General features: G+C 39.1%; 2 protein-coding genes across 2 annotated transcripts; both read left to right on the top strand.

Annotated features, from left to right (window-relative positions):
* Window positions 1-6,382: 6,382 nt before the first annotated feature.
* On the top strand, window positions 6,383-25,908 carry TNFAIP8 (TNF alpha induced protein 8). Its single transcript, XM_009814727.2, has 2 exons — window positions 6,383-6,426; window positions 25,277-25,908. Exons 1-2 carry the CDS (start codon window positions 6,396-6,398, stop codon window positions 25,840-25,842), a joined length of 597 nt encoding a protein of 198 aa, XP_009813029.2. The 5' UTR covers window positions 6,383-6,395; the 3' UTR covers window positions 25,843-25,908.
* Window positions 25,909-38,998: 13,090 nt separating this feature from the next.
* Window positions 38,999-108,922, top strand: HSD17B4 (hydroxysteroid 17-beta dehydrogenase 4). Its single transcript, XM_059833285.1, has 24 exons — window positions 38,999-39,073; window positions 42,100-42,153; window positions 47,688-47,795; window positions 48,922-48,981; window positions 50,011-50,032; window positions 50,135-50,181; window positions 50,956-51,040; window positions 52,727-52,914; window positions 55,299-55,390; window positions 55,987-56,011; window positions 57,666-57,794; window positions 67,121-67,227; window positions 67,924-68,157; window positions 68,590-68,641; window positions 69,935-70,006; window positions 71,482-71,585; window positions 75,422-75,487; window positions 86,893-86,962; window positions 92,162-92,268; window positions 92,582-92,668; window positions 95,105-95,194; window positions 97,156-97,294; window positions 106,365-106,492; window positions 108,338-108,922. The coding sequence occupies exons 1-24, from the start codon at window positions 39,016-39,018 to the stop codon at window positions 108,425-108,427; spliced, it is 2,214 nt and encodes a 737-aa protein (XP_059689268.1). The 5' UTR covers window positions 38,999-39,015; the 3' UTR covers window positions 108,428-108,922.
* Window positions 108,923-144,179: the final 35,257 nt, after the last annotated feature.

Genomic DNA, 144,179 nt, shown 5'->3' with positions numbered 1-144,179 from the left:
TAGCTTACTCTGTGGTGAAGCCCTAGGTTTTGTTTACTTTGACTGAAGGCTGCACCACCGGTATGGTGTGGGTTCGTACAACACTAGATTTGCCATATATTGCTCTTGCCATTTGGAAATGAAGGAATGAACACCTCAATAAACCACTAACAGGGTGGAGAGTGGATGCTGAACAGGAGGGTATAGAAATAGGTGAGGAGGACAGCATAGGAGAGGGGGAAGAACAGGATGAATTGCTGGATTCTAAGCGTGGTGCAGAAGCTGTTGAGGGATCACCTGATGCCTTGGGACTGGACTTCTTATAATTCGTTAACCACACGGTAGAAACATACACCCAGAGTATCATTCGTGGGTCTGCCCAATAGGTGGAAGTATTATGAGTGCTTCAACAAGTGCCACAAGAATTATTATCTGAATTAGCCTGAAGTCTGTTGTGCAAAGGGGAAAAAATGAGTTAACAATAAGGGATAGCAAGCAGTGATTACCAGGCCAAACCCAGGAGTACCCATATTTTTCAGATCTGGCTTATAGATCAACCTGCTAAAGTTTTGGTTTATTTTGTCTCTCTAGCTTTCAGCGGACTCAATTTTCCTAAGATGAAAACAGTAACTGGTACGTGGTTTATGTGCATGAAAACAAACTGCTTAAAAATTCTGCGCCATAGATAACTGAGATGTTAGAGTTGTGCTGTTATGTGAAAACCCTAAATGCTGTATGCTGAAAACAGTATTTCTGACATCAGTCAAAAGCTAAGGACTGTCTAGATTACCTTGATGTATGTGTGTTTTATGGTAGAAGATAATAAAACAAATAGAAATCAGGAGTTAAGTCTGGCTATAGCAACAACAGATGGGCTATTGTACGTAATCCTTTTAGTAACAGAACTGTATAAACAGTGTTATTAAAATCACACAGATAATCAAAAGTCCTCTTTTTACTGTAAAATAATATTAAACCCCAAATTAACAAAATTGCGTAAGAGTTGGAATTTGTTTTTGCTGCACTCACACTACACAGACGGTGCATGTTGCACTCTCTTTTGCAATAATAGAAGTAACATAACTACAGACGGTGTTGCTCTACCTCTGGGTTAGGAAATAACTTTAAAACAGCTTCTTGGTTTGCTAATTTGAATGTCTGTGTGTAACTGTTTACGTGCATAACTGAAAGCAGAACAACTTAGATACAATGCAAGAAAACTGAACTTTTACTTTTTTCTGTGACTCTGTGCCCCTCTCCACACACCTTTCCTCTCCCTGTGCACCATCGTGTGCACCTTTGTGCGCATGTGACGTCTGTGTGTGGCAGCAGCAGAAGGCACAGACAGCGGGTCAGGACTGCACTGTTCGGCACCTGGGAGGATGCCTGGCAGGTGGATTTCTGCATACTAGGAGATGGGCAGTGCTGGAGGAGCCAGCAGCTCCTCTCTTTGTGCTGCAAGATCTCAGTGCTCGGTGAGGATGCCGAAGAGCTCATCCACCAGTCTAAACTAATAGGGAAGGGGTAGAAAACAAAAACGTCTCCTGTTTTATAAACCCGTGCATCTTGAAACTCAGTGTAGTTATGATCTGCCTGCCTGAAAAAAAGATCTTTCTGGTAAAACCTACAAGTTAACAAGGCACCATTTGCAGAAGAGGTAGCTACAGTTAATTTCCCAATGATATCTCAGTGTGGCTTCCAGGCCTTTGAATTTAACAATTTGTCCTTTTTTTTCCCATGAACAATTATCTTGTACTTTTTTCTGAGATACTGTATAATCAACTTGTTGTCCTTCTGACAGGGCAGCATGTTTGGAGACCAGGCTGGCTGCACTGATTTCTGCTTGGAAGATCTTGGATTGAAATATAGCAATCTTACATCTTGTTCCCTTTCAGAATATTAGTTCAAGAAAAACTCAAATATTTGAGAACTGGTGAAATGCATTTACAGTGATGGGTGTATCACATTGTTTCTCATTACATTTTGCAAATTATACATATGAAGAAATAATACACCTGAGTGCTTCAGGACAGTATCCAATGTACTGCTTGTCCTGTGTGAAAACTTGCATTATGTGTCTGTAATCCACACGCATTGAAGAGTGTCAGAAGTTGAAAATTTGTCAACCCAAACCGCTTGTATCAGAAATAGGCACAACTTACTTGGGCTACAGAAGAGAGATGGTGTAAGCTTTCCTTTATATTACTGCATTATTGCTAAATGGCAAAGTTTACATAATCCCTAGGTTATACATTTAAGTATGGTATCTTTGCGATTACTCCATGAAAACAGCTGTTTGAAAAGCTTTGTTAGTAGTAGTACTGTGAAAGCCAGTGCTTTGTTTAACTCTACAGTCTTACATGGGACAGAGTAGTGCAACATTTTTACTTTCTCATCATTGATCCACACAACATTCTCCATCCTTGGCAATTCATGGGAAGGAAAGTCTCTACAGCATGGCTATCGGTATAGCATAAAAACCCCATATCTGCAGTTACGTGTATTATGATCTTTCAGGGTATTTGTACACCTCTTTCTTTTGTCTCACAGTTGGGAGTAGGGTGGGAAACCCAAATTTCCTCAGCTGCCATCGGAGTTCTGTCATGAGGCTTCAAATAACTCAGTGCAGTTGCAGCTGGCAAAAGACATGCAGTTGGCTTAGAAAGAGAAAATGATTGGTGGCTATAATCTGTAGCAAGGAGCTGAAGTTGGGTATGGACCTTATTTTTATTGTTTAAAGGTTTGCAATCCATTAGAAGTGACATTCTGGAAGAGCATAAGTTATCACCAGACAACTTTAATTATGTTAGCCAAACATGGGGAGATTTTTTTAAAAAAGTCCATGAATATGTAATGTCTGAAGTGTTACATTACCACTTCCTTCTCTAGAACTGTTCTAGGGTTGTGCAGGTTTTTTTTTTTTTCAGGAGGAGATTTATTCTTGCTTCCATGGCAGCTGCCTCCTCTTGAAAGCTGCTTCTGATACTTTTCATGTAATAGTGCTGCTTCCTCTTTTTTGTGAACCAAAACTTTACAGGCTTTTTTGACATTTCAGCATTGAGCTTCAGAATCTTCTTGGCAGTAATGTTAGCACCATTTTTGGTCTACTATGATTTTTATTATTTATTTTAAATATTCATAAAAGATGTAATAGGATTTGCCACCTCTGTATCTAATAAGAAAATGCTTCTGCAAACAGAGCTGTCTCAGTCTGCATTGAGACACAAAACATGAGCAAGGTTTTGAGCCGGGCTGGGGATGTGCTGACACAGCTACCCATCCTTTCACAATGCCATGCATATTGCTGTAGTAAGCCAAGGCCTGGCTACAGCCTTTTCTTTCTGTGGTAACCCTGCCTTATTGTTAGCAGAAATGAGGACAATTTACAAACGATGAGCTAAAAACCAAACCCAAACCAACTAAGTTCTTTGTAAAGTAAAACCAGAAGTTTTTTGGTTTAGCAGAGAAGGGTGTAAAGGACCATACTTCACTGTACCCCCTTGTCTTACTCAGCTTTGTGGCTTTTAGACTTCTAGCCAATGAAACTTAGTATGTAAACCCATTTTTTCGTGTGTGCCACAGAAAAGATTTAATTTTCCTGTAGGAATTCTGGCCTTTGCTCCCAGACAGCGTCTGTCCAAATGTGTGGTGGGTTTTAAGCCCTTAATTTTAGGAAGTTACTTTTCTTTCCCTAAGAGAATCTGCCCTGAGAAATTTAGCTACATCTACCGATTCTGGTTTTAGAGTTTTTGTCATTCTTTGTTTTGTCCTTTCTGCTCTGTATCACATGAACAGTTTACTCATCATGGGATCAAAAAATCAGTCTGGATGCTTCAATAACTGGATCTTCCCTGCAGGTGAGGCAGTGTCATCCCTTACCTTGGCTCCGTTGTTGTCCACAGACTGTTTAATTTTTACCTGCCTTATTCCGTTATTTTTACTGGCCTTCTAAGTAAAATTATTGGAGTTCATTGGATACAGACTCTGAAGAAGGTGATAATGTCCTTGTGATCAAACGCCATTACAAGTTGTTGCCTAAACTAAGATCAGAAAATTACCTGCCTAAACACTCTTCAGTCTGGTTGGAGTCTTTTCACCCAATGCATGTGTTTTGAAGAAGCATAACAACCAAAATGAAACATAAAAAACCCATTTCTGGAGTCTGAATTGAGGCCCTGTATGCAGGAGGAACAGGGCTGAGTGAGGAGATGCAATCTTGACTCTGTAGAGAAGAAACAAAACAAAATCATTGGGTTTTTGTTATCTGTCCAGAGAGGTCTGAAGTTCCTGAGAGATTTCAGAAATCTTAATTTGCAGAACTTGCTGACATTTAACCACAAGGCTCATTATCTCAGTGTCCATCTGTCATCTAAAATAACAAAAGACATCCATCTATTGTGTAAATATGTTCACGCAGGGCTCTTGATACTGGCTTATATTCTGGCTGTTTTATCTCCCTACCAACACTCTCTTTGATTAAAGGACTCCAAAGGCTATTGCAGTTCACCTTGACTAACACTATGTTTCTTCCTGTTCATCCTCTATTCTGTGTGGGGTTTTTTGAGCGGTTTCAATCTACTAAACAGTAATTACCCCAAACCAATAATTTTTTTAGATTTTTTAATTTATTATTTTTTAACTTGAAAATGTGGCTTCTTCAGCCAGTCCTTCTTCTGTGATACCGCTTAGGGTAATACTCGCTTTCGCTCTCTGTGCTTTGAAGGATGCAGCTGCTGTGCTTTGCCACACAGCAGGAGAAGATGAGGCCTGTAGAAGACAGCTAGCTTCTCGAGAAATGTCCTTAAGGGACCCATGGAGTTGTGTGTATTGCAAAATAAAAAATTGCCAATCGCACCAAAAGCCTTTAATTAAAATGAGGTCTGTCTTTCTTAGGCATAGAAGTACATGGCAAAGGACAGTCCTTATCATGAATAAAATCACTCAAAATAGGACAAAAGTTGCTCACATTCTGAAGTATTATTTACCCCAGTCCCCAAAGCAACTTTGCAATGGCTGAAGAATCCATACCGCCCTTCCTGACAGTACCTTTTACTTACAAGACCATCCTACCTACTTACAGTCTTCCCATAAGCTTTAATGAACACAGCTGAATTTTACAGTCTGAAATGCTTCTTTTTTTTTCCCCCTACGTGCCCCAATTTCGTGCAGCTGAGAGCTTTGGCTCTTTCTGACTTCATCTTGAAATACACTTATTTCTACTTGGCTCTAGTAACACATTGGCTAACTGTTAATAGCTGTTAATAGTGTTAGTTCCACAAAGACCCTGACAACCCTTCAGGCGCATGCATTTATCCCTGTGAGGGGGAGGTAGGTGGGAATTTGGTTGCATGTCAGAGCTGGCAGCGCCATCGGGACTTCTGAGAGATCACACCTCTCCTTTTGTCTGAGCAGTCACATTTCCACTGAGGTTTTGTCCTGTTTGCTGTGCTAAAAATATATGAAATGAATAAGTAGGAAAAGATGGTTCCTTCTGACGGTGATTTTACAGGAAGCTGTGCCAACCGGAAAATAGGCTTCCAAATAATTCCAGCTGATTTTGCTCAGAAGGCATGTATGATGATGCATGGTGAGTTGGGGTGGCTGCACAAGACCGCCGTTCTCTTGCTGTGCGGTAACCAAATGTGTAATAGTTAAAAATAATGATCTTTTCTAGGATGCGGGGGGGGTCTGTAGCACAAAGAAAACAGTTTTTCCAAGAAGGAAAGCTGAATTGTTCCTTTCAGGGTAGATGGCACCATGCACTGAACTGAGCATGAGTAAAATAAAAAAGTTGTTTAGCTTAAACTACCTGAAAGAAAGCTGCTGCTTCTCATCCTTTAAGCATGTATTTAGTCATCCTGTACTAGTCAGTGTAATTACGGAGGCTACAGAACTAATTCCAGATAGTAATCAGTGTTGAAATGTACAATTTAGGCTTAAAAAAGAATTTATTTAAACTAGATTTTCCTGCAAGTTCAGAAAGCCCCCAATCTGATTGTCAGTTACCGCAATCAGACACTGCTCCACGCTCAGGGCTTTTTTGGTCTCCCCCGCTTGCTTTCTCATACCACGTTGGCAAGCTGCAACAAGTGAAACTCCACCCTTCCTACAGACTGGGGAGAATAAAATGCATAAACGGCGACTGCTGGCGAGTAAAATGAGGGTTTCTGTGAAGGTGCTGGTTTTCCGGACAGACGCTGGTGTGCAGCTGAGAAAGGGGCGGGATCGTTTTCAAGTAGCTTAGCTGTGATTTGCTGAATTCATAGACTTTTCCCCTTAAAATCCCAACCCTCCCCCCCTCCCCCCCCCCCTTTTTTTTTTTTTTTTTTTTTTTTTTTTTTGAGAAGTTGACTTGCGGCTGCTTCTCAGTGCGCACGTCAGCTGTAATCTGGTCCCCAGTGCCTTGCGCTGACACCATGAGTTTGGAGGCTGATGAACCCAAGGAAGGTACGGCTTTTAACTGTTTTCACAGGAGAGGAAATGTGCAGGCGCGTGCTGCCAGCGACGCTTTTGTAAGCGCGGAGGAGAGTTTCTGCTCTCTTTAGCTTTGGGGTATTCGAAGGGGAGGGGAAAATCCCTCGGCAAAACCATCCGAAGTCCTGCCGATTCTGCTGCATATGAAACGACCGAAGTATTGGCGCCCAGGGACGTCTGTCTGTCTTGGCAATAGTAATTTAGTAAATTAGTGAAGTACTGGTAAATGGAAGAAACGGTGTTTCAAAGCACTGGTAGTAGAATATCGAAAGAGGAAGATTTTTTTTTTTTTTTTTTTTAGTTTGGAAGCACTGTATTTTTCAGCAGAAGAGGAAGTTGCATGGGGGAGAAGTGAAAGGTCGTTATTTTGGGAATAAGCTTCATGCCGCTTACTTCCCTGTCCAAACGAGTGTACGTGCATGCGTGTGCATGCACACGTGTGCGTGTGTTAAAGCTCGGAGGAGTGTGCCAAAGCTCCAGGGTTTCATTTACTGCTTCTAGAGTGGAACGTGTGGAGGAGCTGGCAGTGCTCCAAGAAAAATACAATTACTCACTAGTGTTGATTGGGAGGGGGTGCAAGCCAGAGTAGGACAGTAGGGAGCAAGCGGGGGAGGAGGAGGGCAATTTCCTGAAAGTGCCTATATACAAAAGAGCATTTGTACAGGGCAGTAGTGGGGTTATACGCTGGATTTCTTAGAACAGAGTTGACGTTTCATGGTTACGAATAGTCCTTAGGGAGACTCAAACTTACAGAGATCCAGTATGGCTCAGAAAAATAATTAGAAAAACCACAAGAGATAAGCAAGCAGTAAGGCAACCTAAGCATTTTGTATTTGGTGAAAACAAGAAATTTTCAGAATATTTCAGATGGTTTTCACCCCACACTCTGTACAATTTGCCCCACTTGAAGAATAGCATTACCAGGGACCTCTCTCTGCTTACTTGCGTGAAAGAGTATTTTGCTGATTTGCAAAAAAGTCAGCTGGGACTGAATCAAATTTATTGCTAATAATGCTGTTAGAACCTGGTTGGTAATGAAGCACAATAGCCTATCTTTGGAAAAGAACTACAACGATGCTCTCTGTTTTCTTCTTTCTTCTCATAAAATGAACAGATGAACTAAAAGGCAGCTTTTCTTTTTCTTCCAAGAAGATTCTGTAGGACAGACTTACTGAAAAGCAGAACTGAAAAAAATATTTCTCTATAGGAACTGTTTGAAAAAGAGAATATGTGAATAAGAATATGGCAATGTCAGCATTCTCCCTCAGTTTTACAGCAGGAGAGACCAGCATGCATGCCACAGCATGAAAGATCCTCTGGTTTACATACAGGAAGCTACGGACAATTTTACCAAGTTTGCTACATTTGAAATGTAAATTTTCTTGTTTAAAGAAACCTCTTACCTCATTAGATGACTCTTAAAATCCTCTGAAAATATTTTTGCCTTTCTGTGGATTTGTTTTGATTTTTGAGATGCCAGGATCTTCATGCTGAAAAAAGCATTTGGAGCAGGTGGCTGAGACAGGAAAGAAAGGGTAGCTTTTTGGTTAGTTATTTTTAGCTGGGAAAATATTTGGGTTTTGCTGTCCTGTGATTTTAATAAGATTAGAATGGAAGATAAAAACAGTAGGCATTGCAGGAAGATGAGGTACAGATATCACTGAGAAGGTTTTCCAGTCAGTCTGTAAATGTATTCCTGCTAATATACTCCCATCTGTAAAGGAGTAATTTAGAACATGCATGAGAAAAGGGGCTTTAGTGTGTGTGAATAAAGACTGGGATTAACAGGTGAATATGTAGAACTGCGGCTTTTACACTACTTTGCCTAGTCTGATTGAACATGGCATGAAAGATCACTGATCAAAATACTGAAAAATACAGTCAAATACCTGTGGATTTGTAGTGGTCCAGTGCACATGGTATAATAGAGGCATTCAGAGTCTTTCAACTAACTAGCTCTGTTTCATCAAGAAACGATGGTTTTTGCATAAATAAAATTGATGCTTCACAATTTCAAATTGAATTTGGGGCTCACGCTTTTGACATTGACGATATATAATCTTTTAAGTGGTTTGGTTACCAAAGGGCGGGTCGTTGATTCTTCCTTTAGGTGCAAGTCTGAATGTCACTCTCTGACTTACCCAAAAATTATGAGGCCTAGCCAGGGAATCGGTAGGTAAAGGTATGTGACTGATTATGGAAGGGCTAGAGGGTACATTTGGACACTTACAAAGTTATTTTACCAAATTCTGTACATTTCAAGGGTAAAGCTAGCAACGAAAGCATAGTGGTTAATCTGCTACATGCTAAAAAGTGAAAGGAGGAAAAAGCTACAGGAAAAATGTTATTTTAATGTTGTTTGTAAGCAAAGGCAGAACTTTTCTATTTTCCTTAAAGCAGAGATGCTCAGGTGGCCAGGGAAGCGTCACTGGCCAGGAGCGAGTGGAGGGATATACAAGGAACTCTGAAATTCAGTTGCAGCTTCCAGGAGTGACTCTTGGACCATGTGTTGGAAGATCAGCCTGAATGAAAAGGAAGGTTGAGGGCACAGTAATAGCATCAAACATCGTGTATGTTCTGAGAATGATCTGATGCTGAAGCGAGCAATACTTCACTTCCAGGTACTTTATACAAGTGAATTGCAGCATGTGGAGAACATTGGGACGTCTATAAAAGTGGATTTAATGGGTTAATACGGATTATTTTTTAAAATCTGCATAACAAGGTCAAAGACCATAGGTTATACTACTGTAAAAATGAACTATACCCATTGTTACATTGAAACCTAAAATCAGAGTGAATTTGGGATGGCTAACTCCTGAAGATTTTCTTTTCTATAATTAATCGAATAAAGGTAGCATCTTTGACCTCAAGTCAAATACTATTTTTTAGCAGGAACTGTGAGTAAAAAGACATTGCTAGAAGACGATCATTACTTCACTGTATTTTGTACAAATTGCTGGATATGGGGTATGCAGCAGTGTATCTGGGCTTTTCAGCTTCTGCCTTTGATCTCTGCATGGTCCATATTAGAATGGTAACATGAAACTCTTTTTATTCTCCTGTCATGCTGCTTAGTAATATTAGAACAATCTTTGTATTCGTCTGTATACCACAATGCTGTGGTAAATATGTGTGTGTGTGTTGGTGTGTGTATGGCATCAATCTGTATTGCATTTACAGATTCCAACCACTGTCATGATATAAATAAGCCTGGCACATTTTCTTGTAGTTACTTTTGCCCTGGATGAAAGAAAGAGCATGGTAAAGTCAAGAAAAAGACTGTAGCATTTAACTGTATGGCATCATTTCAATCTGGTGTTGCATGGTGGCATGTTGTTTACCAAGGAAGGTAAAAAAAGGTTTCATGCTGTTGTTTGACTTAATTCCTTTCTGCGATCTGAAGGAAATGTTCTTAATGCTGTCATATTAAAAATATATATCATGAATATCCTTTTTAAATACATGCCAATACCGGTTAAAATTACTGTGGTGTTAATGTATTCCTTACACAGTATTTCTTCCATAGGAGGAAATAGCAATTTATGTAAAACTTCAGAAAACTTCTGCTTCGTTCTACAGGTTTTATGTTGTATATTTAGAAAACAACAGGAGATAAATCTAATGTCTTAAAGGAAAAGTAATAACAGATATCAGAGTGAATGTAATACATAGCCTATGAAATGATGGATATTGTATTCCAAATTCTGAAGCAGTGAGAGCCTGCACTGCATCTTTATCGTACTTAGTTTTAAGTACCACACTTCATGGGAGAGAGATCTCTCTGCATTCCTACAAGTGCTCAGAGCTTTTTTAGAAACAATTAGGATTTTTTTAATCCAAGTGAGATTACTGAGGAACGAGCTCACCTGTTTCCCTTTTAGAGCTCAGAACAGAGACACAGGGATTATAAAATCACAGAGCACTCACTGTTTTGAGAAGTCAGTACTCCCTCCTGTAAGTAGTCATGGATTTGCATTGACATTTTGCAGTCATCTCTCGTGTTTTCCAGGGTAGTTTTCCAGGGTAGAATCATGTTCATTTAGATAACAAATTGTCTGCTCTTGTGTTCCTACAGGCCGCTTACTCCATCCAAAACATTGATGGGAATCTGTAATGTATGATTCTGCATCCCACTATCTCCAAAATCAGCATTTGTTAGAACCTTTTATGCTTTTATGACAGCGAATGGGGGGGCTCCAAACTGTGCAAGTAGAGCGTTATCTATCCATAAATGCAGTATGTACCAGGTGATGACAGTCCCATTTCATGTTAACTTTTGAAGTTACGGACTGCGGTGGGTGTCAGCATCTTTTCCCAATTGGCAAGTGATAGGACAAGAGGAAACAGCTTCAAGTTGTGCCAGGGGAAGTTTAGATTGGATATCAGGAAAAATTTCTTCACTGAAGGGGTTCTCAAGCACTGGAACAGGCTGCCCAGGGAAGTGGTTGAGTCACCATCCCTGGAGGTATTTAAAAGGCCTGTAGATGTGGTGCTTAGAGACATGGTTTAGTGGTGGACTTGGCAGTGTTTGGTTTACGGTTGGACTCAATATGATCTTAAAAGTCTTTTCCAACCTAAGTGATTCTATGATTCTATAATTAGAACAAACTGCATGAAAACCATAGGGTTAAACAGAAATGGGATGTCTGAGTGTACCAAATCTGAATGGTTTTGTGTGAATTGTAGTAGCTTTGACAGCTGCCGAAGTTAGAGATTGTCCCCTTCTCTTTTGTGGAGTTCATTTTTCCATACGAAGCCACAGGGAAGCAGCACGGACAATTAGTACTTACCCCCACATATTAGACACACCTTCTGCTCTCACTCCAAAGACTACAAAATGTGGGCTTCCTTTGTTTCACCTGCTCTTTGCCTACCCTCCCTTGTCAAAACAACAATCTCCATAAAACGTTAAGGCCAGTGAAACAGGGGCTTTTTGTTGAGAGTAGTCTGAAAAGTTCAGTTCAGGAGCAGGAAGAATCATCTGGCCCCAATGGATATGTCAGAGATCAAGATTAATCAATTTGAGGATTTTTTTGTTCCAGAGATAACTTGCCTGCTGCCGATGAAGAGAATTAAAAGATTACTGGGGTCATACATATCATGTACGCAGCTCTATAAATCAGAGCAACGCTTAACAATTTGGCACTTCATGTAATCTCTTCTACAGATTATTATAATTCAAGATTAATAGGACAAGCTAAAGGCAAAATGTATCATTTTAGTACAGGAAAGAATGAAAAAAGGAAGTAAGCTTATGAGAAATTAGAAAGAATTATTACTAACCAGACACTGTAATACTGTATCACGTATGCATGGGGAAAGCATTGCCGGAGGTGCAAATAGTGAGGGTGGAAGGAAAATAAAGACGCTAACACCGTAATGAAGAAGGAGCAATGGGAAATTGGGAGGAAATAAGACCACAGTACACAGGCAAGTCAGAACTGCTAGATTTTTTTAATGTAGTTTGGAGGATTGTACGTTTAATGAAGCAAGATACAGGAAACTGATAAAGGGCTTTGAGGACAGGAGTACAACTGCTGTGGTTTGTAGTACAGCTGCTGCAGCTCCATCTAGATGTGTGCACTTGAATCTCTCAGTAAGAGCACTGACTTAAGGCTGTTAAACTGTAATACTCAGGAAGCAGCTCTGCATCTCTCCCCTCAAAAATCGAAACAATGGTTGGTTTTATTTTCCCGGTCAAATCAGGGTAACCTTTAAGATAACATATCTGTGAATGGATTAAGTGGCCACTCTAGTTGCTTCTTTCACAGGCTCAGAATTGAATGGGTTGAATGGTGTTTTTTCTGGTATACCATGTTTGGAAGTCCATATGGAGTAGTTATCTTATGCAGAACACTTTGTACCCCACGTATTTAGCAGTCTCTCCCTTGTGCAGTTGGAGCAGATGAGGAAGCTAATTTGGTAATTTGAGCAGAGGCCACAGGATAAGCACTAGCTGTAGCTGGTAGGTTACTTCAGAGAATCACTGAAACTTAACAGGTTAATCATTTAGCTGTCATTGTTGGGTTGAATGCTAGATTGCTTTGAGAAAATTCTGTTAATATAATTATGCAATCAAATCTTTTAATCCATAGCAAACTGCAAGACTCACGTGTTTAATTTCAAATAAGATACAGTCCCTTGAGCTATCTGGTCGATAGAGAGAATCATAGATTAACTGAGGCTGGAGGGAACTTCTGGAGGTCATGGGCTGCAACCTTCCACTTGAGGCAGAGCCAGTTTTGAAGTTGGACCCAAATTCAAAGTTCAGTGATGTTGCTTAGGCTTTTTCCAGTCAAGTTGATAGTGTCTTCCAAGAGTGGTGGTCCCATAGCTTCTCTAAGCAACATATTCCAATATTTGACCACCCTTGCTATGAAGGTGGCCATTCCTAATGACAATTCCCCTTGCTGCTGCCTGTGTCTGTTGCCCCTTGTTCTTTTGCTGTGTATCCTCAAAAAGAGCCTGGCTCTGCCTTCTCTGTAACTGTTCAGTAACAAGTTAGATGTACTGCTTAGGTCCACTATTAGACTTCAGGGTGAACAAACCTAGTGCTCTCAGCCTGTCCTCTGTATCATGCACTCCAGCTCCCTAACCATCTTGGTGGCTGTCTGCTGGACTGGATTCAGTTTGTCAGCTCCTCCTTTGGGGAGAGACTGGGGAGTCCAAAACTGAACACAGTACTCCACATATGGGAAGATAGTACTTTGTTTTCAAGTTCTACCAGTCTTTCCATCTTACAGATTGATTGTTGTGCTGGAGACTTAGTTTCCCCTTCTTCCTTCCATTTATCTGTTGACGACAGCATTTGCTATATCATAGTACTTCTTAGACCCTTGGGTGATTTTCTTTGAGGAATTTGCAAACTACGCACTGTCATAAATGAGGCGGAGGTTAGAGATCAGGGAGGAAAAGTCAGTTCATCTCTGGAGAATGAAAAGAAGTATCTGGCTATGGGAAGGGCCTTGCACCTACATTCAGAAAGGCTGTATTCTTTATCAGTATTATTTCTAAGTATGGCAACAGGCTAAATGAATGGCTTCTAAGAATAATGATTGTTTTTTAATACACGTGCCAAGGATAACATAAGGAAAATGTAACCCTCAAATACTAATTGTAATTTGTAACTTTTATTCAAAAGCACACATCATTCTTTCCATCAGTAACGATTTATCATTTGGTCAAATCTTCTGTTAAATGTGACAGTTTCATAAGGGTTCTTGAATACTGCTTTTTGAGAAGCAAATTGCTTCCCCTCCCTCCTCTCTCCTCAGGCATTTACAGTCTATAAACCCATTTGGGTAATAAATAAAGCAAAAGAAAACTATATTGCAGGTGTTATTTCAATCTTCTGGACTGATTTGTTTTTTTGGTTACAGTTTGATTACAAAATGTGGCAAGAGGAGAACATTTCATTAAGAGGTGTGAAAGAGCTACTGATTTTTGCTACTTTATGAAACAACTTCTGTTTTTCTTTTTCCGTACATCACACTTAATAGAAGAAGTAGTAAGCTAAAAACAGTTTCACTTAAAGCCAAAATTACTTTTTTTCATGTTTAAAGATTATTTTTTCATGTTTACATATTGGGTAGATACTTCATAGATACAGTAGTAGTACTGGTGGTAGTAACAGTTGCTGTATATGACTTTGTAAGAAATTTGAGTGCTTAAACTGATTGTTTCTGCATTAATAAATAGCACCAATCTGAACATTAGTCTTATATGTATAGATATTAAAATTTTTTTTGTACTGTGGGAAATCTGGACGTTACAGATTTTCAGGCTTTCTCTGTCTGCATCAGTAGATTTGTCGAGTTACTTGTGTTTTTTAATGGTAGGTGTACGCTTTTGTGGATGCATCTCCATCATGACTACTGAACAGGATACACCATGGCATTAGCAATGCAAATGCAACTGCCAGCAACTTGGTTCTTTTAACCATAACGTCAACAAAAGCACAAGCCTTAAACCGGCTGTCTGTTGGGCACAGTCTTGTTTTGAGCGAGGAAGAGAAAAACTGGGAAACCCGTCCTTTGAGAGTTTCATTCTACATCCATCCTTTTGGGATGTTTTCTGATAAATTTTTTCTTCATAAGATTCCCTGCCTGGGTTGGGGTGTCGCTTGATTCAGTTTCATCAGTTGATTCCCTGTCACAGTTGTGTTTTGTGGTTTGTTTCTAGTGCTTGACTGGCTAGCAATGAGAAGTAGAGAGCCCGCACCTCTGCAGGGCATGGCGGATTCAGTCTGGGGAACTTGGGATCCAAAATCTTCACCACCGATCTGTTTCAGCAGAAGCAAAATAAGAGAATTGAATACACACTGTATGAACTACTTTATTTTTCCCTACCTTTTGCTGAATTCAGTATCAATATTTGTAACTATACAGATTAGTAATGAAAGCTCAGAGTCTGTTTTGCATAGCAATAGGGGAAACCTACATTTCAGTTTGACATACAATATACAAATGTTGGGGTGTCTGCAGAAAGTCCTGTTCTTGCTGGCAGTAATGAGAATAAATTGCAGTAAAGTGGGAACTAGCATTTCATTTATTTGAGAGCGTTTATCCTTGAACGGTTTGTAATTTGAAATCCAGGGACATACTCTGAAATGTATTTTACCTATCTATGAAGGTCAGTACTTGTAGGTTTCTCTAAGGCATTGGTAGCTGACCTGTGAATGTGATACCCTCAAGGCTTGATCCCAAAATGCTTACATTTCACTTTATACAGGAATTAATAAAGTATTGAATCAGCGCATGCATAGACAAGCTTCCACTTAATTAACTTCATCAAGGTGTGTAGGAAACTTTGACTTTGAAAAATGCAGAAATTGCATTGTTTTAAAACTTAAAGCTTTCAGGAGATCTGGTTTTGCTTTTACTATGTCTGCTTTACCAAACTATTCTACAAAGATGGTTTCATTTGTAGAAAGAAGAAAATTTTGGTTTAATATTATCAAAAGCAAGTAAATGACACTGGTGAATATTTCAGCTACTGATTCCAAGGCCTATTTTTTCCTACTTGCGAAAATAGATGAATGTTTCTGTTAACGGAAAAACATTTGTATTAAGAATATTCACTGAGAAATAGTGACTTAGACTTTACCTCAGAAGCTAACAAAGAACTTGAAACAATGAATCATGAATTTGAGCAGCTGTGAACAGAAATAGTGGATATTTCAGGAAGGGGTAAGAATAAAGTTTGGCTCTGGTGTCTGCATCTGTGATAAGATGTCTTCACCGAGTTCACAGCCTTCTCCTCAATGCTGGAGATAAGAGATTTACCAATCTGTGATGGCAGACATCACTGGCCTGGATGTATGTTTAAACTAACCTTTCTTTGAACAAACAGTTCATATTATAATCAATTGAAAGAGGTGTAAATTATGGTGGATTTAGATGTTGATCAGTCTGTGGCTTGTTATGCAATGCCATGCAGTATGGGAGGAGAGAGTAGCAGTATCACAGTGAGGCAAAGAGAAACAGTTGACATTTTTATCTCAGTGCAAAAATGTTATCTAATTTGAAATTGAGATTGATGGTTTTTATTTTCACTTGACATCTTTTCTTCTCTGGGTTCAAATCTGTATTCCCTTCTTATTATTTTTTGGGTAATAACCCTGCAAATCCCAAGGTACAGCCTTTCCTGGTGGTGGATATCCCTTCACAGCTGATCAGTGCTATTCATCATCTACTTAAAAATACCATTTGATGCCAGTGCTAAGTAAAGAAGCTGGACATTTAACTTCTACAGTAGTCGACAGCTGTAAGAAACAGTGCAGTCAATCTCCTAAGCCTTGCCCTGAGGAGTGAACTACAAAATAGATGCAGGTTTTACAGAATTACGGAACAGTTGAGGCTGAAAGGGACCTCTGGAGACTGTCTAATTTTAGTCAGTAAATATATTTGCAACATTTAAAAATAAATAGGATTGCTAGTGCTTTGCTGCGTATCAAAGTTCTGTACCCAAATGATACTGCTTCCTGACAAAAAAGAAAATGACAGTGTCACACACGTGATGTTTAACCAGAAGACTTAATTTTACAGAAGAACAAGTTGCTAACAGTATTGAAGACCTATTTTTTCTCTTATGCTTTATATTCTTCTAGGATTTAATGACACTAATGAAAGCAAAACCAAACTCTTAAGATATGTGGGGAGGTGGACCTGTTTTGACTGTCTTAATTTATGTTTGAGAGTTTAGGTGCTGTTAAGTCAAAGATTTTAAAGGGGTGAGTTTTTTTCCCAGTGTTGTGTATAGAAATACTTTGCATACTTTTTCAGCTGTTTTGAGCATTGGTTTTGAATCGGAGCTGTCAGGAATGAAGCAAACCAAGTGGAAATAAACAGGAGTCAAAGCCTCCAAAAGACAAACTGTGCATTTGGGTCTTGGGGAGCCTGTTCTGAACTGACAGCAAGAGAGTAAGGGAATGAAGGAGAGAAAATACTCTCAACCATTGATTTTGTGGCTGGAAGTTTGGGTTAAAGAGTTGTAGTATCGATACAGAGGGAAGAGGCTGTGGCTACTAAATATTGGGAGAAAATAATTACAGCTGAGGCATTGGTTTATTTTGCTCCTTGTGGAAGAGGAAAGTAAGGGAAATGCATGTTAGCCATGGCAAAGACCACTATGACCATCAAGTGTACTCCTCCATAATCACAGGTACCATGAATGATTGATGCTGAAGAGTAGACATAGCATATATTCTATGTACAGCCATGGATTTAATGACAGAAAACTTATCCTTTGTGCTATAAAACAGGAGAACAGGTAGTGAAAAATTAAGCACTGCAAAAGGGTGTCACTAGTGTCCTAGGCCTAAAGAACAGCCAGTATTTGATAGGTAAAATTCTTAGATGGCATATTTTCTTGTGTTTTACAATCTGCATTTCAACATTGATATTGAAAAAAGGATATACTAACCAGACACCTGAGCATTCCGTGCCCTGGGAATCACGACTGTTTTTTTCTGTATCTGGCCTGTAGCTGTGGCAATCGTCAGTGCCTTAGAAGTTTCTTCAGAAAGGAAAAGCCAGAAATCAAATTATGTGTGTGTGGGGCAGGTGTCATTTAGTTTCTGAGGGCAAGCAGTGGAAGATAGAAGAGTAATATATACATGAACATAATGCAAGCTAGCAATCCAGCCTTCTCAACATTTCACTGAGAGAGAGATATTGAGGGACTCTGGTCCTGCCTGCAAGAAACAGACAGGTTGGCATATGGATTGACATTGAGAAGAACAGAGAACCAGAACTAGAAATACAGGAAAAGCATTATTAACTACTTTCAAAGCCATTGTAAGATCACTCACAAGCCTTTCTGTCATTTGAACTCTCTGAAGCCTCTGCTGTGGCTTTCTTTACATGCTATTCAAAATACATGCCTTTTGCATTTTGACAGCCAGGTTGCTATCCTGGTAATTGAGTTCCCTGTTCCTCTCATGCCAGATTGCCATCTCGTCTCGACCTTCCAGTTCATTGTATTTTTGCCATATGTATCTTAAACTTCCTCTTAACTCCCCGCCCGTTCCCATCAAATTTAAGTCTCTCCAATGCATTCAAAGTTCCCCCGGGCTGCTGGTCTCAAGTACTTTTCCTTGTGCATTGAAGCCAGCAGCTCTTCCGTTGCACTCCAGGTCCTGTGCCTACAACTAAGTTTTTTTTTCCTTTTGGCAAGATGGTTGTAAGAGCAATTAGATACCACTTTTTAAACTTTAACTTTTGCTAAAACGTTCAATTGTAATGGCCAGATTATTTTACTGAAGTGCCACTTGGGTTAGGAGCTTGGCATTGTCACCTTGCTGCAGTTTGATGTGTGTTTCTAAGGCCGGACGAAAGAATACAGTACCTGTGTTTCATTTGCTTGATCAGAAGGAATGATGAAAGATACACTTTATTTCCTATGAAAAGGTTCGTGCAGTATTACTCTTCAGTGTGCGTGGACACCTGGTAGACGCAGAGGATCTTGATGTAGCCCTGAAACAGCCAACAGCTGAAATATACAGGCTGCATATTTAATACCACAGCACCTGTTGTTACATTCCAGCAAGGATAACAAATGGTGGCGAAGGAGTGAAATACCAAATTAAGTTCATGACCCTACTCTGTGTGACTGTCACTTTCTCTATTTAATATACAACATATTTTAAAATATGCTTCTTTAAGAGCAGTCACCAGAAGTTAATCTCATTTTTTTTCTTATTAAAGCTGCACTATTAATTCAAATACAGGCAGAGGCTCTAGGAAAATGGGCTTTTAAGAAGGCTTTTTAAACTTCTAAATCGGCTACAGTATATGTATCATGTGATGCACAGGGTGGCTGTGGGAAGCACAGGCACATAAAACCAGAATAACTTGTTGGCACAGACTGCTCTCATGGGACTGCAACACTCTGCAAATACATTCTTGTTGGAAATAGCATCTTTCCTTGCCACACTACCCAGCCTTAACCTCCAGGTACTTCTTTGGCGATTCTTCTCACCTCTTGATCAAAAAAGTATTTTGTCTTCTGTTTTTTCATGGTTTTTGTTTTTGCAGCTAGCAAGTGTAGCATCTTTTGCTGTTGGTCAAATTTTGGACATTTTAGTACACTAAGGCTAGCATTAAATAGCAAAATCAGGAAGCATACAACAATATTATATGCGTTTTGCAAACCTATTGACAATGACTTCCTCAGCACCATATTGAGTAAAAAAAGGTGTTCCCAATGGTGTTTGCTAGCTTTTCTTTCATCTTTCCCGTGTGCCTGCTACTCAAAGTATGCTCACTTTCAGTATGAGTATGCAGATTAGACATACTGTCCATTTCAAAAAATGCTTGATTAGCCAGATTTTTTCAAAAAGTGCTTGATTAACTGGTGCTTCAGAGTGACTTGCAGCCTCAGACCTGACTTCCAAATCCAGTAAGTCTGCTGATGCAGTATTTGCCATGCATTAGGCTTGGCTTCAGATTGGACATTTTTTCTTTTGAAGGTCTTCCAGTGTGAATGTTAAAATTAGTACACATTGCTTGACTGATTAACATTTTCATAGTATGCTCAGTTGGTAAAGATTATGGTGAGTGCGAATTTAGTACAATTTACTGTACCTATTAAGAGAACTGTAGGCAAAGGTTACTTAATGAACGAATGCTTTGTATGCATTGAAAATTTTAGTTTAAACTGTTTTCTAGTTAAAATTGGTATTAATATATAAATCTCCCTGATTAAAAACAAGGTGCCAAATAAAATACTGCTCTTCAAATAAGGACCTTGTGTACCTGAATCAAAAAAGTAGGGATGTATGTGGAAGAAACAAGTACTGTATAATGCCCTTGGTTTGTTGTTTTTTTTTCTCTCCTTCTGCACTTGGCTGTTTGCCTTCTGGGTTATCCACTGCCTGATGGTGCTTGCCCAAGCCATCTGCCCTGTTGCAGTCCTTTTCTCAACAAACTCTGTGGCTGTTCTGGTCTCTTCTCACCCCTGCCATCAGCCAGCTTAGAAGTTGCAGTCACAGTGTCTGAGGTTGAAGAGTGAAAGCTGTCAGAGTGCTGTCTGGTCTTGCATGTCTGGTACAAGCTTCAGTTCTCATCAGCTTTTGAAAAGCCAACTTGTGAACAAATGCTTGCAAATGCAGAGACTGGCCAGCATGCTGAAATGGCTGTCTGGGGACTGCTGAATTTTTGGAATGATTTCTACATTGCAAGGAATTTTATCTGTGCTTTTAAAAAGTTTAAATTTAACACACCTTTCACCCAGGAAACTTTGAAGCACTTAGATAAGAATCAAAACACTGACTCTTCTGTTTAAAAAAAAAAAAAAAAATCCACCAAAAAACGTTCTTCGAAACCATGACTCACTCACTCACTCAGATGGTTATTAAGAAGAAGCTCTAACTCATGGTGGCAGCTAGAAAAATCAGCTTACCATATTCAATTCATATTCATAGTCTGTGTTCTACCACTCATTTTTTAATCTTATTGTCACATAATAAGTGCATTGTGAAAATTGTTACAGCCCTGGTAACAGGTTTATGACTGTATTTCTGCCTGTTCTGTGCTTTAGGACTTGTTTGTTCACTGATGCTAGCTCTTGCAGTTTATCACCATTGGAGCTTTACCTTAACGGAAATCATGTTTATACTTGAAATCATATATTTATATGCCTCAGTGTATTCCTTTTTTTAATGTTTCTGGCCTTTATAATTCCTGAAAACAAGGGTAGCCCTGTAAAGACCCAGAAAGCAGAAGGCACAAGAAAAAGCAAAAATTCGGTAATTTTTTTATCCCTTGATATCTAGGCAATCTCAGGATCTTGGAGGTGCATGACTCATGGTCACATACACTCAGAGAGCATAGCGCTGTCAATCCTGCTTGATTTCAAGTTGCCTCCCTCCAGGGAAATGATGCTCTCTCACTCCAGGAGTCTGACTGAACATGCAATTCCGATGGTGTGCACAGGCTTTTAGCTGTAGCTCTCACCTGCAGTCTGTAGAGAGGCAAACACACTCGTCCACCCAGGATGCCTGGCAGGAAATTGGTTCCCACATTTCTCAAAGCTTTGTGATACAGTCTTTTAAAAGCTGCCTGAAGTGCTCAGTCGGTGCTGTCTCTTTCCTCCTAATCTCCTGTAAGTGTTCTTTGTGTCTTGCCCAAAAACCCCTGTCACTTTTGGACCTCGCACTCACCAGGTTACTACTGCAGTACATGGTGTGCCAATCACTGAGAACTGCGTCTCACGCAGCAGCGTCGTTATTAATGGCTTCACAGTCACATTTGCTCTTCGGCCGGGACGGTTGGATCAACATAGTGAGGCTAGAAATGCAACTCATGTCAGAAAGCTCAGCTCTTGATTTGCCCATGGAATTTAACACGGTTCACTGGAAGTTTTTACTGGATGCTTTTTTTCTGGTCCTTCTTTATTGCAACAAGCCTAAAAATACTCTGTGAGTCAAGTATTCAGTGTCAAAGTACACGAGATTGAATACACTAAACTTAACTGCAAGTGATGTTGAATCTACTGTTGACTGTTATCTTGTGGAAAAAACATTCTGCCTTGATTTAAGGCAGTGAAATCATCTGATTCAACTTTTTTTTCCCCCAAACACTTCTTCCTTTTTTTTCAGTTTAAATAGAGTTGAGAAATACGGTATTTGGTAATACACATTTGCCACAGTACAAAGGGAGGTATACTGGCTTCCATGTCAGGGAAAAGTCAGCATCGCAGCTGTAAGTAGTAGCCTTCTTGTACTTTTATACAAGTCTCCTGAGAGCTTGTTAACCCACCATTCTAAATTTTCACTGAAAGTTCGTATTTCCACCAGTTTTATGGAAGACGTGTAAGGTAAAATAGTTTGGGGAAAACACATCCAGAATGCTACATGTCCAATATTTACTGACTTTAACACACAAAATACTAATGTTAAACACATATACTGTTGGTTGTGAAAATTAAGACGTTTCATAGTTAATAAGCTCCCAACTTTCACAGGAGGCAGCTGTGAAATACATCCTGGCTAGCTAGTGTAATCACTCTTAAAAGATGACTACGTACAATCAACCCTAAGAAAATGAGCCTGCTTTAAGTAGTTGTCTAAATGTGGATTTCCAGGTTTATTTTTAGGTGCTCGCATCTGAAATTCTAGTCAGAGGTTTGAAAGGGGATGCTCGGATGTCCTCACGTTGGGAATTGGGGCTGGTGACACGTGCAGCCCGTGGCTGCCCCTCACCGGCACCCTGTGACCCGTGAATCAGGCATCTCTGATAGACGCAAGTACCTGCCTTTGCAGATACTGGGTTAATGTTTTAACCTCTTCTTGACACGTCCCCTGCCCTTTCGAGTCACAGGACCTTTCTTCCCCCTCCCTTTCGGCTAATTGTTCCAGTTGTCAGTTAGCAGTAACGGCTATTGGTGTTGCACTGCTTGCTCAGCGGTGCAATTTCCTTTCAGCTCTCTCTTCAAGGAAGTGAAACCACTGTGATGTATTTTTGCATTCTGGGGTGCCAAAGCAAAATGAAGCACTGCAGGCAGGAGAGAAAGGTAGCTGAGAAGAGCTGCTCTTCTGGTGAGGGGGAAAAAGCCACATTCACTCTGTGATAGCTTCTGACAGCGTTTCAAAGCGCATGATAAAGTGGGCGCTGGATTTACTGGAGTAAATAAGCCTCAGGACTGTCTTCACCTCGGGTATTTTGTCTCTTTTTCTGCTGTCAGCATTAACGATTGCAATTCCATTTGATGAGCAAGTAAGTAATAATGTTACTGTTTTTAAAGAACTATGTACGTTCGGTCTGAAGGAGCTCTATAAGCTTACTGCTTAAACTCAGTTTTATTGAAGCAATTGACTGTGAAATACGTTTTAGGTCTTTCTGGCATTGGAAATGAGGAAAAATTCTGGTTATAAAATACGAATGCTTTGCAAGTTCCTTTTTGGATTGACTGAAATACTGAAGTATGAAATTTACGTATTTAGCAATTAAATTAGAACCCATGTAATAACACTGCAAAATGAAGCTGACTTCTGGTGTATTGCAAAGTTGATAGAAAATAGGGCCGCGCTGGGTAGTCCCAAAATGTGGAGTTTTTAGAGAAATGCCATTAAGAGTTTAACACCTCTTGTAAGTGAACAAGTCCCGTTTTGCTTAGCAATGGTAATTACACACTGAGCTCCTGTCAAATGTTAAATTACATAATGCAAATTTTTTTTTGTTGAAAAACTGTAAAATTTTTAGAAAACTGCCATGTTTTCAGTTTCTTGAAATTGGTATTTTGCAGGTTTTTATGTGTAAATTGTTAGAACCATACCTGACTAACTTGCTGGAAGGAAGTTGTACGGATTTCTGTTCAATTACAGTGGAGCATTCTGTGTGATATAGTTAGCATTTTATAAGAATACCTACAGCATCCTGGGAAAGAACATTTTAAAATATGTATATATTGTATTGTGGGGGTTTTTCTCTGCAAATTTATGGAATATACTTTGAAACAGCGATTGCTATTAGTATGAACATCTATATATCTTTGCGGAGTGTCAGAAAGAAGACATCATGAGCAATTAGTAAATTGGAAGGCTTTAAGAAATACAAGTTACTGAAGAACAATCAATATTTCTGTTTTGGAGGAAAAAAGCTATCGTTCATCTGTAGATCTTTGTAAAGCATCGGCTGTTGAGTTCTACTATTTCACTACCCTTTGAAATACTTAATTAGTTTTATTCGAATGGTAACAGTTGCAGTTTTATATTTAAAAACACAAAAAGTGAACTAAATATTTTCAGTTCAGACTGACTGCTTAGCATCTTTAACATCTTTCTGTATCTTTGTGGTTGAGAAACATGTCTGTCTTGTGATCTTGAGTGCTTTGCCCAAGATAGTTAACAATGGGTTCTTTGGTTTTTTGAGTGTCCTCATGTAGTAAAGATTTTTAAAATACTTGCTCAAACACTTCATGCTTCAAAACAAAATACAGGTATACACTGAAAGTCTTAACAAGCAAACCTGCTTGAAAGTTTCCAAGATGACAAAAAAGGAGCCTGTTACTAAGTTTCTCAAAGGTAGTGTTGAAGAAAAAATACAGATTTGTGTCTCACGTGTCCTGAAGGACAAGTTCCTTTTATTTGCTGGAACCCCAGAGGCACCCTGCGTCTGAACACACCCAGCTGCCCAAATACAAACACTTAAGAGGAAACCTTTTCCAAATTCAGGGACTTACAGTTTGGCATCTGCAGAGTTCATGTTTTCATTAAAAGGAAAAAAAAAAATGTTTCCAGCCCCTGTGTTTGCAAAGCAAACCTTCCGTATGTGAAGTAAATGTAAACAGATGAAGCTTTCGTTCAGCCTGTCTGAGACTCCAGGAAAGCTGCAGCATAAGGCAGCCATCCCCCAGACTGTTCAGCCTGGAAATACGAATTCACGTGTGACTTAGTGGAGAAGGTTCTGCAAAGGGAATGTGCTGTAAATAATTGTCACTGGCAACAGAACGTGAGCAGTAACATTTCACAAAAGAAGTCTCTGAAAGAATGTTTGGGGTTTTTAAGTGTTTGAAGAAATTACAAACGAGTCATTGGGTATACTGGTGCAAGCAAGCATAGTTCTGGAGGTGGAAATCTGTTCTACGATCTACTTTATTGGTCACAGAAAGATTTCTTTATAAGGTTATGCTAGCAAGTGTTACGGCAATCCCTAGACTGTCCATTTTTGGCTATTTCTGCATTAGGTATAGGACATAGAAGTGTTAATCTATACTTGCTTTCCTTCTGAAAACTAGCATCTTCAGATTGCACCCAGACAATCTCAGTATCGTTTGCTGACAAAGGATATATGTGTTTGTCTTGTATTTTTTATACATATATATATATGTATAAAAAATAGAATACATGTGTGGGATCTGCATTCACTGATCATGTAAAATGCTAAGCAGGAAAAAGTTTACAATAGTCAACTCACTGGATTACTATCTCTAATTGAGTAGCAGTGGTAATTGTCATGATATTGGGATAGTCATGGTTTCAGATTTCATTATGATTATGAGAATCAGATCAGACTTACGACTCATCTGATCAAACAGGGCAGGTTTATTGCCTTGAAATCCTATCAATCATTTTTGAGCGAGTTCTATCTCATTTTGTGTTTTCTCAAAAGTAAAACAGTCTAAAAGAATGTAAACCTAAGGACAGCAGAGTTTTAGGGATTGAAAAGATGGGTTTTTCTGCAACTACATACGTAAGTTTGCATTATTTCTGTGACAGTTAGTAGGACTAACATAAATGGACAGGGAAATATTCCTCAACTTACTGCCCATAGTCTGTCTGTTATGAAGTACTGACTGCATACTTTTTTTTTCCCCCCAGTGGCCACAGATGTCTTCAACTCAAAAAGTCTGGCCATTCAGGCCCAGAAGAAGATCCTTGGAAAAATGGTGTCCAAATCAATAGCAACTACTTTGATCGATGATACAAGCAGTGATGTTTTAGATGAACTTTACAGAGTGACAAAAGAATATACACAAAATAAAAAGGAAGCAGAGAAAATCATCAAAAACCTCATAAAAATAGTCCTCAAATTGGCAATTCTCTACAGGAACAACCAATTTAATCAGGATGAAATAGCATTGATGGAGAAATTCAAGAAGAAAGTTCATCAGCTGGCCAAGACTGTGGTCAGTTTCCAACAGGTGGATTACACCTTTGACAGGAATTTTTTGTCCAAACTGTTAAATGATTGTAGAGAGCTACTTCATGAAATCATTCAGCGTCACCTAACAGCAAAGTCACACGGACGTGTCAACAATGTGTTTGATCACTTCTCTGATTGTGAATTTTTGGCTGCCTTGTACAATCCCTTTGGACCTTATAAACTCCATTTGCAGAAACTTTGTGATGGTGTCAACAAAATGCTAGATGAGGGGAACATATAAGTACTTGTATTAAAGTTGACTGCCTATGCATTATTTGTAGATGGAACACTGTTGATTTATGAAGGAATAAGGGAGCATGCAAAAATGTTTTTTTTACATTATGACAAATACTTCCAAAATCTCTTTATTAAATTGATTCCTTATTATGAGCTATCTGTTGCTATTCGCAGTCCATCTGGAAGAAAGACTGCACATTACTTTTTTTACTGTGCTTTGCATACAGAAACAGCTGGATAAAGACAATAAAACAGAACAGTCCAAGTAGAGTAAGAGTCTTGCAAGACAGATTTACAAAGCAAAATAACACGCTGTCAGATAATCCAAATCTTTTGTACATTTACAGAATTATTTCTAAACTATCAGAGTCCAGTAATGTTAGTAACAGGTTATCATGGTGATGGTAGCTCTATAATTTCTTTGACTTATTGACTTATTTGTAAAATATCTATTTGATTCATTTATAGTCTTTTATGCTCTCTGCACAGATCACAGCTTCCTAGTGTTGCTCTTATGAAGCATTCAGTTTTAAATAATATCAGTGATGCTGTCACGTAGAGTCTTAATGGGCTTGTTCATCTCCAGCTCAGTGGTGAAAACTTCCTGTCTGCAAGGCTACCAAGTATAGATCCTTATACACCTGCACAGATGCTTGCTTCCTTTGATTTTTATGGGGATTATTTGAGGAATAAGCTACAGTAAAATAGCCTAACTGGGGAAAAGTATTCCCTAGAAAACACTTGCAGTACCTATTTTAACTGCCTATGATAAGGTAAAACACAGTGACTTACCTGTGCAATTCCTTAAGATATTTAGAATCCTGCTAATAGGTCATAATTCTTTTTGAAAGGGTGTGAGTCAGTATATTTTATACACTAGGCTGATGTGTGTGATGTGAATTCAGAAAACTTAATCATATGAAAATAAATTCCAAGGCAATTTGCTTTATGTACAATGAAACTAGACAAGAAATTAGTTTTATCATTGCATTATATACTATTTAACTAATGGAAAACTGGCATCTTGAATAAAATTTTTTTTCCTTCTTTTCTCCCCTCCTACTTTTTGTCCTTCTTTTTCTCCCTATCTTCTCCCTGCCTTGCCCTCGGGGGATAAAAAAATGTGACTATCAAGACACTGTAATGTACTTAAAAGTGTGAAGTTAATACATTTCAAACACCCGAAGACTTTTTGTTAGGAAGCGTATAAAGAATTTGCTGTTTATTTAATTGCCAGTGTTTTTGCTGTTTGCTGTGTCCTTTTGTTTTAATGAGTAAACCAAAGAATATTTGCACTCCAAACTTTTCATGCCTTTTTTTTTTCCCTTGTTGTATTTTAAATTACAAAGAACAAACTTGGCCTGTGCCGGCAACAAAAGCATCACAGCCTCTGACATATGGGTTCAGCATTACTTGTGATTTTTAACGGAGAAAATTCAATTTTATTCATGTTTGTTTGGTCACTAGGCTTTGAATATTCCCAGAAATGTGCCAGAGAAATGTATGTTCAAAATGTGAACTCATTTTATACAAGCCACTAGTGTCTAGTAGAGACAGAAGATTAATGTACTAGGCTGGAACAACTAGGAACCACTATAAGGATAGTGCACCAGAATTTACCAAGAAATAGATTATTAGCTTGACATCTGAAGGAATATCGTTTAAGATCCCTTCTCATGTTTTACTTAAACTGTAAATATGTTGTACTTTTGTCAAGAGTCACGTATAGGAATGCAACATGATGAGAAAAATCCCATAGTGAAGAGTACAGTTTCTGATGTATTTGCTCCACCAATTTCTTTTCTTTTCTCATCTAGAAAGAGAAAGCTATTTGTTTTCTTTCCCAGTTCTTCTCTCTGAGGTGAGAACAGAAAAGAACTTGACTTCTAGAAACTGAAACTGTTCTAAATCATATTTTGATTCTCGAAAAAAACAGTTTATAATGAATGGTAGCAGTTACTGAAAGGAGGACAAGAGAGTACCTTGTTTAGAACCAGGCACAATATACACATGCACTGTGTAAACCACGGAACATTTTCTTCAGCCATGAGCCAGAATATTTTGACTGCTCAAATTTGAATTTTCTCTGGGACAAAAATTGCTTCAATGTTCTTTATATATTCTTAATGAACACCTACTTAGATGTATACGAGCCACACTGTAGTGAAACTAAGTATATTTTCAGTAACACAGTAACTTCTTAGTTGCAGTATCTGGCCATAGACATTTTAGAAAAAGTGAAAACTGCTCATGGAGATTTAATTATAAGCATAAAAACTTGACAACTAGGAGAAGTTATATTTAGCTCACAATCCAGTTACATTCTTCTGAGATGCTGTAACAATAGTTCTTGCCTGGCATTCATTTTCAATTATAAAGTGACTTCTGTAATGATGAAAGAAAACAATTGTACTGGATTTCCAAAGACCTACCTTTATAAATAACACAACATAGCACTCAAGCTATATAATTTTACAGTTAATTTATTTTTCCTGCAGCAGACGTAAATAGTGGCTTTAAAAATAATAAAAATTATCAAAAATAAATTGATAGCATTTCTTCCTTGTAATACACTTCTTACATTAAAGCATCAACCCTCTAGCAGAAACTTGACATAGTCAAGAATTTAAAAAAGGTTACAGTAGTACTGCTTAATTATGGGTAGGATAATGCCATAGTGCTGTAAAACTGATGCAACACTGTTTTAATTGGGTAAAAATGATTAATTATTAAAATCCCATTGTCATGGATTCGCTTTACAATAGGCTTTTAAATCTCAGTACCTTAGGTGTTTCGTATTTGTAACATCTGTTTAATGTTTAGTTAATATGGAGTGCCTAATGCCATCCAAATATACGTTGGCGAAGTCGTGGAAGTTAAAACTAATGTTACAGCCTTCTAGAGGAGTTGAAAAAGCTCTAAGTCAGACCTTCGATACCTTTTGCAAGACCTATCGAACAACTGTGATCTCAGCCATACAAAGAAAACAAGATACAGGGATGTTATCACACCATTTTGTGTGTGCCACCTTACAAGGGATTCATTAGAACTTCTGGCCACCCCTTAATTATGTTTGTATGCATTTGTGTGTATGCATAGACAAACAAAAAACCACAACTGGCTAAGTTACAAGCCTTATTCTTGTCCTTAAGGTCTCTTGAGATTTATCTCCATTTAGAAGGTACGGAGATTTTCAGGAGTCTGGAAGCTTCCAGCATCTGGTGTGGTTTGTTTTTTTTTCTTTAGGAAAATACCAGTTCGTGTCTCTTCTAAAAAAAGATTCAACCCACCCGTAAAGCAAATTCCTGTAAAATAAAGAAATGAGGAGATGGCCAATTGCCTTCTCACATCTCCCTAAAAAGACTGCATTGTCTCAGTGAACTAGCGAACTGGTTTTGATGCTTGTTGGCTTCAGTTGTCTTCCAGCCCCTTGTTGCAGCTACAACAGCTATAACGTGACTAGTTAAAGGTAAACTGGAATTCTGCATGTAACTTTTCAAAGGACCAGAACATACTTGTTTTCATGGTCTAGCAGAGAGGAATCCACACTACTCATAAGTAAATCAGTCCATCATTGTCAAAGATGACATTTCTATAAGGAGGATGGGTAAGTTGCACATTGTACTGGCTTAGATGATCTCTCTATGATGACTGTTCACCATCTGGTGACCTGCTACCAGAGCTTTCCTTTGGTGTTACATGCTTTTCCTGCCCTTCCAAGCAGCAGAACTACTCTTCAGACAGGTCTATTCCTTCCCTACCGTTTTTGCCCCAAGATTTTATTACACTGAGTATGCATCTAAGGAGAACAGTTGATACAGACTATGTTACCCACTTAATGAAAAAAACAGATCTAAATAACCAGTCTCCTGTTGTTTTTGCAATGTAATTTGAAAACTAAAAGAATAATCTACATCTTGATTCAGTTGTTAACACTGTTTCAGATACAATCTATACCCTCATCAGTATAGTAAGCATTTAGCTGTGATTTCAGTACATCTACTTCTGAGCCTTTAAAAGAAAGAAAAAAAAGTAGTGCTTTTTGAATGCATTACGAGATATACTTTAGCATGAACATGAAATGAAGATTACCATTTGCAGAGAAACCTTCTTGTTACAACTGTTTTTCATTGAGATTTGGGCAGGTCAGCCAACATTCATGGTTAAGCAGCAAACATCTGTGCTCTGGATAAAACAACTGTCAAAGGAGATTACAGTTGTCGAGAAAAGTTCCATAAAATCTTATTTTTATGATTTGCACATAAGTGAAATTTCTTTTGCAAGAGGAAAGTTTCCTACCTATCTTAAAAAAAAAATAAATTGCTACCCAAAACCACACTGTGGCTACTACTCAGAAAGTAATGTAGTTGTATTTTAGAGTTTGTTAAAAAAACCCTTGCATTTGTTCTTACAGAGACAAATTCCAAAAAACCTAATCCATACTAAATTACTAATCTATTGGTGCTGAAGTTTGCATGCTGCAGCTGAAATTATGTTGCAACTTTGACATTCATATCTATAGTATTATATGTTTTAGGTTACCATGTGATTTATTTTCCCACTATGAAAATAAAGGAGTAGTATCTCCTTACAGGCTATGTCTAAGAAGAGATCTCTCTGTTACAGTAGTGCTTGGTCTATATCACAAATCAAGATTTCTTAATGTTTAAACCACGAATTGCTGAAGTGACCCCTCTTTTTCTAGTACTCATTTTTAATATTTAGAGTTCTGGTTTCCAATTTTAAAGCTGATATGTAAGGATAGGACATTCCTGAATCAATACCCACTTTTTCTTGTGAGTTTGGGAAATACAGGAACTGAAGCATAGCTTCTAACAATCTGTAAATTTCTACTCACTATCACTCCACCAGTTTCTGGAGAAACATCCCTTGTGGCATTTCTTTCTATTAGGGAGCAAATTGAAAAGAGGCAGCTCATAGCTTTGGGATGTCCCATAATTACACAGTATCAAGTAAAGACGCAGACTGTAACGATTAAGAATAATGGAACTATGGAGGTACATTACTTGCTCAACTTTCCCAAGCAACCAAAACCTGTTTGCTATTTGTTGTTCTCCCCTGTGGGAAAGTCTTGGTGTGGTAGGTGGAGGACAAAGGTGGAGCTTCCTACAGTTACTGTGATTTAGATATAAATTACTTTTACCATCACACATTAGACCTTCCACTTTCTACAACCTTAGCACTGGATTTTAAAATCATGCCTCTCCTTGGCTTCATGACAAATTAATTCCTATTTCAGTTTGTATTAAATATTTGTGTTTTAAACGTGCTTTTATTAATGCACGTAAATACGAGCTGAAACAAAGTAGAAGACAGCCTTGTGCATCACATCTTTCTTCCTAGATACCTTGTTCTTTCTTCAGTCAACATGTGTTCTGTGTTCTATAAAAAAACTTCTTGGTGCATACAATTCTGAATGTTTTGATAAATGCAGGTTGTTCCATAAGAAAATTGTTGGCTTTTCAGTCACTTGTTGTGCAGTTGCTGCTGGCAGCTGTTCAAAGTATCAGCCCCACTGGTCTTTAAACATGGCAATTTAGAGCTCTTCATTTGCAAGACCATTTGTGGGACATTTTGAATTATGTTTTTCAGAATTCATTTATCGTTCTGATTGTTCTGGCCAAGCCACAGCTAATAGTGGATGAAAAATATTGTTAATTTATGTGATTTTTTTTTTAATACAGAGAGTATGATGGTATAGATGGAATAAATCAGTGCAAGTAGGGCCCATATACCACCAACCCTTCTTTTCTTGCATGGGAATGGCAATGCACGAGTTCTACTCCATTATGGAATAGTGTTGAAAAATTATTTGGCTTTCTTGAGCTGAATTTAGTCACCTTGCATTTCACAGAACCACAGAGACTCACAGAATCATTAAGTTTGAGGAATCTATTTCAGTAGCTGGGCTTGGCTTGGGTCCTGAGGCGAAAGCCCCCTGGCTGTTGATAGACTACTGTTAATTAAGAGTTCCTGTGACATGAAAGGACAGCCTTTCCCCATTGCAGAAGCACTTAGCTGACGCTTTCAGTTTATTTCACTGACTGGACTTGAGATACTGTGTTTTTTGCTTTGTTTGGGCTTTGGTTTTATTTTGTGGAGAGTCAAGACCTACAACTGTGTATCATCTGCTAGGCCTCCTAAGAGATTGCAGAAATAAAACAGACTGAGGCAGTGCTTGTGAGGCAGGGGTGGAATAAGTGCATTGGTCACGGGACATGACGTGACATCAGCTGTTACTTTCAAGAAAGCTGGTTCTGTATCTCAAGGATCTTGATAATTCAGCAACAGAAAAATGATCTCATTCTTGGAACTAAAGTGAGTCTCTCTGCCCAACTGAAAAGGTATCTATCATCTCAGTTATAGGCTGCTTAACTTGATTTCAGCAGTATGAACACTCCCAAAGGTACATCTGCTGTGCCATCATACAAGAAACTATTAGGGAAAAGTGGAAAGGAAAGCTCAGCACTTTTCTGGGAGAAAGGGCTGTGATCAGACAAAGATCTCATTAAGTTTGCTTTGCCATCTTCACTGTGATAAGAACTACTGCCTACCATAAGCACAGGCATTTGACTTTGGCTAAGGAAGACAGTATGTTTAAGCTTAGAGTTTCAGTATCCTACGACACTGCAATCTACAGTTTACCCCAAAACTAGAACTGAGAAGCTCATGCTACAAAATATGGAAACAGGGAAGGAGGCCCTTCACAAAACGGTTTCAATGAAAACTTGTCTTTGCCAGTGTTTGCAGCTTGCAGAACCTTGCCTGGGGAATTCAGACTTCCCACCTCATTTCTGATGAGCAAAGCAAGTACTGAAGAGTAGTACAAGCTACTAATGGAAAAGGTGTTTTTGTTGTTACTTACTTGCCTGGCTGGTCTCCATCTAGCCATCTTGCTTCTTAGTTAGTGGGCTATTCCATACTTCATGTATTCTTGACTAAAATTGCTCTTTACTGCAGGCTGGGGAGGAATTCTTACCACAGAATATAGTTAATCTGAACCTGTGGTGTTTGACTTTCATTTGCATTTTTGGGGTGACTGAGATGGAAGTTGGCAGAGTGGGTATTTCCGAGAGACAGCTGGAAGCCTGCTGTTTATCTGGGGGGGGAATGAATATATGTGTTCTGTTGCATACAGAGAAAGCTTCTGTAACAACACTGTGATTAAGAACTCTAGAAGGTACTTGGTGGCAGCTTGAGAGAAGGAGGCGCAGTTTAAAAGTATCTTATCTTTTGTGCATGTTTTCTGTTTATTAAAGGAGCTGCCTGGATTTATTCCAAGAGCAGAACCTCTTGGAATTTTTGGCTGTTCTGAAGCTCAATATGGCCATTAACTCAGGAAGCAACTGCACTGAAATCAGTTTTCTCAGGAGGCATTTCAAGTCTTCCATCCACTCAGTAAAGATTCAGCTCATCTGTAGATTTCATTTATCCATAACTTGGTAGTATTGCCAATATGCATTTGATTTCCACAGAATGAGACATACGGTTATTTGCTAGTCTTTTTACCTCTTTATTTTAGTCCATGTGGTTTTTATTCTCCTTTTTTTGCCTTCAAGGAGACCAAGTTAATTGATTTTTCACAAAGAATAATTTAGGATGAAATGGAGTGATTGTGTTAGGGGAGCAACACCATAACTTTTTGCTGGTATCTCCCTAACATCTCTCCACAGGATGTAATTTCAAAGCTGTAGATGTGCACAAGCAACTAGTTTCTGCTTGATGAGTTTGTTCTATGAATGTGTTACTGCCTACTAGATCAGCAGTCCATGAAGCCCTGACTGACCCAGGGCTTCAGTCTCCCTTAAACCGTAACTCTCTGACGGAATCAAATGGAGAGCTTCCATAGCGTTCTGCATGTGCCCCCAGCACGGATTCTCCACTTAATCAAGCGGTATGTGCAACAAATGCTAGAATTAATGTTTCTTGCCAAAACAGGGACATAAGACCTCCTGTGATGTCGGTTGTTGACAAGAGCCATAAAAATGTTTGCATTCACATTTGCAGTTGGTTCCTAAGAATATATCCAGTCTAAACTACACAGTGGGCTGCTCCTCAACATCGCATCAGGACAGCTGCTTTTCAAGTTCTGAGGGTGACAAACAATGGATTCAATGGCAAGAAAAATCCCACTTACTAACTGCTGTAGGCTCACAGAAAAATAAAAGAACACAAAAGAATGCAAGTTAGAATGGAAATAATACTATTTGCTGTTCCTGCAGATTAAAGGCATCAACAGAAACACTATATGCTAGCTATGAAGAATTCCCCAGCAGGGGTTTCTATCACATAAAATTGTATAGCTAATCAAAATCAGTAGTTTTCTCTAATCACTTTTACTGAGAGAGTAGTTAGTAGGGTGCGCTGGGCCATATGGTTGGTTTATACGAGATGAACATTTGTGACCAGCTTAGGGCTGAGACCTCTCAATGACCTCTCTGCACTGGCAGCCGGAGGATGGCTGCAGAGAGAGAGGGGAAATGGTGACAATGACCTGGCTGCAAGTGAGGCCTCTTTGGTCACAGCAGAAAACGTCTATCTTCAAAATCCCGGGGACTTCTACAGCAGTAAGGCTGTGGGGAGGTACCATCTGTTGTACGCCATGCTTTCGTAGTGTTCAGTGAAGGGTGCCACGGTTTTTAACATGGATTCAAAGTCTAGTTGTTGGAGATGGCAGGAAACATCTGGCTGCCCCCTTCACTCAGTCTGTAGAGAAATCTTTGTTCCCAGTCAACAGTCCTCTACAAATCATGAACAAAACCATTTAGAAAGCAAATAAACTACCTGAAAATGAGCCTTATGATCCAAACAGATCTTTCAGCAATATTAAAAAAATGCAGAGTGAAAGCAAGTGTGTCAATTATTTTATTCCCCCAGAATAAAAGGTTCAAAGGTGCTCACCATGTACAGCAGCAGATGGTAGAAAACATTTTCAATGGAATTAAGACTCCTACAGCCTCTACAACACATGCAACCCCAAGTTTATAAAAGAGACAAAGCCAAAAAAACCCCAATTATCTAACCTGTTAGTCAAAAGAATGACTTTAGAACATACACCAAATTTGGTTTAGTGCACATGAAAATTCACTTTATAAAAGAACTTAGCTGCTCTAGGCATTGAAGTAATCATAATCAGTATTACAGGGGACTGCTTGGGGTTTTTGGCAAATTCTTCCTGGTGTAAAAAGCTTGCTATGGCAGTAAAAGAGTTAATGATAACTATATGTCAGTTCACACTGCTCACTAAGAGACAAAATAGAGCAGATTTGGTCTTCCTTTTTGACTCTCTCACTTCATTACCAGTTTCAACCACTTTAAACCCTGTCTGGCTGAGTTTGGAATCTGGATATCCTGCTATTAATCTCCCACTACAGCTCACTCATTCAAAACTCAGTTTGACACCTGCTACTGATTTGTGGCTTGACACCTACTCCATTCAAGTTTCCACCTAACATCACCCTGCTTTGGTTAACAGTGGTAGTGTTTTGCCTTCATACCTTGTTTCAGACTGATGCAAATATTACCTGATAGCTGTATGACTTTTGGAACAAATCACTTCTGACTGTTAAGGGAACCCTTCAAACCCCTTTCTATTCTGAGTAGTTCTTTGTATTTTGGATTTTTTAAATACAGACAGGTTTCACTGTAAAAACATAACATATAAATGTGACATACTTTCAGTTTCTGTTGTGTTTCCCAGAAAAAAAATCTGCTGAGGAAACTCCAACTTTATTGTTTTGCAGCGTGAGCTCTTTGCTGATTCTAATCCCAGTCTATGCACCAAAATAAGGAAGCCATAAAAGATCCTGAGCTGTTAACAAGCACTGTTTGTTAGCTACCTAAAGAACAAATTATGTTACAGAAGTACCTCCGGGTCTGATCTTACCTGGGTCATGTAACCACGAGCTTCAGGGCAAATTCAAGAGTCGAGTCCTTTCCTTGAATAGCCCATCATCCAAAAAAACCAGGACATGGAAGACTATGGAACCTAAAAGGCCAGAGCTGAAATGGCCTGTTCAAGATCATGTAAGAGGCCAGAACCAGCACTGAAAATGAAGCAAGTTCTCCTAGGACTCGTTTATAGCCATGCACACAGAACTACTCTGCTTTAGATAGATACGATTATACAAGGAATTATGCAAATAAATTCGGTGGTGTAAGGATGACCACATTAGTTCCTGTAAGTATTTCCAGTTTGAACTAGATGTTTCCAGAAGTGTATCCAGTTGACTAAGCTGGGAGTTTGTGCTGTTAGCTTGCACACATCACCCTACCCTAACAAATTACATCCTAAACTTACTGGACAGTACAGAAACAAGTCCTTAACCCCCCTAATGAACTCGTGGGAGCGAATAAGGGTATTAACGCTCAGCAGATAGTACACTGGCTACACACGGCATCACTGCAGGGCTTTCTTTTGTGCACTGTACCTTTAAAGGCACACCGCGTGTCACGGTGCTGCTGCGGGGCCAGCACGGGTCTTGCCCTGGAGACTTCCCTCTCTTCTCCCAGGTGGGAGCCCAATCCCACAATGCAGCAACAATAAACAGAATGTTCAGTGTTGAGGCTGAACCAAAGCTCACAGACGGTTATGAGCTCAATCTGTTACTTCCTCAGGAAGAGCAATCGCAAACTGACTCACAGCTCTGCCCTCCCGCGAAACGGCTTCCTCCTCCTCTCGACCATAGCACAGACAAATCGAGACCAATGGTGTTCTCTCTGCAATACACAGCCAACTGCACCGGGCTCTCTCACTGTTGGGAAATTTGCTCTTGTGTTGAGCTGCATTCAAATGAAATAGGCAAACTTTGGAACTGTAATTAGTCGTGAGGGTATTTTGTGCCGATTAACACCGTGCCGGAATAAGAGACATCCACTGCACGGGATTGTTTCTGCACACATTCAACAATATTCCCCATACTTAAAACTCGTTATTTTTTGTAGACTATTTATCTCTCCTGTGCTCCCTTACCTGTCTCCAGAAGAATTTTTGTCGTTTCCAGTGCACACACATAACGTGCCTATACGGCCAGAAGAATGCCACCTCGCCAGTGAATCTATTGGCTAAGTAAAACCAGTCTGTTAAAAGCAGCGTCCCTTTCAGTCGATCTATATGTAAGCCTTTTTTAGGTTCGTCGTATAAGAATTCCATTACTTGTGGTGCTGTATCTGTAAATGTAGATATTTGTCAGTTTTACTGTAGCACAATGCTCCCTCTAGTGCCCAAACTGTAAATTTAATTCAATGCAATTTCTCCATTCAAACTGAACTGCATGTAGTAAAATCACAGGCAATACATCTCTATTCCTAAAACTTCTAAAGGAGTGAATGTTACAGACTACTAGAGGGCAGAAATGCTAATTTCTTCTAGTTTGGAAGTCTCAAAATAGCTATCACTCAGGTTATCTATCACTTCTCTTTACTGTAGACAGTAAAGCACGAACAACCAAGGAGATCATCTCCAGCAAAACCAATTTTTCTTTCTACTAGCTCCAGAAATAATCCAAACTTTACAAACTGTACAGGAAAGGTAAATCATGAATTAAAGTTCACCTACACAGAGGGAGTATGTAGATGATTTCCCCAACAAAGTAAGCTGGTCAGCTGCTCTGAGTTCTGGGCACTCCTTACACCATCTCCTGTTCCCTGAGCACCTCCTAGATTTCAGACAAACAATGCAAAGCAGCAGGAAGTTTACAGCTCCCAAAGGCTCAGGCTTATGGTGCTCTCAGTCAGCCGGGAGAGTGAGCAAGTAGGAAAGAACAGCTCCATGAGACCCCTATCCATAGTTCAGATAAAGTTTGTCGTTGCCCAAGTTGGGTGGGTAATACTGAAAAAACCTAACTAGATGTACTGCTGAGATCCAGAGCAGTGGCCCTATGAAACTCCAATACAATTACATTCTGAATGACACTGTCTTACACTACACCATGCCTGCAATGATATAATGAATAGGCATGTTCATTTCTACTTAACCTGCCGGCTGGTTCCACAAAATACAATCATCTCTGCTACTCTTTCCTCCTCATGCTGTTCCTCCGCTTCACCGTGGGATCACTCCCATAGACTGCAGATTTTCAAGAACTGCTCCAGCACGAGTCCTCTCCACCACGTACAGTCCTTCAGGAACAGACTGCTCCAGCGTGTGTCCCCCATGGGGTCACAGATCCTGCCAGAAAACCTGCTCCACTATAGGCCTCCCTGGGCTGCAAGGGAATCTCTGCTCCAGCACCTGGAGCACCTCCTCCCCCAGCTTCTTCACTGACCTTGCTGTCTGCAGAGTTGTTTCTCTCAGAGTCATCTCACTTTTCTCTCTCACGACTGCCGCGCAGTGTCTTTTACACTTTCTTAAATAAGCCCTCACAGAGGTGCCGCCATTTTGCCTGCTGGGCTCAGCTGCGCGCTGCAGCGGGTCCGGGGGCGCCGGCTGGAACCGGCCGTGTCCAGCACAGGGCCGTCCCGGCCTCTCCTCAGCTCCTGCAGCCCAGCCCCACTTCCAGCGCCTGGGCACAAGCTTCCACTCACGGAGAGGCAAATCTGGCGGGGGGGGGGGGGGGGGGGGGGAATGGCGGTGTGTTTCACGTTAATTGTTCGATCTATAGAACTCCCACAATCAGGGAAACAACGGCTGAAAGTAATGATTTGGGTTGGGAAATAGTAAACAAAGCAAAAAGTAACACAAAACATAGGATTAATGTAAAAGAAGTAAATATTAACTTTAAACGGAGGCGTGATGTCTACATTCAGGCAGCCTTATCTTGAACTCCACCCTACCCAGCTGTGGCCTCTTTAGGACACCTGGGAAGATGTGCCCGCCGTGGAGCAGGACAGACTCGCTCGCCAGTTAAAATCCCTGTACTTCACTAACAGCTCTCCACGCCTGTAAAGGTATGTAAATATAGTGAGCAGGCGGGGCGGGAGCCCGAAAACAACCGCCTCCCCCCGCCCCAGAGCCGCGCTCTTCCCTCCCCTCAGCTCCGCTCAGCGCCGCCGGGGCCAACGCTCAACTCCAGACTACGTTTCGCAGCGGACAGAGTCGGCGCCTGCGCGGTGGCGGGCCTCGCTCCGCCCCCGCCCGCGCCGCCGCCCTGCCCTGCCTTGCCGGCGGGGGCTGGGCTGGCGGGCAGCGCAGTTGAGCGCAGGGCGGCGGAGCGGCATGGCGGCGGGGCTGAGGTTTGACGGGCGGGTGGTGCTGGTGACCGGTGCCGGAGGAGGTAAGCAGCGCCGTCCCGTCCCGAGGTGCGGTGTGGCGGGGGTTCCGTCCCCCGCAGGAGGCGGCTGGGTCCGTCGCGGGGCTTCCCGCGGGAGGCCGGGCGAGGCGGACACCCCGCAGCCGCCACTGCTCGCGGCCCTGACAGGTGCCCCCGTGGCCTCCGGTAGCAGCCGGGGTCGTCTGTGAGGGCTTCACTCATTAAAAACGAGTTTTTCTCCCGCAGAAGAGAGAGGTGGTGGCGGGAAGGAGGCGCGGCGCCCGGGCGCCCGCCGCGGGGCTGCGGGGGAGGCCGGGCCCCGCGGCGGCTCTGTCAGGTGCCGGCCCTCGCCCGTCAGGGCCGCCGTGGCAGTGCCAAGGCTGTACAGGGGTTACCGCCGTGCTTCTTGCCGTGCTTTGGAGCTACTGCAGTTTGATCTGAGCCCCAGTAGTGCTGAAAATTAGCACGTTAGTACTGCCTCTGAATGCGTGCTTTCTGTTCTTCAGATACACGGGAGGAGTAATACTACTTCACACCAGTCAGTAATGGATGTCCTGCTGCACGTACTGTTTTGGTGTCCTAATTCCTCTCAGTCTTGCCTTGGACCTTATGAGTGACGCTTGTAACCTGCGTGGTCTGGCACAGCGTTGTTCCAGCAGGGGTTTGACATGTGCCAGCGCTGCTGCAGAAAGCAGCCTTCGACTGGCTGCTGCCCTCCCTGACCTCCTCCTGGGAGGCAGTCTGAAGGCACAGGGGAGAGGGCAGCGGAGAGGTGGAAGGGTGGGGAGCGGTTTCTTTCAGCAGCAGGGCTGGTCTGTGCTGTTGGTGGGCTGCGGGCCTGGCCTTTCCAGGGGAGGTGGTTCTGCAGTGGAATGCTTGGTTTTGCCAGGAAATGTTTTTGTATTTGTTGTTGTGGTGTAGGGTTGGTTGAGTTGGGTTTTTTCCTTTTTTTTTTTTTTTTCTTCTTCCTCTAAATGCATGCTTTGACCTTTGCCTACTCTGGTACTTCCAGCGAAGATATGAGCTGTGAGTGTGAATGAGAAAGAGGCAAAGTTTGTAGTTGTGATGAGCTGCTAAAGAAGCTTGTTCTGCCTTCCCACGGTGAAGTTTTGCTCTTTTTTTGTGGAGCTGCACATAGCCAGAGGAGTAATTTTGGGGGCCTAGGTTATGTGATGCCTTGTGGAGAAGGACCAAGAATATGAGATTTTGTGGAACACACTGAAGAGTCTACTCATGTCACCTGAAGGTGACAAACCTGAGAATAACTGAGGCCAGATACTTGTACGGTGCTTTTCAGCTTTTACCAGGCCTATATTTACATGCTGCTCTCTATATAACAAGTCTCACTGAAGAACAGGTCAAGACCTTAGGTAATAGCAAAACAGAGACACTTTAGCAAGAGCAAAGCTTCTAAAAAACACTGCATGGAGCAAAAATCGCTTGTCATAAGTGTGGGTACAGTGACCCTTGTACTTCTAGTATTAGGCTGCTTGAAAATGGTTTGTTAACAGAGAAAACTGTCCTTGGGTGTGTTATTTCACAATAATTTTTTGATAAGTGGTTGATTAAATTTAAGCCAAGGTAAAGGGAAGCCCTGTTAACTTCATATTAGTTCTTGTTTTGCTTTTATTTAATTTACAGCACTGTAGTTAGACTGTAGTGCTAATAGCGTTGCTTGTCAATGTTGATTTTTTGAATTGGATGCAGGTCAACAGATCGAAGCTGGGAATTTATCTAAAACATCTGGATCACTAGTTTGTTTTAAAGTGAGACCTGTTTTCCCATGCACAAGCATCTAAAAACACAGTAGTTTCTTTTCACTTTGGGCAAATCCCTTGAAGTACTGTTCCTGACTGTCATGCAGAGCTGTCATTGCTTATGCAACTCAAGCTAAAATTTTTTTTTTTAAGATTTGTTTTCGTTCTTAAGCATTCAGTCCTCGCTTGCCAGTTGAGAATACCAGCACATATAACATGGTCTGGGTTTTGGGCCTTCTCAGTTATGTGGCTTTTCAAAACAAAAAAAAGTTTTCTTGGCTTGGGTTGCATAAGGCAGTGATACTCTCCATTGCAGAGGCTCATAGGAGTCTTAAGGAAAATTCCAATTTGTTGGTGTGAGATTAGTGTGTTTCAGAACAGTCTAAACAGTTTTGATTTTTTTTTTCCACATTTTTTAGTTTGAAAACTAGCTTTGAATGTTTTGGTGAGGGGCAAAGAGATACTGTTGCACTCTGAGAAACTTTTTCCTGACTGATCATCTTTTGGTCATTCAAATCTCAGTTCCTTTTGGAATGAAAAAAAGGATTATCATCATTGATTTCAGTAACTTTTGACTGGTACAGTGGATAATATCTCTGTAAATCATTTGTAACAAATAACTGATGTATAACACACCTAGAATCTAAGCCAGAGTGAAGGTGCAAGAGTCTTGCTTTTGTATGTGAGGCAAAAATGAGGGTCTTCTGTTATGATAGGTAGACAAACTATGGATGCATCTGGTTAACTGTGGTATTAAGTGATTCCTTTGTATCCAAATAATTGGAGGGGTTTTGTCAATACGTCTTCAGTCACAGTTAAATTTTGTTCAGTTTCTTCTTCAAATCTTAAAGGCTAACTAAAACCAGGGAAGTATCTTATTCACTTAGAATGTAATTAATTAACTTGAAACATCCCCTCCTTCTTCAAGGTTACATCAAGACATTAAACTTTCTGCCTTACAAACATATTTTTCTATCACAAGCACAAACTCAGCAGCAGATAGCCTTCCCTGATGGTTCTGTTGAGTGCAGTAACAAAGGGTAAGCGTAGGGATTTTTTTTTCCTCGAGTGGTTGTTTTGTCTACAATTTATCTGATTGTTTACTTTATGTTCTGAACTTATGTGAAACTTTTAACTTCTGGGGGAAATGGTGCTTTGCTTTGAACCTTCAAGGTGTTTGTATTGATTTGGTGCATTTTTCTTCATGCAGTTAATTTTTGTGTGTCTTTTTCTCTGAATTGTGATCCAAGAGACAAATTGATTTTTTTCTTTACTTTCATTTTTTTAAACTAGGTTTGGGCAGAGCGTATGCTCTGGCTTTTGCCGAAAGAGGAGCTTCAGTAGTTGGTAAGTCTTATGTTAACTAACTTGATCTAGACAATAACTTTTGCCTTTTCACATACCTGACATTCAATAGTCTATTCCCTTTTAGACAGTAAACTTTGTTATTTAGTGGTTTTCTGTCTTATCTTTTGCTATTTAAATTTTGCTTTTAAGCTTTATTTTCTTATGAAAGAAGTTGCCCAAGTTTGTCCAAGAGCTTAACTTTGCTGGAAAGCCAATTTGAATCAGATAATTTCCCAGACTTGAGTTTCATCCATCCATACCAATCTTTACTGTGAGTTGTGGCCAGAGAGGATGTTTTAGCTGAATATTGTTCAGAAACTTTTAATATGACCCTTTGAAAACGTGAATTTGTTATCTTCTAGTACCTGCCCCCAGGAGAGAAGTTATTGGAATGTAACACTGTATGAGTAGCCCCCAGAAAACACAGAATGTGCTGAAAGTGCACTGCATTGTTTCTTTCTGCAGTGCATCGTGCAGAAGAGCCATCTGGTCTCAATGACAGTGCCAAATAGCTCTCAGAAAAGGATTTCTGATAGTTCTGTAGTCGTTTGGTTGAACCTTCTTCAGGGAATACTTAGTTGTGCAAAATGCTGTATCACAAGCTAATTCTGAAGGTTAAGTTACATTCTTGGGCACTCTCCGGCAGTTGGCATTGACATTTAACTGCCTATGAGTGAGTTTGTACAGGTATTGTTCATGAGTTCAAGGTTAAATGTTTAAACAGATTATGGAGAAGAACTTGCTCACTGATTTTTAGTAGCTTTGTAACAAAAATCACAATCTCAGTTTACAAAATCTCATAAAAATGGTTTGATTTTACTTTATTGATGAAATACGAGAAGTCTGTGTGTAGACAACTTAAAAAAACTCTAGGCTTTTTTTCTCCTGGTAGGCCACCTTTGATTCTTACCTTATTTACTAGGAGCATGAATACTTCATCTCAAGTTCTTATTTAAGGAAAATTAGGTCACTAAAGCAGCCCAAATGTTTAATTGTATTGACTCTGTGTAGCTAGTGGTGTCCTGACTTTCCAGAATGACCTGAAAGAAAATGTATTGTATTGCTTGACCACAACTTATACTCGTTTATCTCATGGCCTTATTGCACAACAGCTAAATCAGTAGGTTACGAATTGACTGTATGTAAGGGAAATGTCTTGTTTCCCTTTGGAAACTGCACCTCACTTCACCTTTTCTTATAGTAGTGCTTTGCAATTACCTCTACATGCTTGCATTTATTTTTCTTACTCTTGTTGTCTTATGAGTCTGACTTCAGAGAGATCACAGAATCATTGATGTTGGAAAAGACCTGTAAGATCATCAAGTCCAACCATCAACCCAACACCACCATGACCACTAAACCATGTCCCGCAGTGCCATGTCTACACATTTTTTGAACACCTCCAGTGATGGTGACTCCACCACCTCCCTCGGAAGCCTGTTCCAATGCTTGACCACTCTCTCAGTACGGAAATTTTTCCTAGTATCCAGTCTAAACCTCCCCTGGTGCAACTTTAGGCCATTTTCTCTCATCCTATCACTTGTCACTTGAGAGAAGAGACCAACACCCACCTCACCACAACCCCCTTTCAGGTAATTGTAGAGAGTGATAAGGTCTCCCTTCAGCCTTCTCTTCTTCAGACTGAACAACCCTAGTTGAGAAGTGATGTGTAAAGATTTGCATTTTTTTAACTAAAGCAGATATGAGACTAATGTCTCTTTAAAACTAGTTTGCTTTTTTAAGTTATGGAAATGAAGGTATGTTGTAAGAACAGTGATCAAATACCCCAATTGGAGGAATACCAGTGGGTCCCAAGATGGGACCTTTTTCTGTCCAGTCCCACATGTCTCTCTGTGTACAACCTTCTGTTGAGTGAGTTGCTGTCGGTGTGGTTAGACTGACCAGTGCGACCCAGGTGGAAATCTCCCTTTTCTTATGACCCAAAGGCTGCCTTCTACCACCTTTTTTGTCATGCTTCGTCTCTTTCATGCTTCTTATCAGAGGAAGTTGAAAGCAGGAGGAAGGGAATGCTTTGGTTTTGTCTTGCAACCTATATTATGTCCAGACCCTACTTTTTCTTCCTTTTCTGGCTACCTGAGGGCTCTTCTGTGTTGCTGTTTTAGTTTAGATTAGAGTCCTGCTTTTGAAGCATCTCTCCTGATTTGTATCTATTTGCATTTTTGTTTGCATTGTGGGATGGCATTGAAGCGCGTGAGTGGAGTTCCTTTGAAAACCAAACTGCAGGATGCAATTTAGCAGTGCACCTAAATTGTTCTGGTGTGTGTTTTTGTTTGTGGCACCAGACTACAGCAAGAAATAAGCTGGTTTATTTTTTTAAAAAAAAACAGGTACTGTAGATGTCAGGTCCTCAGCACTAACTGTTTCACTCTACAGATTTGCTTCTGCTGCTCTGCACTACTTGCTAATAATGCACTTAGAGCCTTAGAGGAATTCTTCTCCAAGGTTCAGAGTACAACCGTGCTCTGTCACAACAGCTACAGTCTCTGGCTCTTTTCTACTGGGTGTTGTCAACTGGAAATTATATGATGTAAAGCTTGAACTAATGTTCTTTATCCGTCAAAGCCCAGAATAGCTGTGTTTTTTCTTGCATACTCTTTTTTGCTTCAACTCTGTTAGTGCCTGCACTCAACCTAAGGTGCTTTGCTGGCTCTGGAAATTTTCCCAAACATTTAATGAAGTTTTTGTCAGCAAATTACTATTGAAGTGAAGGAGAAACATATATAAGTGTGTCTTTGGTAGAGAGCTGTAATGTCTTAGCAAGACAAACTGACTGTTTTTGTATAAATGTTTACCACAAAATTGTCCACTCTTCTTTCCCAGGACAGATTGGAAATCCCAGTTCTGTTCCTGACTCATTTTTCTTTAATGTTGTGTTAAAGACCTTTGATGTTGCGGGCTGAGCTGTGTGCCCATGTTGCCTATTCTAATGCTTCACTACACTCAGGAATTTTCCCTAATGCCTCACCTGAATTGTGCTAGCTGCATGTTAGAACTGTTAGATATTGATCTATTTGGCATGGAGATTTTGTCCCCTTTCTTTTTTGCATCAGTCTGTTAACGTGCTTGAGCATATCATCATGTTCTGTCTTAATTCTTCCTGCTTCAGGCTAGGCGGTTCTTGGTTTTGGTTTGGTTTGTTGTTGTTTTGGTTTTTTTTCCTATTCTTTACATGGCTCACATCTTCTGAGCTTTGGCATTTTCATTTACTCCTACAGATTTTCTGCAGCGTTTCTACATTTCTCTTGAAGTGCTGCACACGAAGTTGAATATAGGATTCCAGATGAAACTTTTTTGGTCTGAGTAGTACAGAACCATTTTATCATGTGTCCTGCAAGCTATGTTCCTCTTTACGTGAAGAGTTTAAAAAAAAAAAAGCCCACAATATGGGTTTGTTTCCTTTTGTGACGATACAGCAGACTTACAGTTGCCATTTATCATCAAGACCTGCAAGAATATCTTGCATATTTTATGGATTTCACTATGGCTGGTTTCTTGACAACTTTGAAAAATTAGAAGGCACAAAGCTGGAGTTCACCATGGCAAAAGCCTGTTTAACAAACTACCAATCTTGCATGTAAATAGACAAGTCAATTCTGGTTTTCTTACAATTTAATTTTGCAGCCATTTAAACATACTTCTTACCATTTTTTGAAATTCTTTGTCCAAATATAATGTGTGTATGGATTTTTTCGGGGTGTTTTTGTTCCTTTGATGAACTCTTTGAAACTGTGGGATACGCAAATATAGCAATGCAGCAAACTGTGGTGACGATACAGTGCAGCTACCATTAATGATGCATGCCCCAATACAAAGAGCAGCGTGGAAACAAAGCAGCTCTCTGTGTCAGGTGATCCTCTTCTCCCACAGGAGCAGGATCTGAAGCTCCAGATCAGGCTCTTCTCCCTTTGTTCACACTGCTTGATCTGTTCTATAGTGAAGTTTACTAGTAACATTTTAGCTACTCTATTGAACAGGAACAAAGTCTTCTCAGTCTTGTTTACAGTTCATTCAGTAGCTATAGGAGTTTGGCAAGAGACCAGAATTAATCACCTGTGATTGGTATGTAATCTTATTCTTAATCTCTGAACTACAATAACACAATTAGAGAGGTAGCCTGGGTAGGGCAAGCAAGTTGAATGCATGTGTGGTGGCTTGACCCTGGCTGGATGCCGGGTGCCCACCAAAGCTGCTCTATCACTCCCCTTCCTCAGTTGGACAGGGGAGAGAAAATATAACGAAAGGCTCATGAGTCGAGGTAAGGACAGGGAGATCCCATACCAATTACTGTCACAGGCAAAACAGAATCGACTTGGGGAAATCAGTTTAATTTATTACCAATCAAAATCGGAGTAGGATAATGAGAAATAAACCCAAATCTTAAAAACATCTTCCCCCCACCCCTCCCTTCTTCCTGGGCTCAACTTCACTCACGATTTTCTCTACCTCCTCTCACCAAGTGGCGCAGGGGGATGGGGGTTGCGGTCAGTTCATCGCACATTATCTCTGCCACTCCTTTCTCCTCACACTCTTCCCCTGCTCCAGCATGGGGTCCCTCCCATGGGAGACAGTTCTTCACGAAATTCTCCAGTGTGAGTCCTTCCCACAGGCTGCGGTTCTTCACAAACTGCTCCAGCATGGGTCCTTTCCATGGGGTGCAGTCCTTCAGGAAAAGACTGTTCCAGTGTGGGTCCCCCGCCGGGCCACAAGTCCTGCTAGCAAACCTGATTCAGCGTGGGCTCCTCTTTCCGTGGGTCCACAGGTCCTGCCAGGAGCTTGCTTCACCGTGAGCTTCCCATGGGGTCACAGCCTCCTTCAGGCATCCACCTGCTCCGGCATGGGGTCCTCCGTGGGCTGCAGGTGGAGATCTGCTCTACCGTGGACCTCCATGGGCTGCAGGGGGACAGCCTGCCTCACCATGGTCTTCATCACGGGCTGCAGGGGAATCTCTGCTCCAGCTCCTGGAGCACCTCCTCCCCCTCCTTCTTCACTGACCTTGGGGTCTGCAGAATTGTTTCTCTCACGTACTCTCACTCCTCTCTTCTCTGGCTGCTGTTGCACAGTTGTTTTTCCCCATTCTTAAATATGTTATCCCAGAGGCACTACCACTGTTGCTGATGGGCTCGGCCTTGGCCAGCGGCGGGTCTGTCTTGGTGCCAGCTGGCATTGACTCTATCAGACACAGGGGAAGCTTCTAGCAGCTTCTCACAGAAACCACCCCTGTAGCCGCTCCCAGCTACCAAAACCTTGCCACGTCAACTCAATACAGCATGGTGGAGAGAAAAAAAAACAGTTCTGTTTCCCATGTTATTTTAAAAAAAAGATTATGTTACACTACTTTTTAAAAAAACATAATAATGTGGTCTACTACTCTAATCATCTGAGTTTCTCAGTAGGATCCAGATGCAGCAGGTTTTATTAATACTCCTTGTAACTTCCAGTGTGATAATGAGATAAGGACAGACCATGAACGCTGAGTGTTAACAATGAAAAAATCATTTCTTTGTGATGCATAGTGAATGACCTTGGAGGTGATTTCAAGGGATATGGCAAGAGCTCGTCAGCCGCTGACAAAGTTGTCAACGAGATCAGAGCAAAAGGAGGAAAAGCAGTACCCAATTATGGTATGTTATTTTTCCAGACTGGTCTAATGCTTTATCTATAGGAATAGTGGACCTGTTGAATGAAAAATTGACACTGCTTAATAAAGGACTACTGCCAGCTTGCCAATACCATATAAATTAAATAGATGTGATGTCCTGTGGATGTGCTGGTTTTGGCTGTGATAGAGTTAATTTTCTTCATAGTAGCTAGCATGGGGCCATGTTTTGGATTTGTGCTGAAAACAGTGTTGATAACACAGGGATGTTTTAGTTACTGCTGAGCTGGGCTTACACAGAGTCAAGGCCTTTTCTGCTTCTCACACCACCCCACCAGTGAGTGGGCTGGGGGTGCACAAGAAGTTGGGAGGGGACACAGCCGGGACAGCTGACCCCAGCTGAGCAAAGGAATATTCCACACCATATGATGTCATGCTCAGTATATAAACTAGGGGTAAAGCTGGCCGGGGGACTGCTGCTTGGGCTGGGCATCGGTCAGAGGATGGTGAGCAATTGTTTTCATTTGCATCACTTGTTGGTTGTTGTTGTTGTTTTCCTTTTCATTACAATTTTTATTATTATCGTTATTATTATTATTTTATTTTATTTCATTTCACTTATTAAGCTGTTCTTATCTCAATCCACGAGCTTTCTCACTTTTACTTTTCCAGTTCTCTCCCCCATCCCACTGGGGCAGGGGGGGAGTGAGCGAGCGGCTGTGTGGTGCTTAGTTGCCAGCTGGACTTCAACCACGGCAGTGGAGAAGGGAGACAGAGATGCTACAAGAAAGTGCATAAATTGCTTTTTTAATTAATACTCATCTAGTAATGCACTTTTCTTTCATATGCTTTCTTAACATTGAAATACTAAGAAAGTGTCCATCTGGAGTTGTCTGAGGCAAGATGGGCATGATGATTCTTACTTGTTTTGCTTCTTGTTTTTCTTGCGATGGCAAACATTGTGCCATTTAGACTTACTGTGTGGGATTTGCTTCAGGCCACATGCAAATAGTGGCTGAATTTTGAATTTATTTTATATTGGGGTTGTACACAATTTATTTTTCTTAGTTCCATGAAATTAGTTGTTAATATCCTGGAATTGCAATATATCCAGTTCATTTTACTTGAAAATTCATACTTTTTTCTTACAGATTCGGTGGAAGATGGTGAAAACCTTGTGAAGACAGCACTTGAGGCTTTTGGGAGGATAGGTACAGTTGCTTATTCTTGTAACTTGTTTGCAAGTGCAGAGCCATTATAAACAGTGCAATTGACAGTAGGTGTATGAAGTACAGTGTGACAACAGTAGAACTCACCAACCCTTGATGCCCTTACTCAGTGAAACCTAAATTAGGGGCTTTCCACTTTAAATCTGAATGGGCAGCTTTTCTGTCTTTTTGATACTTTTTAGCAGAAGTTTAAAGCTCAGTGTATGATTCTTGTTTTCCTGCCCTTCAGAATTTTGGTACTTCAGTAGTGGTTGACAATTTCTGTCTCAAAGCACAGAGTTCATCAAGTATTATAACTAGCTGCATAAAATTAGGATAAATAGTGTTGCTGAAAAATCAGACATGCTGTGTCAGGTTTTGGAAGCTCTTTTGCCTATGTGAAGATCAAAATGCTTGAACACAAATAATAAAAAAAAAAAAGCTTGAGCTGTTTTATCTAACAAGTAATGTTTCTCTTTACCATATGATTGCTACTGTTTAATTGTGACGTTTATGTGATTTTTAACTTAGGGTTAAGTGGCTAAAAGTACACATGGTCAAAGCCAACAGGAGCCAAATTAAATATTTGACAAAAAATTGTTATGATCCAGGTTGCTCTGTGACTCTATCGTTCTTTCAAATATTATTTGGGCTTACTGCAACAAAGATGGTGGCGCAAAATGCATGATTGGGAGCACTCTGGAATTCTAAGTAAGCTGCAAAACTGCAGGATGGCTGCATCCTGCAGGTATTGTGTTCCTAGGTAGCCAGCACTTCTCAGCTATTACCTCCCTGTCAGGCTTTGTTCTGTTGACAGGCTGAGACTTGCCTGTACTGAAGTATTTTGTCTTGTCTTCATTATTGTCCAATGGTAGAGTTCCACTATTCGAGACAAGGAGCTGTAGAATAGTAATATGATATATATGTGCAGTGTTCTTGTCTGTATATATTTTTAAAAGTGGGAGAAAAATAGAAACAAGCTTATATTTTATCAGTGCATTCACTTAGTTTATTTCCTTTTTTTTTTTTCAGATATTGTTATAAACAATGCTGGGTGAGTAAACCTGAAGGTTTTTTCCAGTTTGATTGTGGGCTGTCGCTTTTGTGTAGACACCTGTTCATCTTTTTGTTTTGTTCTCCTAATGATGCATTTTAGGATCCTGAGAGACCGCTCATTTGTTCGGATAAGTGATGAAGATTGGGGTGAGTTGATAAACTTTAAAATGTACTTTCTGTGTGAAAGTTGAAAGGTACATCCCTCCCATTGTTGCAAGGAAGAGGAGGAGGCAGGGAAGGCTGTCTATGCCAGAGCAGAGAATTATCTTTTGCCCTGAAAGCTTAGTGGTAAGCTGCTTGTGTTCAGCTTGCAAACCAGATCTGTGCTGCAATGCGTGGTAGGTGTATGTAGTTCCAAAGGGGAAGAAAGGCTCTAGCTGCCACTCCTAGTTGCTGAGTGGAATACAAAAGAGAGCCATGTGAAACACAGACAATAGTTTTTGTGAGCAGAACACATTCCTAGCGCCTACAGTGACTGGCTGAATACTAAACAGTCTTAAAAGACCCAGAACTAACAACAGAGGAAAGAAAGCTGATGTGCCAAGGGACAGAAGAACAGGGGGAACCTTCATTGAGATGGTAGGTAGTGATAAGTCAGTAGAGCAGACTTCTGCAAAGATGGTCTAGCTTCTGTAGTCCTTGTTTAACTGTTCTTAAGTGCAGGAATTTTGAATGCTTGTGAATTCTAAACAGAAAAGCCCCATCCAAGAGGCAGAAGAGATGATGAGTGTATGTTCAGGCAAGCACTTCAAAATGATCTATAAAAAAGAAGGGAAAAAAAAAAGAGCCCACCACGTTTTTACTAACAGTTTGACAGTGTGAAGAGAATGCAGTTTTTGTCATGAAGAAGAAACAAATGGTGTATTTCAAGTTGGGAGATGAAACCCTGGGATTATTAAACTTACATTAATTTGTTCCTAGATATAATTCATAGAATTCATTTGAGGGGATCGTTCCTGGTCACCCGAGCTGCATGGAATCATATGAAAAATCAAAAATTTGGCAGGTAAAAATTTGTCTTTTTTTTTTCTTTTTCAGTAGGGTATAACAGACTGATGAATGCCCTGACAGTGAAGGAGGAGTTTGGCATCCTTTTCTTTCACTGTCAGTGGGATGAAACAAAATCCGTCCAAATGTGTAAGCCCTTACCCTTTCAGTTCTGTGCCCCTGTCTGCCTCCCCAGCCAAATGTTTAAAGTTTTTTTCCATGTAGATGCAAATATCCCAGACAGGAGCTGTAGGGTTATAGAAATACCATTTCTTTTCATGAGGGGGCTGCTTCTCCTGCTGCTTCTTAGTCAAATGACAGGTACATGCAATTCTGCTTGTGGGTCTTGGTTTTTTTCATTTGGGATGGGTTTGGGGTTTTTTTGCCTTTGGACAAATGTACTTGTCTTAGAAGTTGTGGGAGTGATCTTAGTCTATCTTGGTATGTGTTACTGTTAACTGAAAGACTGCAGTCAATTCAAACCTTTAAGTTTTTTCACTTTTGTTGTTTTTCCTTATCAAACACTGACATGATTATATTAATTTTAACCACCATACCCACATATTGAAAGTTGTATGAGCTGCTTTGTCATTTTGTGAGCAAACTGACATTCATTCTCATCCAGGGAACTGAAACTGTAAGGATAAGGGAAGAGATCAACAGGCAGAGTACATTGCTGGAGTCTAGGAGTTGTATCCATTCAGGAAAACGCTTCCCTTGGCAACTCTTCTGTGTTTGCAGAAGCACTTGCTACTATTTTTATCTGAGCAGTTTAGGTATAGATGTGTGCCATCTGCAAAATGCCAGCTTTGTATAGATTCTGTAGCTTTTTTCATCTTGATTATGTTAAGCCAGTACTTGTAACACATTTCTTTATTTAGGTTAAAAACAGTGGATTATTGTCATGAGGCTAATAATAATAATAATAAAATGAAATAGATTTTGATCCCAGCTATGCAGTGCGTTTACAGTAGATGGGAACAGATTGTGATAAAGCTTCTTTTAAAAAGTGAAGTTGTAAGACCCTTTTCTTTTGAATTCCAGTTTATGAGAAGACATGCAGCACAATGTTTTCTTGCCTCAAACCAGCTATGAACTGTAGTGGTTTTAGAGCTTTCTTGTGAGCAATTCAGTCATGTCCACAGCAGTAATGTTAGGGGACAACAAAGGGCAAGACTTTGCTATCTTCTTCCTTCATGTGTTTAACAGATATTAGGATTCTTTGAATGTGAATTCTGTAAGGATGTGTCTTCACCTATTACAAGGTAGATATTAAGGTGAAGTCATTTTCAATAAAACAATTTTCTTCTGACTGCTGAAGCCAGTTGTTAGTTATAAGAATAATATCCCTTGAAGTGCAGTTAGAACATGAAAAGAAATACTTTTCTCTATACCATACCCCATTGTCACAGAATGTCTGTTCTAGTTTTGCAGTATAACTCAGAAGGGCTCATGATTTTGTTAGTTTTCTGCTACTATGACAACGCTTCAGGATTTGTCAGATGTTTGCTATTAGTCAAACATAAAAAAGGTATCTGTTAACAAAACCCACAAATAATGTTTTCTTATTTGCACACTTCTGTTTTATCGAATATGGAGAATACAATTCCAAAGCTGGAAAATGCTGTTGTGTAAAATTAAACAACTTGAAGAAATCATTGAACTTTTTTCTTTTTTTTTTTTTTTTTTCCTCCTCTCCACTAAGAATAATTATGACTTCCTCAGCTGCTGGAATATATGGCAACTTTGGTCAGGCAAACTACAGTGCTGCAAAACTTGGCCTTTTGGGTCTTTCAAACACAATTGCAATTGAAGGCCGGAAGTATAACATCCACTGCAACACAATTGCTCCTACTGCTGGATCCAGACTCACCCAGACTGTCATGCCACAAGGTGAATCATTTAAGGTCTACATATACTGATATTTTTCAGTGAATTGCAGCACAGCTAATTTTCCTGTCTCTTAGAAAATGCAAATCCTTTACACTTCATACACTGCTAATTCATTATTCCTGCTGTCTTTGTGTCTCTGAATTGTCAACTTACTTAGTCTGTTGTAAGGAATTCTTATTTTCTGCCACAAGATAAGAAGCAATTTTTGTAATTCACAAAACAATATCATGTGGCAAGGCTTTTTAATTACAGTATCTTCCAAGATCCTCCTATGGTAGTGGCAAGGCTTGTTTGTTTCATCAGATGTGGAAGCATGCATGTGCTCTTGTAATATTGTCTAATTGCAAAATACCGTTTTTTGCACAACATGCCATGTGTGTACTTCTTTGTTCCATGATCAGTGGGAGATGATAATGAACTGAGTTGCCTAATATATTATGTTTTTCTTTATTGCGCAGTTACTAATCTTTGAATGCTTGAACAGGTTTTAACAGAGCACTGCATTGGGAAGTCAGTGAAAAGATCGTTGTAGGAGACAGCTGTGTGTAAAGTGTAAATTTACGATAGACTGACTAATTATGTTGGAAAATGACCAGAAGAAACAAAAAGAATTTGGAAAAAAAAGTCTGTAAAAGGAAATTGCTCTCAAAGTCATCTAGAATCAGCCGATTTCATTTCCCTCCTGTCCTTCTTTTCCCTAGTGATAGGCAGATTTCAAAGCCAGGGGAATCATTACATTTTTCAGACTGATATACAAGATATTGAAGAGTAATATATTTTATACAGTTATACATGGATTGAATGCATGATTTTGTTTAACTAATTAAGTTCTGTGTAAAGTATCCTGGTTTGGGTCTAAATAATCCAAGTGATCAGGAAATCCAGCACCTCTCTCTACAGGTTGTAGGCTCCAGGGATTTATTGCACTTACTTACAGACAAGTAAAATACATTAAGCAGGCAGCCATGAGTTCCTGAAGTGTAAAATGGAGTTCAGTAGCTGGAATTTCCTGAAGATATTTATGCAGAGTGATAAAACCATCTCCTAGTTTTCTTTCTTAGTCATTTTAAGAAGATTGAGATCCTTTGGTCTCCCTATGAGATAGTTACAGCTCTAATAATTTATTTCTTACCTTGCTCCCTCCCTCTCTGTCCTGTTTTTCAAATATCCTTAAAAGGTTTGGACACCAGAACTTCAAAAATGTTTTCATATGTCTTAGGAAATTATCCTTGTTGTCTTAGTCAGTACTTTCCTTTTCATCTCTAGATGTCTGCAAGCACCTATGCTTTAGCATTGCCACAGTTATGTATGTTCAACTTGGCCCAGTTATTGTTCTTGCTAGAACTCTAAATGTAGTTTGTATTTTTTGTGTGGTTTTTTTTTAAACTTCTACCACCTATTTTGCAATTAATTTAATTGTGGATTGATAGCATTATTGATAATAGTCTAGTGCTAATTTTTGAGTCTAAATGCTGTGTGGCATGAAGTGGAATACTTTAGAAGAGCCTAAGGCTTTTGTTATGCACTTACGACACGCCATATTAAATGGAGTTCAATTTCCTTTTACCTTTGTGGAACTTCTAAAAATGAACTTCTGTTATTTCAGCTTGGCTATTAAAGATGTCCCTGTAATGCTTAACTTTCCCAGCTCTTCATCTTGTCAGGGTATATTTGAAAATGCCTGCTGACCTTTAGCTGAGGAACAGCTACATATCTATTGCTGTTGAAAAAATAATATTCTAAAAGCTAAAAAAGGAAATTAGATAAAGTTATTTTTTCTTTTCAGACAGCGGATAGAATATGTGGTAAGAGCTGCCTAGACAACCACACTCTGCTCCATGACAATATCTCCATTTTCAGACAGTTTCCTCTTGTGCCAGATGACAATAAAAATCCCCAAATACAATTGATACATAAATTTAGCAGGGCTAATAATTCCTGATATCTCATTTGGAAATATTAGCATTTCCAAATGGGTTGTTTCTCAAATATTCAGCAGCTGCAATTCTTTTCATATTGTCTTTTCTTTATAACTGACTAGCAAATTAAAAGGGAAATTGCTCAGGTACATCTCAGTCAGGATTATGTCTAGCTGGCTTGTCCTTGTTTCAGGCTGCCTGTCAGATAGAAATTTAGGAAGGTACCTGGCTTTGCAGGCTGCACATTACAGTTCGGAGGCTGTAACGAGTAATAATCTCACAAGTTGTTTGTGTTTAATGAATCTGCAAATGTTTAATTTCATTTGTCCTTTCTTTTCATGGCAGAACACTGTTGGTTAAATTCTCCCTGGCTCTGCTGTTCATCAGAAGGTGTTAGAGTAAGAATGATTTGGTGAAATCATACGGTATTTCTATTTTATGATTTCCCTCTCCAATTTGCTCTAGATCTGGTCGATGCTTTCAAACCAGAGTATGTTGCTCCCTTAGTTGTTTGGCTTTGCCACGAGAGCTGTGCAGAGAATGGCAGTCTGTTTGAGGTAATTTTTAAATTTTCTTTCTTCCCCCCTCTTTCCCTCCCTTTGCCCCTTCCCCTGAAATCAATCATTTGCTTTAGCCTGTCCAGTCAGCCTTTGTGCTGAAACTGAATTGTCATGTAAGATACTACATACTTAGCATAACAGGAGATATGTTGACCCTGTTGTGCTATGACAAGTACATCAGGCAGTAACAACCTTATCAGATTCTGGTGTGTGCTCAAAATACTACTGATCTGATTGTTACAATTCTTATTGTACCCGTATAAGTTTGAAAAGGTACCAAAACAACTACTTCAAAAGAAGTTTTTGTTTTCTAAATCATGCAAACAGAGAAAGCAACATACTTAGTTATGGAATACGTTATAGGTATTGTCATCAAACTGCTAGCTCATAAATTGAATGGAAGCTGTTATCTTTTTTTTTTTGAGTTTTATATTGCTCACATTCCAGTGCTTAACTAAACTGTTAAATACAACCAGCAGTAGTTCAGAAATTTATTTTGTTGAGGTTGTTCTGAAGTATAGTTTTGTTTCCCTACATTACCAAAGCTTTGCTTTGTAACATGTGGTAAGCTGATGATTTTCTTTTCTTGGCAGGTGGGAGCTGGATGGATTGGAAAATGTGAGTACTTTGTGTTGAAGGATTGATTTTGGTTTTTGAATTGACAACAAAAGTGTGCAAATCATCTTTGCAATTAACCTCTGCTCAAGACATTTTTTTTTTAGGGAGAGAAGATTAGCAAACACCTAGGGTTATGAGGAGACTGCTTATTTTAAGTAAAAGTTATAGATTTCACTATGTATGGGGGAAGCTGGTAACTTAGGGTACGTGCTTTGTTATGCTTTTGAGCTGACTAATAGTAACTGAAAATGTGCCTAAGTAATGTTAACTTTTGGATCCAGAGGGTATCATTGAAGTCAAAAAGAATCTCTATTTTTAGTGCTAAGTATACATTGCTGCCTTTTCTTGATAACTTAAATTTTTCATGCTATAAAAGTAGCACATGCTGCTACACAGGCTGCTTTTTAGTTGCTTTCCACCTTTATTTATACTTCTATAAAAATGCTAGTGATATGCATTAACATGTTGAGGCAATTAGCCTTCTTAATAACCAGTAGCTATGCTAAGTAAGTATTTTCCTTGAGTGACTGCAGTAATTAGCTTAAATATGAACATAAAGAAAACTCACAGACAATATTGAGGGCTTACAAGATGGAAAACTTAATTCAGTGTGTGAAATGTCTTAACTTTTTTTCCTAGATATGTTGAACCTAATACTAGCGTTATTTTCTTGAACTGTTCAAGGACTTTTAAGCCTATGTGAATATCACCAGTGGGTTGGAAGTAGGGTCATTAATTCAAGAAGTGGTTCAGTGGTTCCCCCTTCTTCCAAAACATTTTTGCCCACTTGATAAAGATTTTGTACATTTCTAATTAACTGTAAATGTTCTGGTGGCACTGGAATAGCTTTTCCCAGGTAATGTATTAAACAGATTAAACAAATTGGGGCAGCAGCAAAAAACCTCTTGCTGCCCTCCGCAAGGAGTTGCATTTTAATATAGCCGAAAATCTGTGGCTTCTCCTCTCTGGTCAAAAGAAAATGCCATTTTTCATCATTATAATGGCTACTGTTGAAGTCTTTAAAATGAAACCAGGTTGTTAATGAGGTACCAGTATGGCCTTATTCATTGTCTATTGCTAATTAAGAGCAAAACCAACATGACAGGATTAGTTGCAATCCAGGGAGTCTGCATCCTTCCGGAACTGATTTCACATTAGCTTTACCAGTTTCTTTCAAGTTACAGTATAGAAATACAACTTCAGGGACCATTTGGAGATGCTGGCTACTGGTATTAACATTCTTTCGTAGGTAACAAGTGGTTTTCACATTTCCCCTGTAGTTTTCTAAGGCTTTCAGAAGATTCCTAAGCATTAGTAGCCAAAATCATGTCAGAAGAGAATGTCTGTAGATACGTACTAGCTACAACTTTTCACTAGACAGAATTCTAAAACTGATGTAATATTTTCAGAGAGCAGTCAGTCTGTTGTGGCTTTAATGAAATCTAAAACCAGTGCTGTTCCTTTTCTAAATGTTAGTTAAAGGCGGTGAGCCTTTTTAGTCCAGCTTGAAGTTACACGAGTGAGTTAAATTGGAATACTTAAAGCCTTTTCTTTCTTTCACCGTCTTGAAAGTAGTGGCCTAGATGAAAGTGATCTAAAGAAACTAAAAGTTTCTGTTTGTTACTTGAACTCTCTGGCTCATGTTTCCCATTAGTGCGCTGGGAGCGATCCTTGGGTGCTATTGTCAGAGGAAAGAATCAGCCAATGACGCCTGAAGCAGTGAGAGATAAATGGGAGAAGGTCTGTGACTTTGATAACGCCAGCAAACCCAGAAGTATCCAAGGTAAAGGAGACTTTGATAATGTGGATAGTTTGGGCAAGCAAAGCTTAGAAGAGGATGCTTTCTTGTCAGACATTTGCTGAAACTTTACTTCAAAGGTCTACAGAACCAGTGAATTCTTTTGTAAATGTGTAACATGAATAGTTTACTGTTTCAGTATGCTCATATCTTTTTAACGAAACTTTTGAATTCTTACCTGAAGAATTAAGACAGTTTTATCTTAAGAGTTTTTAGGGAAGCGACATCACTGCCATTTTGTGTATTACAGCCAGACTAAAGGTAGTGTTTTATTTGATTGCACCTACATACAGGTAGTAGCAGTGTAATAGGGAGATTGTCTTTTCTTTTCAGCCTTTGAATCTTAGTTTTTGGTAGACATTTCCATACCAAAAAGTTCTCTGGTTAAGCCATTTGGTATAACACAGCAAAGAAGTTCTTCCATACTGCCTTGTGTTCCTTGGTAACATCACCCCCTTGGCCAGTGACCAAGATAACTGTCTCTTCCAATGCTTTGTTTACTTTCTTTGCTCCTTCCCATTATTTGTGGTTTGTGGTAGGTTTTTTTTTGTTTTTTTTTAGCCAAAATGATTCTCATCTTTCCTGCTGCTGTACTTCTCTTCATCTTCCAAGCTTTCTCTTTGTTGTCTTCTGTCTCTGTTTATTTAGATCCATAGTTGTCATAGTTCATAAATGAACTACGCAGACTAATTTTCCAGAGCTCTTTCCAGGATTTCTCAAGATGTTACCTTTAGTTTGTTAGTGTGAGTTACATGTGCTTAGTATCACTGACGGTTGTTTTGTTATTATGCTTGCTGTTATTTAGGTCAAAGATTGAGTATTTGTCAAATTAGGAAATGCCAGCATTTAAGTGTTTGGGGAGGAGGGAAAGAGGCATCCTTATGTACAATACCAGGTGAATTTCAAAGATACTTAAATACACAGTAGATGTTTAAGCGGTTGGTGCTGAAATCCATTAGGGCATTTCCTTAAAACCTTAGGGATATGTTTTTAGATGCCTAAACCAAAACCAGAATAGGAGACGCTTTGTCCTTTCCCTCAGATCTTGGTAGAGGAATGTAACCAGCCATACAGTATCACCTTACTGACTTTTCACTGATCTTTGGCTTACAGATGTCCCATTTCCAAGTGTATGTCACTTTATGAATGTTCTCTGTCCTGCTATGGAATGGTGTTTATAACAACATACTTCCAGCTTTATAGCTTCTGATCTGTTCTCCAACCTGTCACATGTACTATGTTATTTTTATGGGTTGCTAGCACAAAAATGTTGTAGAAAAAAAGTTGTAGATGGGAATTTCTTTTGAAAGTTGCTTCAGCATTACATATGATACTCCAGATCTGCCTCTTGATGCTGTCAGGTGAAAAAATTGGACAAGATTTTGGACTTCCAAAGTAAATGTGCTTACAATACAACATAGCAGGTTTCTACAGTCAGGAAATTGTAAATTTTACATTAGCATGAGTCTCCCATACAGTGTACATACCTTAGCTTCTGTTTTGTTATGAACTTAGCCAAAATACACCATTGTCCTTTCAGTGACATCAAGCCATAGATATGGCCACGCTGAATGAAAACTCTTGCATTAATTTGTTGTATGTGAGAATCAGCAGAAGGCTTGAGGAAAATTCTGAAAAAGTTAGCTGAACAGAATTTTCAGTTCTATATTAAAAGTTTTTCCTATTGCCAAACTCTTCATCTTATTGCTTGAAGGTATTCAATTGATAAGTAAGGGAAACTAACTAGAGTACTTGCATTAAAAATGAAAAGCTACAGTATCTAATATCTGCAAGTTAAAACTCTCCCAGAAGATTTCATTAATTTAAGTAATTTGATGCTGTGAAGAGCAATCATGTACTATCCATTATGTATAATTATAAAAAAATACCAATTAGATAAAGTATTTGCTTGTAATATAGTAGAAAATCCCATAATCAGAGATTTTAATCTTGTTTCATAATTTGGGCATACTGATGACAGCAGTTTGACTTTATTCATTCTAGATTACAAAAAAGTAGGAGTGTCATCTGTTGGCTCGTTGGGTTTTTTTTAAAGGCAATTTTTCTTACTTCTAACAATCTTACATAACTGAATACGTGGATTCATGGTGTACTTTTTTTTTACTTAGAATCCTCTTTTTTTGCAAGCATGGGGGAAGTCATTCTCTTAAAGATAAATAAATTAAATGCTCCATGTCTAATGTATGAAAGATCATGCATTTAGAGCCCTGCCTAGCAAAGTGCTCATTTGATGTGAAACTAGAGCATGTTCATAGTGGTGTATTTTAGCCAAGGTCATTCTGCTGGAGATGCTGAACTCTTGAAGACTAAATGGAAGTACTGTCTCATCTTTATGTTTTAGTGGTGATCTTTTAAGCAATGAAAACATTGAATTCTTTTCCTAAAAACCAGATCTGAATTTTTCTTTCCATCTTTTTTTGGCTTTTTTTAAGCACTTCTTCAGTTTGTAGGCCTAACTTGTTCTCTTGGCACATAAACTGAATCTCGCTTGGGGCTTGGGTACCAGAATATGATTTTATAGAGTTTGTGCAATTTTAATTAATAGGAGATAGCTAATTTTCATTGGATTTGGCAGTTGCTGTTAAGTAACTCGTTGAAGTTTCTCAGATATCATGATAATATGCTCAGTAAAGCAATCTTTCTTGGTAGTTACCCTGTATCTTTCTAGATGAGCAACTGCTGATTGTACAGTAGAGTCTTTTGTCCAAACTCCTCCCCTTATCCCAAAAGCTCTCTGACACAGTGTAACTGACTATGCCTGCCTTTTCACTTTTCTCTTACTGCCTCAAGTGTCTTTGAATGTTCTTTGTAGTTATTCCCTAAGCTTTACAAGCTTAGTCCTTAATGTACTTGGAGAAGTTCTGGCAGTTCCTCTGTACTCCCACACAGTTTCAGGTATAGTCCTGTTAACTAGCAAAAGATACGATTACTTGTGTATTCACTACATAATGTCTTTTTAACAACAGAAAAAATCTGATAACAGTTGTTTGATTTTTTTTTTTTAAGAAGTTATGTGAGAATTTAGGCATTAGGAAGTAGAAGTTGTAGTTTTGTAGGAAGATGTAGTTTTGCTGTTGTGTATTCTCCTACATTCCCTTTACCAGGAGTGAAAGGTAATGTGACATGAAAATGTCACTGCCTCTGAGGCAGCAGTGAGTCTGCAGTGACTTATGTCTTAGAGCTTCACCCTAATTTGCATGATGATGTTATTTTCTTACTAATGATTAAACTGAAATAATAGTTTTAGCTTACTTTATACCACTTCAGACAAGGCTAGAAATTTTGCAAGAAGATAAGCAGGGCATAATCAGAGCCTTAAGGTTAGGACGTAGAGCGTACATCAGCGAGTCACTGCAACCGGCTTCCTGTATGTCCTTAGGCAGTAGCAATTGCAGAATCATGGGACTTGGCTTAACTAGTACTAGAAACTAATTGTTCAGGCTCTCATTTGCAGCTGGATCTAGAGAGCTGACGTATTTGTCACAGAATCACAGAATGATAGGGGTTGGAAGGGACCTCTGGAGATCATCTAGTCCAATCCCTCTGCCAGAGCAGGTTCACCTAGAGCAGATTGCACAGGAATGCATCCAGGCGAGTTTTTAATATCTCCAGAGAAGGAAACTCCACAGCCTCTCTGGGCAGTCTGTTCCAGTGCTCTGCCACCCTCAAAGGAAAGAAGTTCCTCCTCATGTTTAGATGGAATTTCCTATGGCCCCATCCTCCTGACACCCACCCCTTAAGTGTTTATAAGCATTAATAAGATCCCCCCTCAGTCTTCTCTTCTCCAGACTAAAAAGACCCAAGTCCCTCAGCCTTTCCTCATAAGAAAGATGTTGCAGTCCCCTAATCATCTTTGTAGCCCTTTGCTGTACCCTCTCCAGCAGTTCCCTGTCCTTCTTGAACCGAGGAGCCCAGAACTGGACACAGTACTCCAGATGTGGCCTCACCAGGGCAGAGTAGAGGGGGAGGATAACCTCCCTCAACCTGCTAGCCACACTCTTCTTGATCCACCCCAGGATGCCATTGGCCTTCATGGCCCCAAGGGCACATTGCTGGCTCATGGTCACCCTGTTGTCCACCAGGACTCCCAGGTCCTTTTCCACAGAGCTGCTCTGCAACAGGTCAGCCCCTAACCTGTACTGATGCATGGGGTTATTCCTCCCCAGGTGCAGTACCCTACACTTGTCTTCGTTGAATTTCATAAGGTTGTCATGGTAACATGATTCTGTGTTTTGAGATACTGAGAAGTCCTGGGCTCCTGTGCCTCTGCATAAGCAGAAAGACCAAATTAAATGTGATACAGAAGTTTCTGAATGTGTGGTGCATGTGCAGTAGGTCACAGTTGCACATTGCACTGCACGTTGGCCTGTTGTCTCCTTGTATTCCCTCTCCCAAAAAGCTAGATCCGGTAGCCCTTGCCCCCACAGTGCACTACATGCTCTTGTGTCCTAGTCTGATTCTTCCTGTTAGAAAAGGGAGACATCAAATTGTGTTGTGAGATAGGTGGCAGATAACCATCCCTGTCTTGCAGATTGTATACTGTATACAGCATTCTGTAGTATGTATTGCACAGATTAGTATGTTTAGTTGTTTTGTTTTCTAGGAAAACAGAATTAATTATGTCTGTCACCCATATGAGGCAATATCTCTCTGTCTCGATTTCCTCCTCGGTTGTGAAGATATGAGCCAATTTCAGCTAAATCTAGTATTTTAGAGGTCTGTAATCTGCTCTTACGTTCACGTGCATTTTTAATTTTCTTAGAAGCTGTCTAGCTACAGAAGACAACTTGAGTATTCTCACTGGCTGACTTTTGAACATTTCAAAAGCTTATCTCTGGTATAGAGCAAATTAATATAAAACATGTAGAAGGTGTGTGTATGTATGTATGCATACTTTGTGTGTGTATATGAAGAAAAAAATTGCATAAGAAGAAAACTGTTCCAGCTTCAATTTCAGTTTTCTTCATATGTGTTTAAAAAGGATTTAAACACTGGTGCTGTTTCCCCCATAGTTAAGGGGTATGGTTCACATGCGATGTTCCCTAACTGGAAAGTGAGAGGAATACTTTTGGAAAGAGACAGGCTTTGCCATGACTGTTTTCAACCTTTGCTCTTCAGGTTAATCTTTCCCTGCTGTCTGCTAATCATTTGCTCTATAATAGCAGACCATGCTGGGGCAGTGGACATTTAAGGGTTTAGAGTTCACTGACAATATAACAATATATAATAATATAAAAATACCCCAAAACCTTTATTAAAAATAATTATATTAATGAAAATGTTTCCTACTGGGTTTGTTTCTTCCAAATTTATACCCTCAGAGCTGTTTCTTGGGTCTTAGAAGAACCTTACTCAGCTTGTAGAGTCATGTAGTAAAAAGTACAAATTGTCATAGTTAAGTCTACTGCTGAAACGTTTATTTTGGACATCCTTGTGTGTTTACATGACTGAAAACTCCTGTATTACTCTGCTTCCCTCCCCATCTCTTTTTACTTTCAGTACTCAAAATGAATGCAAAATAAAGATTGTTGAAACCATCCTTATCAGTGTCTAAACTTCACTTATCTGTGATTTTGTAACAATTCATCATTGGTTTTTGATCTAATTTACTCTTTCTTTGAAGGTGTAACCCTACCTTACATGAAAGATTCATAGCTGGTAGCTGCTAGAATATGAGTGTAAATCTAATGCTATACTAATCTGGTTTGTTATGCCAGGCAGAAGAAGAGCAGTGAAGATTGAAATAAATATGTTGAGACATTTCAGTTGCATGCTGCTCTAGCAGTCCCTGGAAGATGAAAGGAATATGTTGGCACTGGGGTTCTTGACGGGAAAAGTTCTGTAACATAGTAATTCGGGGGTGGGGTGGGGGGAAGAAATTAACATTTTTTCCCTTTCTTTATTAAAAAAAAAAAAGAAAAAAGAAAAAACAGCTTTGCTGCCTGTATTTGGTGATACTCTAATAGCTTGCTTAAGCTTTTTAGGCAACCTAAAGGGGAGGCACCTTAAAAGTAAGCTTTGATATTAAAGCATGGAAAACACTTTGAAACATAAAGCATAACGTATACTTCCTGCTGCTACCTCAAGAAATTTGGGCCTAGAACCATAGGCATATGTCATGCAGTTGACATCTGTCACAGATATAAAGAAATAAACCCGGGAGTCCTTGAACGAACATTCCATCCTTAAGGACAGCTTTTTCTGCATACGTATGCTTTGAAAATCAATAAAAGTGTTACTAAATGATTCTGGTATGATCCAGGTCAAGTGCTGTTGCTGATTACAAATATAACAGTAGGCCAAAATGTAAAAAACCAATTTTGGTGAGGCCTTTGATGTTAGGAGTGAGCAACAACACATCTCACATTTTATAAAGGGTAGAAAGGAAGATCCTGGGAACTACTGACCTGTCAGCCTCACCGCTGTGCCTGGGAAGATGATGGAACAGATCCTCCTGGAAGTTATGCACATGGAGGACACGGAGGTGAATCGAGACTGCCAGCATGGCTTCACCAAGGGCAGGTCCTGCCTGACCAACCTAGTGGCCTAGTATGATGGAGTGACTACATCAGTGGACAAGGGAAGAGTTACAGATGTCATCTAGCTGGACTTCTGTAAGGCCTTTGACACAGTCCCCTAGAACATCCTTCTCTCTAAATTGGAGAGAGATGGATTTGATGGATGGACTGTTCGGTGGATGAGGAATTGGTTGGATAGTTGCATCCAGAGAGTTGCGGTCAAGGGCTCAATGTCCAGATGGAGATCAGTGACGAGTGGTGTCCTTCAGGGACAGTACTGGTTAATATCTTCATCAATGACATAGTCAGTTGGATCAAGTGCACCCTCAGCAAGTTTGCAGATGATACCAAGCTGACATGCCTGAGGGATGGGATGCCATCCAGAGGGACCTGGACAAGCTCAAGAAGTGGGCCTATATGAACTTCATGAGGTTCAGCAAGGCCAAGTTGCACCTGGTTTGGGGCAACCCCTACTATCAATACAGGCTGGGGGATGAAGGGATTGAGAGCAGCCCTGTGGAGAAGGACTTGGGGGTACTGGTGGATGAAAAGCTGGACATGAGCTGGCATTGTGTGCTCGCAGCCCAGAAAACCAACCATATCCTGGGCTGCATCACGGGAAGTGTGGCCAGCAGGTCGAGGGAGGTGATTCTGCCCCTCTACGCTGTTCTGGTGAGACCCCACCTGGAGTACTGTGTCCAGCTGTGGAGTCGTCAGCACAGGAAAGACATGGACCTGTTGGAGCAGGTCCAGAGGAGGGCCACAAAAATGATTAGAGGGATGGAACGCCTCTCCTCTGAGGAAAGGCTGAGAGAGTTGGGGTTGTTCAGCCTGGAGAAGAGAAGGCTCCACGGAGACCTTATGGAAGATTTCAGTACTTAAAGGGGGCTTATAAGAAAGATGGGGACAAACTTTTTTGTAGGGGCTGTTGCTATAGGACAAGGGGTAATGTTTTTAAACTAAAGGAGGGTAGATTTACACTAGATGGAAGGAAGAAATTTTTTACAATGAGGGTGGTGAAACATTGGAAGAGGTTGCCCAGAGAGGTGGTAGATGCCCCATCCCTGGAAACATTCAGGGTCAGGTTGGACGGGACTCTGAGCAGCCTGATCTGGTTGAAGATGTCCCTGCTCATTGCAGGGGGATTGGATTAGATGACCTTTAAAGGTCCCTTTCCAACCCAAACCATTCTATGATCTCCTTAGTGTTCAGCCAGACACTAGCCAGCTCGCCAATTTGAGTCCAGTCATATCATATATTCTGGAAGAAAGACTCCTTGAAAAGACGATTATAGTATTCTGAACGATTATTAAATTACAGGTTGCCTTTATACTGTCTTGTCTTAATGTTGTCATTGTATGTAAAATAACATGTTGGTAATCTTTTCAGATTTCACCATTAAGAATGATAGTTATGTTCCTCCACGGAAATGGGTTGTGGACATGAAAAGTTGAGGAAACATTCAGGTTTAGTTAGAGGTCAAAACTGTGTTTTCCTGTGAAGAGTTTAAAACAATGTGAAAGCCTTTCTTTGGCTCACACAAGAAAGGTGGGAACAGTCTGTTACTTCTGCCATCAGCTCAGTATTGTTTTTCCTTTCTTCATTTGATGAATGAAAAAAGGGATAAAAGAGATTATCTTTTAAAGGGTTCTTATAAATTACAAATCTTGTTTTGCACATTTGCACATTATGTAAATGTCATAACCTCACGTCATGTTATGGCAGCCCATGTACCCAAAGATAAACCTTGTCTTTGGCAGAAGAGGTGACAACATACGGTTGTTTCATAGATCTTCCTTTTTCTTCATAAGATTCAGGCCACAAAAAACCATAATGAGGATTCTGGCAGTGAGACTGGGAAGCAAGAAATAGTTAGAAAATCAAGATTCTGTAAAAGAGTATGCAGCTTACTGGCAGGATATTTAGGGGAGTGCTGTGCAATAGAGCAACACTCTGTTAGTCCGAGCAACAGTGCAAGTCAGTATGGGTATAGGGGTTTTGAAGTGGAGGGGAGCGGCTCCAAGGTAAAGGTAGTTCAATAATGATTTTGCACTCCTCTGATTTAAACACTTTTATTTTTCTCTGCATGATTCTCACTGCTTTTTGTTTGTTTCTTTCTGACACGTGTGTTTAATATGATTTTAACCATATTGAGCTTTAAGGGGCAAGCTGTTCTTCATGGCCTGCCTTTACCATAGCTGAGTTCTGTATCTCAGCTATACGTCATCTCGCTTGTAATCTTGGCATTGTTCAAGACTCAGTTAGTTAGTTAGTTAGTTGTGTAACTTGGGAAAGAGGGCAACCACCAGGAGATGAGACTGGTTACTTGTATTGCAAATAATTTTCAAGATACGAAAAGCAGTACTGATTTTCAGATGTTTACGTCTGAGACAATTGAAATGTAATGCTTATTATCTTCTCCTTAACACTGTGGTTCAGGGAATAAAATAGACTATTTACTGATGTCCTCCTCTTGGCTTGAATGGTGATGTATAGCACCAGTTGTGTTTCAGGCACTTGAATTAGATAGGTGTCGTGGTTGACTGCTGGGTGCAGAACTGATGGAATCTGTGTAGAGCTCACATCATCAGCTGTTGTGTAGATATGTGTAAGATACAGCACTATGCTCATTTGCAGATATATATTTATTGTGTTTAAAAAAGAATTGAGAAGTACCAGGCAGTATCTCATTTGCTAGCATGTTTGTTGTGTGTCTAACTGGGATGCCTCATTTATGGCTATAAGTTATTTTTTTTCAATTATTTTCTCTAGAGTCCATAAGTGTATTGAATGATGTTCTAAGTCAGATAGAGTCTCAAGGGAATGTTTCCATGAATTCGACAAGCTCTGGATCAGTGGTCTCTTCATCTGTTGACACAGTAAGTACCTCTGTCTACCAGTTGCACCCAAAGTTAGGTGAAAACCTTGAGCAGAGAGACTTGTGTTGCTGATCAGCTTCTACTCTGGCTTGCTGTTGGCAAATAGAAGGGTAGGTTTTAAACTGTGATATGAAGAAGCAGAATAAGAAACATCTCCAGACTCCACTCTTTATTTTTCTTATTGATGGTGAGAAAACTTAAGGCTAAATAGACTGAATAATGCAGAATGCAAGTGCTTGTAGTTCCGTAAGCCTCTTCAGTTAGGGTATTGTTCAGAAAAGGGGCAGGGGATGGGTCTTGTTGGGCAGTGTGGTTTTGGTCTGGCTCCTTCTATCTATCTATAGATAGATAATTTTTCCTCGTTTCAATATTATTACAGTGTTAACTATTTCATTCATGGTTTGCTTTAGAAAAATTCTTACGCATTGCTGGGAATGGAGCTGTACGAACTTATACGACTTATTCTTGAAGTAAATTGCTTGCAGCAAGATATAATGCATTACATTAGGGCTGCTTGTACTACAACAAATGCATTAATATTTTATGGTATATTTATTACTCATACTTTATGTTTACATGTGACTATAAAGAAAATGCTCAAATGTGAATTTTGTTTGATACGAGAATTATAGAAAGAATGTACATGCAATATGAACTGTTATGAAGTTTTACTTTATACTGACTTTTAATTTCCAGGCAAGCATTGTTGGCCGTGAATTGGCTACCAACGTGTATAACTATACTCACTTAGAGCCTATTCTGTATGCCCTTGGTGTGGGAATGTCAACTAAGGATCCAGATCACCTAAAATTTCTCTTTGAAGGAAGTGAAGAGTTCTGCTGTTTACCTAGCTTTGGAGTAATTCCTGCTCAAACTTCGATGTTTGATGGTGTTCCTTCTCTTCCAGGACTAAATATTGATCTTGCAAAGGTATGGAAGAGTTAAGTATCTAATTTTGTTTGTGCTTTATGTAACTACAAGGTGACTTTAATTAGTATGTTTGTAACACTAAGTTCCCTTTATTCTAGAAAAGGAAAGTTCGGTGTTTTGTATTCTTACATCCTAAGAAATTATTAACTTCACTTGTATAACCTATGTCTTCCTAAGATGGCATAAATGAACAATTTTTGGTTAAATTTTAATTTGTGTTCACTATGCTTTTATTAAACCACAAAAGTTTAAAACTTCCTTTAAAAATATTTTCTGTTGGGGATGAATTGGAAAAACAGAACAAAAAACTTGCAGGTTTTTTTTGTTTGTTCTGAACACTTTCTAAAATCACTGTCTATTTCCTTGCAATTGTGATGGGGGAAGCAATAGAATACACTGACTGTTCTTATAGCACTGCCTTTCTTTACATAGATGCTGCATGGTGAGCAATATCTAGAACTGTATAAACCATTACCAACCTCAGGTCAGTCCTTTTGTGTTGCTGATTTGCTTTTTACTATGATAACAGTTCCTGTAGCCATATTATAAATAGAAATAGGGAAGTTCTGTTTCCAAATGGATTTTTTGCATATTCTTTTTACAAGAGGTGGGGGAGAAGAGAGGCAACCTGTTGTGTTATTGAAGGAATTCTGAAACTGTGTTCTTGGGATCAGGTGTTGCTTTTCTATAGTATACTTAGTAAACTTATGCCTAATCTTTGATATAATAAGCAAATACAATACATGCTGGTGTATTACTCATGTAATTTGATACTAACTAGCAGAACTTTTAATTCTTTCTGTAAGATTGTATGACAGAACTTTTGGGATGTTCACCTAAAAATTCCTCAATGTTGGTTGCATCTGTGTGCCTATAAGAGGATAAGATTTAAATTATGTATGTAAAGAAGGAATGGACATCTTTATGAGGAGGCTAAAAACCAATTACTTTTCTTCCTGTCAAAATTCTCAAGATATTAGTTACTGCAATAGCAAGCTCTTTTCATAGATGGCTGTGTTTTCCCAGATTACAACACTTGAGATGTGCTCTTTAGACTCATTCAGGATATGCGTACCTGTGTCTGGGTTTCTTCATTAGTAGTTTTAAAAATTAAGTTTTCCATAGTGTAGAAGGAAAAAAAGTATCTTGCAAGCCACAGATAAATGGCATAATTTCTTACTGAAACAAAATGGAGATGTGTGAAAGTTACATCAGCTTCAGAGAAGTCTGATAATTAATAATGGATTGCCAGGACTTCATAAAGCTTTTTATTTTTCCATTGCATAGGCTGATTATGTAAACATAGTAGGTTACATATCTCTCTAGAGCAGCAACCTCTTTAGAGGCAAACTTCATAAACGCACAGGCCCAGGCCCTGAGCTGAGCTTCTTTTCTGTAGAACTGTAGTTGTCTCATCCCTCCTGAAATTTGTGGACAAACCTTAAGTGATGGGAGCTATCTTTGCAGTTAGCAATGTGTTTGAGTCTGAAATGTGATTTGTGTTTAGCTCTGAGTACATAAAGTATAGTAAGATTCTATTAAAAAAAACTCCCAAAACTTAAAAAAAACACCCCACCTCACATCTGCAAACCAAGATTTGCAAAGATTTCCAGACACTTTTATTTTAAACATGATGTTTGTGATTACTGTGACTATTACTATGATTATTATTACCATTATTATTATTATTGTTAGTAAGGAAGTTTAAAGAGTGATCTGTGGACTTCATTCCTGAAGCAAAACCTTACAACATGTACATGTTCTTCTTTTCTTACAGGGCAATTAACTTCAGTTTCAACTGTTGCTGATATACTTGACAAAGGATCAGGAGCAGTCTTGCTTATAGATGGTAAGAAGGTTTATAATTTTTGGAGCGGATGCAGTAAAATTTGACAGGCTCAGTTTTTAACTAGTTGCACTAGTAACTGCCAGCCTTGCCACAGTAAAGACTGTTAGCTTATTAAATCTCAGTGAGAGCTGAGAAATGAGCTAATTAACAATAGCTTTGTAAATATACTGAAATAAGAACACTCTCTTTGGAAAAAGATTTCGGAGGAGGTTTGGGTTTTTCCTATGTAGGTGGAATAGTAAACTATGCAAACTGAACAAAGTTCTTTAATAATAATACTTAGTCCTATCTGAAGGCAGCCATTTTAGATTCTGTCACCTTTCAGAAAGGGGCTGTGGGTGCGTATGTGTGCGTGTGTTTTGTGGGGTGTTTTACAAAGGTTAGTCATATGTGTATGTTGTGTAGACTCATCTGCAAAGCAGCCATCTTTAAGAGCACATTCTGCATTCTTTTTTTTATTGTGTGCATTATTCTTTTCTAAACAAAATGAAACAAACCCCTATTTCCTTCCTCTTGTTTCCAAGTTAAAGGATCATAATGTCTCTGGAAGTTGATAAGTTATTGTTTTCAGGATTTTATATCTTTAGGTGTGGTTATACCAAGGTCCCTTGGGCAATTAGACTGCAAGAGTAGGTTAATAGGCAGTGAATCTCTAAACACTCCTGAGCTTTTATTCCTTCAGTATACAGATAAAATTGTAAAAAGGTCTTTACTGTCCTTTTGTTCCTCCTGGTTGTGTTTTGCTTCTGTACTGGGCTAACATTAAGTCTGTCTGTTTCTGCAACACAGAAAAGTTCTTTTTGTGAGCAGAGTCTTAGTGGTTTTTAAATTCCTTCTGTAACTGGAAGTGAACATTATTAACAATACTGTAAATTTCAGTCTAAGGTATAAGGGAGTGGAATAGGCATAAACTGGAAATAGAAAGTTGCTTCTCAATTCACTGTAAGAAGTTTAACTTCTTCAAAAGAAGGAACAGATGACCTCAAACTAAAGCTTGCTCTGGAGCTCTTTTCATACAAGGTACTAGTACCGCTTTCTGTATGAGTTGGCAGTGTGTTTTACACAGTAAGGATTCTTAATAGTTTCTAATATATCGTATTTTATGGCACAATTCTAAAATAGTTAAATAAATTGCTAATGCAGTGTGAGAAGCTGAAATAAATGCTAATTTCAGCACTGTGTTGTCAAATATTTTTAGCATCTTGAATGTCATCAGCATTTTGATAGATCATTTTTTAATTTTAATGCTTTCATGTCATTCATGATAATGCTATTTGAAACAGATCATTAGTCTTCACTAGTCAGGAATTGACTTGCAACAGTGCAACATGAAAGTGTGATCATTGTCCCTTCGTTTGTTAAAATAAGCTTTGTCATATTTGAAGCTGAACTCTTCTCTTGTAACAACACATGCTAGCTATATGAGAAAGGAGATTGAAAACAATATATGACCTTCCTCTTTTGTTGTCTTTCAGTGAATACCTATTGTGGAAAGGACCTAGTGTGTTATAATCAGTTCTCTTTGTTTTTTGTTGGAGCTGGAGGATTTGGTGGAAAACGAGCATCAGAAAAGGCCAAGGTAAATTCATGCATATTCAAGTTTAAAACAAAACACACAAAAACTTCTGTCAGCACTGCAAGAAAAATATTTGCTATATCAACTAGGAAGGATGAACTAGCATTTGAGCAGTGTGGTGGTTCAAACTCAGGTGAAATTGAAATACCTCTGTTAATTTAAGAGCCTGAATGAAAAAGTACTGTGCAGGGCCTGGGAAATCAATGGTTTTGTTTTGAAAATAGGGGAGAAAAGTGGATTGCTAAACATGCAACTGATGAGATATTCCTACATTCATATATTTGAAATTACAGATATCGAATATCCTAATGGAAAACAGAATTAGAGATTCTCTGGAAAATGTTTAGAATCTAAATTCTGTGGACTTGGAATTAGCAAATTATATCTGAAGTTAAAATAAAACTGAAATTCATATAATATGCATGATGATGTGGACAGAACGCTTCTCTAGAGGATTCGTATCAGATCTTCTAGAAGAGGATCTTTTGAAGTCAACAGTATAGCAGGCTGTGATCTGTCCCAATTTGACCAAATTAATTCCATAGAAGTGGTAAAATGTGCTACATGTTGTCCTTTGGGCTGTGCTAAATTACTTAAAATCCTCTTTCTGTAAGTCAAATGGAAGATGCTGTCAGTTCAACTGTCCAATTTGGCAAGAGTCTTATTGACTCTTGGTTTTATGAAACCCATATGTAAGCTTTGTAAATGAAAGAAACTTTATGCGTTTTAATTTTCTGTATTTAGTTACTCCCAATCACGCTCTGTATAAATCAACAGATGAGGAAAGTTACTAATTTCTTGTTAAAAGCTAGCTTGGGAAAGGTTTTATTTTCTCAATGTACTTTTGATCTGAAAAATTTTTAGCTATCTCTTAGATTAGAACAAGAACAGAGAAATGGCTTTTACTTTTAAGTCTTGGTTTTCTCAAGTAGATTTGGGGACCTCTTTTATGTGGAGCTTTAAGAGCAGATTTTTTGGGTGCTTGAGCATGGGCAGCAAGGAGAGTGACAAAAACGTTGAGATTTTAGATACTTTGTCTAGGGGCCTACTACTGAGCTGTTGGGTTGTGCCAGCTAGACTCATAACAGAATCCTGATTTAAACCTGTCTCAGCTCTGCTGTCACGACTGCATTTAAATTTCTGCCTCTGTGCTTACATCTCCAATTGGGAATATGTGATCTTTGTGTTGTCAGTTTAGCATTACAGTGTGTTCTGCTGTTCCACCTCAGAGATTTTCTTTGCTTCTGTTTAAGTGAGTTTGTGGGCTATTTATATTTAAAAATAAATTGGTACCTAGTGATAATGTAGTGTGTATGTATGCAGAAGGTGTTCACGTTTAGTTTAGTAACTTGTTTTTCATGTGTTAAATTTGTGTTAATAGGTATGATCATATGTTAATATTGCAAGATGTTGCTCTAGTAAAAAGACTACCTTAGTAAAAAGCTGAGAGTTACTCAAATGTGTGGTGTTAGGTTTGAACTTGCAATTTCTAGAAGAGATCTCTAGGTGTAGCTCTTTATAAATCTATGTGTTTGTGTGAAAGAGGTTTGGAAAGCATAAAGAAGAGAAGAGAGAAGTAGCATTATAGTTTCTCACTTCCAGTGGAGTTGAACTCCTGCATTTTGGGAGAGAGTTAATAAATGACAAACAATGTCATGAACACATAGTGTCTATGTCCAAATGCATGAAGAAGCTATTCAGGTACCTGACATACAACTATTGTCTCCTTCAATATTATGTTTAAGGGTAGTGCCAGCTATAACCGAATGTTGTCATTGTGAACTAGAGCCTTGAGGCACTACTAATAAACAGTCAATTGAATAGAGGCTATTTTAAGGTCAGTATTTTTTAAAATTTATAATGAAATACCTAGGTTTTGTACATCTGTAGTACTGTAGGTAATGTTCTTTGGGATTTTTGGATGCAAACTTCCAAGTTTTTTGACTTTAATCCCTATCAATTATACAGAAGTTTTCCCATATGTAACTTTACAGATCATATCTTGAAATGCCTGCTGCTTCAAAGAGAAATGGGAAAAGCCTCTGTGTAATATAAAAAATTCACAGAATATTGTTGCAGACAGTGTATAAAGGACTTTGATGGAATCCTTAATTATTCTGTAATCAGATTTTATAATAGTGCACATAAAAAAAGTAGTGGTTCAAAGGAGATGTGGCTAATCTCTAGTGGTGGCGTCAGTGAGTCCAGTGTAGTGCCTTGGCACTTTTTAATTAAACATTGCCCTTTGGGCAACTGCAACTTCTTCCCTCTATTTAGTGAAGTATGAGAACGCTATATAAATGATTTTACATTTTAAAATATGAAGAATACTTGTTTCAGGCAGCAGTCCTTGTGATAGAAGAAAACAAAATGTAGTCTAGTTAAGACAACACAGTGATAGCAAATTCAACAGAGGCCTTTGCATGCAAGAGGCCAGTTTCAAGCAATAAATTTCTTGCTTTGTCTTTGCAAACCTTCCCAAATAAAAGACTTTCACATCCCTCAGTGCCAAAAAGAAATCCCAAGCTGATCAGACATATTTTATGATGTGTTTTGTCACTTTACACATTTATTGTATCTGCAAACTAAGGAGAACAAATTTCCAAGTTGAGGTCTATGATGAGCAACATGTTGTGTAAGTCATGTCTCTCCTTTTAAGTTGGTGTTTTCTTGCCCTAATGGCAGAGGGGTTTCCTTAATTATTCAAATGTTGGTTAGTTTTAATGTCTTAATGGCTCAGTAGGTAAGATTAAGTTTCTTTAAACCAACTGGAAATAGATTGGCAAGCCATTCTTGTTCTGAAAGCGTGTTAGGTAGTGTCCTTGTTATCAAGCCGATTAATGTTTGGGTCCGTTATGGTTCTCTGAAGAGACAAAAGCAGGAGTGATGTTAATCAAGTCTTCCACCCAAGAGGTGGCTTTGCTCTGCTGTTAATAAACAGGAAAGAGCCTTTGCTGTTATTAGATGTGAAACTACACAGCACTCAGTTTCTTTTGATTTCTCTTTTCTTCGGTGAAGAGCTTACACAAACTAAGATTAAGTAGAATTACCACAGATAAGAGTCAAGTTACTTCCTTTCATTTTAGAGCTTATGCCAGTTTCTCTTTGTTTGGGCTTTTTTTTTGTTTGTTTTGAAAACCCAAGAAAGAGAGGGGAAAAGAAGATTTCAGCTACTTTAATAGTTTTGAATTGGTTATGGTGTTTTTTGTGTTTATCATGTTCTCTGTCAGTCTGTTGGTAAAGTTTATAGCTTCAAAACTGAACAATGAAGCTGTAGATTGCACAAGGAACAGCTTTTTTACAATAATGTGGGGCTTAATATGCAGCATGTAATTGGAAAAGCGAAAGCAAAAAGTGTGAAACAAAAAAAGAGCTGGAAGCTCTTAAAGGCCAAAAATGATGTAGTCCATAAGTGAGGTAGTAAATGATTTTGTGCTCCATTGTGCTTTTTAAAGTGTTAGTTCAAAAGCTTCTTTTTTGTTTCTGTGTTCCAAAATACTAATGTTCTATGAGACAGCTATTTTTTCTGAGTAAATAATTCTTGCTTGAGCTTTTTTGGATGGTTTGGAAGAAATGTAATCAAACTGATCAGCTATAACATTTAAGTGTTAGCCAGATCTGATGCCTCAGAATTGCTATCTTTGTAAAGCTAACCTTGATAAGAAACTTCTTCTGGCCTAAATATCTTTTTCTATTTGTCTGTAAATGTAGAAGGTGTAGGAGGAACCTTAACAGCTTTGTAGATGCTGTGTCTTTTTATACATACCTGACATATTCTTGTGTGGGTACGGATAAAAGATTTTTGCAGTGAAATATTAATACTACTACTTTTGGTTTAGGTAACAGTGAATCCACCCAAGAGACCCCCTGATGCTGTAATTTCTGATGTCACAACAGCTGATCAGGTAAACTTTTGTATGTTCTAGGTGTGGAAATGTTTGTTTTGTTTGGAGAAAGGAGTCTTATATGATGTCCACTAATATTTCAAATTTTCTGATATACCTCAGGTATTTGTATATGTGTATGCATGTGTGTATGTGTATATATCTACGGATAACGTGAAGCTAAAATTTGTGCTAGGTTAAGTTATGACAGAGTGTTCAATGTACTATCTAAAACATTCTTTTCGTACGGCTGATGCAATTTTATAATTGTTTGTTACAGAATTCTACATAGAAGAAGGAAATGAACATTTGTTTTCTGTTGCAGTTTAAAAAAAAAAGAGGTTCAAAATCTTTGAAATTTACAATAAATGGTGCAAGCAAACACATTGTCACCAAAAAAAAGCACTTGAAGTTCACAGTTTTGAAAAAGTTAAATTTCTGTGGTAGTGGTAGTAGTCAGGGAGACTTGAAATACTGAGAGATGTCTGTCCAGGTATGTTTCTGTCTGTCCACAGTCTCACTGGTTCACAGGCATCTACTTTCCATAGGCAAAAACCTGAGTAAATAAATATATCCTCTTCTGAAGGTAAACATATGCAGTTGTCAGACAAATAAGACAGGAAAGTCTGGAGCTACCAGTATTAAGACACTGAGTAGTATTTTCAAAAGCAACTTGGTCATCGCAGGAGGCTGTAGCATTTGGAGATGCAGTTAAAATGTTGAGCATCAGCTGACCTGTGGTAACTGCGATGTCTGTTTAGCCTCTGATTATATACAGAGTAATTAAATTTAAGTCTCATCCCGCTGATTCATATGCCTGAAGTCCAAGTTAGCCCCACCCACTTAAACCAGGAAAGAGAGCTTAGATCAGCATTTCTGTATCTATCACTGATGTACTTGCTGCATCCTAAAATTCACAGCATCGGTCTAGAAGGTACAGATGTCCAATTCTTCTGAATAGGCTTCATCAAAAGTTGGCAAGGTGAGCAAGGAGCAGGGAAAGGTGAGAGAGTACTTTGTTTCTGGGAGGTGGTTAAATGTAGTGGAAGGTGCTCTCTAGCAGCTGGCATTTTATTAGGTAAGATACAGTAACCCTAATTCACTTTGAGTGTTGGAACCCTAGTTCAGATTCTCCTCTGCGTGATTATATCAGAATTGATTCCAGGTCCATCAATTTTCAGATGACATTTATGATCCCCTTGTTCATACGGTAATCCTAGTTTCTGAGACTTAAACTCTTATGTCTGGAATTGTTACTGTGTGTAAAATGCTAAGTTCATGAGATACAGCAAGATAGTTGCAGAAGTTGGGAAACTTTGCTACTGCAAAATTGATTTTTGGAAATAAAGGAAGTGGCACAGAGTAGCCACCACACTTGTTTTATTTTAAGATCTACTCTGACAGGTAGATATGTAAAGAGAATTCCTCTCTAGTTAAATCTTGCAGGAGCCACAGCCAGCAGACTTTGAGAATAGCAAGAAGGCTTATCTGCCAAATTATTCAGTAGCATCTGTGCTTAAGTGGTGATGCTTGTGTACAGGAGGGGGAATGTGTAGAACTTGGGAACTTTATGGGCAGGAATACAGACTTTGATGTGAAGGACAGCTTGGGGAAATGTTATCAAGATTTTACATTTATGTGTCTGTGGAATGACACATAACTGCCGAAAATCCTTTTTGAAAATGGAAGCTGGCACACAAATAGCACCAAAGTTTCTGAAATTTTTTTTCTTAGTGTTTAAATGAAAAAGGTGTTGGCAGAAATGACTGTTGCCATTCAGCTATTGAATTAGTATAGAATATGAGACAGACTGAAAGAGTCAGTTTGCAGATGGCATTTGAGTTAACTTGAACTGTATTAATTTCCAATGATAGTTGTGACATTCACCACTCAGTTTTTGTGTTACCATAATTACATAGCTAAACTGCCCTTAATAATTAGCATTTTTCCCCCTTAACTTTTCATAGCATGATCGTGTAGTAAACTTCCTGATTAAGTAGACCATCATGCATATTTTAAAAATGTTTGCAGTGATGGCTCCTGTCTTTCACTGAAGTCAATGACTGTGGTTATCTTGAAAGTTATATTCAGTTTAAACTCAGCTACGCTGGGTTAAGTTTTTTCCAAGAGGAAGAATGTTTTTTATATGTTTTAAGACAGGAGGAAGTGCTGCTTAATGAAGAGGATACTGGGAACAGAGGACTAATAACCTTTTTTTGCCCTTCACCATGTGTTCAGCAGACTGGAGGGTACAGCCACCTACAATTCCTTGAAAAATGATTGTGTTATGTCAGTGACCATTGAGAGAACAAACTAATCCTTTTGGTTAGTGGTATCAAAAGACTAATATCAGGTAGTATAATAAAAGTTTATCCCTTTCAAATCTGTACCCATTCCTGAGAAGTTCTTTAAACACCAGCCAGTGCTTATGAATGAGTTGCAGCACCATGATGTAAGCTGCTTGAAGATGAAAAATGGTTAAGAAAAAATTAGAAGTATCTGACCTTCTGAAAGGCTTTAAGGCTTAAAATTTGCATCCTGCTGAAGAAGGACATAATGTATTTCTTCTGTGTGTTCATTAATTTTTCCACCAAGAACTAGGTGACATTTTTTCCATCTTGCCCTGTAGAGATGTGTATGTGCTGTGGTATTTTTCTAGCTTGTTCGCTCTCTGTAACCTGAGATATGCTTTACTAAATATACTGCCATAAGCCATTTGTATAAAATAGACCTTTGACAGAAGATCAAGAAGTCTAGAGGGTGTTTGACTATTAGCCGTTTAGCAAGAAATGAATCATTCCATTTCAACCCTGTAGGGAATGTTTAATGTAGTTACAGAGCTTCAGTATCACCCAGCTACTTTTGTCCTGCCAGTTTTCGAACCAGGGCCTTAAATTAATCAAACAGATTTTGCTGTATGGTTCCTAATGCAATTAAGAATCACAGGCAGTGAATGACCTGTAGTTCTGGAGAGTTTTGTCTTTGCAGAGTTTTCTTTTCACTCCCTTCCCAAATGTGTTGATTCCTTAGGAATTCATTTTCTGATGGCACACAAAATAAACTCCAGTGGGTATTTAAAGTGGATGATGTCCAAGTGATGCAGGTCACTTTTGAGGAAGGAAACAAGTATGGAGTCTTGAGTTTGTTGGGGGCTTTCTGTGTGGGGTTTTTTTTTTGTTTGCTTGTAAAAAAACTCACAGCATTCTGATATTGTGCAGGTTGCCTCCCAAGAAATAAACTGTTCTTCATCTTCAAATATTGGAATTAATATGCAGAATACACAATGTTATGACAATAAATAAACAGTATAACAGTAGCCCATAAAATGGAATTTTTCAATAAGTCATTTCAGTTTTATTATGCTGTGTTACCTCCAGCTTTCTTCTGAAAGCTACCTGTTCTGTTTGCCTAAGTAGAAAAACTAAAGCTGTAACACATGGAGTTTGCAGGACTTCCAAGTTTTTGTTAATATCAGTTCATTTCAGTAAAATGTCTAATAATTTTAAGAAATGGTTGCCAGTTTAAAAATTCTCTTTCTTTGCAACAGTATCATATATTTCACTAAAGCATTCTCCTACTTTAAATTCTGACTTTGTGTATTTGTAACTTACTTTGATAGGAAGAAAGAGACACGACAAAGAGGTAGAAAAGACTATTTAGATAGATTTTGAAAAACATGGTGTCTCAGTCTACCATGCTTTGGGACCAGCTGTGTACATGAACTGTGCCCCCTGTAAGTCTCTGCAAAGCAGTGTCATGTGAGCGATCACATGTGAATTTCTGCCAGAGCTACTTTTGCGTGCAACTTGGGTATCTCAAACACATTATAGTTCTGCTCTGTATTTTCCAGGGTCAGGAAAATTGGTTGTCCTTGCTTTCAAGAATTTGAAAATTCCTTGTCAGATCTGATGAGACTTATACTGGTCTGTTGGGGGAACAGCTTTTTTGATATCCTGTCATTTTTAAGTTGCTTTCATTTGGAAAACTACGATAATGTTTTAAATGTTGCAGTCTTTAAAAAGATAAAAATTCCAAATAAAGCTTGCTTTGTTTGTAGTCTTAATCTCCTTTGTATGCAATGCTTTGTGATACAGTTTTCTTAGTCATGCAGGCATAAATGGTGTGTTTGTTCCCTGTCTTTGAAGAACTCCTTCCACAAGCAAAGAGAGGGCTCTAGGCATGAGCTGAGATAGCATAGGAAGTCAGTTTTCTGATGTTATTTGTTGCAAGAAGTTGTGTTCTGAGAAGGAGTAATGAGAGGAAAATGATCTCATGGTTAGTGACTGGTTGGAGCTGCAGTTCTTCGACAATGGATTTTCTTTGTTTCGTCCATAAAATTCTTACGGTCTGTGGGCAACAGTTACCTAGCTGTCCCAAAATACTCAGACATGGGTGGTCCTTAATCAGTGGCTGATAGGAGAGGATGAGATGATGAAATTTGGAAGATTAAATTTGACAGTCGGACTAGCAGGAGGGTGTCTGAGCATCACAGGCTGAAATTGAAATTCATAAGAGCTCTGTTCTGAACTTGTACACTATACTTTGAAAACGTGATGCGCTTTTAAGAATTAGGCCTTCAAATGTTAAATTGGAGAGCCAGAATTGGTTTGTGCTACTGTCAATTACGACCTTTTCTGCTGTCTTAGAGTTTCCAATCTATAAAGTAAGGATGTTTATAAATATTTGAGGCATTTTAGATGTACAGAGAGTGTTTAAAGAAGTGGCATATAGCATCTGATGGTGATTTTTGAGAATGTGATACAGTGAGCAGCATAAAAAAAAGCCAGTTTAGGGAATATAATGATTCTTTACTCATTCAGAGATTTTTAGAGAGATTCAGTAAACTCTTACCTAGACTAATCTGATAGGATTTAAAATATACAAGCTATGTAAAGCCTTCTATTCCAGGTATAGATCAAGCATTGACTGACAGGGTGCAACGAAATTGCTGCTTTTTAGTGGTTTGGGATTTTTCTAAAATACAGTTCTCAGTTTTCTCTGGAAGAGGAGAAAATAATGGGCACCTGCCATGTTTCAAGTAGTGTCATCAGCATCCTGTGACTAAGACTTCAGGAGTGTCCTTCCCTTCCTGAGTCATTCTCAGTCCTGCAGTCCTCTTGCTCATAGTGCTGTCCTCTATCTACCTGAGTTTAGTTTTTCACTGTTTCAAGTTCAGCTAAAACTGCAGTTCTTCATGTAACTGGAAACAACTGTGGAGACAATTACGCGCAAATCTAGTTTGCTGTAAAAGAGTGGACTTTGCAATAAAAACTCATTAAAAAGACACCTTCGAAGGAAAGAGGTGCATGGGAAACGTTTAACAGCCTAATGAATTATTAAACTAAAACCTGCTGTAAAATGTTTTCTGCCTGTTGTCAGCAGGTTCGGTACTGTAAGTCAGTGCTTTACTTTGAGGATGGTGTGATAAGACCGTTACAAGCATACTTACATACTTACCTGTGTAAAATAATCTTTTATTCTACACAGATTTAATTTGTGTTTTCGTTTTAAGCATATGTAAATATTTGTGTGTGTTTTTAGAGAACATATGGGTAGGTAGAATAAGTAATCGTTAACATTGTATGGAAAAAAAAAGTTGGTTATTTCCAGCTTATATTTATTTCCTTGGAGAGATTTTTGGCTTGTTTTAAACAGATTGGAAGAAAAAAGTTACAGGAAAGTGAATGTTTTGAGGTAAGGTCGTTTTTTTGAATGAGTGCAATAAAGTCATGTGGGAGAGATGATGAAAACATGTGCATAGATGGGGAAAATATGGTTACGGAACAATTTTTTTATGTTGTGCTCTATAAAGATCGTAGTACAGCATTGCCTGAAAACCTGTAAATTTAAATTAACTTCAGAGAATAGCACAAGAGAGCCTCCTGAGAGCCTCGGGTGATTTTTTTTTCTGTTTGTAGCATAAATAATTTGTTTCATGATAGAGAAAATGAAGTGCTGCAGTAGGTTCACAGATATGGAGAGCATGCCAGAAAAAAAGTGCTGAACAACAAAGGACAATACAAACAAAACAAAGGGGTGTGAAGCCATTGCAAGGATTTGATATTTTCCTAATTTGTCTAGAGATTTCAGTATGCAGAAATGATACTCTCAGAACCCTTGAAATTGTATAGTGTCTAAGCATTTGTAATAGTAATTACTTTAAAAGTTTGTTACATGTTATAATGCTAATTTCAAGATTTATACACACACATACCCTCCACACACACTCTGCCCCCCTCATTTATTCCTGTTGGGAAGGTCAGAATATAATTTTCTGATCATGGCAATTTTGAAAAATAGTTGAGGGCTTGGATTATACTAGAATTTTGTGTGGTAAGACGATAAAAGAAGAAAAGGTATTAGCCTGGCAGTCATTTTGCTTAAACAAGATGCTGTTCATTACTAAGAGTTTTCTTCCTCCCTTTATCTGTGCATGTCTTAGTAAAGGATATAAAAATCATTATTCCATTTGAAGTTCCCCAAACCAAAGTGGTTTGTTCTTTTTGATTAAGAGAGGCACTGCTAAAGGAAAGGCTTCTTGTACATTTGCCATGCTACTGAAAAATGGCTAATGTTCTGTGAAGCCTGTGCTAGAATATATAAGTTGATTTTAAATTTGAAAAATATGTGGTAGGGATAAACAGTAAAGACATTAATAATGTGGAGTGAGGAAGGAGAAAAGATGTAGTGCCATTTTATACTTATTATACCTATTCTTGTTTATAGCTGTGTATGTGAAGTTGTTTTAATTGAACATTTTAGTAATTCTTATTCTTGAGGGAGTCAAAGGTATGCAGAGGATAAGGCTGTGTTTGGATAGTCCAGACCACTAAGAACATATAAATGCAAACCTAAGGTAATCCACAAAACTATACACTTGTATTTCTTAATTACAATCTTGTTAAAAAATAGAGTCACATGTGATCCATATTTCCACAAAATATATTTAAGCATTGGAAACTATTATGACCAACTTAAACTGTCTGTTTTGTTTATTTTCCAAATACACCTACTTTGAGAAAAATAGTTGGCTATCTGGAGGAACAAATAAAACCATTTATCTTTCTATGTGTTCGTTTCTACCAATTGCTCTTTCCTAATATCTCTCCTTACCCTTACAGAGATAATTAATTAAAAAAGAAGATACGGCAAATGGGGATCTCAGATAGTCGAAGAGTAGCTGTTTAATTTTAAGTACATTGAATTACTTAAGTACTGTGCTAAATTTGAGCCCTTGAAGCATCAGCACTGCCAGTTTAACTGGAAACATTGTTCTTAATGTAAATCAGAGCTCATTGAAATGTGTAGATGAGATTTGTGGTTGGTTTTTCTTCATGAGATTGCTTGACTGCTTGCTCTTACTTAAATAAGCTGTTAGGTAAAGTATATGTACATGCATGTACACACACATATGTACACGTATATATATACACACATATAGTTGGTAGGATAAGCTCTTGGGCAGAGCTCATTTTCTCCCCAGTTGGAAAGGAAAATATATGGATAGTTGGCTTCCTTTTTCGTTAGCTTTACCACTGACCTTTATTGCAGTCTGCAGGCAAGACTGAAAAATTGGCACAGACAGGTTGGATATCGCCTTTTCTTTTGTGGTCTGGCAGAACTCCTAAATTGTTAAGAAATGAGACTTGACAGTTTGTGTTATTAATTGGAGGACAATCTAACCATATTATGACTGACTTCAATCTAATGCCCCGCATCAGTTGACTCTTGTCATCCTTCAAGGATGCATCACTGTTCTTTTTTTTTTTTTTAATGCTATCACTCAAGACTTCAGGAAATGTCATTATTTGAGGAATATAGAAAGTAGAGCCAACAAGGCTTTAAAACAATTGTGTTCTCATGTGGAATGTAATTTATATAATGAAGCAATACCAAAGACTGTGGTAAACAAAAAGAAGTTTTTTGGCAGACCTAACTTGTCTGCGTTGAATCTGAAGTAACTTGCTGTGTAACTGTTTTATTCAGTTCAGCCTATGTGTTTTCTAGCTGTGACCAGTGCCACTGTAGCTGTTGAAAGTACAAAAAGAAAAGTGTCGTCTCCCATATTCATGCGTCAGACTTCTAGTGAAATACGTTGATCACATTTATTTCTCTGAACCTAATTATTTCCTAAATGCTACATTTATTTTCTTAGCAAAACACAAGTATTTTTTACTGCAGTAATTTTTAAAAGCATTTTGCAGAAGTATTGTCTCCCAAGTAGTGCTTATTATCACCCTAAATAAATGTCTGGTTCTTATTACAGCTTTAGTAAGCAACAGCTACATAGCTAGATTTAAGTTGAGATTTGAGCTTAAAACAGAAATTTGTTCTTTTTTATCATACGTAAATAAAATTTTCCAGTGCTACAACTAAATGTTACTTAGTTTGAATTAAATTTATTGCAACAGCTCCTTCGTGAAAATAGCTTCCTGACAGCTTTTGTAAAAAATTAAATTAACGGAAGAATGAAAGTGAGACCTTAGAATTTTAATTTCGTTACAGAGTAATTTAATTATATAATTATTTCACATCTGGCAATTTTTATTTTCTCGTTCTCAAGAGTGGCCGTTTGCTGTTTGATCTTAGTCTCCCTTGAAAGAAAACTTTAGTAATGAAGGGTGATACTCTGCTTTGTAGAATTCTGTCAAGAGCAACTCTCTTTAAATTGTCAGGTTTTAATTTTTTTTTGAAAACAGGAACTAAGGGTCTGTTCCTCACTGAAAGTCTCTTTCATAGTGTTATAACTTTGATATTGGTTACATTAAGGCCTTAAGACATCTCTTAGCAAAGAAGCTAGCAGTACATCAGAACTGCTCATCTCTACCTTTCGACAGTGAAAATACAGTTTTAACAACTACTCAGGGGAGGAGCGTGGACAAGTGAAAACACAGCAAGTCAGAAGAGCAGCATGTGCATGTTCTTCTCTGAACCTCTGCGGCTGTGGGTTTTTTATGTGTACGAGTGGGAGTGTGGTGGCACTCTTAGTTCCCCAGTTTTCTTCTATTTCTGTGAGAATTGAGGTAAGAGAGAAAAATAAGTGACAGGAGCAAGTGCTCTCAATGGATGGTAATTGTTAGCCCATTTCCAGCTGCCTCTTCCCACTCATCACTTCACTCCAGCTGCCTTAGTGGTGTAGTAGGGTGTAAATACTTACATTATCTCAGTTTGCTTTCCTGTTCCACCCTCAACCAGCACGGTGTGTTTCACCACGTGCTCCTTGGGTGCCCCCTATAGAATGGCCTCTGTGGTGCAGGATCACTTGACAATCCATTTGGCTTGCTCTTTTGGACTTGATTTGGCTTGTAGATTGCTAGCTGAAGAGTCCTGGCAGTGGAGGTTACTGCCTTCAGGAAATCTTGACTTTATTCTTCTCACCAGGTTAGATGTCTTAGCTATTTATACTTCTTGGTGATGGTGTAAGATTAATTTCAGGTTATCTGTTCCTTCAGCAAAGTATTGCCTTCTCCGTTGTCCCTTTTGGAAGGTCATACTCTGACTCATCTGAACTGTAGTCTTACATTAGTATGAAATTTCCAGGCTTTACTATTTTCCTTAGAATTTATAGGATCAGTTAGAAGATAATTACAAAAAGAAGTTATGACAAATGTATGTTTTGGGTGAAAGTGGAATTACAGTTAGAAATTTCAGATCCAATGATGCCATCTTAGTAATACATCTTTGTTTTCAAAAGGAAAAGTGTTTCAAAAAGAGCAAACAACAGTGTGAGCAGCCATGGAGAAGTATTAGCTTACCACTTGCCTTTCTAAGATTTGTGTGCTTAAGCTATGGTGCAGTTTAGGATTTTCTTCTTGCCTTTTTTAGTGCGTGTACCCAACTCTCACACACAAAAGCAGTGACAAGCTCTTCTACATTCCACCGTAACTGATACTCAAAACACTTGCTGTATTGATGAAGGCTACCAGGGCAAATAAAAGAGAATTAGAGCTTAGTGTAGGTACTTGACGAAATGGACCTGAATATTAACAGATCAAAAATAAAAAAAATGGATTATAGATTAAAATGTTAATATAAGTTCAGAACCTCTTTAGTTACCCTGTCTTTTGCTTCAGATTTGATGGAAGAAACAGTGTTTAACATATATCAGAAAATACATCCTTTGGGGAATCTTTTTTTTTTTTCCTTCCCTTTGAGAAATCTGTTAACTTCTTTCCTCCAAACAGAATTTAGTGCCGTTTACCCTCATTTGGATAAACACATACGTTTTTTTTACAATCCCAGTCCAAAATGCTGGGAGAAAATATTTAGTGATAAGGGGTTTCAGAGGCCAGTAATATCCGCGATTAAAATAAAATTTGTTTTCAGTTTAAAAACTTTTCAATTAAATTCATGTTCAATTTGTTTATGCCATCATATAAAACTACTAAATTCTTGAAATCTTCACTAGCGTTAGTTAACATGATGTACTGATTTTCTCTGTACTTTTTGGGAATGTTGTACTAGAGAGTATTCCATAATCATTTAGTCAGTGGATTTCACTGGAATCTGATGACAAGGGAATAAGTTTTTCATCCAGAAAGATGCACAGGTTGGCTTGTCATGCCCCTCATATTATGGACTGCTGGCCACTGTACACATACAGCAAATAAAAGATTTGATAATAAAAATGCTAAGGCCACACAGAGACAGAACACTGAAGTACAGTAGCCATATTCTTCTTAATTTCTCAGGCTTACTCACATTCGCAGTATATACAGTGCACTAAATCTGTATTGTTCTACTTGTTACTAGTGAAAGAGAATATTTAACATGAAGCAAAAGTCTTCTAGAAAGCTTGGTGTGTTACTTTGGGGTTTTGTCTTTTTGTTTTTAATACTGGCACCAGCTACCCATGAAGCTGCTAAGAGAGAAGAGTATCACAATTAGTTAATCATGTTACTCTTAAAAGGGAACGATAAGGATATGTCTGATCTCTGTAGGATGAATCAAATGTTGGAAAAGCATGGTAGTGTGTGTGTTTAAAGAAAAGAAAAGTTTCCATATATAATTTTTTTTTTAAATTGTGAATGAATCTGTCATGGGAGAAGACTCTTTAAAATTACACTTCAAGCTAAAGAACCTATGGAAAAATTCTGGAAAATGCATTACTTCACTGTTGCCAAATTTTAGTGAAGCTGGATCTGTATGTCAATAGAGTAGGTTGTTTCTTTTTCCCATTAAGCAGTTGTATTATTATGTACCAAGACCACACACACTCCTTGGCACATTTTCCTGGAGCTTTGGCAGTTTGTCTGCACAATCACATTTAATTTCTATTTTGCCTGCTTTGTTGTAGAGTATGTTATTTAAGGACTAGTAAAATAGGTTGTGATAAGTTTGTTAATCTATCATAAGTTTTTGAGTGACTCCTGCTCGTTTCTGCCAAGGACAGATAGCCTCCCATTTTTCTTTCTCTGTTTCTGCAGGCTGCCTTATATCGGCTGAGTGGGGATTGGAATCCTTTACATGTTGATCCAAGTTTTGCTGCTCTTGGAGGTGAGCTGAGGGATACCATTGTATTAATATTTGGACAAAGGATGATGTAATGTGTTTTTAATCTTTTTTTCACTTAGTCTGTATGTCTTTAACAAGCTGGAAAAACCAGTGCTTTTTTTTATAGCTGTTCTTAGAGTCACCGTTAGATGTCTTCTAAGTTCTGTGTGACACTTCACTTTAAAGCATTGCTTCTTGTAGCTAGGAATGCAGAATGATGCTTGGACTCTACCTACATGGAAACCTGCCTCCTACCCTATTTTCCTTCTAGAGCTTATTTGTTGCCACTATCCCGTCTTTACAATCTCTGTTTCATAAGCAGAAATAATTGACTATCAAACGTTCAGAAGGAATTCCATAAATTCTTTGGTAGATAATTCTTTCCATCTAAATAATTCTGAGATTATGTTGGTCTCAGTGGAATTTTTTTTGTTTCTGTGTAGTCTTCTCAATCCAAATAAATCTCAGGAGGGTGGGAGAGAGGGAGTTTGGTAGCACTTGTTTCCTATAAAATTGCTTGATTGCACCTCTTGCTAGTGCAGTATCTTATTCATTTGTGTAGTGCTACATGCCAAAGCAACAGACCATAGGCCAAATTAACTGATTCTTGCAGAGATGTAATCACTAAAGAAAGGTCTGTTTTCTTAAATTTCTGTTGTAAAGATATTTTCCTGAGTTCTTTTCAGGCCTTGCTAGTAGTAAAGTCTGATTACTCCAGGCAGACAGCAATTTGGTTTACTTAAGAAATGTGTCTGAATATGATTGCTATCATCATAAACTTTACATGAAAATACTGGTCTGCAGTTTTCCAGTCACTTGTTTTTAATATAGAAGTGTCGCTGTATGGTGTTCTTACCAAGATAAATAGAGCAGAGCTATACTTCCACAAATTGTCTCTTTTCATAAATACATACTAATTGCTTGGTTAACTCTGTTTTGTATAATTCTATGTAAATTTGTGTTAATAAATAATGATAATCGAATACCAGAGTCCATAAAGGGATTTCCCCTGTTTATTAAACCATTCTGTTTGTTTGTTTAGCTGATGATTTTGGATAAATATTTAGATGGAATCACCCAATTGCTCTTGGAGATAACATTGTCACGAAGGATGAGGAAAAGGCTGAGGTACTTAATGCCTTCTTTGCCTCAGTCTTTAACAGCCACACAAGGTATCCCCAGGGTATCTGTCTCCCTGAGCTGGATGACAGGGATGGAGAGCAAAATAGGCTCCCCATGATCCAGGAGGAAGCAGTTAACGACCTGCTATGCCACCTGGACACTCATAAGTCTATGGGGCCTGATGGCATCCACCCAAGGGTGCTGAGGGAGCTGGCGGAGGAGCTTGCCAAGCCGCTCTCCATCATTTATCAACAGTCCTGGTCAACGGGGGAGGTCCCAGATGACTGGAGGCTTGCCAACGTGACGCCCATCTACAGGAAGGGTCGGAAGGAGGATCCGGGGAACTAGAGGCCTGTCAGCCTGACCTCGGTGCCAGGGAAGGTTATGGAGAGGCTCATCTTGAGGGCGCTCACGGGACACGTGCAGGATAACCAAAGGATCAGGCCCAGCCAGCACGGGTTCATGAAGGGCAGGTCCTGCTTGACCAACCTGATCTCCTTCTATGACCAGGTGACCCACCTAGTGGATGAGGGGAAGGCTGTTGATGTTGTCTACCTGGACTTCAGCAAAGCCTTTGACACTGTTCCCCACAGTATTCTCCTAGAGAAGCTGGCGGCCCGTGGTTTAGACAGGTACACTCTTCGCTGGGTAAAAAACTGGCTGGATGGCCGAGCCCAGAGAGTTGTAGTGAATGGGGTGAAATCCAGCTGGCGGCCGGTCACAAGCGGAGTCCCCCAGGGCTCAGTTTTGGGACCGGTCTTGTTTAATGTCTTTATTGATGATCTGGATGAGGGGATAGAGTGCTCCCTCAGCAAGTTTGCAGACGACACCAAGTTGGGCAGGAGCGTTGATCTGCTCGAGGGTCAGAAGGCTCTGCAGAGGGATCTGGACAGGCTGGATCGATGGGCTGAGGCCAACCGGATGAAGTTCAATAAGGCCAAGTGCCGGGTTCTACACTTCGGCCACAACAACCCCATGCAATGCTACAGGCTTGGGCATGAGTGGCTGGAAAGTTCCCCTGCAGAAAAGGACCTGGGGGTGTTGATCGACAGCCGGCTGAATATGAGCCAGCAGTGTGCCCAGGTGGCCAAGAAGGCCAACGGCATCCTGGCCTGTATCAGAAATGGTGTGGCCAGCAGGAGTAGGGAGGTGATCGTGCCTCTGTACTCGGCTCTGGTGAGGCCGCACCTCGAACACTGTGTTCAGTTTTGGCCCCCTCAGTCCAAGAAGGACATGGAGGTGCTGGAGCGTGTCCAGAGAAGGGCGACGAAGCTGGTGAGGGGTCTGGAGCACAAGTCTGATGAGGAGCGGCTGAGGGAGCTGGGGTTGTTCAGTCTGGAGAAGAGGAGGCTGAGGGGAGACCTTATCGCTCTCTACAACTAACTGAAAGGAGGTTGCAGAGAGGTGGGTGTTGGTCTCTTCTCCCAAGTGACAAGTGACAGGACAAGAGGGAATGGCCTCAAGTTGCGCCAGGGGAGGTTCAGGCTGGATATTAGGAAAAATTTCTTTACTGAGAGAGTAGTGAAACATTGGAATAGGCTGCCCAGGGAGGTGGTAGAGTCACCCTCCCTGGAGGTATTCAAGGAGCGTGTGGATGTGGCATTGTGGGATGTAGCTTGATGGGCATGGTGCTGTGTGGTGTTGGGTGGGTTGGTTTTTGGTGTGTTGTGGTTTGTTGTTGTTGTGTGGTGTGGTTTTGTTTTGTTTTTTTTTTTTGTTTTTTTTTTTTTTTTTTGGTTGGACTTGATGATCTTACAGGTCTTTTCCAACCTTAGTGATTCTGTGATTCTGTGATTCTGTGAGATGCTGGAGGAGAAAAATACATGTATAAAGTTGAAACCCCAGTGTTCAAAATAATGATGATAATCCTATAAAAACCTTACAAAAGAAGAGGAGTAGAAATCTTCTACCTGCTCACACAAAGAGCACTGGAACTTAGGCACAGTGAAAAATGAAATTAACTCTGTAGATGAGGTAGTCTCTTTGTCTGAACAGAAAACTGGCACACTAGATTTTGGAACCATGGCAGTCTCCTACTCAAATACCTATACAAAATGTAGGTTCAAACAAAGAAGAAAATGACCGTAGAGATAGTCCACAAATATTTTTTCTAGTTATACAAAAGCTTTTTTCTTTGGGCGTATTCACACACCTTCTTGTCTTTAATCTCTGTAAATGTTCTCTTTGACCGGTTCTCACCAGCATACACTGGAAGCAAGCATTCAGCATAATGCGCTCAGGTCGTTCCAGGATTATTGTTAAGCCCTCTTGTAGGTAATGTTTCAGAGGAGATATACTGCATTAAAACACCTGTTTATATTCTTGTACCTTTATTCCTGTAGCTTGTATTTCCAAGATATTAGAAAGTGAAAGCAACATATACTTTGTTTCTGTTTTATTCTAGATAAGAAGTAACTTGATTGCCTTATGGATTTTTCTTTGCGTATGCATTGGTTTTATAAAGAAAGTACTGGGGAGAATAGGACCATGTGTATTTGTCTGTTTCTGAGTTCTGAAAATAGTGGTGGTTTTTGGTTCTTGCATGGTGGATTGAGCTAAGCTTTTAAAGAGCTAAATGTCACTGTAACGTTCTGGGTGAGAGGTACTGAATACTGATATTGTTACAATAATGCCAGTAATCTGTTTTAAAATTGACTGCACGGTATCTTTGTTCTTTCAGAAATACTCTGTGCACAGTATACAAAAAAGAGAGTACTATTAAAAATGTGCATATTCAAATATTTTACAGGAAAGAAATGGCAGAATGATCAGAGTGGAATACTTACAGGAAGAAAACAGACTCATGTTCCTTTTAGCCTGTCCTTCTGCCACATCTCCTCTCCTAACCTAATGAGTCAAAATTTCTGTTTCTCACCCTTACTCCTGCTAGTCTTGTCTTCCCTTTGGGGCGTGTCTCAGAATTCCCATCTTTCCCAGCATTGAGTCCTAGTGGCTTTTTTGTCTCTGTCTTGAAGGTAGTTTCTTCGTCTTCTACGTCTTCTGATTCTCTGCAGGCTAGACTTTCTCCTGTCTCCTCTTTGTTTGGTTTTGCTTTTGCTTTTTTCTCCCAGCTGTTGTCCCTTGGGACAACTTTTCATGCTGTGTAGATGCTATGAGGAGTTGTTTAGAGCTCAGGAAAAAAAGACTCTGGCATCTGAGAGTGGCAGATCCAGGAAAAGCAACTGGTTTCAGAGCCAAAGCTGGACAGACCTGTCTCAAATCCATTGGCTGTTGAAAGTGTGATCAATTACTGTTCACATGCCCTGTCAGGTCAGAGCAACCTGTTAAGGGATCAGAACATACTCAGTAAAAGCAGCATCTTTAAAACTTAACCGTTGAACTTCAGCAAATCTCAGGCCAGTTTTCAAAGGTTTATTTTGTCAGACTTTGGCAGCACTGGAAAAAGATTCAGCGTTAATACAAAGATTATCCTCTGCCAAGGTTCAGACCCTGCTCCAAAGCACAGAACTGTGAAGAAACCTGACCAAAAATGTCAGTATAAACAAAACACTGCAATTTTTTTTTTTCTCTTTTTTGTTAGATTTGTTCAAAATGCCTAAAATCTTTTCAGGGTGTTTTCCACTACTAAATAAAGAAAAGTTAATCCTGAAATGTGCACTATGTTTGAAGACTTTTGGCAACCATGAATAGGAATTAAAAATGGGAAGCATCAAATAATCACAGTATCACCACTTCTTAATCATTACAATACCTCTTACCCTTGATATGCATACTTCCATGTAACTGTGTATCTGGTGTGCCAATGCATGTGTACTAAAACAGCCAATCTCCTTATTTTTCATTTTGGTACCTCTACAGACAGGGACTACTTCTACTTGTGAGTCTTACATACCGTAGGCAGTGTTGGAGTGCCAGTTCTCAGTGAGCACTTTCCTTTGCCTCAAAGTGAGGAAGCAATAAATGGTGACAGACACTTTTACAGTGAGATAAATTAGGTTAAAAAGAAAAAGGATAATAACATTATTGGATGAAAATATTACAAATACAGTATAGATATTTGTAGAAGCAACATGCAAACTCCTAATATTACAAATGCTGAAATGTTATTTTTTGAAATAGGATTTAAGAAGCCTATACTTCATGGACTATGCTCCTTTGGGTTTGCTGCTAGGAATGTTTTGAAGCAGTTTGCAAATAATGATGTGAACAGATTCAAGGCAATCAAGGTCTGTGTGTTCATTCTTTGCAGTTTATTTTCTTGGGGTTTTTTTCTGGTTTTAGTGCCAAAACTAATTCTTTAGGGTGGGAAAAGGCTTTTGCACTGTCTTAACTGCGACAATTGCTTTTACTTATTGCTGCATACATTTTAATGCCTCTATCTAGTATGTTTACTTCAATATTTAGGCTTTCTACATTGCTAGTGTACTGATTTTTCTTTTTGCTTTCTCTTTTTTCAGTAGAGCCTATGTTTTTAAGCTTTGCAAGTACGTACGACAGAACTGTTCACATTCCATTTTTTTTTTTTACTTTTTTTTTTAGGTTCGCTTTGTGAAACCAGTTTTCCCGGGGCAAACTTTACAAACGGAAATGTGGAAGGAAGGAAATAGAATCCATTTTCAGACTAAGGTCAGAACACGGTCACTATTGTAGGCTTTAGAAAGAGATGTGTTGGTTAAAAGACTGGCAGTATGAGGGGAAGCAAAAAAAGTGGCTCATCAAGCACACCATTGAAGAAGGTTTTGTAAAGAAATTAAGTGAATAGAACGAAATATTCGTACTTATTTTGTGGTGTCACTAAGATTCCAATAAAAATACCAGTATATTCGTAGGGCTTAGTACACTCCTTGTATTAAATAATTTGAGAACTCATTTAATCGTATTACATTTTCTTTGTTTGTCCGCTGTGGGAGAGCAAAAAGCAGTCATTCTCAGGTCAGCATAGTTTGTACTTGTTTTCTGCAGTTAATCATAACCTTGTGTATGCATCTTTTTTTAACATTTGTTTATCTTAAACCAACTCCTGACAGTTTATGCAGGTAAACTTCTACAAATTTAGCTTAAATTGAGTTAAACTTAAGCTGCATCTACACGGAACAACTTCCTTAAAAATGGAAGTTTCATAGCAGTTGGACATAGTAACTCAATAAAACACAGTTTACACGTCTATAAATTCAGCTTTTGCATTATTCTATTTTCTTTGGCATTGCTGTTTGCATTTTGTGTGGGTATCCTGTAATCCTCTCTTACACTTGGTAGGATACTTACTGGAAGCTAAGGGTAAAATACTGTGAAAGTAAATTCTCATTGCTTCTCTTGTAGTCTCCTGTGACACTGTCACTTTCTTAAACTATGATTTGCTTCTGGTATTTGTCAATATGTGTTGGCTTGTGCAGATGCAATTTACATTGCTTTGGCTGGCCAGAGTTTTGCAACCCCATCTCTGTAAAAATATAGCCAGCTGTTGATTAGTGAGTACAGCAGCAGGGATAGTTGCAGCTGCAGGGAGGATTGGGCAGGCAAAATCAAATGAGGAGAGTCATCATAAGGACAAAGGATTGCTGTTTCCACAGGAACACAGCTTTATGGAATAAACGTTGGCTGAAGGAGGTAAATTTTCTTTGCAGACCTGATGAGTGTTAGCAGCTATGGAATTTCAGAATTATAACGTCAAGGCTACTACGTACAAATTCTCCATTTCTGGTTACTAGTAGTAAACAAGACAGTTCGGTGCCTCAAATGAAATTACTGTATTGGAGATGGTGTAGCTATGTTTAAAAGGTACTACCCCCCAGTCCTGGCAGCATTTCTAGACTTCAGGTATCTACTTTTGAGGGTTTGCATGTACAGTGTAAATTAGCAGAATTCATGGTATGCTTCCAAGCCCTTTGGAATTCATAAACAGAGTGGGATGTTTTGTTGTGTTTAAAGGCTGGATTTGTTATTAAAGTTGGTTTAGTCATTGCTAATATGTAGAGTTTTGGGGGATTTTGCTACAGTTTTTTTTTCCACAGGTGTGGAGTAACTTATTTTGGAGAGAAATTACAGTATTTAACAGGATTATAGAAATCCGCCTTGTTTCAACAGTTATGAATTGTTTAGAGTTCTGTTTCTTATTGTATGTTGGATTAGTCTGAAGTAAAGCCATCTTCATACTTATAATAAAGTCTGGTTAAGTCAAACTAAAAGTAGACATATGACTTCGATATGCTGGTTTATATCCATTTTCAGCATTGTCTGAAGTGCAGTGGCAGCAGGTGACAAGCTGTTAGGCATGATTTGAGTAATCACTATTATGTAGTCTTTCTGTATTAATTTCACCTGTGCAGTAGGCTAGCCTGTGATAATGGATATTCCTCCGCTTTGGCCATTTATCATATAACTCTCTGTATGCATTGTCAGTGAATCATTTTGCCATCATCTGTTTGCTGCCATAAGTCAGAATGGTTTGTCAGACCCCTTAAAGAGACAATGCCAAAATGAAACCCATTTTCTTCTCTGACTTAACTATTTTAAAAAATTAAACCAGAAAGGAATTCAGGGATTTTTCATCTTTCTTCTTGTAATTTTTCTGGTTGTACAATGCTTAGAAATTGTTTCTAGTGCAATTTCAGGGTAAGGCACCTGGAAACAGTGAAACTGTCTAGATGAACTCTTGACAACTGCACATCTACCTCAAGGAAAAACATTTTAGAACTTTGTCTTTCTCAGAACTATTTATGAAGTAACATTAACAGTAACTTATAACACTGGAGATAAATTTTCAGATAAATAAGGTTTTTCTATCATTTTGTGAACAGAAAACCAGCAATATATTTTGGTATAATTTCTCAAGAAGCAAATAATTATTTTGTCTGAAGAGCTGTTTGCGAAGCATAGTATACTAACTTGCCTCAAGCCTACAACACATTTGTGGGGTGGGTCTTTTTCACTCTGGAACTTTTATGTTTTCTCTTTTCTTCATCTCTGATTTTAAAATGTAAGGAAGACTCCTTGGTTGCCATTCTGTTGTGACTTTTTTTGTATACGGTATCTCTTTAATGTAATTTTTTTCCTCCACCACAGGTCAAAGAGACTGGAGAAGTTGCTATTGCAGGGGCCTATGTGGATATAATACCAGCCTTGGATAAGCCTTCTGCTCGGGAGCCTCTGAAGGTAGGGGGAAGCAATAGAAGACTTAACTTGCAAAGCAGCATAGTTAGGCTTTATTTTTGTGAAAAACGCAGGAAAAAGACTTAGATCACTTACCAGTCTTACTTAGATGAGTGTATGAGTTCAGAGATGTGAACGCACATGTTGTTTAAGATACAGAGATTCATGGATCTATTTGAGGGGAAAAATACAGACATTTTAAGATACACAGGATGGCTAATAAAGTTTGAAGTGCTTGATGCCAGTTGAACTGTTCAGATAAGCATTGCTCTGTATGTTACAAAACTGGTGAGGTGTGCACCAGTAAGGGCCACAAGTTTTGAGCACTTCCATAACTTAAGATTGAAATTAGTCCATCTAATTTGGGTCTGTACCTGTAAAACAAACATTTTGGTTTTATTTTGTAGATGTTAAAGATCAAACTCAATGTGAGTTGTAAAAGTGTGTGACCTTTCTTTCTCAATTTTTTCAGAGAGACATGGGGAGAGTGGAAGGAAGGCATTAGAAGAATAGAACAAATGATTATGAGATAGTGTACTCATACAAAAGAACAGTTTTGTCATTGAATCATTTTGAAAGATGGCTCTTACAGCTGTTCGTGCATATGGTTAGGCCTAACACATGATATGCACTTTATACTATATATATATATTTTAAGAAATCCTCTGCATGCATGCATTAAGCGTTGGGTACTGGACTTGCCACAAAAGACAGAATTGTACATGCAATGCTGAGGATGTCCTGGGTTCCTAATGTGGTCTAAAAGACATGGGTGCACAGTGCATTGCCTTATAAACTGTATCTTTTTTTCCCCATTGATTCCTGCCTGCAAATGGTGAAACTTTAATGCATTGAAGTTTATGAAGTATTGAGATAGTGACATTCATATAAAGCTTGTGATATATTCCTGGAACCTGTTTCTTTTTGCTGGTTGTGTTTAGTCCTCTGGTATTCTAAACTGTTGCCAGATCTGCATTTGAAGTTCAAACATATAAGCATTGGAACTTCTCTGTGAAATAATTACAGAGATTCTTTTTAACATGGGCAGAACAGTTCTTTTTCTTTAGGCTTACTCTGAGAAATTAAGGTGCTTTGGCAGAAGTTTGTTGACAGAGGCAGAAATCGCCAGGGGAAACTAGCCTGAGTGAGTGAAGATTGGCAAATTTAGATGTCATCGGGAACTCTGTTATATAATGATAATGGAAAATGTTAAGCTTAGCCAAAGAGATGACAAGATAGCAACGTGAGGAGTATTGTATTCTGGTATACAGGTAGGTACAGCAGAACCGCTAAAGCTATGAGAGCTTCTTTGCTCCAATTCCAGTTAGATGAAAAATGTCACTGGAGCAGCTTCTTAAAGTGTAGTATTTTATCCAGTACAAATATTTGTTTAAGAAAGACAATGAAAGGCTTGCAAAATAATCCATGTTTGGAAAAGTTGAAAATGTAAGTGTAGCTAATCCCACTCTAAAATGATAAATAAATTGTGTCTGCACTGGAGTTCTGACTGTGTTCATAGTGCAGTATGTTTTGAACATCTTCCATGTCAAGTTAAAGTAATGTACAGGTAAAAACATTTTTGTGTACTAAAAACTAACATGCCGTTCACCATGGAAAAAGTGGCAATGGTTATCCTCCAAAGGGAATAAAGAGCTATTTAGAAGCCCTTAGAGCTCTAATTATAAAGCATATCTTAAACTGTAGTGATAAATGACAAAAACTGCAAAGCAAGATTTGAAATAATTCTCAAGGAAGAGTCCATGAAGCGTTTTCTGCTTGAACGTACTCTTTAATGCTGACAGTTGCTAGAGGTGATTATTTGTGGTGGAAGAAATCTCAATTGCATTTAATAATTCTGCAGTAGAGACTTTCCTGGACACAGTGCTTGAACTAATAGACATATTTAGTATGTTATTCACGGAGTTTCAATTTTAAATTCTTCATACTCACTCTCTTCTTTTAAGACTGCAGGGCTGCAGAGTGACCTTGTGTTTGAAGAAATTGGTCGTCGCGTAAAAGAGATTGGAAATGAATTGGTAAAGAAAGTAAATGCCATATTCCAATGGGACATCACTAAAGATGGAAAAACAGCAATGCAGTGGAGTAAGTTGTAGCTTTTCTATAATGCTCTGATGCATTTTTTTAATGACATGAGATTAATTATACTCATTCTAATTAAACTGATATCTTGAAAGTAAACATAAGGTAATAGATGAAGATTGACTGGGACCTACAAATCTGAATGCATACTGAATGCACAACTGACAAGGAGATCAGATAAAGTTCCATAATGGCAGTTACTAACCTTTCTATGAACATACTTCTGTAACTTGCCTATTTAGATGTAGGTATAGGCAAACCATCCTCTAGAACTTCACTGCATTTCTGTTTACATTTTCCAGAATAGATCGCCACTGCACTTAGAAAAGCAGGCTAGATTAACCTACTGGGAGCTCTGTGTTACAGTAATTAGTCTGCTGGTGATGTACATGCTGACTAATCTAAATAAGTATTTATTTCTACTGCATTGTTCTTGTCACTTCAGTGAAAATATAGCCCAGTTTGTTTCCATTCAAATTTTCTGAGATCAAGGTTTAGTGAAGGTATAATGAAGCTTACCCATCCTTTAAGCATGGGACTGGCTTGATGAAGAGAGGCTAAAGCTCATAATAGCAACGAATCAAAGGGGAAGTGTTTCCTGGTAAAGTGGATTATACAAGTATGTGAAATCATCTGATGGGGGCAAAACTACTTCCTCAAAAAACTTCTCTTCTTGAATTCTCTTGTGCTCAGTTTCTAAGGACATGTATTTTTGCAAAAAGCAGTCTAATTTTAATAATTGGATATATTTCATTGTCTTTGGAATTATTCAAGTTTTTTTGCTGAGGTGTCCTGAATAGTCTATTAGTGGAATGTAAAGTTTTTCCAAAGGAATAAACCATAGTCAGGTTGTAACTTCCAGACTTTTGCTTTTTTGAGGAGAAATGCAAGTTTTGGGGTCGAGTCTGTCACTTAGACTGCTTCATTTTGATTGGTCTCAATGGTTGGATCCAGTTAGAACAGTTTTGGGGGAGATACAGATGAGGTGGACCGCCCTTTGACAGGCTGAGGGGAGAGACTGACATGTTGGTAGGTCAGATCGGGTCTGTGTTATGCTTTGTCCCATAGACTGTGACTTTTTTTAACTATTGTTAAGTCTTTGCGATGTCTGTTCTCAATAAATGGTTATTGTGTTTAAGAAACTGCTCTTCCTTTTACAGAGTGGTTCAGAAACCTATAATTCCACTTTTTCTTTTCCTAATATTAACCAGCAGAGATTCTTAGTAGCAAGACTGCTGTTAAGTTTCAGGAAAAATATCATACGTATATTGATCAAGATAGTTCTGTTCTACCTGTATTGCCTTTTAAGCAATTTTTGAGGGATAAGGGATGATTCTCACTTGGATGGTAGTTAATCAATATATTGAATATACCTGTGTAGGTTATGAAGTCTGAGTACATATATATCAAAATGAGAGGGGGGTAAATACTGCATAATTCAACTCAGAAGGTCTGTCTTAAAACTCATTACTGCTCTTAGTCATTCCTACCATCTGCAGTTTTCCACTTTTACACCTGGTAATTTAGATGATGGGCATGCTTAGAACATGGACAGAAGGCTTATGAAGTCTTTCCTGTGTTCTTGCTTACTTTTTTAGAAAATATGTTAGAAGCGCGTAGATTAAACTCCAAAACGCTTGGAGTGGATACTTGTGTTTGTTAGAGAATCACTCTGTACACTACATCAGTCATGTCTGTTGTTTCATGTGTAACTAAACGTAATGTAAGTGATGACCATGTTTATAATAACAACCAGAAGACTGTCTTCAAGATGATTTATCATTGTCTTTAATTTTGGAACTGCTTTGTTTGTCACCTAAACTCAGTATTACATATGTTCAAAGAATGGAGGGACAAATCAATGGAAGAAAAACCTGATGAGGGGTGTTCAAGACATGAATAAAATTTGTCGCTCAGGAAGACCTTAAGCGGCACACTGCTGAACGTGGAACAGGCACATTTGAAGATTTAGGCCTGAGCAGTGGCCTTACCTGCCCCATGAGATCAAGTTTTATTAGAGGGGAAACAGAAACAGGTGGATGTTTTTGCCATTGTATCCAGAGAGAGAGAGAGAGTACTCCTGTTTGGAGTATAAAGTCAGCCTTTTCTGGTTTTCAAACAAAGCTTGTCCTCTCTTCTGTTTCCTACTGAAGCAGTGGAAGGAAAGTAGGGCCTTCTTCCAATGCTTATTTCCCTAGCTAAAAGGGATTAAAAAGACATAACTTTTCTTTGTCCTGTTCCCTCTGCTTTGGTTGCAGTGAACAATATCTGTACTTTTATAAGAATTTGGAACTACTTAAAGCTCCCTGTGGGGTGGAGGGTGGAGGCGGTAATCTAATATTTTAAATGTTTCCTGTTGCTGACTACTCTTAGGAGCTTAAATGAAACATTTCCAAAATCTTGGAAAAGTTACTGCAAATTTTTGTATAGTGTGGTCAGTTCCTTCAAGCTTAGGTGTCAAAACAGTGGCTAGTGTTTATGAATTACTGTAGTCTTTACGGTGTAATAAATATGTAAGGCTGAATGTAAATATCTAGGTGACAAGAAGCTTGTCTGTAGAAAATGTTCCTTACTTTTCTCATCAGGAATATTGGTATGCAAAGTACTCCCTTTGTATATCACTTTTTCAAAGAACTTTCTGTGTCATCTGATGATTTTCTGAATTTGTGTGTCTTTGAAATTTCAAGCAGTTAAAGAATGAAGAAAGCAGGAGTTGGTTAATATTTGAAAGAATTAAAATTAAATGTGGATTATAACTGAAATATTAAATTGTAGTATTAAAATATTAAAATAGTTATGTAAACTCACTGGCAGAGTGTTAGCAGTTGTGACAACTGTAGTGTCAACTCCCACAGTTTGTCCTTATGTGGATTAACAGCATACTACTGTTGCTGTCTATTTAACTCTAATGGTGGATTTCTGATGGCACGGTATATATATCTGCATGATGTAATTTTTATTTTGGGGATTTTTTTTAAACACTATTCTGGTCATGAAAAAAACCTCAAACAAACACAAAGGAAAAAAAGACCTTCCAGAAACAAGCATTCAAGATGTGTAAGCAATTGCCAGCTTAATTCTTTTTCCTTGTTTGCATACATTATTATTCAGTATTCAAGAGCATCGTCATGTACTGTCTCTTCTACCAGATGCTAGCATAATTCATTTTGCATGGTGAACGTGGAAGAAGAGAGTAGTTTGTAGCTTTGCATTCAAAGGAAGACAACTTTCTTGCAGCTAAGATATTGTCGATAACCCAAAAGATTTCTGACGGATCTTTATATGGCCATCACCAAGACGTTAGTAATGCACAGGAACGATGACAGCAAATTTAGAATACGTAACATTGACAGAGCCACTTACTGACTTGAATGCTTGACTTTTTCTGTTGTTAATGGAATGGGAGCTTCTGTATGTAATGAGAAATTTTAGCTTTTGACAAATTAATTTTTTACTTTAAAAACTGAAGATGATAGTAAGACGTTACCTTTGCTTTAGCTTGAATTTAATTATGTGTCAGTATTTTGACTGGTTTCAAATCTGCTTCAGATTTTAATGTTAGTCAACTCTGTCAGTAGAATTGCACATCTTACACTCAATTTAAGTTAGTTGGCCCACTGATTATTAGCTGATCTTCTGTGTACAATAATTTAAAATCAGTTTTATAAATGTTAATGCTAAGTTAGATTATAACAGTTTTGAATCATCTTTCTCAAAGTAAAATTGCCTGTTTGAGAGCTAGATCCCATAATGTACATAGCTACAATAAAGCAAAGAGGAGAATATGACATTAAAATTAATTTAGAATTTGGTTCCTGTGGATAAATATTCCATGCTGCTTCAATGTATTGTCAAATTTCTTGACATGTTACCACTGAAACAACTGAAATGTGAGGAGGTAGATTATTTTGGGGGAGTTTTTTGTTTTGTTTTAAGCCTTGAGTTGATGCTAATTGTTTCATTATCTATTGGTTTTTTTAAGGCCTCTCTTTCTAAGGGCCTCCCAGGCCTTTACAGGCAGTGTTTGTGGTTCTCTTGGGCTACTTGCTAGGCCTCTTTCCTTATTAAATGTATTACGTAGTTGTGCTGGCTTGTCTTCTAATTTTTTGACTTGTCACTTTTGCACAGCTTTGTGCTGTTGTGAAAACTGCAGCAATTGACAGCACTAGAAACAATCTGGGCCCTGCAGCTCATTGCTGTCTTACTCAGTGATTGTAGCTCCAGCATCTTCTGCTAATGTCCTTGAGCCTCTTAAGATCTGGGAAGAGGCTGGGAGGGAAGCAAATGAGAGAAAGCAGCAGTATTAAGGACTGCTCTGAAATTCGTTCTCATGTATGCAGTTGTTCTGGTGTTTTCCAAACTTTCATGAACCAAAAGGTTTTTTTAAAATTTATATTTATTTTTAGTGTTTCGTTTTAATTGCAACTGTAACCTTTTGATCTCTGTTCTCTGCAGTAAGCCAAGATTTTTGTTTATTACTTTAAATGAAGTACAATTTGTGGATTGGATTTAGCTTTTGCTGTTACAGAGACACTTCTTGATGGTAGCACTAATATTAGTTACACTGGTCTGTTTAATTAGCAATGACCTTTACTTTCATGTAGTTCTCTGTGGATGGTGTGAAGCCATGGGGAGGTGTAGAACCGTTGATCTTGCACTCAGGATGTGAAATTTTGGACAGCTCATTCGCTGTCTAAACAACGTTGAACTGTAGACAACTGCTCTTAATTAGTGGTATTTCTTTATAGAAGCAAGCTGTTCTAATTTAAGAGGATACTGAAAATCCTCTTAAGAAGATAAAGCAATACAGATATTGGTAGTGTCAAAACCTAAGGAATAAGCTTAGCGATACTGGAGCTATCTTTTCTTATTTTTTAACAAAATTCTTGAGACCCCCCAGCTTTGACTTCTCCAGTTGGCTTCACTATCTAAAGCATGCTTTGCTCTCTCCTGCATATTTATTACTGTACAACAATCGCTTTTGTTTTCGATGGTTATAAAATATTTTTCTTAGAGTTAAGCTACTTCATTTCAACTTCTCTTTCCATAGAGGAAAGACGTTGCCATTGAGATTTGGTAGCTGATAGTTAATGGCTGTCTAGAACAGTACTCAGAAGAGTTTACCCATCTGTTGCTTTTCATCATGTTTCTGAAGGCACTGCTGAAGGCAGAAGATACTTCTGTTCCTTTCCAGTTCTCAGAAGAATAAAACTTTGTTAGGAGAACTGGGGAGAAATCATTACATGCAGTTGATTGTGAACATCTGACAAATTAAGATGAAACTGCTTAATATTTTATGATGCGATATGACTTCAGGGAATGAAGAGTGGGTGACACTTTACTTTGAGGATGAGGCTTGTATTGTAGTTACTTACCCTCTGTGAAGCAGAACAAAAAACAAACAAAAAATAGTCTGACTGCTTAATATTTCTCTCCTAGAAATGGTATGGTACTCTTCGAAGGCAAAGCAAAACCTGTGCCCCAGATCTTAGATTTTTAGGCTCTTTGGCTACCTGCTATAGAATGTCAGTGTCTAGTGTTTTAGCCTGTATATATATAAATTTTTTTTAACCTTTCTATTATGTCTTTCAAAGCAGCGTCTTATGGATGATAATAATTCATAGATATTTAATTGCTGTAATATAACACTTAAGTATAGAAGTAGAAACAAAAATTTGAAGGATACCTACTGTTTCATCCACTGCAACTGCTTGATTCTGCTTTTCTGCCAGGTGTGTAATACTAAAATTGTACGTATTTAAGAAGCTAGTTGATTTTTAAAAGAGACTTCAAGTCTAATTTTAATTTTTGTTGCTACACACAGTATTGAGTACCATGCTCATGTTTCAAGCTTCGGTTTTTGTATGGAGTGGATCAGCCATGTGAATGGCTAGGAGAAGAGCTGTATCTGTAGCAGCCGCCAAGGGCTATGTGTTCTCAGGACCAAATAACACCGGAACACTGGAGGCACCTGTAGGCTACTCATTTGTTACTGCTGGCCGTGAAGCCAGTGCACGAGGTAGTTGCCTGGCAGCTGCCCAGGTCACCAGCCACCTGAGCACTGGCATAACTATGCCAGTACCAAGTTATTATCAAGCTGGCTGCTGCAATCATAGTGCAGCGTGCAAGGTGCAGTGACAAGATGGTAGCTAAAACCATAATTGTGTATCCAGGAGACATGTGTAGAAGATATGTATAGGAGACTTGCATCAAGACCGTTTCGTGCTCTACAGCAGGCAGCTGTGTTATATAGCCTTATCTAATAAAGTTGTATTTTACAAGAAGGCACCCTCTTGGGTCATTTTGGAAAGCTAGACTTTTTCTGCTCTGATGGTTGAAATCTGTTCTGATATTGGGCTCATTTTTTTCATTGCTAGTTTATATCCATTTGTCCATGTACCACTGCTGTAGTTTAGTCTCAGTTGTAATCTGAATACTCAAGGCTAGGTGTACATCAGGAGGTGAGAAAAATTATTGTATATGTTTCTAATCCCTCTTTTTTCTTTCCCTGGCAAAAAAAAGAATAAGCAAGTTTTTGGGGTAGTTTTCCATTCTCTATAAAGAAAGGAGTTCCTTTTCCTCTTCAAAATACCAACATATGGTGTATTTTGGGTTACTCTTTCTCCAGTGTGATTCACCAGAATTCACCCGCTGGGGCTTACTTATCAAGTTTCAGGATTTCATTTCCTCCTGCTAGTTCCTTTGGGGGTTTGGGTGGTTTTTGTTGGGTTTTTTTTTGACTGCTTGCATTAGAGATGTCATAAATCGTTTATGATAAAGCTATATAAAGATATATAAAAAGGGGTGGGTCAAGTAACAGTAGAAGGTCCTTAATGTTTTTATAAAAAAACACAGTATTTGTTGTCACAGAGCTCTGCTCTTTTGTGGCTGCTCTGGTCTTTTTTTTTTTTCCTTAGCGAAAATCTTAATGCTCTTTAAATAGAATAAAGAGGAAATGGAAATTATATTTTCGTATTTTTAGAAAAAGAACATACCACTAGATTGGCCCTCTTTTTTTTTAGAATTTCTAATAAGTTTTAGTTTGAGATGCATTAGGGATTTGATGTGATTAAACATAACAGTTTTGCCCATGGTACCATGTTTATGCAATGTTTACAGGCATATTTGTGCTTTCAAGAGCTTACAATTAATCATAGACATGGATTGAAAAGCGATGCTCTTAAGACTTGGATAGGAAATGGAGAAGGAGTACAGGGATTGTAACGATGTTAAGTATATACAATATTCAGATTAAAATCTAGGAGTTGTTAGAAATTGTCTGAGTCACTACGCCTTTTTAATTCTAACTTTTTGTCGTCTAAACTTTATACGGCTGAGACTGATGGATGAGTATTATCAATGAGATATATCAAAACTGCTTTTCGAGCCAGTGCTTAGTAGAGAAGGAGAAGAGGATCTGTTGTGTCTTGGGAGATGTTATGTCAGGCTTTCATCGTCTGGGTTCCCTTCTGGAACAGTCTGGGAAGGGTAGGGACAGCCAAAAAAATTAATGCATGCAAAATGAAGCACAAGAAGGGACTCGTGCTCTTTTGATTTCTAAGGTCCAGAAGTAATTAAAAATAAATAATTAAGAACTGTAAGCATCCTAGAAAACCATGCGTGTGTTTTGTGAATTTATATGTGGGGCTTGCTGACCAGTGCTGTTTGGCTCAAAGGGAGCTCGGTTTGGCTACATTGGTGTGGTTCGTAACATTGCTAGCATTTGAGTGGAGGTGTATTTTAAAAGCAGATTGACCGGTAAGCTTGCTTAATTTAATCTGGGGAACTGGTGTCCACTAGGAAACTTACATTTCATCATTCAATAGATGATTATTTTTTATTTTTTAAATAATAGTCCGTGCCTGCATAACCTACAGGAGCAATGTTTAAAGGCTGTCTTACGATGTTAAGACTATATAGTAGCTGTTTCAAATCAAAAGAATGTTACACAGCTCCTACCCACAAACATAGAAGGTATAGATTGTTCATCTGGTGCTCAGTAATTTTTTTTTACTTCGAACAGATTTCAGAAAATGAAAGACTTAACTCAAACAGACAAAAGCTATTCCCAATCTGTGTAGTTCACCTTACCATTTCAGAAAAATTATTTAGAAAAAAGTACATGAGAGTTTATGCAGAAATAAGTCTCCATAGTTGGGCCAGCATCTTAAAATTTGTCAACTAAGAGAAACCAACTGACAGTCTTAGTATTGACTAGGCAGCCATGATTCTCTGATTAGAGATGTCATCCACTTACGGGAACATACACTCGAATAATGATTTTGTTTTGTGCTTAAAAGAGGGGCGGGGCAAGGGGGAACGGGTTGGGATGGACACCAAGAGGAAAAGTTGTAGAGGGAAAGACTGGGAATTTGCAAAATCTGAGAATGATTTGGCAGAGCACATCCTGTCAAAATATCCTTCTAATATTGTTCTAAACAAATGATGCAATACATGATGGTGTTAGCCTTGTAATAGATTATTTTGGCAGGTCATTTGGTGTGGGGAAAAAAACACTCTGAAGCTCCAGATACTTGGAGGAATTTCTGGCTTTCCAGAAGAGAAAGACAGATATTTGGCAAGTCTTTAAATGCTCTTTGCCTGAAGCAGAACAGGCTATATTGCCTGTGGGGCAGAAAAGGGAAAATACAGCAGCATGTTTGAACACCACCACATTTGCCTTCTCTGAATATAGGATGCTGGTTTAAAACATCAGAGCTTTATTACTAGCTTTAACATTTTTGCAGTAATTTCACTAATTAATATCTTGTGAATCTTGAGTGATGTTTAAAAATGTTTTTAGCAATCTATGCAAGAATTTTCAAATGGCAGTTCTTGCTGTAAACCCCCACCTCCTTAGTATAGGAATAGGGTTTTTTTCTCTTTGAATCTCAATTATTTTCTTTCATTAAAGAAGAAGAATTCAAACCCTTTCATTTTCTAAGTGGCTGTTAGCTCAAGATTTACGTTTAGACTGGATGCTTCATAATAATAGATAAGGAGAGTAGTATTCTTTAGGCTGAAAATTTTATCTTTATTTTGAAATAAAACTATCTTTACTGCTGCTTTTCAGCAATTGACTTAAAGAATGGCTCTGGAGCAGTGTATCAAGGACCTGCAAGAAGTTCTGTTGATACCACCTTCACTCTCTCGGACGAGGATTTCATGGACGTGGTACAACAAAAGACTGACCCCCAAAAGGTAAAACCTGTGCATCGCAGACATGCTCACTTGCATAGGGACATATTATTTGCCTTAACTCAAGCTCTGATCTGTGACTGTTTGCATTCCAAAATTCGCAACAGTGGATGTTTTGACAGTGCAAACCAGAGTCAGAGGAGGTAGAAGCACATTGTTACCTTATCCTGAATTAGTCAGAAGACACGATGAGGAATTTTTGCCATCTTTATTGTCTTGAGACAAAGATACCTTAAAAGAAATGAAGCCTGGCAGTACAAAGTTAGTTGTTTGTTTGTTTCCTGGCACTATTTGCAAGGTTAGGGTTTGTCAGTTTGATCGTTCAGGCTGTTTTGATTGGTCATTTTGCAGGAAGTTGGTATTTGTTGCAAAATTAAGATTTACTGCTACTATTGCAGCAAAGAAAAATTTCGGACAAGGCATGCATGTAGATCCATTGAAACTGGTCAAAATTCACCCAAACTATGTAGATTTTTAAGGGAAAGATTTAAGAAAGTTATATAATCTGGGTGTGCACTTTTAGCTCCTTGGAGTAATCAACTGCTTAAAACTACTAATTTTACTAATAAAAGTGCCTTGTGTAAAAGTAAATTAAACTGTCACAGATTTAATATGTCAGCTTACAGATTAAAGCTTGAACAAATGAAAACTTTAATTAAGCTCATCATATATCAAGCAGTTCCTTTTCTTTCATCCCAAGCAGAAGTTGTTGGAGACTTTGATTGTAAAATTGGAGACTAACAATGATGGCAAATGTTTGTTGTAAGTCCTACATACCACATGAGTAAAATCCTTTGTGACCCTCTGTATATAGCAGGCATAAAGCATAAACAAAAAAGATGTTGACGTGTAATCTTCAGAATGCTAAAGAACAGTGATTGCAATTCAGGAACATTATCTATTCTTAGTCATTAGTATTTCCTTTGAGTTTCTGTGAAGTTTTTAATCTAAAAAAGCTCAAAGCATCTATTCAAATTCTTTTCTGCTGGCTCTCTCTATCCCTTATTTGAATGTATTTCAAGTTAATGGAACTATGCAAAAGCACATTGTTTCAGAACTTTCAAAGAGCTTTCAGATTGCAAAGCCACAGCGAAGCAAAACTGGTTTTAAAAAAACACTGAAGTAGATTGAAACAGGGTATACAGCTCTTTGAAGTAGTGACAATAAAAATGTAATGTACCAGCATTTCAGTGAAAATATTGGTTGATGTATGATCCTGCAAATGCAACAAAATCTTGTTTAGTTCCTGTTTGTTGTAATATGTGATTTATAAAGCCAGTGCATTTCTTTGGAATATATGTGTATGTATATTTTGCAAGTTCCTGTTATGAATTTGAGTGAGTACTTGACCTTTTTATTAGGCCTTTAATTTTCATTAAATGGCCTTTTTATTCCATTTTCTCATTTCATATAAGGATATATGGATATCTGTAGCATTGGGAGGGGAGGACTGGGAGCTTTATTTTTGAGCCGTGGTGAAGTTCTGCCATCAGCATCTGTGAAGAAGTTTGTCTTAGACCAGGAGAAGTCCTCTGTGCTATACATAGAAAAGAAATGGAGGCCAGTGAAGTTGCTTTGTGTTTATTTTTTTTCCCCTGAGTAACAGACATGGCCTTGCCTGCACTGTAGATAGAAAACTGTGATTCTGGATGCTATTAAAATTGAACTTGGATGGTTTTCTGTTAGTAACCAATAATCAATACTCAATGGTCGTTGTGCACTGAAGGCTTTCTCCTGAGCACTAAACAACCACACTTATCTTTGGCTTCTTGTTTGGTTCCAGCAGCTCTTTGGATTGTGAGTGAGCAGTTGAATACATTTTTTTCCCCCCTTCTCTGCTTTTTGTAGGCATTTTTTTCTGGTAAACTAAAAGTGAAAGGGAATATCATGCTGAGCCAGAAATTGGAAATGATCCTGAAAGATTACGCCAAACTCTGAACTGCTTGATCGTCTACCACAGCAGTGAAGAACTTCAGAAGACAGAAACTTCAGTGAGTTCAGAACTAATGATTGAAACATTTTCAGGCTACTTAACATCAATGTACTGATTCATTATACTGCTAATACACAATATAATTGCTGTAGACAGAAAATTATGAAATTAATGTAACTCTTAATATAGTCCCTTTTTGTTTCTCAGCAATGGTAGGGAATCATACTTTTCTCATTGCACACTTTTATCTAAATAAAATGTATGTAGCTCTTACAAAGATGGATATATTTCTATATTAACTCTGAAGAAAATTAAACGAGTACACCTCTTTGATATGTCCTTCTATTTGTCTGTCAGTCTTAGTTTATATTGGCTTAGATAGACTGTCTTATTTCTACGAATCTAGTTGGTTTATTATTAAAATTAACATTATCTTTTGTCTTAAGTTCTTATGATCCCATTAAAACAACTGGAAGATGGAAGTCAGTTCCATTTATTTACATCTTGTCATTATGTGTTTTTTTTCTGTACAGGAAAAAAATCTTGACTTTTAGCTCTGCCCACCTTGTTTAGACAGTTACTTTTATGTAAGTTAGTCTTATAAATTACATGGGAAGTGGTAAGCATTAATTCTTTAGGGGAAAGTTTTTCATCTGAGAGGTATTATGCTGCACCAAAGGCTGTCACTGCAGTCAAATTGTTCTTCATGGGGATTCATTCTCGTGAGGGCCAGCATCATGGCAGCAGGGAAAGATGTAAGAGTGAATTCGTCATTTTGTACCTATGGCCAGAACTGAGATAGCAGCTGTGGCTCTACATTTTCTTGAAGAAAGTATGCTTGTAGTCACTGATCATCACATGAACACCTGGAAATTTGATTTCACCAATGTGACCAACATTTTGTGTGCTCCGTATCTTCTTTTCTCATACAGATTTGTCCTGTGTTGATACCTTTCGAAGAATTCAGGCCATCTAAGGCTTGTCTCCTTGGTCAGAATGACAAAATCATTTTGCTTTATCTGAGAGGATGGAATTTTTTTTTTTTTTTTAGTCCCAAAACTGGGAGGTACATCACTGCCCTGACTGTGTGAGACCATAGCCATTGAAGAGCCTTTTGGGGCTGCAGATGAGTTTGGCAGTTTGAGGATAAATTCTACATGTTGTAATACTGAGTCAAATTCTCCACAAATTTATTTCTTCACATCTGTACTATCAGCCATGCTTTGATTCAGGCAGAGAAATATGAATCTGAAGTATGTCAACAAATCTCTTACATAAAGTACATCATTAATAGATGGGAAACTGAAAAAGTGTGATGTTCACCACCTCAGAGAGGCCATCCAGTAGAAATGATTGAAGAAATGTCCTTTAACTGCTTAACATTTACCTTTTTCACAGCAGTCATTTCCGTATATAAGTAGGACGTAATCATTCCCTGTACTGCCCAGCTTCTATTTACTAGGCAACTTTGTGACAAAATAGATAAAGGTGTCTTCTATTACTTTCTTTTAAGAAATTGTATGAGAAAGATAGATTGATTGCAGCTTTGTATGTTTATGCATGCACGTGCTAGACAAAAAAAAATTAGTTTTCTACATATCTCTTTCCTGCCTATAAATCTCTATATAATGCCATAAAAGTACATGTATTAGGAAAAAGGAACTGTGAGGAACTAACTTCGAGTCTAGAAAAGCAGTTATCAATACATCCATTTAAGAATATGGTACTTACTGTAGATCACATGGTCTTGAAAATTCACAACAGGTGATTTTTTTTCTCAGCCCCATAGATTGTCTGAATGTCTGAATTGCATTGCTCTACAAGGAGGGAACAGACTGCTAATAAGCTTTTTTTCCATCCCCTTTGGAAGTGGGAAGCAAAAATATTCAGGCAAGGGAAGTTGGTACTGTTGAAACCTGTTGCGATTTAACAGGTTGGAGTTCAGTCTACTAAAGAACATTGGTTTACTTAATGTGTTGGGTGAGGTTGAAAGAATAACCCAAGAACAACATAAATTATAGGTACTCTTGTGATGATTTCTATACTGCATAGTTTCAGTAGGACACAAAATCCACATGCTTCAGTTGTATCCCCAATACTGGCCTTAATTAAAACCATAGAAGATACACCCCAAAGTTCCACTGGTGTTTGACATAGAGACCCTAAACTGTAGCCTGACTTCAGCTTTTTCCTGCACCATAACTTGGTTGTAGATGTTAATCTTGCATGGAACAGAAAGTCCTACCTACTTTACTGCAAAAGGCTCTTCTTCCTTTGCTCTCCTTACTGAGGCTAGCTGAGCCCACCTCTCAGTATTGTGGTAGACTCTTTTCTAGGAGCACAATTCAGGTGTTTAATTCGTTCATCTGCTTTGTGGCCTGAATAGCCATTATTAATGATTTTGGCATGTTTGTTTCATCTCTACCCCCAATGTATTTACCTTCAGAATGTTCTAGTTAGCTCAGTCTAACTAGTAACTTAGCCCATTACTGTTCTATGCTGGATATATACCTGAAGTGATTTGGAGGTTTTGGTTTCTGTTTTCTTCCTAGTATGTGAAAGTCTTCTGTTCATGGTTGCTGGCTTTTAAGAGTAGCATTCTCGGAAATGTGTAATGACACCAAGTATCTTTAAGAGAATCCATGCAAGGGAATCTTAGCCAGTATGGTAGGTGGTTGTTTCAGTCTGAATTATTCTTGGCTGCTTTCATCTAGAGCGGTGTCATTCTGTTTTGGGGGCTTATGTTTCAAACCTGTCCATATCTCTTTCATCTGGAGCGTTTTTGGGAACCTTTCTTGTCATCCAGCAGCAACGGTACCAATATAGTGTTGCATCCATTTCCACACAGGACCTAGAGACATGCAACACACCACATTCTTTTTTTGGGGGTAGCTGCTTCTTCGAATGTGGTTTTTTCGCTAGGGATAAGCACCGTTACCTTAGATTGCAAAATCCCACTTGTTTGCCAGACATCTCAGATAGCTCTTTAGTGCTAAAATCTCTAGCAAATAACGAAGCTTTTAAAAGCATCTTAGCAGTAAAATTCTTAGTGGTGCATATACTCTATTTAATGTAGAGGAGAGCAAGGCTGCTGTTTATTGCAATGAGTGCTTTACAGTGTTTTGATTAATTCTGTATATACATGTAAATAAGGTGCTGTCTGGACATCAGTGTAAATTCTGGACATCAGACTTTGTAGCAGTTGGAGGTAAGAATTCAATTGCTTGTCTTTCTGGAATAACTGAGTTAGTGCTAAACCTGGTCGAGTCAATTGGTGTGATTTTTAATCATGGCACAGTATTATTTTATTTCTCTTTTTCCTTCTTACATTCATTACGGTCTTCCTGTTGGCCTGCAATTATGTCCCTCCTCCAAAAAGTAAACTGCAGTTCCACTGACGTATGTTCCTAACTCTTCAGTCATTTATGGGTCCTCTGATTAAAGCGGGAGAGCAGTAATAAAGGATGGGGAAAATTATATGTAAGCTTTCTGTCTATTAGTTCTGGCTTCAGAGAAGCCTGTGATGAATTTTATGCTTTCTAGTCACTGGAATTGTTTTTAATTAGTTTATTTCAGAGGAGTTCAATACACATTCCAGCTGTCATCAATAATTACAGATAACAGCTCTTTAAATGTTGACAAGTGCATTCATAATCAGAGAATATTAAAACAAGTAAAATGGGGCATGAGTGGAGGCATGAGAGGTAAACTTGAGCAACTTCAGACAGAGAAACTTAGATGCTGTCTCCTTTAAGGCTTATTCCCACCTCCCTACAAGCACCACACTCCTAACGGTTATTTGTATTCTAGTCTGTTGGGCCGTGCTACTTGCAAAAACAACTGTCCTTCATCGCTCAAGAGTCACCTTGATAAATTAAAATGCTTTGTAAAATGGAAGAATTCATTGGTATAACAAATAAAGTATTCTAAGCTGGATAAATAAGCATTTTTAAATAGTTTAAGGTACCTTTTTTTTTTTTTAAATAAGGCTCTTCAATAGAATCCAATATACCCTGACAGAGGTCAACTGAAATTGTATGTTCTATTACCCTCCATAAGCCTTAGGGGCAGAGCAGCATTCAGAAGGTGATGACTTTGTCTTTACATAACACTGCCTCCTTCTAGCATGAATGAAGATCTCTGTAAAGAAAGGATAAGTCTCATTGCAGTGTTTTCTTTCTAATTATAATCTTTGAAAGGGTAAAGGGAGAAAGGAAATACTAATGTCTCCCAATTCCTGCAATGATTTTTTCTTCTACTCCAGTTGGTGCAGATGTCTTTCTACTTGCGTGAGAATGAGTTCTCCATGATGATTCATCTGCAGTAAGAAATTCTGTCCATTAGGCCATTGGCTGTATCTCCAGCAGACTGACCTCGACAGCATTGGACATCAGCAGATCTGAAGTCAATTAGGAAAAATATGACTATCAATATGGTTGCATATATATGACTTACAGATTACCCTCATGATACAATTCAAATGTTTCATATGTGCATTGAACTGGCATGGTAGGATCTTAGATCAGTGGATAGGCTGAGCTCTGTAAGAAGTGGATCTCTCTGTTTCTCTCACTGAGTACTATCAAAACTCCTATAGTGTGCTAAATTAAACCAGATGTTCTAAGGTCACTGTGTCTCAAAGACAGAATCAAGCAAAGTACGATAATATGTAAAGTCCAAATTATATGGAGTAAGGTGTATGCATTTTTCTAAGAGCCATTTTAGAACATTATTCCTCTTATGTTTCCCTATACTGCATATGCCTTTGTGATGTCAAATGCCTTTTTTCACTAGAATTAATACTATTTTAATCAAAAATGGGCATCACATATGCTCAAAGAACAACTGAGAATATCTAAAATTAAAGAAATATCTCATTTAGGTTAAAGTTAAACTTTTTTGAATTTCTAATTATAGAAGCATGTAATCTCATACAATCTTAAAACATTTTTAAAAAGTTTCAGCAAGTCAGTGTACGGAATTCATCATCTTTTTTAAACAAAACTTCCTCTTTCCCATTCCCTACCTATGCCCTCTCCCATTTTGCCAGTTCTCTTGTGAAGGCGTGTCAGAAGGAGCACAAGCATAGGTTAGCATAACAATGTCAGTAGTTTATGAAGACCTGGATTTGGAATGGGAAAGAACAACCTATTGTGGCACCCAGATTTCGTCTGGATCTCAAGCTTGAGTCAGGACAGAAATTAAGCTGCCAGAAAAGTCTTGCAGTTGGGATTCCAGGACTTCTGTGAACTAAGTAAAAAAAGGAGTAAGTAGATGTAAGTTTGTGTTTCTATCTGCAGTCCACTCAAAAAAGCATATGTTAATATAAATGCTAAAAACCCAATCACAGTGAATTGCTGAGGTTTGATTGCATCCTCTAACTTAACCTAAATGATTCCCTGTTCCTGCAGGACTAGGAGGAAAAAAAAAAAAAAAGAATGCATTCATTTTGTGCTAGAGTCTAAGTCTACAGTCTGGTTAATGTTTTCAATGTTACTAGGACAGCAGGTTCCCATAGAAAATAGAAATTGAATTGCTGCTTGCATCAATCAATGTGCCTAGGTTAAGTCTCAAAGCACTATATAAGTATTTTTCTCTTACATTGCTTTTTTGTGTACTGTTCTTTACTTGTACTAGTCTCTCCATTGAGATGGAGCACATGAGACTCATGAAGCTGCGCGACCTATTCACGAAGCTGTCTGACCCTCCTGTTTTTTGCTCACCTACGTCTGTTTCTTTTCTGGTCAAAACTGGTCTGCGCTCTGCAAAGTTCAGTCTTCTGCTGTGTGAAACTCAGCCTCATTTTTATGAACAATGGGCAATGAAATTCTGGGTATCCTGTAACCTTATCAGAGGTCATAATAGCTATGATGGTGAGAGCTTCGTAATCCTGTTAGATGATAAAAGGTAGCAGAGTTTCTGACTGAATGTAATACATGTGGTTTTTCAGGTTTTTCTTTTTTCATAAATACAAAATGAGGCCTCCTGAGGACTATATCAGGGAAAATATAACCTTCCTAACTCAAAACATATTTTAAATGAATTTTTGATTACTTGGTTCTTCAGTCCTGTTTTCCACATACATGGCATGCACAACAGGGAAAAGTATAAAAGTAGAAAAGAAGAAGAAGAAAAAAACCGAACAAACCACCTGCCTGTTATTTTTATTTTCTGAGGAAAAAAAAAAAAATTTTAAATGAGGAGGTATGTTCCTGTGTGGTCTGTGACCCACATCACCGATTCAGTTGGGTTAAGAAAATGCCCAGAAGTCATCGATCTCTGAGGCTGGTAATGGCCAACACTGGCTAAACTGCAGTTTGGCTTTAGGAAGGTCGTCTGATAGATGATCTTATTCACATCTGAAGTGAAATCAATCGTCTGATCACTTGCAGTCATTCAAAGTTAATGTGAGGTTTTGGGGGGTTTTGTTTTGTTGTCAGATGTGTTTATCTGCATGCCTTTTGCAACTTCAAGCTTGGTGATGAATTCCAGGCCACTTAATGAGTCTGCAATTGCAGTAGTTTTCATGGTCAGCCTAAAATCTGAGGCCAATATTTATTGTCAAAATATCTTATTTTGAAAGGAAGTACCAATTTACAATGATAAACACCATGCTTTTATTTAATTTTTCACTATTCCAAAAGGACTGGTGAAACCACTCTTCAGAGGTTGAGCACTCTGTTAAACAAGTGCCTGCTTGATGGCGTGACATCATATGATGGCCTCTTACTATCTCCTAGCAGGATTGTGATTAGTGAAGGAATTTTCAAGGTTATTTACAGCAGTTCCTGTAAGCATGGTAGCCAGTCGTACTAAGCTAGGCTTTGAGAGTCTGCAGCATACAGGTATTTGGGAAAACTTTCTAACAAAGGTCAAGCAGACCTAACAAAAATTAACTCCCCCCCCCCCCCCCCCCCCCCCCCGCCCCCAGTGGCTCAGACACCAGAGGCTGTAATGTATCTGATACTTAATTGCTCTCATAAAATACAGCCATCAGGTAGCTTTTGACTCAGAAGGTTGCAATAAAATATATGTAAGTGTGTTTCAACTCTTTAGAGTTGATTGTAAAGCTCCACCAGTAAGCGTATTGCTACAGCCAGTCAGAAAGTAATTTTTTTTAAGTGCCTTTCTCGATATCAGAAGTCTTTAAGGAGCTTTCGTGGTTACTGAGAAAAACCACACCAGGGTAGCTAGGGTATCTAGGGGAAAAATTACATAAAGCATTGTTTTCTTGGGCTGATAAAATACGATTTGTAAGTAGACGAAAACGGAGACATTAACCCATACTGAGCTGGGGAGAGCAGTACTCCCACAGAGTTTGCTCTTACCAAACCATTCCCTCTCAGAAGAGGCCAAAAATGAAAGCAGCAGTGCGGTCCTAGGTTTTGAAACATGTCTGGGTGGTAGGTGCAGAATCTGTTCTGTACATATAAATTTAACCATCATGAAAACAGAGTCTGGCTATAAACATCTTAACTATTCTCTGCACTCCGAGAGAGTTTTAACATGTATATTTAATGGAGCACTCTGTCACCCTGTTGCTAGGTGACTGACAGAGACAACAACCAAAAGACATGCTACATTACAGCTTTTTCATTTAAAGTAATTCCTGAAGGGACCAGGCTGTACTTTAATGCTGTAGTCAGTGGTTTGATTGCCTTAGAGTTGTTTTATGAAAAGCAAATAAAAGCAGACCACAAAAGATCATAATGACTCTAATGAATTTGCACATGACTGATAATGGACTGAAGAAACATTTTTCTTAAAACCAGCTGTGTGGTTCCTGGCCTCTCGGTCCTGCTGCCCGAGAGGACCTTGCGCAGGCAGTACTTTCCACAGGCACGCCTGGGAGCGGAGAGCCTGACTCCAGCCACACTGGAGTGTAACCCTGGGTACTGAAATTACAGATTTAACACTGGTTTTGTAATACATTGCCATTTCCCTTACAATATGTCTCAACCAACTCCTCAGTGATCTGCAGGTAGTAATTACTTGTGTCTCTCCCTCCCACCAGAGATAATGACTTACCATGTTTGTTACTAGCACCCATTTATGCTCTGGTAGTGCCAATCACCGTTCTGTTTCAAGTGCTCTAATTATCACGGTTGCATTAACTGAGAATAATTATTCATGTTCTGCATTTAGCTCAAAATTATTCCTGGTTTGTACAAATGTGCAAAATGTGCTGGGACGCATTTCTGGCTTTTACTACAGGTATCAGTTGGCTAATGCAAGGTTTCTAGTAACCTGAGCTGTTAAATGCTCGTTAATTTCCTATTTAAATTTCTTCAGATTTATTTATTTCAACATAGATAGACTTGTGGAATTATTGCACTATTTTGCTCATTGATGTCCTTTTTCACAAGGAGCAGTTGTCCTATGTTATGTGCAACAAATAAGAAAATCTTACTGTTAGGGAAAAGTCATCGATGAATTTTAGCAATTCTAACTACATTTTGCAACAGACCTTAGCACATACCTTTTATAAAAATTGAAAGCTCTCATGGAAAAAAAAAGATGCTATCCGTACACAGTGTCAACATAGTTGTTTCACTAGTCCCTTCTGTTCTTGGCTGCGAATTGGTGTTTGGGGCGCATGCTGTGTTTTCAGGCATGCTGTGTATGCATTCCAGCCTCCTTGGTTTTACTGTCAGTAATTGTGTTTTCCTGTGAGCAGCTTTTCTATGCCACTGTTTCCTGCCTGTAATCAGTGCTTTTAGCAGACATAGAAGTTGATCTGTTTGGTTTCTGCTTCATAACGGTAGTTTGAAACTTCTGATGCTTCTTGCTTGGAGCATTTCTGTGGTTTTTTAAGGTTATTTTGGAGCAAGACAAACATTGTGTCAAGTAGCTGAAGTCACCATGGCAGTACAAACTGCACTTTGAGAAACACTTACCAATTTAAAACTTCTCCATTGACAAATAATCCTGTAAGGCAATTAGTACTTAGTGAAATTCTGCTGATATAAAGATGGGCATGGATGTTATCAGTAATTAATAAATTCAGTGCTATAAATAATGCTCAGTTTGCTCATCACAAACACTGTATCATCACTCTTTGACTCCAAGCAACAATGCACCTTTAAACAATCTATTATTTTGCTTTTTTGTGGTTGGGAAGGAATATGCAAATATATACACAGTTTGAAATTCTGATTTGATTAACAAGCATTGTTATGTAGACTGGAATTAATTAAACACTACATTAACTTTGGGTGCACCCTGCATCTTGAAACTGCTGATTCCTCCTTTGATGCTTATAATACGAAGAAGTGGCATTCAAATATGTATAAACAGCCCTGATAATCTCAGATGGTGATCTCCAATTTCAGCTGCTTGTTAAAACCCATTCTGGTTCATCTGTTCAGCACTGGGAGCTCCTCTGGGCATATGAGGCAAAGGGAAGGAGCTGGTGAGAAGGAGGGTGTGCACTTCCAACAAATGAAGCTGGAGTTTTAGTTTTTTCAGACACAGATCTACTGTCTGCGGGAAATTAAGTGTCTCTGCTATGGTCCTGCCACAGGTTCATAAAGTATGGAAAGCAATAAATACATTGCTCGAACTTTCAGATCCACGTGGTAAAAAACACCACAAAGGTATTCTAAGATGTGGATCTTTCAGATGAACATACATCTCAATGCTGCCTTCTGTGTAACTGCTTGTTTACATTTAAATGAAGATGGAAAATGTGTTGCTTGTCCAGAAATGTTGTTTATGTCTTGTGCAATTTGAATATCAGTATTGTTTTCATGGTATTCTTTATGGCCAGATAATGAAAACAATGTTCTGATAAAACCAAAATTACAGGCACATTACTACCTGTGATTACCCACCAAAAACCTGTTACATGAAGGCAATGTTCTGTAATCCAAAATGAGGGAAAAGCCAGAAACTCCAGGTAGCCTGCCTAATTAGTGCAGCAAGTAGTTAAGCACAGTAGGACTGGTCAACAGTATATATTGTTAATATAGATGGAGTGTTTTAGCAATATTATTTAGCTACAAGGATAATTAAAGTTTTAAAGGGTCATCAAATCTTGCGTTGCTCTGTGTACTATGTTAGGAGCGTAATTGCTTTCATTGATTGCTAGTGCTGTTAAAAAATAAGTGGAGTGATGCTAATCAATCATCTCAGAGAACCAGAAGAATAGGCTTTGATAATAAGTTCCTTGAAGATATTTGTTTAACTAAAAATCCAGCTAGAGAGGAAGGAGAATGAAATCATCAGCAGTGCTGTAGAGTGATTCTTACAGATTTGTAGGTAAATATTAACCCCATTCTGGCAATACAGTCAGATTGAATGCTTCCCTTGGGAGGCTCAAACATCAGTATCTTTCTCCAGTACTTCTATATGTGATTATGCTAAATTTTATTTTCGTTCAAACACAGCAAGAAAAAAGTTCAAGAAAAAAAAGGTTGCAGATGCATACCTTTTAACTTGAAGTATTTAAACCCACAATATTAGTTCTTTCTCTAGTCTAAAGTTACTACTGGTTAAAACAGTTATTTTGCATCATAAATTTTTTATAGTATTTGGTTTCAGAAGATCTTAAAAAAGAGTGGTGTCTAGGTTTTTTTGGTGCATTTTTTTTAAAAGTTTTGCATGGGGATTCTGGTTTTCATTTGGTACTGATACCTTCCTTGGACAGTACTTGCCCAGTACTTATCTTCCTGCTGGTATTGTTTAAATAGCCTCCGTTCTCATAACTTTTAAACTCATCAGAATAATGGACAAATTTGGCAGACAGAAGCTGCCTAACTTGCTTATGGCCACATAACTGATGAGTAGAGCAGATTCTTAAACTAAGTTTCCAAAGTCCTACTGTACTGTGCAAACAACTGCGAGTTTGTTTTCTCTTTCCATTTCCCATTTCCACAGGAGGACCATAGTCTAAAGATACCCAAACCAGAACTCCAGTAAGAATTCCAGTCTCTTTTAAGTCTGAGGGTATGTAATAACTTCTATAAAACTGGGTCTAGAACACCTGAAAATATCAGGAATGCTTGGACTGGAATTTCTGTCTAATAATGAAAAAATAGTCTTTGGCTCCAATGCTGTGTTCCTTCATTCATTACTCTGAACTTCTTTGTTGCATTAATAATACTCTCTTAAATATTTAAAATATTTCCCCAATATGCTGATGAGAGTCCCATGCATGAATGTCTCTTTAGAGTCATGCATAGACATCTGTCACAGAAGAACTAATTTAAAAAAGAATCTTCAGCAGCAGAATGAGTGAAATCTGAGGGAAAGTGTTATAAATCATTAATAACATGAATACATTAAATCTCTAAGAGCTAAAATGGAAATTCCCTTGTTAGGCATGAATGTAGTGTTTATTTATCAAAGGCAAAGATGATAAATACATTGTTGGAAAGACTAATTTGTTAACAATTCTAGAGTAATTTAAATGATAGATCGATTTGCAAAAATCTACATGTATTAGTCAAGATGGATGTTTTGTCTTCATGCTAAAGTGCCCCAGGATTTCTTCCTGCCACATGTATAATTGTTGGATTCTCCTCTCTCAAGTAGTATCATAGGTGCCATGTGTAGGCAATAATGACAACCTGTTCCATTTTGTGTTTCTCACTGAAGGAGCCATTGATGATTATTTTCTTCTTCCATTTTACAAGTGAACCCAGAATGTTAAAATAGTGCACTGAGATGTGCACATTATCTAAATTTTACCTGGATCTTGGCAAGTCCCCTTGTGTATCAGCAGGAAATTCAAGATTTCTCACTGTTCCCCGGACTTTAGTGAACAGTACTAGTGCACTGCCACTATCTGCATTCACACAAGGCAAATAAAAGATAATGTGGTCAAACTGGAGCTGGGACATTGCTGAGCTCAGAGAAGTTCACAGTTAGATCTTGGTAAAACGTGAGTAGCCTCAGCTTACATGCTTTGTGAGTCAGAGGGAAAATTTTTACTTTTATAGTGTCTTTTTAAAAGTCTGTGGCGTTTCTGTCTTGTCTTCATGGGCATCTGTTTTTGTCTATTTAAGATTCAGTGCCTGTATGAGAGAAATCTGCTGATAACCAGCCTATAATTTTATTGCACTAAACTGAGCTAGGTAGAAGCTACACTGGGGAATGAGTAATCTTGCCCTGAAAACAAACACACATGCAACCTTATGCTTTTCCAAATATCCTCTGTTAATAATAACATTCCTATCTATTGCAGAATTGTGAATGTTTTACTAAAGACATACTGTACCAAATCCCACAGTGTCTTAATCTCCAGAGTGGGACTGGGTTTTCTCTTCCCTTTTATCTCCTAAATGGGACAACTTGCCCCTGTTATTCCTAGAGTAAACACTGCAGATCATGTGATCTGGTGCTTTGCCTGTCCCAAGGAAGCTATTCCAATAAGCTCTGAAGGTATCTTACCAATACTTAACATTTCCTTTTCCAAGTGATATTTATTCTTTCTGATAAGGGAGATAATGATGCCCTTTTTTGACCTGCTAAGGTGTTTCCAGAGCAAAATCTAGGTTGGTAATTCTCAGACTTATGAAGCTGCAAGTAACCTTTTGAATAATTACATTTCTCATTGATGTATCTTGATAGAAGACTTCTCTCATCATGATAAAAGCCAAGGATTAAGAAATATGTTGATGACTTTAACGTCATTGAAAGTTCATGGCTTCCAAAGGTCTGTAGTGAGCCAGTACTAAATTAAAAAGGAGAGAGAAATCCAAATCAGGGTGAAATTAGGAACCCCCAAAAATAAACTAGATGAGGATGTAACAATATGAGCTGTCATGAGATGGTGTTTAGTTGGCAGGTGCAGCCCCATCATATTGGTTCTGTCTGTACAGTGCTATTCTTCTAACATGACAAGTATTAATATTCCCTGACTCCAGTAACATCCATTTAATTGACTTATGTATTGAGCAAATGGAAACAATCAAGTTAAAACTGTTGTGTGGTTTTGTGGTAACAATATCTGTGCTATTATCGTCGTCTGTTTTGCTGTAATCACATTTACTAAAGGCACTACAGTTCCCCAGGCTAACCATATCAGAGGAGAGAGGAATGGTTATCACAGAATCACTAAGGTTGGAAAAGACCTGTAAGATCTTCAAGTCCAACCATCAGCTAACACCACCATGTCCACTAAACCATGTCCCACAATGACTCGTCCACACATTCTTTGGGTGGGGTGACTCCACCACCTCCCTGGGCAGCTTATTCCAGTGTCTCACCACTCTCTCAGTAAAGAACTTTTTCCTAATATCCAGCCTGAACCTCCCCTGGCACAACTTGAGGCCATTTCCTTTTGTCCTGTCACTCGTCACTTGGGAGAAGAGACCAACACCCACCTCTCTGCAACCCCCTTTCAGGTAATTGTAGAGAGCGATGAGGTCTCCCCTCAGCCTCCTCTTCTCCAGGCTGAACAACCCCAGCTCCCTCAGCCACTCCTCATCAGACTTGTGCTCCAGACCCCTCACCAGCTTTGTTGCCTGTCTCTGAAAATGCTCCAGCACCTCAATGTCCTTCTTGTAGTGAGGGGCCCAAAACTGAACACAGGATTCGAGGTGCGGCCTCACCAGCGCTGAGTACAGGGGCACGATCACGTCCCTGCTCCTGCTGGCCACACCATTTCTGATACAGGCCAGGATGCCATTGGCCTTCTTGGCCACCTGGGCACACTGCTGGCTCATCTTCAGCCGGCTGTCGACCAACACCCCCAGGTCCTTTTCTGCGGGGCAGCTTTCCAGCCACTCTTCCCCAAGCCTGTAGCGTTGCATGGGGTTGTTGTGACCCAAGTGCAGGACCCGGCACTTGGCCTTGTTGAACCTCATACAATCGGCCTGGGCCCATCGATCCAGCCTGTCCAGATCCCTCTGCAGAGCCTTCCGACCCTCAAGCAGATCATCACTCCCTCCCAACTTGGTGTCGTCTGCAAACCTACTGAGGGAGCACTCAATCCCCTCATCCAGATCAGTGATACATACATTAAACAAGACCGGTCCCAAAACTGAGCCCTGGGGGACTCCACTTGTGACCGGCCGCCAACTGGATTTAACTCCATTCACCACAACTCTCTGGGCTTGGCTGTCCAGCCAGTTTTTAACCCAGTGAAGAATGCACCTGTCTAAGGCACGATTCGCCATCTTCTCCAGGAGAATACTGTAGGAGACACTGTCGAAGGCTTTACTAAAGTCCAGGTAGACAACATCCACAGCCTTTCCCTCACCCACTAGGCGGGTCACCTGGTCATAGAAGGAGATCAGGTTGGTCAAGCAGGACCGGCCCTTCATGAACCCGTGCTGGCTGGGCCTGATCCCTTGGTTGTTCTGCACATGCCCTGTGAGTGCCCTCAAGATGAACCTCTCCATAATCTTCCCCGGCACCGAGGTCAGGCTGACAGGCCTGTAGTTCCCCGGATCCTCCTTCCGGCCCTTCTTGTAGATGGGCGTCACATTGGCAAGTTATATTTTACCATCTTTGATTCAAAGTGCTGTATAGAATATTACTTTCATGTTAACGGTTAAATTACTTGAATTATCATTGCTTGAAAGAAAAGGTGCTTATCTGAAGAAGTAAGAAACCATGAAAATTATATGGTCTGTTTTTATGCCTTTCCCCTTCATATTTGAAATACTTCTATTAGGGAATTGTATTTTTAATCTGAAATATTACTGAACCTGCACCCTGGCTGGTCATGATGAATATTTCTCTACTGGACAAGGTCAGATTTGATCTACTATGTGTCATGGACTGGGTGGTATGATTAAAATATACCTGTCTGAACTCCTAACAACTAAGCGAAAATCTTCTGCTTTTGGTTTTGGAGAATGGGTACAATTCATCACTTCTGTGAAAATCCAAGCAGCCATGAAGAAGACCTTAAAGTCTTTAGATGATAGACATCTTTGTATTGCAATTATGCATGCTTTTCTACTCTGTCAGTCAATTCAAAACTTTTGTGTAGCAGATCTTCTATATTCAGTGCAGGAATTTTTAAAAACATTAGGTCATATAATATGATGATCTTTATGAATTAATCATTTCCAAATGCAAATAAATACTTCCAGTGTCTCTGCACTAGTTTAGTGAAAAGTTTGGAAGCCATTAGAAATGTTTTTTGACATGCTGATCTGGATTATGAATCAATTTTTTTGTGACTCTTTTTCAGCATTTTATTAATGTCTTTGCATTCTTTATGTGAACAAAATCATAGAAATATTTAGGTTGGAAAAGACCTTTAAGATAATCAAGTGCAACTGTAAACCTAACACTGCCAAGGCTGCTGCTAAACCATGTCCCTAAGTGCCACATCTACATGTCTGTTAAATACCTCCAGGGATGGTGACTCAACCACTTCCCTGGGCAACTTGGTCCAGTGCTTGAGAACCCTTTCAGTGAAGAAATTTTTCCTGATATCCAGTCTAAACCTCCCCTTGACGCAACCTGGGGCCATTTCCTCTCATCTTATCACTTGTTACCTGGAAGAAGAGACCAGCACCCACCTGTCTACAACCTCCTTTCAGGTAATTGTAGAGAGCAATAAGGTCTCCCCTGAGCCTCCTTTTCTCCAGATTAAACAAGCCCAATTCCCTCAGCTGCTTCTCATAAAACTTTTTCTCTAGACACTTCACCAGCTTCACTGCTCTTCTTTGGACACGCTCCAGCACCTTAATGTCTTTCTTGTAGTGAGGGGCCCAAAACTGAACATGGTCTTCAAGGTGCTGCCTCACCAGTGCCAAGTACAAAGGTACTTCCCTAATCCTGCTGGTCACACTGTTTCTGATATAAGCGTATGGGCGTATGAATCTTCTTACTGACTGTGTTAAAATTAATTAACGTTTTTAAATGCTACTGCAAGTCCAAAGTTCCCAAGTTTGTAAGCCAATAAAGACAAAGTAAGTCTTTCTCTCATTAGCAATCTTTCTTTCCTCCTTAATGTATTTTCTGGATGTTGAAAAGTGTAATTGTAATCAAGTCAAAGTTGATTTTTAAAAAATGTTTCTTAGACACATCCATATGATCTCAACATTGAACTGAAATTCTGTGAATTGACTGAGAGGCAAAATAACCCCTCAGTGCTAGCCTAGTGCATAGTGACAGCTATGTGGCAAAGAAGTCTTATACCCAATAGCAATTGCTAGCAATTTGTGGTGGTCCTTCTTTTCAAGGCACTCACTTCAGGATCTAATGCAAACCTCTTGAGCTTCAAGATTGTCATTCAACTTGGCTCTGTACATACAGAATTTATTTGTGCCTGCTCTCTTTTGCTTAGCTGGCACTGTTCTCCTTATCTGCCTTTTCTGCAAGTCTCAACATGGTAGCTGGGTATGTACAACTAGCATTTTGAATAGCTTTTGTGTGTTGACTACTCTGGTTCTTTAGTCTAAATCTGAAGATGCGTCTCCTCTGCCTGTAAAATGCATTTCTCTCTCATGCTCATTTTTGCGGTCACAGCACACTGCCAGTGAGTTCGGTTGTAGATATTTACTTCAAATATGCCTCAGATGACAAAGATGAATTATTTCAGGCTCGCTTAACTCACTAGATAGGAGGAGACTGTGGAATTTGAGTTAGGGAATTGTAGAAAACTTCTTTGAAATTTTAATGCTATTTGATACTGGGAGGGAGCCTTAGATTGGTGTTGGCTGCCTGAGACTTCCTTATGTCTTTCAGAATCTTTCATTCAGAGCCACCTTTTCTTCTGCGTTTTCTGTTTTAACTACTAGGCTTGCGGGAAGACCAGATTCAGTTTGGGCGGGTGAAGGTCTGCAGTCATTTCCACAGCCACAGAGCAGCCTGACAGAGGGACTTCCAGGGACTTCAGAGTGGCCCATGGGGGCTGCGAGAAGCAGAGCTCAGAGTGGGCCATGCAGCTCATCTTGACTTCTGTACTTCTGCAAGCACCTGTGGCAACTCAGTTAAAGATAACCTGGTGTCTTTTTGCTGAACTGCGGTCACAATACTGGCTTTGATGGAGGCTTGTTCTGAAAACAAGATATCGTGGTTTAAGCCCAGCTGGCAGCCAAGCACCACACAGCCGCTCGCTCACTCCCCCCCTGCCCCAGTGGGATGGGGGAGAGAATCAGAAAAGTAAAAGTGAGAAAGCTCATGGGTTGAGATAAAAACAGTATAATAAGTGAAATGAAATAAAATAAAATAATAATAATAATGATAATAATAATAAAAATTGTAATGAAAAGGGAAATAACAACAACAACAACCACCAACAAGTGATGCAAATGAAAACAATTGCTCACCACCCTCCGACCGATGCCCAGCCCAAGCAGTGTTCCCCCAGACAGCTTTCCCCCTAGTTCATGTTGAGCGTGACATCATATGGTGTGGAATATCCCTTTGCTCATCTGGGGTCAGCAGTCCCAGCTGTGTCCCCTCCCAACTTCTTGTGCACCCCCAGCCTACTTGCTGGTGGGGTGGTGTGAGAAACAGAAAAGCCCTTGACTCTGTGCAAGCCCTGCTCAGCAGTAACTAAAACATCCCTGTGTTATCAACACTGTTTTCAGCACAAATCCAAAACATGGCCCCATGCTAGCTACTATGAAGAAAATTAACTCTATCCCAACCAAAACCAGCACAATCTCCACCCCTTATTCCATACCATTTATGTCATACTCAGGTAGCACACTATCCAATACATTCTCTACCTACCATCACCCTTCCCATCCTTTGATATAGTACACAGATATCATTCCCTTAGTCTATGGAGCACCCCTGTGAAATGTCTGTAAAGTGTCCATAAATATCCACAAATGTCCACAAAATATCTCTTGAGTTCATTTAGTCCATGACTGTGGGCTCCATCTGTTATGGTGATCACTCAGGACAGAAGAGGTGTTGTATTGCATGGAGTTATTGGGCACCACAGCCAGCTCAGGTGGGGTCACTGCTGCACTTGCACTGCTTCTTGTAAGGCTTGTCCTCCATTGGTTCAGGTGGTTCCTGCTATAGTAATTCCTGTAACATATAACTCAAATCATGGATTAGTTTCACCCAGAATTAAATCACCTTGAGGTACGCACTGGACTCCCCCATCCTTCTGCATTACCCACCAAGTGCAACCAGGTCCTTGAGCAAAAACAACCCTGCAAATAGGTTTACCTTTTCCTGAGGAAGGAATAACCCAGACTGTTTTTCCCAGCAAGTTCTTTATATGTACTACGGGAGCCTTATCTCCTTCCACAGTGCGCAGGGGTTTTGATTAGGCAGGGCCAGGTCGACCGGCAGAGCCTCTAGTGTTAACTAGCCAAGTGGCTTCTGCTAAATGTGTATCCCAATGCTTGAATGTCCCAGCACCCATTGCTTTCAGTGTAGTTTTTAACAGGGCATTGTATCGTTCAGTTTTCCCAGAGGCTGGTGCATGGTAGGGGATGTGATACACCCGGTCAATGCCATGCTCCTTGGCCCAGGTGTTAATGAGATTGTTTTGGAAATGAGTCCCATTGTGGGATTCAATTCCTTCAGGGGTGCCGTGTTGCCATGAAACTTGCTTTTCAAGGCCCAAGATAGTGTTCCGGGCAGTGGCATGGGTCACAGGGTATGTTTCCAACCTTCCAGTAGTTGCTTCCACCATTGTAAACACATGATGCTTCCCGTGGCGGGTTCATGGTAGTGTGATAAAATCAACCTGCCAGGCTTCCCTGTATTGTATTTCAGCCATCGTCCTCTATACCAAAAAGGCTTTAGCCGCTTAGCTTGTTTGATTATGGCACATGTTTGACATTCATGGATAACCTGTGCAATGGCATCAATGGTCAAGTCCACCCCTCGATCATGAGCCCATTTGTATGTTGTATCCCTTTCTAAATGTCCTGATGTGTCATGGGCCCATTGAGCTATAAACAGCTCACCCTTATATTCTCAATCCAGATTCACCTGAGCCACTTCAATTCTAGCAGCTTGGTCCACCTGCTCACTGTTTTGATGTTCTTCAGTGGCACGACTCTTGGGTATGTGAGCATCTACGTGACGTACTTTTACAACCAGGTTCTCTACCCGAGCAGCAATATCTTGCCATAATTCAGCAGCCCAGATGGGCTTACCTCTGCGCTGCCAGTTGCTCTGCTCCCATTGCTGTAGCCACCCCCACAGGGCATTTGCCACCAACCATGAGTCAGTATAGAGATAAAGTACTGGCCATTTTTCTCGTTCAGCAATATCTAAAGCCAGCTGAATGGCTTTCACCTCTGCAAACTGACTTGATTCACCTTGTCCTTCAGCAGTTTCTGCAACTTGTCGCGTAGGACTCCACACAGCAGCTTTCTGCCTTTGATGTTTTCCCTCAATACGACAGGACCCACCTGTAAACAGGGCATATTTCTTCCCGGTCTCTGATAATTTATTATACAGAGGGGCCTCTTCAGCACGAGACACCTCCTCTGGTGACACTCCGAAGTTTTGGCCCTCTGGCCAGTCCATGATCACTTCCAGGATTCCCGGGCGGTCGGGGTTTCCCATGTGAGCCCATTGCGTTATCAGTGAGAACCACTTACTTACTCCATGTAGCATCAGTTGCGTGATGCGTAGAGGGGATCTTCCCTTTGAACATCCAGCCCAGCACAGGGAGGATCAAAAGGAGCTGTACTTCGGTACCAGCTCCTTCTGAAGCAGCTCGAATTCCTTCATCTGCTGCTAATATTTCTTTTTCAGTTGGAGTGTAACAGGCTTCAGATCCCCTATATCCCCAGCTCCAAAACCCTAGAGGTCAACCTTGAGTCTCTCCAGGCGCTTTCTGCCAGAGGCTCCAGGTGGAGCCGTTATCCCCAGCTGAGGTGTGAAGCACGTTTTTCATGTCTTGTCCTGTCCGGACTGGCCCAAGCGCTACTGCACAAACTATCTCCCGTTTAATTTGTTCAAAGGCTTGCTGCTGCTCAGGGCCCCATTCAAAGTAGTTCTTCTTCTGGGTCACTCGATAGAGAGGGCTTACGATCAGACTGTAACCTGGAATGTGCGTTCTCCAGAAACCCACAACACCTAAGAAAGCTTGTGTTTCCTTTTTGTTAGTTGGTGAAGACATAGATGTTATTTTATTGATCACATCCTTTGGGATATGGTGATGCCTATCTTGCCATTTTATTCCTAAAAACTGAATTTCCTGTGCAGGCCCTTTGACCTTACTTTGTTTTGTAGCAAAACCAGCTTTCAGGAGAATCTGGATTACTCTTCTCCCCTTCTCAAACACTTCCTCCGCTGTGTTGCCCCACACAATGATGTCATCAATATACTGCAGGTGTTCGGGAGCTTCACCTTGTTCCAGTGCACTCTGTATCAACCCATGACAAATGGTAGGACTATGTTTCCATCCCTGGGGCAGTCAATTCCAGGTGTACTGGGTACCCCTCCATGTGAAAGCAAATTGTGGCCTGCACTCTGCTGCCAGAGGGATCGAGAAAAATGCATTGGCGATATCTATTGTTGCATACCATTTGGCAGCCTTTGACTCCAGTTCATATTGAAGTTCTGGCATGTCTGGTACAGCAGCACTGAGGGGCGGTGTGACTTCGTTCAGGCCTCAATAGTCCACTGTTAACCGCCACTCTCCGTTAGATATTTGCATGGGCCATGTGGGACTATCAAAGGGTGAATGAGCCTTACTGATCACTCCTTGACTTTCCAGGTGATGGATCAACTTACAGATGGGAACCAGGGAGTCTGGATTGGTGCGATGCTGTTGCCAGTGCACTGTCATGGTAGCAATTGGCACTTGCTGTTCTTTAACTTGCAGCAACCCCACCACAGAAGGATCCTCTGAAGACCAGGCAAGCCAGACAGCTCTTTAATTTCCTCCACACTCAAAGCAGCTATACCAAAAGCCCACCGGTACCCTTTTGGGTCTCTGAAGTACCCTGTCCTGAGATAGTCTATGTCAAGGATGCATGGAGCCCCTGGACCAGTCACTATAGGGTGCTTTTGCCACTCATTCCCAGTTAGGCTTACTTCAGCCTCCAACAGAGACAGTTCTTGGGATCCCCCTGTCACTCCAGAAATACAGATGGATTCTGCCCCCTTGTAATCTGATGGAATTAGAGTACACTGTGCACCGGTGTCCACTAGAGCTTCATACTCCCCTGGGGCTGATGTGCCAGGCCATCGAATCCACACAGTCCAGTAAACCCGATTGTCCCTTTCCTCCACCTGACTGAAGGCAGGGCCCCTCTACTCCTGGTCTGAGTCTTCATTATTTGGTTTTTGTAAGTGCAAAACAGAAGTCCCTTCATCAGGATCAAAAGTACAGTCAGCCCTTCTACTCCGCCCAACAGACACTGGAGCAGTAATTTTCCTGAATGGATGCTTTTTGGCTGTTGTTTTCCCTTGCAGTTCCTGCACCCGAGCTTCTACTCTCCAGGTAGGTTGACCATCCCACTTCCTCATGTCCTCCCCCTGGTCGCGCAGGAAGAACCACAGGGTTGCACGTGGTGTGTGCCACCGGTACCCTTTCACTTGAACAGGAAAAGGCTGACTCTTAATAGCTGAGGCCTTGGCTGGAGTGCATGCGGAAAACCCACCTTTCTCAGCTTGCTCGAACATTTTTTGGGTCAGTCTGTGTCTGTCCACAGCCGAGACACAAGCACACATGGAAGGAGCAAGAATTATCTTCGTATTCTCGGAGTTGTCTGGCTGGTTCGTCTGTAGTAGGTGCCTGTCGTGGTTGAAGTCCAGCTGGCAACTAAGCACCACACAGCCGCTCGCTCACTCCCCCCAGCCCCAGTGGGATTGGGGAGAGAATAGGAAAAGTAAAAGTGACAAAGCTCGTGGATTGAGATAAAAACAGTTTAATAAGTGAAATGAAATGAAATAAAATAATAATAATGATAACAATAATAAAAATTGTAATGAAAAGGAAAATAACAACAACAACAACAACAAACAACAAGTGATGCAAATGAAAACCATTGCTCACCACCCTCCGACCAATGCCCAGCCCAAGCAGTGGTCCCCCGGCCAGCTTTCCCCCCAGTTTATATACTGAGCATGGCATCATATGGTGTGGAATATCCCTTTGGTCAGTTGTGGTCAGCTGTCCTGGCTCTGTCCCCTCCCAACTCCTTGTGCACCCCCAGCCCACTCACTGGTGGGGTGGTGTGAGGAGCAGAAAAGGCCTTGACTCTGTGCAAGCACTGCTCAGCAGTAACTAAAACATCCCTGTGTATCAACACTGTTTCAGCACAAATCCAAAACACAGCCCCATACTAGCTGCTACGAAGAAAATTAATTCTATCCCAGACAAAACCAGCACACAAAACAAACCTTTTCTGTGTGGAGATGATGAGATTTACATGCATTAGCTCCGTGTTTTGGCTCTGCTCTTCTGCAACTGTGGAATCTGCAATTTCATCCGTTCAGCATTAATTCATGTGAGTCTGAGATACCACCCGTGTATCTGTGAACTAACACAAGGTTTTAACCTGATAACTGTGCTAAACTTTCTACTTGCTACTTGAAGGACAGAATGGTCAACATGGTATCTGACAGTCAGGGATTTGTTCAGAGACCTGGAAATGGGAAGAATGGGTTGTTTTTCGTGATGCTAATTTTGTTATTTAGTATAACATTTTAACTGTCCAATTTTTTTATTAATTATTTTTTTGACATTAACCATTAAGGGGGAAGCCTTTGGTAGGACCATTCTACTGGGTGAAATTCCCTACCTACATTCTGCTGACCAGATGAATGTAAGGGTCTCTTTTGGTCTTCTGATCTTTAAACAAAGCAGGTGAAAATACTGCTTCTTAAAGAGCAGCAGGTGTAAAACATTCCAGCAGCACTGCTGCTGAGGTAAGTCATACCAACCTTGAGCAGTGTCAAGAAGAGAAGTGGTTAAATATGACATAGTACTCCGGGAGATGTTGATATAATTGTCAAAAGATTTGGGGCATGCCCAGCAAACATAATGACTAGCTCAGCATTGGTCACATTGTCAACATTGTCCCTTGAATATTATTCAGATTAATGCAGTTCAGTGACAAGTATGTTGGCAATTTGTTTCCTCTAAATTAAAGAAGTGATAGCATGTTGAGTTCAATGTAATTGTAGGTTGGATGTACCTAATAATAACAAATAGCATGTATTACTGTTGCTTTGTTGTAAACCTAGACAAAGTCTTTTGATTTAGAAACAATTAGAAATATTTCATACAGCTGTGGCAATATTTTCCATGTATTTTTCAGTGTATTTTCCAGCTGTTAATTTATATGCATTATCAGCTAACTGAGCTACACTATACTTGCTCAGATAGCCAAAAAGCAAACTGACAGTCTAAGTACCTTTTTCATTTATGGGCAGAGTGCTGCCTTGAGAGTGAATGCTGCTTGAAAAGCTCGGCCCCTTCCATCTTAGTGAAGCAGAGTAGAGAGTTGGCAGCTACAGCTAGCACCATGCCATCTTCTCATCAGGACTGCCAGCTCCTCTCCACTTGCTTTTCCTGGATCTGTTTGCTACCTATGCCTGTGTGATCCCACCTTACTTCCAGGTTAGTCCAGCTAAACCTCATGACTAAGTACGAGGTGTAGTTTTAGTATTAGGTCTTTCCCATGTGCCTCCTGTTGCTTTTGGTCTCAGGCTTGTGGTACAGAGACGTCTGAACATCCCTGCATATAGCAACAGCTACCCATGCTCAGGGATTGTGTGAAACCCAACGTAACCTAAAATGAATTAATTTAATGGCATCTCCTGTTCCAGTTTGGAATTTTTGATACGGTTATTTGCTTTCTTTTTCTGTCCTCCAAACTGCTGTTCTCCAAAAACGTCTCTTTTTGTTTATTTGGCGGCAGGAGGTGTGGATACCTTAGAGCATAGACCTTTGCTACTGAGGTCAAATGAACATAAAAACTGTTCAGAATAATTCATGAAAATTCATGTCTTGTGAATTAGCTGCATTTATTTGAGTACTCCTGTGCAACTGTTTACCTCATGAAGTTAAGTATAGCATTTTGTAGCAGTTGTCAGTGGTATATGTAGAACAATATAAATAGTTTCTGAGAAAAGAAGTGAGAAGAATTAAGTCTTTTATCCAGTATATTTGTCTGAGTTAAAATTAAATGCATTTGTGCAGGGATTGTAATTTATTATGTATCTATCCCGTGCCTACCACAATAAGCTCATGCTTTTTGACAGCTTAAGTTTTAAACAGCAGTTAAACACAGGTTCTTGATTATAAAGGGTCTGTAAAAGCATGTAGATTGATACAGACATTTTGCTGCTCTGGCTGTCAAAAATACTTAAGAATTACCCAGGCTGTGGTAATTGTTTACAAAGCAAAAACACATGTTAACCAATTGAAGGTTTCAAAACACTTTAAACAGGAATTTGGTGTGATATGTAGGATTAACTAGTATTTAAGTGATGCTGGGTAATATGAATTGCTCAACAACTACTTAAAACGCTTGGGAAAAAAATCAGCTGTGATCCTTTAAATTTCTTAAAAATTTGGTTCTTAAAATGGGTGGACATTTTTTATAGTTGTGGTTTTCTCTGGATTTTTTTTTTTTTTTTTTAATGAGTAGTACCTCAGTAGTCAATGCTTTACATACAATGTGAACAACTCAATGTCTAGTGACAGGTAAAACATAAAAGCACTCTAACCTGTTAGTGGGGGAAAGTCTGCCTACAGCCTGCGCAGCCCATGTTTCACTTCATTCACAGCAGAGAGGTGGTGGTGTTCAGTTCTGTGCCAAATCTTGCTCAATTTGCCCAGCCAGCAGTGAAGCAGAATGTTTCAGCCTGGAGGAAGGATCTGAATGCAGAGCTGGATACCAGATGCTTTCCTGATCTACCACTTTACTTTTTCTGATATCTGGAATGACTCATTTAAGGTTCAGGTAATTAATGTAGCTTCTGCAAAACCTTGGGATTAAACACCTTTCTCTGAGCACTTTTAAGCAGTTATGGAGGCTGTAGAAGTCATTCTGCAGTGGATGGTAACTGGGCCAGCTGCTACATTCACTGCTGTCTCCGGTTGCACAGCTGGTATGGGTGAAAGTCATTCTTATTTTTGTTGCCTTTTCACTACTCACTGTTGAAAATACTTGTGGATGGTTAGAGTTGATCTTGTATACAAACACAGTCATCCTAAATCCCTGTCTTACCTGGGGGTGTTGGAACATGCAGCCATCCTTTCCTTTGCAAGACAACCCAGGCCACGGAAGGTGAGAGGGGCTATTTCACCATCCCTGGCATACAGCCACAGCCAGCAGTCCTCTGTTTTCATTGTCTCTAAACTCAGCATCAGACAACCATATGGCAGAAAAGGAGTTGGATATAATAAGCCATTAAACAAATATTAGCCAACAAGGTGGTGCTGCTGTAAAAAGGTGACAAAGCACTGAAGATGGGTAAGCAGGGCTGTTAGGCAATGCATGGGTATCTTATCTCGACCCTTGTAAGGCCTCAGTAGGGGTGGTGTGTAGGTGTGTGCTGGTTGTAGGATTACTGTGATAGCTGTGACATAAAAATTGTTAACCTCATTCCACCCAGAATGGACAGTATTTTATTGAAAAGCTTAGCAAAGTGAATATATATCAAACAATATTTGCAGCAGATGCATTAGTGATAAAATCCTGCTTTGAGGAGAAAGAGGTATTGGTAGAGGTTACTTTTAATATTGACACATTGCCTGAAGGCCAATAGCAAAGAGTACATTTTTTCTTGTTGAGGTGGTTTTTTTTTAACCTCTACTCTTCTTCTTCACGTCTCCTGCTTTTCTCTCTTGCCTGAACCACTTTTTCCCCTCAATTTTCTCTTATTCCCTCCAGCCTTGACAGTGCTATGATGTTGTTCCATGTATACGTCTGTTGAAACACTAGCAGGTTTTTTTTACTGAACACACCTGGTTACCAGTTGTGAGGGAATGACCACTATTAGTACTCACCTAAGCAGTACACTGTCGAGGTCCATAATCATATTTCAGGTTTTTTTTCTTTCTGGCACCCCTACAAAAAGTCCCTGCAAATATTTTACTGGGTGTACTTAAGGAAGATGATGACACAGAATAATAACTGCACTTTCTGTTAAAATATTCTGTTTTCAGTGGTATCTCTGTGACAGCACAAAAACAGCATAGAAATCTTTCTTTTAATGTTTACCCTGGAAAATGTACAGCTGGATGTCCAGCTGTAGATTTTCAAGGGTAAATCTGTGTTCCTTTACAACCATTGCAGAAGCGTATGGATGACCCTATTATGTTCTTTCAGGGTTTTTTTTTTTTTTTTCCTCATGCTTTAGTTATTCCTGAGAGATTACATAAAAGGAGATTTTTCTTATCTACAGTAAAATGTAAATGTAATCAATTCTGATTGAACAGTCTTTTAAGTTGGCTTTCTTCTGAATCCTGGGCATGACCAGTTCTTGCAGCGTAATACTGTTCTCCCTGCTGATCTGAAAAATACACAAGGTAGCTGGACTGTTACTGTGGATATTATTTCTTTTGGAGAGGAGAGAACAGTGAAAGGACACAGATCATCACTCTTAAATTGGTGTTCAAGTAGAAGCAAGAAGCAAGTCCCTCTGGATTTATCTTGGTGCAAGGGCAAGAGAGAGACCGATAATCTGAGTCATTGAAGAAGATGATTCCCAAGCAAAGACAAACTCAACATCTCAATGAGGCAGAGGGGGAAAATGCTTGATGGGCACAGGGTGGTTTGAATGAGACATGCAGCGCTGACAGTAACAGGACACTAGTCCGAAGAGCTGTAAGTGTACAACTATTTCTCGTGTTACTTTCCACCATCCTAAAGAAGCTGTTTTGTTTGTTGAAGACAAAGACAAGGGTTATTTTGGTGAGTGAGGTGGGATGAGAGAGACTGTTTCACACTTACATGCTCTCAGGGTACCGCTTACAGGTCACAACCACCTCATATGGGAAGAGTGACCATCTGGGTGTTTACCTCCATGTGCAGGTGTGCACATCTGGATTGCATCAATGGTCTGAGTTATGCTGTCTTCCACTATGCGTACCATGTGTACTGTGTTTCTGTTACACAAATAAATAATTCTGTCACCTTGAAAGAGTGGTGAGTTAGTTTCCTTTCCTTGATTATCTCTGCAGTAGAAAAGTAGAAAGCCAGAACACCCCAATTCTGTCAATTTTACAGCGCCTCAACATGTCTGAGTTACTAGTCACTGTTTTAACTCCCTTGCAAGACATATTTATTGTATTCTGAGTTTTCAAACTCACAGGCATGTAACGTTTCTATCGCTACCAGCAGCATCATTATTCTTACCCTGTTTAGCTGAAACTTTGCATTTACTTGGACTCATGCCAGGTGAGAAGCTCATTATCACCAGCCATCCCTGCAGTGCTTCCTGGCAAAACTTTTGAATTCTTCTAGCTTCCTTGGTCATGGACAGCACTGGCAACCAGAGCTCTTCAGGAACTTTTGACTTCCCTAACCCCTTCATTAATCAGTTATTTTCATCCTTATTCCATATCCATTATTTTTCCTAGGCAGTATTCTTTTGGCTTATGATTAATGTGAAAGCTGTGGTTTAGCTGAAAACAATTGTGAGAGAGAAGGAGAGCATGACCCCAAAAACTGCTTGTGTCACAAGTGCAGAATTTAATTTGGCTTTGTTTCCTTACTAATTATCTCTTCAATGGTGGATCTCAGAACTTTTTGTTATGTTTCATTCTTCCTTGTTATCATAGTTTACAGTCTGAAATAGGTGACAGGATGATTGCCTTCTCTTTACAAAGTTTTCTTTTTTATAAAGCTGTTATATTTGATTTTAAAAAAATCAATATCTGTGTTCTGACTTGAACCTGTACTCATAATTGGGAGTTGGGTTAAAACTATCAAGCTATGAAGTTGTTGATATGAAAAATTGCTGTCTCCTGGTTAGAGGTGAGCCAAAATGTTTCCTTTAACAGTGTTTTAAAAAATACAAATATCTGCGGTAAAACTTCATGAAAGCAGAAATGAGTAATCTTGACCATATCTGTTTTCTCCCTGCTCTGCAGTCTTTGGAAAGCTGCATTAGGCCAAGCTTTTTGGTCTTCAGAAGACAGGAAATAAAATTGATAAAAAATAATGGCAATAGGAGCAGCACACTTCCTGGACTGTATGTTGCCTGTTCCATAGATGTCTGACTTTCTAAACAGCTGGCAAAACAGCCTGTGGTTTAGTGGGAATGGTGGTGTTGGGTTGATGGTTGGACTTGATGACCTTACAGGTCTTTTCCAACCTTTGCGATTCTGTGATTCTGTGATGTCTTCCAGGTCAGTTAATAGCAATCATATTCTCCACTGTCACTCTGCAACCTCATTCAGCATTTCAGACACAATATTGTTCTTCTTTAATCTGGTATCATGCAAGAGATCTTGTTTTGATAAGGTGTGGTAAATCCACTCACACTCTGTTTGAAAAGACTAGAGTATTTGTTTTCTCACATGTCAGAAGGCAATATAGTCCTATGTCTTACATTGCTTTCAACATTTGTTTCAAATATTTTTGGACATAGTCCTTTCTATTTTTATGGTAACTTGTAGCAATTAGCATCTCATGCATGGATGCTTTTATGCCAGTAAACTAAGGGATAATATGCCTATATAAGACTATGATGTCAGCTGCTGTTAAAAGGTGCAGCTTGGGGTGTGAGACATTTTTCAAAAGCTAGTGTCTGACCTTGATCTGCAATCACAGCTGAAGTGTTTAACCTCCCTGAACCTCATGACCTCTCAGTCATTCAACACTGAGCAATGTTTTGTAGCACTGAAACGTTTTCCTGTAATCCTCCGGATGTCATATATTTATTTTTTCCTTTCACTTAAAAGAATATTGATCAATGTCATTTATTTACCAACAAGATAGGCTTATCTAGATTCCTGGAGATTTACAAATGCTGTAATCATTCCTATGTCTAATGTATTCAATGTTGTCATCAATCAGTATAAATAACTCCTTTCTTAATTTAGCCATTTTTACCTGATAAACCTCACTGGAGCCTCTCAACAGTGAAAAGGTATTTTTCATAGTGCTGTGGATCCCATTTATGTTGAGAGTAGAGGATAATGCTGTCAGCAGAAACTCCAAATATTTCACAGAGGTGATAAGAAGCACCTTTCTTTTTAAGAGTAAGAAACTGAATGACAGAAAACCAGCATGGAGACCAACCACAGGAGGAGAGTCCACACTGTCTTGATATACCTGTGTCACTTCTAGTCATCACTTCTAATGTTGACCTACTCTTTTTCAGAGACTACCACAGGGAGAAACAACATCTGTCCTGACTTTTCCTTGCTGCAATTTAGATGCACCATTTTATTTCCCCTCTACCAGGGATTTTTTTAAGTATTCTTCTGTAAGGGATAGTGATTGCATTTTTATTTGTTTGGTTAAATTTCTTTTCTAGGTAGTTTGAAATTAGAGAAGCTGCTTGTGTTTACTGCAATTAGAGCTGAATGTTATTTTAACAGATTTTTTTTTTAACCATACATACAATTTCAATGATGTTGCTTTGGTCAATAAAACCTCCAAACAATTCTTTAAAATAATAAACTTTTTTATCAGTGAAGCATTTTGATATTTTAATTTTAAAGTTTTTGTTTTGAAATTACTTTGAAAAGTTGTGGTAAACCCAGCTTATTTCATGTATCTAAAGGGCATTTTCAGTATATAAAAGTGCATTTGTTTGCATACCTCTTGTTATTACCACAAGATGTCTCTGTCCTTGCATTCCCTGTAAATGATCATGCTATATTGTGAAGTCACATCTGTAAGAGAGGAAATTCAGTGGAACTTAAAAAATGTTGTAAAACAGAAACAATCACTTTTTTTAATGATCACTTGATCAGTTTTGAGCTATAAATTAGCAGGAGGTTTATATACTTGGTGTGTTACTCCCTGAAATTATTATATAACTACCTGTGAATCTTAAACATAATCTCTCCTTAGATTTAAAAGCAGAAGGTTGTAGATTGTTTTTGGTCTGCACTTTCATAATGGGGATTTCCAGATCTACAGTGCAATGACAGTCTTTTGTTTAAATAAACTGAAATAAAGCAATCAGAATGAGTAAACAGGAAACAAGATTGAAGGCATTAGAGACAAGAAAGTGTCTAAAAAGAATAGTAAAAAACAATGGGTCAAAGAGGAGAAAACTTGTGAGATGCATGATCAAGTTCTGAGGAGCAGTTTGGAGAAAAAGCGTGATTGCATTTAGTTATCTCATAACATGAACTCTCCAACAGAAAATTCTCAAAATTCATGGCTGCTGTATACATCTATTTTCTCTCTTTTTTTCCTTCCCTCTCAATCCTGATGTTTCACGACATGCCTCTTGTCTGTCAGCTGTGACAAACACACTGTAATTAATGCTCCCTGTGGGACCATGCTTGGAAGCATGTAATTGGGAGCAAAGCAGAAGGTGCAGTAGCTACCACCATCCACAGTTAGGGAAGCCAGCTTTGCATCCCTGCCTGTTTCAGACTGACTGTTATGCCTGTTCTGGACATTACAGATTTACAATTCAATGGCTTTAGTCTCATAAGGCTCAATTTAAGAATACCGTTTAACAATTTGCAAAGTTTGAGAGATCTTCTTATTGAAAGCTTTCTTTAAATAGATTGAAAATGCTTCCTATGCTACATGAAATAGCTTTACAGCCACTGAAGAAAAATGAAGCTAAGTGTCTGACTTTTCTTTTTGGAATGTCAATGCTGCAGGAAAACAACTGACCTTTCTTCTGCCTGCCTCTGTCAGGGAAGCTACCCAAAGCCACACGAAAGAAAAGATGAAATTCCTAAAACTTAAAGAGGAGCAGAGTAGTGTCATCCCACTTTACCTCTGGCTCCTTTCCAAGTCTTCGATTTGACAGTCAAGTCCCAGGGTGAGAAGTACTCCTCAACATCTGCTCTTTTAGACTGCTGTGCAGAGGGGGAAGGATGCAGCTCTGAACTTGATAGCTACAGCAATCAGTTTTCCTTTGTATAATAGGTGAGGCCTGGAATATATTAAGTGTGTCCAGAAGTTTTCAGAATATGGCTTTTCCTCTCTTTGCTAATCAGGCATTCAGAAAAAAAAAAAAAGCCACCTTCTCAGAATTTGAGACTTATAACTGTTTAAAACCTTAGCAAATACCACAGTATGTGTATACTCTAAATGTCAGCCATATTTTTCTGGGGAGATTGGATTTTGCAGGAGAGAGTGAAGAATATCAATCAGCTGTAGCCCCTTTACTCCTTGAGCTTAATAGAGGACGTGTGTGTAGCTTTTGATCAATGGCAGAGTGGACTGCTTCAGGAAGGATAACCTCTCTGAACTATGGAAAGTATTTTAGGAGTCTAGAACCTCCATCCTTTTGCCTTTTTTATTTTGGCTTCATTGTCTTATAAATGAAACTTGATCTCCTTCCAAATATTTTTCTGTGTGTGTTTATTGGGGGACTTAAAAATTTACTGCAATCAGTTTCTTGGTCAGACTTTAAGTTTTCTTTAGTTTTCACCTTTTGTTCAGTAGATATTAGCCTTCTCTGTATGTAATCGCTGCCTTCTTCTGGCTTGTCTTTAAAAATTTTATCCTTGCTCCACTTGAGCTTCCTTCTGTGTATCAGTGATGATTCTCTACCTTATCTCTTAGGTAGTGCTTGTGGATATTCTCACTCATGTAAATAACTTCATCAAAGTTGATTTATTAGTTTTAGTGGTATTGTAAGTATTAGTCACAGATGTTATCCCCCATCAATGTAATAAGGCAGGAAAAAATCTGTTTATACTGCACTGCCCAGCAAGATATTGTCTTCTAAAGCCCTAGCAGAGCTTTGAAGATCATCTAAGCAACTGCAAGAGGGCAGGAGCGGGCTGAAGTTGGAGAGAAGATCTGACCTACAGCTGCTTTTATCTCTGTCAGATTTCTCTTTTCAACTCCTGAGACTGAGCAGAGCCTGATTAATTTTGTATGCTAAATTTAACAGTGGGAGAGATATTTGTTATAAGTTTGCTTTTTACTTAACTGCTTGACCAACATCAGATTCCTGTAATAATTCTCTTGTACTAGGAAGGGGGTGTTTTCTGCTTTATACTTAATTTATAACTTTAAGAAGAAAATTCCAAGCTCACGACGTAAATTTAAGAACATTTAAAAGCATGTAAAAGGAACCATTAGTCTGTCAAGATTTCTTTAAGAAGCAATGAAGATACTTGCCTTGCAGAAAAGACTCATTCATACCTCAGTTGAACCTAGAGGGAAATATTGTTAAATTGTGATCCTTTTCATTTGAACTGCATGCATTTTATCTGCTCTCAGTATTTGGGTTGATTTGCTGATGCCAGATTCTGTCCATCCAGAGCAGCTGTAGGACGTGCCAAGCAGCATCTGAGCAGTCCCAGAAGGAGTTTTGTCCATCTCTGCTCTTTCTTATTTCTTATCAGAGTAACCTGCAGCTGGCACATTTCCTTCCCCCTCATTTCCAAATCTTTGCTCACCATCTTTTGGCAATATAGAAACCATGACCTTCAAGTCCTCACTCTGACCGTTCTCCCTCTTTTCAGGGGCAGTAACTATAGGAGGGGGAAAAAAGCAAATTAAAAAAAGAGAGAATATTCCACACTGAAATTTTAATGAGCCTCTTTCTAGAGACAAAATCTTTGGAGTTTTTTATGCTGTAAGATGAGCAAGAACAGCAAATTAAATGAAACACATTTAGTACTGAGAAAGCCTGTGTTGTTGTCTATAGGAAAGCCAAGGGGGAAGACATATTTTGTCAGACCTGCGTGTAACATCCTTGAGAAAAGGTTGTATGAAGATGTCTTGAAATAAATAGCTATTTTCTTAGCACATTCTTCCACTTTTCGGGGGATCCTACATGTTAGCATATTCAAAGCAAAAAGCTGCCAATACTGACACATAGTTAATTTTATAGATTTACAGCCTGTAAGACCTTGAGAAATTTGATCATCTAGTCTGAACAATTGTCAGTATAGACTAAAGTAATTTTCTGAATTAGAATTTAAATATTCGTGTAGAAGACCTGATCCTGAGTTAAAATAGACAATCAGGGATATTCTGTTATGATTTGTAATGCAGTTCTTTACTGTGTGGTCTAACTTTAAACAGCTTCAGCCTCCATCCACTTGATGAAGTTATGTTTATGTTGCTTATGCTAGATGAAGATTATGTAAGTTTTGTTAGGTACTTACCACCTTTTACCCTTTTGTTTGAGAAGTAAAGGATATTGAAATTCTGCAGTTTCTCATAAAGTGTGCTTTACAACTTTATTAGTTTTTGGTGGCTTTTTCAAGTTCTCTGTATCAACTTTCATCGTAAATTGTAGGCACCATATTTGAATGTAGTTGTAGAATGCTTGCAGTGGGTGATTGAAGTCCTCGGGATTTCTCCGTTAATCCAATCAGGAAGAGCACTTGTACTCTTGACCTAGGAACTGATGTTCAGCTTTTTACCTACTGGATGCTCTGTTGTGTAAATATTTATTGTGTTCTCATATTGCTTCAGTTTGGGCTAACATAAAACACAGACTGTAGCAGTGGCCTCTGTGGCAGCAGACAAACACTCTGTGATTTTGTGCAATCCAAGATAAGGCATTCCTACATGATGAAGTTTTCTCTGTGATATTATGAGCTGCCATTTGGTTTTTCGTCTATTTAATTTCTGGCATTGTATTTTATAGCCTTCTAGTTTCTTAATTTGGAATTTTTGTGGTGTTACATTAGGTGTTTTACAAAGGTCTAATTATATTGCATTGATATTACTTTGTGGTGGGTTGACCTTGGTTGGCTGCCAGTTTGCCCGCCAAGCCACTCTAACACTCCCCCCCCCATCAGCAACACAGGGGAGAAAAATATGACGAAAAGGTCATGGGTCGAGATAAGGACAGGGAGGTCACTTACCTATTACCGTCACAGGCAAAATGGACTTGACTTGGGAAAATTAATTTAATTTATTGCCAGTCAAAATCAGAAAAGGATAATGAAAAACAAGTTAAAATCTGAAAAACACTTCCATCCCACCCCTCCCTTCTTCCCAGGCTCAGCTTCACTCCCAATTCTTCTATCTCCTCCCCCTGAGTGGCGCAGGGGTATGGGAAATGGGGGTTGCGGTCAGTTCATCAGACATTACCTCTGCCGCTCCTTCCTCCTCACCCTTTTCCCCTGCTCCAGCATGGGGTCCCTCCCACGGGTGACAGTTCTCTGTGAACTTCTCCAAAGTGAGTCCTTCCCATGGGCTGCAGTTCTTCACAAACAGCTCCAGCATGGGTCCTTTCCATGGGGTGCCATCCTTCAGGAACAGATTGCTCCAGCGTGGGTCCCCCACAGGGTCACAAGTCCTTCCAGAAAACCTGCTCTTGTATGGGCTCCTCTCCACAGGGTCACAGTTCGTGCCAGGAGCCAGTTCCAGTGCAGGCTCTCCACGGGGTCACAGCTTCCTTCAGGGCACATCCACCTGCTCCGGCGTGGGGTCCTCCACAGGCTGCAGGTGGAGATCTGCTCTACCGTGGACTTCCATGGGCTGCAGGGGGACAGCCTGCCTCACCATGGTCTTCATCACGGGCTGCAGGGGAATCTCTGCTCCAGCACCTGGAGCGCCTCCTCCTCCTCCTTCTTCACTGACCTTGGTGTCTGCAGGGCTGTTTCTCTCACTGTTTCTCTCACTCCTCTCTCCTAGCTGTTGTTGTGCTGAGTTTTTTCCCTTTTCTTAAATATATTACAGTGGTGCTACTAATGTTGCTGATGGGCTCAGCTTTGGCCAGAAGCAGCAGCTTCTGTCGTCTTCTCGTGGAAGCCACCCCTGCAGCCCCCGCACTACCAAAATGTTGCGACATAAACCCAATACGTACTTATAACAGCTATATAAGTAGCATTGTAAGATAAGACATTTGTAGTTGGACAGAACTGCATTTGGATAAACTCATGTTAGAGTTACAGTTCTTCCTTTTACCTCTTGATTAAATGATGCCTAGGTTAGTGAATCCATTATTTTGACTCCAGTGACATTTCTCACTTTCTCAAAGTAGAATGGACTCTCAGACTTGTAGGAGTACATCTGTAATCAGAACATTTGAGTCCCTACTATGGCCAAAAAAAAAAAGATTATGTCATATTTTTGAGATTTTTCCTCCTCTCTCCTCTCTTGGCTTCAGGGCTGCTTGGCAGCCCACATTTCTAAGCCATTTTACTGTTGTTTATGCATCTTCAGTCACAGATGCTTTGAATTATCACATTATCATTTTTACAGCCCTCCATTTTCCACACTATTTTACCTGAGCTCTGTGAAGGATGCTGAAACCACTACGATCAATTTGTACCAGGGGCACAGAAAGCTATAATATTATAATAGGACTAGCAGTTAATGGGATACTAACTATTTGCATTTGTTGCACTAGTAGAACAATTTGTTCCTTTGGCTCCTTGTTAGCAGTATACTGTTAATTCCTTTAATCATTTGTTCGTGTCACTCTTGAATCCATTTCCATTTTCTAGGTATGCTTTTGCTATCAACACATTTTTCTAACCTTCTTTCAGGAAATATTTAGTTGTTATATTTAGTGTGCAAAATCCAAGTAAAATCTCATTTTTAGCTGTTGTCTATTTCTTGCCTTTGTTGGAACTTGTTTCTGGTAGACTTTAATGATTGGATGATGTTTATTGTATAATGTTTATTGCATGATGACATGGGAAAACATTAGAAATATGTGTTCTATACAAATGTACTAATAAAAACAATATACAGTTCCAATAAAAGTTTGCGGCTTTCTTCTTACTGGTCTTTCAACATTGGCCTTAAACCAGCTGTAAATTAGAAAAGTAACGACATT

Source organism: Gavia stellata, chromosome Z (assembly GCF_030936135.1).
Source record: "Gavia stellata isolate bGavSte3 chromosome Z, bGavSte3.hap2, whole genome shotgun sequence".
NCBI lineage: Eukaryota > Metazoa > Chordata > Aves > Gaviiformes > Gaviidae > Gavia > Gavia stellata.
This window is presented reverse-complemented; position numbering and strand designations above follow the sequence as displayed.

Bases quoted from the DNA above. Each gene is read 5' to 3' on its own strand.
- TNFAIP8 (XM_009814727.2), top strand. From the start codon at position 6,396: ATGAGTTTGGAGGCTGATGAACCCAAGGAAG. The intron at 6,427-25,276 runs GTACGGCTTTTA...TTTTCCCCCCAG, and splicing joins GGCTGATGAACCCAAGGAAG to TGGCCACAGATGTCTTCAAC.
- HSD17B4 (XM_059833285.1), top strand. From the start codon at position 39,016: ATGGCGGCGGGGCTGAGGTTTGACGGGCGGGTGGTGCTGGTGACCGGT. The intron at 55,391-55,986 runs GTAATTTTTAAA...TTTTCTTGGCAG, and splicing joins AGAATGGCAGTCTGTTTGAG to GTGGGAGCTGGATGGATTGG. The intron at 97,295-106,364 runs GTAAGTTGTAGC...GCTGCTTTTCAG, and splicing joins AAAAACAGCAATGCAGTGGA to CAATTGACTTAAAGAATGGC.